Raw genomic sequence first — 130205 nt, 5'->3', positions numbered from 1 at the left:
ACCTATAACTGAAATATCAGTTTTGGGTGGACTGAGATTAGGGTTGAACTTGTCACTTGGCTGGTATTTTATAGGCCTGGCAAGTAAAAATGAGACTTCCTGCCAATATTATGAAAAAGACAGGGATTGTAAGTCAGGTATAACCAGACACCCACCCAGCTTCATCATTTTATAAACAGTACTTTTCACACAGTATTCATCCTGTATTTTTATAATTGGAAGATGTCATCAAGTTTACTTTTGGTTTTCAAAATGTAACAGACTTAGAAAGTGAAGCCTGGAGAATACAGGAACCTTTGTAGAAACGGATCCGAGGAACGAAGTGTGCCAGTTTCAGTTGGAGATGTCCGCCAAGGTCAACATCACCTGACCAGCGTGTTTTGCTCAGAAGATCTGTCTTCTGGAATATGGAAATAAGACCTGTACTTCTCCAGAAAACAGTACGCCGACTGTTGCATTCATTATTTTTAAGGCTTTTTTCATTTATTTCTACCTGGTGATATGACCAGTAAATATGTTATTTTTCAGCTTCTTTTAACAGAACAAATTGTCCAGCAAAATTGACAGTTATAGGGTTGAGACAAACCGTTATCTCTAGAGAAAAAGACTGTTCCTGTAACTGCTTACAAAGCAATAGGTGGAGTTTGACTCCAATTTGTTAGCCAAGTCCATCTAAATCTGCTAGTGCATCTAATACTTCCTTCTCCCCAGACTCACAATGCTGGTGTACAAAGGTGGTTTGTTGTTCATCTGATGCACTGTGGTATAAATGACCCCTAAAAGTAAAATATACAAGGCCACCATTCAGCCAGTCCAAGTCTGCATAAAAACTAGGGATGCACCGAAATTTCGGTGGCTTAAACGTTTTGGCCGAAACCACCCCTTTCGGTCGTCGGACGAAATAGAAAAGCACCGATACAGGTGGCAAAAGAACTCGCCCCTCACCGCCGCCCACCCGCCGTCGCCACCACCGGCCACCACTTGGTAGTTCTCAGCCTTACTTGAAAAACCGAACGATCTCGGCGCTGGGCATAGAGATTAGTGAAGGAAAGATGGCCTTTACTCATCTCTATGTCCTTGGAGGACCGGAGTGATGTCACTTCCGGTTCCAGCCATTTTTTTTTCTGAAGCACTAGATCAATGCTTTTTTTGATCAAATGCTTTACATTGCAGAGGAGAGATGTAGAGTCTTAATGATCCCATATCTCTCTAGAAAGAGGACCTGTCACTAATTATTTCACAAGGGATGCATGCCCATGCATTTATTATGATAAGAATAAAAGTGATTACATTTTTTTTTAAAGGGACAGTGCAAAAAAAACATTAAACAAAAAAAAAAAGTTTAAAGTGCCCCCAAAACTAGCTAAACTGCTAGCTAAACTGGGGGGAGCTACAATAATGTATCCACAATTAAGAGAAGGCTAAGTATGTAGGAATGATAAAATGGTATAGCAGGAAAAACCCAGATCAGTTGTCATGACAAAGTCAGTAAGTCTTTGGGACATTTCTCTTACCCTAGTCCAAAAGGACCAAAATTTTGGGCACATGTGGCAGATTAAACCAATCTCAGCATTTTAACACCAACATTTTTTAGACATTGGGATAACATTTGTGGAGGACTGTTGGCGTTCTGTACTAGCTTTAAGGAGTTAGTTACCTGGAATGTGGTGTGAAAGGCAGATTTCAGATTAAAAGTGAGGCATTTTTTGGCTTTGTTCCGGAGTAAAGGACAACAGCTGTTTTTTTTCCAAATATGTGACATATGCAACCATATGGCCTGCCTATGGTTGAGAGAGTATTTGTGTAGACTGAGGGTAGACAGAGTACAAAAGCATGCCTTGAACACTACATATGCTTTCTAAGTAAGTGAGAGGTGTTGAGAATGAAACAGGAGGTGGTTGAGAGGAGATATAGGGGGCTATTTACTAAAATGGCTTGGTGAAAAATCTGGTGCAACTCTGCATAGAAAACAACCAGCTTTCAGGTTTTATTGTCAAAGGTTAATTGAACGAGCTGAAGTTAGAAGCTGACTGGCTGCCATGCACAGCTGCACCAGATTTAGTATATCTCCCCCATAGTGTCTAAGGCTGGCCATACATTATTCAATTTTCTTGAGATTTTTGCTTTAGATTTACCAAAAACCATATAATAGGAGGTCAAACCCACACAGCACTTTCAGTTGTATCCAATTAGGCAGGCCCTTGCACTACACAGTTGAAGGTAAATCTAAAGGAAATTGCGCAGAAATTGGACAGAAAATTGTATAGTGTATGGCCAGCCTTAGTTGCAGAGCTTTCCAGACATCCAAATGAAAGGGACCCAAAGTGTTTACCATAGCTTTAACAGAGGGCCATAGTCCATAACAAAGAAAATGGGAGGCTTGACAGAGTTGTAAGGCATTTTTCTTTTTTTATGTTTGTTTTCCATTGGGGACAGACAGCAATAAGGACCTAACGGATTTCCTATTGTCCCTCTATTTGTTTTTGTTGCCTTTATGTTCCTGTAAGAGAATTTCCTCTAACTTACTTCCCTGGTACCAACATAGATAGTTTACAGAAGTGAAAGACTTCAATGGGTTCCACTGACAGCAAATTAAAAAAAAACAACAAAAAACAGGATTTGCAACTATTCCCTACAGTATGCAAAAATATGCTTTTGCTGGAAAGCTGTTGTGACTATGACTGTTAGCATTCAAGATATTGCTGGACACATGGCTAAGACTTTCAGCTTTATTATTATTATACAGGATTTTTATAGCACCAACAGTTTGCTCAGCGCTTTACAATATAACGGAAGACAATACAGCAACAATAAAGTTCAATACAAGAGGGTTAGGAGGACCCTGCTCCTCAGAGCTTACAATCTAAGAGGGAGGGGCTAGTGGTACAAAAGGTAGTAACTGTGGGGGATGGACTGGTAGGAGGAGTAGAAGATTCCATTATTAGCTGAGGGCAGGATAGGCTTTCCTGAAGAGATAAGTTTTCAGAGATCGCCTAAAAGTGAGCATAGTAGGCAATAGTCTGATAAATTAGGGTAGAGAGTTCCAGAGGATGGGGGAAGCTCTGGGGAAGTCTGGAGACGAGCATGGGAGGAGGAGACAAGGGAGCTAGAGAGCAGGAAGTCGTGCGAGGAGCGGAGAGTTCGGTTTGGGTGATATTTGGAGATTGGTAATGTACTTTGTGGCAGAGTTACAAATGGCTTTATATGTTATTGTTAATGTTTTGACTTTTATCTGTAGGGCAATGGGAAGTCAGTGGAGGGATTGGCAGAGAGGGGTGGCAGATACGGAACGGTTAGTAACGTGGATGAGTCTGGCAGCAGCATTCATGATAGACTGAAGAGGGAATAGCCTGCGATGAGGTAGGCCAATAAGGAGGGAGTTACAATAGTCAAGGCGAGATATAACAAGGGAGTGGATAAGTTGCTTGCTTTAAAAGAAAACAATTGTAGCACTACTCTCGAGGGCCACTGAGTTTTTGGAACCCCCCCCCCCCCCCTAAGCTCTGCACAACCAGGCAACATGCATTTTTCACACTTTCATCCAAAGCCAGTAAAACAGTCCTTGAGCTTGTTTTTTAAAATGTTTTTTTAGGGGATTTAACTCGGATGGGGTCTAAGGGTATATGGGATGCCCAAAGGAACTGTACAACTTTGGAGGACAAAAAAGGACAAAAATTAGCACACAGCCTTTGCAAAGAGCACTTGAGTGAATCTCCTCAGACTCCAGATGAAAATCTTCTCATCCACCTGGCTGAGTATCCCTGAGCAAGGGATTCTGAGACGTACAAATTAGGTAGTCCCAGGGAGAACTAGATGGGTATTGCACCTGACTGCCCACTCCCAGGGGGAGTAGAAGTACTCACACTGTTCTGTTCCTGTAGCTTAATGGGTTGCAGCTGCTTTCAGGCCTTTTGCTGGTCTGGCTCCTTCCCTGCTGACAGGCTGTCTTTTCTAGTTAGACTGTGGGACAATGGAGGTCCTTTTTTTCCAGCTTCAGCCTGTAGACAGGCTCCCTTCCTCTGGGGCCCCCTCCCAGGCTCCACAACAGAAGAACCTTCCTCACTCCATCCTCCACCCGACTACAACAACCACTTGCTGATCAGGCTCTCTCATATTTAAGGGTTGTCCTAGCCACCATGCCAGGCCTCCTGCCTGGGGATTGGCCAGGTTACCTCAAACATGCAAATCCAGGCCTCCTCCCCTCTTCTAGAAAGTGCCGGTAGTTTCAAGAAAGGTGGGAGGGTTGGGGTGGAGCCTGAACATGGCGGCACAGGAGAGAGTGTAGCTTAGCACTCTCCGTGAGCCTTCCCCCCCACTTACCTCCCTATGAAGCCTCGTCAGATGGACCAGCTGCTTTGAAGGCAGTGACTCACCTGCAGGAGAGAGTCGGAGAGAGCCGGCGGAGTCCCGGGGACGGTCGGAGCCGGCGGAGTATCAGGAGGGTGCTGCATGAGAGACACCTCGGGGTTTTCCCTCCTACCCTTCTACAGCGGTGGCTGGAGAGGAGTGGGGTTGCCTGGGAGACGACCGGTCGGCCTGGAACTGGGGGAGAGCCAGGAGAGAGACGCCTCGTGGTCTCAGCTGGTGTCTGGCGTCTTGCAGAGGCGGCTTCGGAGGAGGAACAGGGTTGCCAGGGAGACGTCAGTGGGTCAGCTGGGACATTGGAGAGTCGCTGACACTGACTCCGACACTGACTCCGACATGTGAGGAGCTCTGGGAGCCCCGAGAAAGAGAGGGAATGTCCGGCATCTCAGTAAATGGGTAAACCAGCTGAGGGTAACAGACATACTGTCCCTCAATAGATATAATATCCATATGAACATACTATCTCCTTACCTCCTATATCCAACCTATCTCCACCCTAATTCTACACCAATTCCATCATCTCCATATCAGTTATAATTTTACAGCTCCACAAGCATATAATATCATGCTCATTCTTATAAAACAGTTAAACATCTTAACCCCCACTCTACTCCTTTCTCTATTTTACTATTAACTTGCATACTAACTCTAATCGAAGGGGGCCTGTAATGTAAAGGGAGGATAAGCTGCATGAACTTTGAGAGACCCCTAGGAATCCCTTCAAGAGGAGACAAGCGGATTTAAACACAGAGGAGGACTGTTTCTGAAGTGAAGCTCCAACGCGGTGGGTGAGTGAGGACCGTGGGTTTATCCTGCAGGTCCTCTTTTACACTGCATATACATCGGTTTTGTATATTAGACTTTTATATATTCTGAATTCCTGCACTAGATTGTGAGGTGCCTGGAAAAAGAACTGTGACTAAATACTCAAACAGAAAATAAAAGAAATAGGGGATTCCTGGGACAGGTCTGAAGATTGGAGGAGTAAAAGATCAGGAGTTCCAGGAAATAAGAGTTAAAAATTCCCAAACTACAGCATGAAAGGTAAAAATATCAAAGGGAGTGGGTCTAAGAACACCCAAACGGGTACGATTAAGAAGTATGTGTCACAAGGAAATGTTACCCCAGAAAGAACCCAGGGAATAAGGGAAAAAAGTGAATCAGAAATAAGTCTGGATAACAGCCCAAGACTTTCCCTGGGCCCAGTTTACAATAGTCATATGGAAGGTATGGAACCAAGAGAGCTGGAAAGAGATATGCAACTACCTAATAAAAAAGAAATGGCGGAGATGTTTAAAGGTTTGGAAAATTCAATAAAGCAAGAGATGGGGATGATTCGGGAAGATCTGGGACAATTACTAACTAGGGTGGAGGAAATGGAGGAGAAGGTACAAGCCCAAGCTAAGGCCATCCCAAAATTAGAGAAATGGATAATTGAAGATAGAAAAGAACATAAGAGAATGCTTTATAGGATGGAAGAACAAGAAAATAGAGAAAGGAGAAATAATATCAGAGTTAGAGGAGTACCGGAATTGACACAGGGGGAAGATCTAAAAGAGCTATCTGGTAAAATCTTGAACTTTATAATGGATAAATCGGATGAGGAGATGTTTAAACTGGATGAAGTATACAGGATTGGGAAGTACCAACAAGGAAATGGGGTAGAAAAACCAAGAGACATAATTGTTACATTTCACAACTATGGAGATAGAGAAAAGATATGGAAAAAGATCAAAGGAAGATCAAATATTACATATGGTGGGAAAAATATCCAAATTTTTGCAGATTTGACAGTAGAAACTCTGAGAAGGAAGAGAGCACTGAAACCCCTATTGGAAACGATGAAAAAACAAGGAGTGAAATACAGATGGGGCCGTGATTTAAGCTTAATTGGGTGGAGGGATGGAATAACAGCTATTTTAAGATTCCCGGAGGATATGGAAGAATTTTGTGACAAATTTGGACTGCAGAGACAAGTGTTATCTGGCTGGGAAGGGGAGGAGGGAGAGTTGGATATTTGTGGGACAGGAAAGTGGCAGCTGGTTAAAAGAGGAAATAGAGAAACAATAGATAAGGGGATATCGGGGAGGAGGGGGGGACGGTAAGCGGTCATGGGTAGAGTCGAACCCCTATAGAGGGATCAAAAGTGGAATATGATCCAAAGGCATAGGAGGCCAGGGGGGGGTGGAGAGGCGGAGGGGAGGGGGGGGAGGGAGAGGGGGGGTTGGGGGGGGGGTAGGGGTGGGAGGGGGGAATGGGAGGGAGGGAGGAGGGGATGGGAGTGGGGTGGGAGGGAGGGAGGGGAGGAGGTATTGGGTTAATACTCTGCATGACAGATGGGATAAAGAGGAAGAGGCAATCTGGAAGAGAGATGGAGTTAATTGGGAATGATGGAAGAAATACAGTTTATAACCTATAACGTAAACGGACTGAGTTGTCCAGGGAAGAGATTTAGGTTATTTAATGAGTTACATCATAGGGCTACGTCAGTGGTATTTTTACAGGAGACGCATTTTGAGATAGAGGCAAACGTGAGGTTGAAATCTAAATACTACCTAACATGGTATTATGCAGATTCCCCAATTAAAAGAGCAAAAGGGGTTGCAATAGGTATGGCAAAGAATATGAGATTTGAGTTGGAAGATAGAAGAACCGACCCGGAGGGGAGGTTTTTATTTTTAAAAGGTAAACTTCAGGGGATTGAGTGTACTTTAGCCAACATATACTGCCCTAATAAAAAATCGGAGATGTATATGAAAAGTTTGTTGAAAAAATTAATGGAATTTAAAAAAGGGCGCCTGATAGTAGCTGGAGACCTAAATTTCTGTATGGACCCACAAAAGGATAATACCTCTTCTGTGCAAAGAGAGGGGAGTAGGTCTCTGAGATCTTTGAAAAAAGTGATGCATGAATATCAACTAGTGGACACCTGGAGAATAAAGCATATGAAGGACAGAGACTATACCTTCTTCTCTAATGCACATGAGATATACTCGAGATTAGATTACATCTTAATAGATCATCAACTTATAGACCATCTGGTTAAAATTGACATAGAGACAAGGACGTTCTCGGATCATGCTCCGGTCGTAATGAAAATGGGATGGGGAAGAAGGTGGACTGGAGGATTAGGGTGGAGGTTAAATGAGGTTCTTCTTTTGGATGAGGATTTAGTTCAGAAAATCGAGAAAGAGATAAAGGTATACTTTAAGGAGAACGAAACAGAGGAGGTATTGATAGCTACAGTCTGGGAAAGCCACAAGGTATTTATAAGAGGAATCTTGATAGCGGCAGGGGCAAGGAAGAAAAAGGAAAGAAGAGAGAGGGTTAGTAGGCTTTTAAAAGAAATATTGGACTTGGAGCAGATCCATAAGAAGAAAATAACAAAAGATACGAGACAGAAGTTATTGGATAAAAAAGATGAACTAGAGAGGTTGATGGATGAGGAGAAGAGAAGAGTATACAACAGGGTTTTGAACGAGAGATATAGATGGGGAGATAGACCAGGAAGATATCTAATGAGAGCCCTGAATAAAAAGAAAAATAGGAACTATATAGAAAAGATAAAAAGTTCAAAGGGGGAGTTGGTCCATTCAAATAAAGAGATTATTAAAGTGTTTACGGAGTATTACAAACAGTTATATAATATTAGTCCCCAAGGCCCTCTAAAAGTAGTTCAAGAGGGAATCAATGAAAAAAAGATGACATACTTAAAAAATGCGGGATTACCAAAATTAAGTGAAGCACAGTTGAACACCCTAGATGCAGAAATTTCCCGGGAAGAAATTAAAATAGCATTAAAAGGCACAGTGGGGGGGAAAAGCCCAGGCCCGGATGGCTATACAGTTAAATACTATAAGAAATTTAGTGAAGTACTGTTACCCAAGTTGGAGAAATATATGAATGCCCTGGGAGGTGGGATGGAAGTGAGGAGAGAATCCCTACAGGCCCATGTAGTACTTATCCACAAGGAGGGAAAAGATCCGTCTCAGTGCTCCAGCTATAGACCTATCTCATTATTGAACACAGACACTAAACTGTATGCAAAGGTGTTAGCAAACAGGTTGAGAGATCTTATGCCTGAATGGATCCATGGAGACCAGGTGGGCTTTGTACCGGGGAGAGAAGGTAGAGATAACGGCCTGAGAACCCTGATGCTTATTCAGAAAAGTAGAAAAGGGAAGGCCCCGGTCGTGCTCTTGTCAATTGATGCAGAGAAGGCATTTGATAGAGTGGACTGGGGTTTTATGATGGACAACTTAAAAGTGCTGGGAATAGGTGATAGAATGCAAGAGTGGATAAGTAAATTATATAGGGAGTCCACTGCAATCATCACGGTAAATGGGGAGAGATCAGAACCCATTGGAATGTCTAATGGTACAAGGCAGGGCTGTCCATTGTCCCCTCTGCTATATGTATTGTCACTCGAACCTCTGCTGTCAATAATAAGAAATAGTGGATCGGTAAAGGGAATTCAGATAGAATCCATAGAACATAGAGTTGCGGCCTTTGCGGACGACTTATTGTTCTATGTGGGGAATCCCCGAATAACTCTCCCAAATATAATGAAGATTCTGAAGGAGTACGGTGAACTATCAAATTTAAAAATTAATCCAACGAAAACAGAGATCTTGAATATTAATATATCGAAGAATGAAAAAGAAAAACTACAAAAAGAATTCCCCTTTATATGGAGAGAAAAAGAGATAAAATACCTAGGAATAAAACTCACTGCCTCATCTAAGCATTTGTATAGATTAACCTATATCTCTTTGATAAATGAGATCAGAGAAGATTTAAAAAGATTAGAAGGAGGAAACCCATCCTGGATAGGACGTATAAACCTAGTTAAAATGGTAATCCTGCCTAAAATACTGTATAGATTTCAAATGGTACCAATTAAAATCCCAGAAGCCTTCTTCAAGACAATAAAAAAAATACTAGCAAGATACATATGGAAGAATAAAAAACCTAGAATAGCATATGAAACATTGAGTAGGACTAAAGAGAAAGGGGGATTGGGTCTACCAGATGTCGAGATATTATAAAGCAGTGGTTTTAGCAAGAATATATGACTGGACATTTAACCATAAGGGGAAAAGCTGGGTAACAATTGAAAATGATCTTAGTGGCATTAGATTGAGTCAGATGATATGGGTTCCACCACAGTTCAGGGGAATTAAAGAAAGCACAAGTATCTACACTTTAAATGTCTTTAGGGTATGGGATAATTTACACAAAAGCATGAAATGGGATTTTAATTCTATATTAATGCCTCTCACAAACACTGAGTACTTTCCCCCGGGAAAGATTAAGATATCAGGGAGATGGTTTAGAAAGGAAGATACTCAACTGAGAGATGTTTTGGTGGAGGGGGAATTGAGATCACTAAAAGGTTTAATAGAGAAGAAGGGCGATATTTTTATTAGAATAGATGAGTGGAAACATCATCAATTGAAATGTTTTATTGGGAATCTACCGAAACCCCTGAGATCAAAAGAGGAGTGGAATATGTTTGAAAGGTTGTTAGAGACACGAAGGGATGGGAAGCACGGTGTTTCAAAACTGTATAGAATACTCACAGAATTAGACACAAACACAAAGTTAATCTTTATAACAAAATGGGAAAGAGATATGGGAATGGAGATTGATGAAGATAGACAGAGAAAGATGTTTAGATTGATACACGATAATGTTAGTATGAGAGAGGTTGAGGTTAATTATAAGTGTGTGACACGTTGGCACATTACACCGAGTGTAGAGCACAAAATGAGTGGTGAAAATTCAAATTTGTGTTGGAGAGGATGTGGAGAGATAGGCACGGTGTTCCACATATGGTGGGAATGTCCGAAAATCCAGGCTTTTTGGAAGATAATAGTCAAATTGATTGAAGATATAACTGAAATTCACATAGGGTTAGACCCAATGATGTGCCTCCTACACAATGTGGTGACATCTGTAAATAAATATAAAGATTCAGGTATATGGTACTTATTGAATGCGGCGAAGGGGTTGATACCCAAGTTTTGGCGGAAATCTGAGGTACCGAGGGAGGATGACTGGATTAACAGAGTGAACCAGATAGGTAGAATGGAAAGAGCATACCATATGCAGGAAGATAGGATGAGAGTTTATTTTAGGAGATGGGAAAAATGGGAAAGAGCAGGATTGAAAGAAAAATATAGGAAAATATGAACTAGGATGTTAGTAAAAAATTAATAAGCCTCAAGAGAGCAAAATGGGCTAGAGTCTGCAGAGGGGGAGGAGGGGGGAGGAGGGGTGGAAAGGGGGGGGGGTAGTGGGATTGGAAAGAAAAGAGTTTTTATTAAGGGAAAAGTAGAAATGTTATAAATATCTATGTGTATGAGAATCTTTTCCCCTTTATGGGTTTTTGTATTAACATGAAAAATTTAATAAATATTTAAATTAAAAAAAAAAAAAAGAAAGGTGGGAGGGCTCCAGACGCCCTGGCCTGTAGAGTCTCCCAGCCTACTCTGAAGTGACCTCACTGACTCACTCCCGGGCTGACTCATAGCCAGGTTTTTAACAAGCCTCTAACTAATCACAAAAATCCTACCAAAACTAGAGGGCACTACATCCACCCCCCACTAGAAAACAGCCATATCCTCACTGGCTAGGGAACAAAAAATGGCTCCTGAGCCCAGGAACAGGGCATCCTATAAAAAAAAAAACGTTGAGGGGAAAAAGGAACAAACTGGAAAGTGTTATATACAAATAAATACTTTTGTATTGAAAATATACAATATGTACACTCTAAATATACACAGTGGTAACATTAGCATATGTACAGCTTAACTATAGCTCCCTGCAGCTAGCAACATGACCAAAAACATATGTACAACATACTGCATGAAATGGAACACCTACTTCTAGAAAGAAGCCCTCCATAGCAAAGAAAAAAAAAAAAGGTTCAACATTAAATTCTTGAGCAGGAGGATAGATGTCCACAATGTACCTGCAGAAACAGTAGGAGAGAGAACAACACAAACCTATGCTCTAACTTACTTAATAAAGTATTTCCATTCACAGGGGGTTTTTATCCTGCAGACAGAAGAAGACATTATAAGGCACTTCAGCATATGTTACCGGACAAAGAAAATTTAAGGAGAAGCCCCTCCTGGCAAAATATCAGTTCTAGGCTTCACCCAGGGATCTCCTCCAGAATGGCACATCTGTAAAGGAATGGATTATCTGAGTCTGGCCTAGTCCATATGTAAGAAAAGAAAACCAATTGGGCTGGAATCTTGCGTCCACCGTTTCTTTCTTTAGCAGTACATCCTGGGGCTAGGCAGTCTGATAACTGTGCCATCCGGCTTCCAAACAGCAATTGAGTAACTGAAATGGCCGCCCAGCTTTAACGATCGTCATATGGTCCTTGTAATTAGCCCACCTCAGGCTCCATTCCTGGGTGTCCTGGAATCTAACCCAGGTCTCATGGTTGCAAGACCCCCGCAAAGGCTTGAGAATATGCATGGAATTCCAGAATAGTTCAGCATCCCGTTCAGGGGCGGACTGACAACTCATGGGGCCCCTGGGCAATAGGGGATCATGGGGTACCTGTGTCCTTGCCCAAACTCAAAAAAGCCTATGAAAAAGGTACCAGGGGCATCTCATGGGGCCCCCTACTGACCCCGGGCCCTCGGGCAGTGCCCAAGTTTCCAAATGGTCAGTCCGCCCCTGATCCCGTTGTAGTCTGGAGGTCTCAACAATATCCATCACATCCTGTGAGACATAAGGGTAGTCCAATCCCCACACAGGAGCAACCCTCTTTTGGATTTCCCTCTGGAATCGTGAGAATCTGGAGCTCCCACATCCTGCCTGGTACAGGATGCACACAGGTTTTTGGAGAACAAAGTATCCATTGCTTAAAGGAAGAGTTCTGGGCCCTGGTCCTAGCCAGGGGGTCAAGGGTCCCGACCGAACCCTGAGTGGTACTTGGGCTGACTCTAGCTGTAACTCCTCAGCATCAAGCAGTTGCCCTACACCCCCAAGTCCTCCAGCTAACTCTGCGGTGGTAGAACTTTCTGATAGTCTTGTCAGCGATTCAAATTCTTCCGGAGTGTCCCCCCAGTCTCATTCCTCTACACCTGTTGTACCTTACTCACTCCATCTTCCATCTGACTCCAAAAACCACTTGCTGTTCAGGTTCTCTCATTTAAGGGTTGTCCTAGCCACCATGCCAGGCCTCCTGCCTGGGGAATGGCCAGTTTCCCTCAGACATTCAATTCCAGGCCTCCTCCCCTCTTCTAGAAAGTGCCAGGAGTTTCTAGAAGTGCTCCAGAAGCCCTGACCTGTAGAGCCTCCCAGCCTGGAGTGACCTTACTGACTCATTCCCTGGCTGACTCATACACATCTAGCAAGCCTCTAACTAAGCCTCACAAAAATCCTATCTAAACTAGAGGGTGCTACACAACATTAGCACAAAACAGGAAATTACATCATAACCATGCTGTTCCACAAGAGAGAACAATACATTAAACAAGGATTAAATACATAACAGCACCAACTAGCAGTGGGAGGTACTGAAGACAGCACCCCATGGTCCTGTACTAACTTTATTGGTGGTTGAAAAACGTACTACTAAATAAATAAAAAAATGTCAGTTCTTAAAAAGACAGCATACCATATGAGAATGGTTGTTGCACCTATACCTCTATAAACAACATGCTAGCACTTTGGCTATCTAAATAACTAAACATTAAGCTGGAGGCTGGCCAGAAGTAAAACAACTGAATAAAAGTGGCTGGCAAAACATAGGTGGCCCTCAGTACCTGTCAGTCTAGATCTTTGCACTAGACACAGGAGATATGCACAAAATGCTCACATCTACTTATTATTAGCAGCTGTCTACAGTCACATGTACAGTATACTTTAAAAACGTGCAAACACCTAATAAACTGATATCTGTAATTTGAACTTTGATCATATTGATATTTTTCCGACTAACTTTATTGTCCCCTTTTATAGCCAATAAATGGTTTGAAGGCACATTTCCTCTGAAAATATAATATTTGAGGAATAGAGGCCATGTAGAAGTTTTAATGGGGACAGGCATAATTGGTAATGGCAACATTAAACTATGGTAATGTGAATTGAAAAAATGCTGCGCTACATGAAAAAATGGCACAATCCATTATATAACCAAAAAACAAAGTGAAAAGATAAAAATATATATATATTAAAAGACAAAATAGTAGAAAAAATATTATTGAAATAAAAAATAATAATAATAATAATATATATATATATATATATATATATATATATATATATATATAAAAAGAACAAAAAACACACACAAAAAATAAAGAATGTATTTAAGTATGAATCAAACAAAATTAATTCAAAAAATCAAGTTCAATCAATCAACATAGTGTTCATTCAGTTAACCCTCCTTTGGATAATGAAAAATATGTGAATCTGTCATCAATTCCCATGCAAAGACATCCTCCACCATATATCTGCTCACCTCACGCAGGGTGACCTCACATTATACAATGTTACAGTCTAACTGCACTTTTTATCCCATATGGACTCAGAAGATCAGCTTGCTGAATGAAGACTCCAAAGTAAGCTCCCTCCTGATAAGCGTCTTATGTATCAGCCGTATTCCTCATTAAAAGGAACTCCACATAGTGCTTTATCCTTTTAAACTTTTATTCATCAATTAAAACATAAGAATTATACTCACGTTCCGGAGGATATTACAAGCCGCTATCCCGATGAATGGCAATGTCGTGCCGTCATCCGCACACTCCTCTCCGATGCGTTTTGTCAATAGTCACGTAAATATATCAAAGGGATATTGAAGCGTATCCCCTTGATAAAGTCACGTTACTAGTGAGGAAACATATCGGGGAGGACATCACGATGTTGCCATTCATCGGGATAGCGGTTGTAGTACTCTACAAACGGCTCTTGGAATGTCATTACAGCAGGCAATAGCATTCATTAAGTGGGCCCGTGCTTTCCCTTGCATTATATTATGGATGGTGTCTGGTTTGAGCATGTACAGGACTCTGCTGCTGAGAGGATACTGCCATGTTGTGTTTAATCAGTACATCACTGGATCGTCATCATACCTGGTGCAAAATACACCTCCGGAACGTCAGTGTATTTCTTATGTTTTAATTGATGAATAAAAGTTTAAAATAATAAAGCACTATGTGGAGTTCTTTTTAATGAGGAATACGGCTGATACAAAGATGCTTATCAGGAGGGAGCTTACTTTGGAGTCTTCATTCAGCAAGCTGATCTTCTGAGCCCATATGGGACCAAAAGTGCAGTTAGACTGTAATATTGTATAATGTGAGGTCACACTGCGTGAGGTGAGCAGATATATGGTGGAGGATGTCTTTGCATGGGAATTGATGACAGATGCACATATTTTTCGTTATCCAAAGGAGGGTTCACTGAATGAACACTATATTGATTGAACTTGATTTTTTTAATGACTTGTTTCATTCATACTTAAATATATTCTTTATTTTATGTGTGTGTTTTTTTTTTTTTTTGTATATATATATATATATATATTTATTTATTTTCTTTTTTTTCTTTTTATCTTTTCACTTTGTTTTTTGGTTATATAATGGTTTGTACCACTGTTTCATGTAGCACAGCATTTTTTCACTTCATATTATGATTGTATAATTTGCCCCACTGAGACATGGGTTGTGTGCACTAGCGGCTACAGTATTTAATTTTAATTTTTTTGTTTTTATTTCACCATAGTTAGCGCTTGAGTTATTCAATTTATTTCAGATAACATTAAACCATGGGCAAGACAGGGACCCTCAAGGACAGTCCAGACAAGTTTTTCCTACACTTTTATTCATTTATTCACTGGGGTGGTAAACAAACACAGTTCAAGACAAGAGTGCTTTATACAGCAAGCTCATAGCATAAAATAAACAAAACATCTGCTCTGCTTATCTGATCCACTAACTAAACTAATGGATGTTCCTGGCTAACAGGGTGTCCATAATGGATTTCAAAACATATAGGCAGCGCTTGTATCTTTTTAGGGTTCTGTCATTAGTCAGCCTTTTTACCCAGCAGTAGGCTCTTACAGCTGAGAAAGAGGGAGTGAAAGAGGGATCTTCTTACATACGTTATTGCAGATATGAAAAGGTGTGTACATCAGGACCGTCTTAAAAGAATCATGGGCCCCTGGGCAAAGTAATGCACTGGGGCCCCTACCAGCCTTTCCCAATTTACGCACCTACTCTCAAGAGTTCAGGTATAAATATTTGATAGAATTACTATTATTATACAATATTTATATAGCTCCAACAATTTGATCAGTGCTTTACAATATAATGGGAGACAATACAGCAACAATACAGTTCAATACAAGAGGGTTAGTAGGGCCCTGCTCCTTGAAGCTTACAATCTAAGAGGGAGGGGCTAGTGGTACAAAAGGTAATAACTGTGGGGGATGGACTGGTAGGAGGAGTAGAAGATTCCATTATTAGCTGAGGGCAGGATAGGCTTCCCTGAAAAGATGGGTTTTCAGAGATCGCCTAAAAGTGAGCAGAGTAGGCGATAGTCTGATAAATTGTGGTAGAAAGTTCCAGAGGATAGGGGAAGCTCTGGAGTAATCCTGGAGATGAGCATGGGAGGAGGACACAACGGAGCTAGAGAGCAGGAGGTCGTGCGAGGAGCGGAGAGTACGGTTTGGGTGATATTTGGAGACAAGTTTGGTGATGTAGTTTGGGGCAGAGTTAAACATATGTTTATTAGTACTTTCCATAAAATCAAATTAAAATAATAAAATATTAAAATTTTAAACAATAAGAAAACGTTCTATAAATCAAAGACTGATCAACACAAAGGACACAGTATGGGGGGGGGGGGGGGCAGAAGGGCACAGTGCAAGGGGAGTCAGGAGGGCACAATACTTGGGTCAGGAGAGAACAATACTTGGGTCAGGAGGGCACAGTACAGGTTCTGGGCCCGGGCCATCAAGGGACAGCTTAGTAAAAAGCGTGACTGTCTTGACAAATCCGGGACAGTTGGCAAGTATGATGTAATGCAAGATTATCATGGGGCCCCAATACACCTGGGGCCCCTGGGAAGTGCCCAGGCATTAAGACAGCCCTTGTGTACAGCTTCTTAATTAATCAGATTGAAGCATACTGTGCCTGGGAACATTTGGAAGAGGTGGTCTGGGGTGTCAGGGATCTCGGGCTGGATCGCATAACGTGAGTCTGCACATGCGCGGTATGCCGAGGCGCACTAGTGTGCGGCCACTAGGATCTTGGCGCCCGCGATGGCAACGGCGCCCGCGCATGCGCACTCGCGATCGTGGATGCGCGCCTGGCACCAATAGGAGCGCAGGGCGCCCTATTTGAACAAGCTCTGACAGTGCTTAGTTGCCGTATGGTCTTTCCTGTATCTTGTGAGATTGCTTTGCTGCCGACCCTGCCTGACCCTGATTTGTTGACTTCTCCAGTTCTGACCCCTGGCTTGCCTGACCTTCTACTGCCTACTCCTGTGCCTCTGATCTCCTGCTGCCAAACCTGGACCGTGACCCGTTTATTCTTCTGCCTGCCGTTTGTACCGACCTGCCCCGCTGTTACCGACCTGGCCTGTCTGACTTCGCTTACTCTGCCTCCTCACATCAGACTCTCACCTGCTACATACCACCGACAGGTGTCTCTACCACAGCCGGTTGCGCCCAGGGGTCGCAACCTAGACTCGGCTTGTTCCAAGTCCATCCCCACCATCAGGAGCCCTGGTGAACAAGGAGGTCGGGACTTAAATTCCACGCCCTGTGGAATTCTGGTCTGTGGAGCACTAGAGGCTACCGCCAGTCGGTCCTTAACAGAGGGCATGGTTTAATTGGAGTCTAGTATGATTAACTTCAGTGTGAGCACAAACCGTGACCGAGAACAAAGTTCGCCATAGATCACTGAGAATTGTGGTCTGGTTAGCAGTGTTAATGGTGTAAGCATGCCTAGGAACACTTGATGTAAATCACAATGTGAACTCGGACCAGAGGGGGTCTGAGAAGGTGGAGCAATTGAACTCAGGCATGGTTCTGTTTACCCATGCCCAGTGCGAGTACACCCTAAATTTTACACGTAAAATGCACATAGATTTTTATATATTTTGGGAAAACTGATGGCGCTGTATAAATCCTGTATAATAATAATAATATATATACTTGCTTTCTCATGTCATTGAAAACACCAAAGGGTAAGTGTACCTACAGGACAAATAAAAAACAGATTCAGATATCTATATAAATAGCTTTATTTCTATCATTCTACAAATGAAGCTTAATTAGACAAAATTACAGAGCACCTAACAGATAAAATATTCCTCAATGATACAAAACATACTCCCTGACCTGGTGAATAAATAGGAGTCATTAGATTAGCTAAAAACCTCTCAAAGATGTTGCAAGGCAGAATTTTGACAGCATTAAGGTTTCTATTCAGTCCCTACAAAATATTTATCATATATCATAGCATAAATACATCATGACAAGCGCTGGTGCAAAATGGTAATTTCTAACATGCAATTGCTCCTAGCTTTTGAAAGGTGGAAATGATGACCTGTTAAATTGTGGCAATTTTTGGTCTCTGGAAGGATTAGAATTGTATATCATTGATTCTTCCCCCTGTAAAAATATAGGTAGTTTAAAATTGTACCTATAAGGAAAAAAACTAGTCCTCCGCTTTGCAGGATGTGACATTGCTATCCTTATAACAAGCTTCCTAGGGATTGATGAGTACCCAATATTTCACGAGAAGACACTTCAGTCCAGTGAAATAGCGATTTCTAACAAGATTTTGGCTGCTCTGCATTCTCCAGGATCTGTCCAGAAGGAACGTCACATCATGCTTATTAAGGCATTGTGCTGGAAGATGGAGGTAAGTTTTTAACCTAACTTTTTTACTTACAGGTACTATTTTTAACTACCTATATGCATTGATTTTTACACGAGAAGGAGCCCTAGATCTAATGGGAAGACCTTGTAGTTTTCACTTTTGCTTTAGTATTCTATTTTTATACATCATTTCAGTTTATGCTGGTTGCTGGAAAATCAACTTACATGCTTGCTTCTTAATTGACATAGGGGCCCCTTTGGTGAGCTATTTTCACTGCAGTGCCCACTCTCACCCAAATGATGATATCACTCTTCTTATAAATAATGGGTAATAAAGAGGTGAAAGAGTGACACCTTTGTAGAGAGCAGTGGCATGGACTACTCGGTAAAATCTGGAACTGGAATGTTCAGGAACATAAAACATTGATGGGTTTGATCCACTGGTGCCTGCCCAAACCTTGGTATTGACAGTAGGGGGCCTGTATTCTTGAAAATATATGTGCCCATGGGTAATGGACTTTATCTTGTAAATAAAAACTGAAGGATTGGAAAAGTGTCATACTTTCCCAGGACAGCCATTAGAATTCAGTTTTAACATTTTGATATTATCTGACATTTGTGTATGAATAATGCACTTTAATTCCCCTGGCTGATCAATAAGTGGTCTTATATGATGAACATATTCCTCTACATGACTGAGCGTAAAGTGTTACTAAACCCACAACAGTAAAATCAGTCTGTATATGCAGGAAACCATGCTTGTTATACTCACTGTGGAACCTAAGGGGTTAATCCTCCACATTGTGTAAAAAGGCTGTTTGATACTGTCTTCTCTGATCCTCCCCTTCTTTCACTGTCCCCAGTCCATCTGCTGATAGTACAGAGTGCTAGAAGTCACTCTGCACATGCTCAGTTTAGTGTGTATAACTAGAGAGTTTTTCTTTTTTGGGAGGGTGCATGTGATCAGCACAGGGCCAATTATCACTGTCCAGACAGAGGGTCGGGGGTTATGCAGTCTCATAAGACAGTCAGATGGCAATGATAGCTCCTCCTACAAGCTTTACCCAGTGCTCAGCTGGATGCTGATAGAAGTCACAAGACTGCTCTAACTGCTGATGAGAAAAGACCTATCGTGTGGAGTCGTGTGGAGTCACTCTGCATATGCTCAGTTTGGTGTGTGCTGCTAGAGAGGTTTTTTTTTCTTGGGAGAGTGCATGTGGAAGAAGGCACTGGAAGAAGGGGAAGATCAGAGAAGTCAGGATCAAACAGTGTTTTTACACAATGCAGAGAATTAACCCCTTAGGCTCCACAGTGAGTATAACAAGCATGCTTTACTGCATATACAGACCGATTGTACTGTTGTGGGTTTAGTAACACTTTAATGAAGGAGAAACAACACACTTCGGACATAAAAATGCTTTGCTGGTTCTTTATATTATGTCTCCAACACCATGGTCCTCCTTTCCATTCTTCTGCTCAGAATTTGGTGGTTCTGTGTAGATAGATGGGACTCTGTTTTTGGATATAAGGGTTGGAGTAGCCTTCCTTGTTCACTGTCCTCTTACACCTCCGAATAAAGAGAAGAAGGACATCGAGGAACAATTCAAAGAACTCTGCTAGGGTACAAACTGAGAAGCCCACCCAGAGGCCAACCAAGCCCCCCATGTTAGAAATTAGGTTGATTTCCTAGAAAAGAGAAAAATCCATAATTTTGTTATCAATTGTATAGTATATGCATTCATCAACTAAAGGGTCAATCAACCCAACTGCTACTTCATTTTTTTTTTTCATGAATGATCTAATGTCATTTTATGTTTCTTAGACCTCCCCCAAGTTTAAAACTCAAAAAGAGAGTGAAGATTAAATGTTTCAGTGTTCACCAGAAGAGGAAGCGGGACAGTAGGAGGATCAGAGAAGACAGGATCACACAGCCTTTGTACACAATGTAAAGGTTTAACCCCCTTAGCAGAGGCGGACTGAAAACTCATGGGGCCCCTGGGCAACAGGGGATCATGGGCCCCTGTGTCCTTGCCCAAACTCAAAAAAGCCTATGAAAAAAGGTACCAGGGGCATCTCATAGGGCCCCCTACTGACCCCGGGCCCTCGGGCACTGCCCGAGGTTCCAAATGGTCAGTCCACCTCTGCCCCTTAGGTTCCACAGTGGGTATAACAATTATGCTTTATTGCATATACAGACTGATTTTACTGTTGTGGGTTTAGTACCACTTTTATCTTGTTTTCAGACATATTGCAGGGACAGGAAGACAAACTTCCTCAGTGGGGATACTGATAACAATGAGAACCTGACAAAGGGTGTAACCCATCCACAATCTAAGGGCTGTTTCACACTGCTCTGTTGCAAAAACGCATTAAAAACACATATGCGTTTTTGCCATGGTGCTTTACATTTAGCAGAATGCATTTTGAATGCGTTTTTGCCACGTTTGCATTGCGTTTTTACCCTGGGCATGTAACTGGACAAAGCACTTCCCACGGGTGCATTGCGATTTGGATGCATTTTTGCTGTGGTTTCCATTCGTTTCAATGGAGAGGTGTGTTTTTGATGCCTTTTATTACTGCACCAAGCATGACAAAATTGCAGCAAGCAGGACTTTTAAAAACACAACTGAAATGCAACAGACAAGTGTGAAGAGTTCCATAGGATTTTAAGGGATGCATTTTTCCTCTGCTTTTTTTAAATCAACAACTGATCAGTGTGAAAGGGCCCTAAAATGAAAAGGTTTGTCTACTCTAAAAAATCCATTTAAAATGAATGGCTGCTGAAATATACAATTACAAGTTTGCTTCCTTATCTGGTTATGGAAGATTAGTAAGTATACACATGTGCAAAACTCCTGTCTCCAACAAAATATGGATTCTAGCCACACTCTACATTTATAATCATTATATCATTTAAAATCATGTAAAATAAGCTGATGCACATGAATGTCTTTTGCACAGATTTAGGACATCAGGCTTAATTCACAAAGTTTTAACACATGAACAAGTATTTTTATTTTAGCCATGTGACTGATATTATCAAATATATGTTATACTTTAAGTCCAACGAGATTAAAAATAAATAATATAACGAAAAACAACTTTGTTTTCCCAAGTTTTGGACATAGTGGAGAGGTAATAAAGCATTGTTTAGGTTTTTATTGCTGTCTGCGGACCTATTAGGCAGATTCACCCTCTCTATTTGTCCTCTTTACCATTATTATTGAAAATGAAAAAAAATCTAAAATTTTAGGTTGTCCCAAGAAAAGCAATAGAGGGGAACAGGGGCGGACTGACAACTCATGGGGCCCCTGGGCAATAGGGGATCATGGGGCCCCTGTGTTCTTGCCAAAACTCAAAAAAGCCTATGAAAAAGGTACCAGGGGCATCTCATGGGGCCCCCTACTGACCCCGGGCGCTCGGGCAGTGCCCGATTTTCCAAATGGTCAGTCCGCCCCTGGAGGGGAAATATTCTGATAGGGACACTAGTTTTGGTGACCCTGGTAACAACCTGGGATTCCTTCACTTTGGAGGGATTTCCTCTCACTTCTTGTTTGGCTATGGGACAGGAAGTGAAGGAAAATCTCCCCAATGGGACACAGATGACAAAAAAACCTGACAAGGGTTAACCCCCTCCCTTACTTGCTTAGTTTTGCATTTAGTTCTACTTTAGCTGAAATAACTGCAACTTTCTTTTTTTTTACGTAGTCCTGCTAAATCTTCTAAAATTCGAGTTGTGGGTGCCCCTGCAAGCATAGAGTCATTCTTAAAAATTGACTGAGCTGCATGCAAAATTATCGGCTGATGAGTGACGGCATACTAACAGATGCAGCCACTGAATTTCAGCACCAACCTTTGCAGATAGCCATGGGTGCCACAGCTGTCTGAATATAAGTCCTCATGCACACTGGACGTATTTACAGCGGCTGTTTTTGGCTTTTGGCGTTTTCTTCTACAGCCAGTAAACTCCCCAGCATGTTATCCTATGTGTCCATGCACACATAGGCTTTAACCACTTCAGTACTGGCACTTTTATCCCCTTCCTGTCCAGGTTTCAGCGCTCTCACACTTTGAAAGACAATTGCGCGGTCATGCAACACTGTACCCAAACTAACATTTTATCATTTTGTTCACACAACTAGAGCTTTCTTTTGGTGGTATTTAATCACCACTGGGGTTTTTATTTTTTGCTAAATTAACAAAAAAAGACCGAAAATTTTGGAAAAAAAAACGTTTTTGTTTCTGTTAGAAAAGTTTGCAAATAAATAATTGTTCCTTATAAATTTAGGCCGAGATGTATTCTACTACATGTTTTTAGTGAAAATAACTCAAATTAGTATTTATTATTTAGTCTGTAGGAAAGTTATAGAGTTCACAAACTATGGGAACTATCTGACAATTGATCAATCCTGAAGTACTGACGGCCAATCTAATTTCTTGAGGCCCAAAAATGTCAGAACAGTACAGATATCTCCCAAATGACCCCTTTTTGCAAAGTAGACAGTCCGATGTATTTCATAAGAGGCATGGCGAGTTTTTTGAAGTTGTAATTTTGTAAGTTGTAAGAAATAAAAAAAATTTTCACAATTTTTTTTTACATACTGTCTCCAGTGCAGTACAGCGTCAGCATATAACTGGTGTGGCGGTGATCAGGGACAATGACTTGTGACAGTACGAAAAAAAAAAATTTAATTTTTCTTTATTGTTTTATTATTTTTTTTTTTTTTACATTCTTTTTTCTTTTTTTAAGATTTTTTTTTTCATATTACACTATGACCAAAGTAGCATAATGTTACCATAGTAACATTGTACTACTTTGGGGAAGTGATCAATATTTAGTTTTTTTTTCTTTATATACAATTTGATTGCTTATAGCAAAGAATTTATTTGCTATAAGCAAGCATTTAACTGAATGAAATTGATTCATTCAGGTTTTTTTGTTGGGATTAGCTGTGATTGGCCACGGCTAATTACATGATACAGATGGGCTGTGATTGGCCCAGCCTGTGCATGTGATCACTGTGACCATTCACAGCTAGACACACTTGTATACAATGGATATCATAAAAGGAAGCCATCCATTGTATACAACTGTCATGTGACCTGCTGTGATTGGTCACAGCAGGTCACATGGTACTGGCAACGGAACTGGTACACACATCTGTCATCGGCCGTGTCCGAGGTACACAGCTGGTGACAGATCTCGCCATAGTGCGGCCCTGTGGGCACACGCAAAGCGTGATCCGGGAAGGATGTCATATGATGGCCTCCCGAAGGGACGAGAGGTTCGCCCGGCCATCATTTTACTATAGGCCGGACAGGAAGTAGATAATCAGCATTTTTTTTTTTTGGCAGGGCCGTTTTTTGGCTGGAAAAAAACCCCAGAACTAGTGGGTTTCTAGAGGAGTTTTTTTAGCTGTAAAAACATGGTAAAATGTAACAAACTGGTGTTTTTTTTTGTGTGTAAAAAACGCTAAAAAACTAAAACACGGGAAAACGTGGCTAAACTCGGCTAAACGCTAATGCAAAAACGCTGAAAAACGCACAGTGTGCAAGGAGCCTAATAGCTCCATCCATGCTTTTTATCGTGGACGGGGGAATCAATTGATTTTCTCTCATTCAGTCCACAGGTGACACAGCTGCCCGAATTCAATAGCTGGCAGTGAAGATTCCTTCATCTACAGTACGTTGTTAGCTTGGACAGTGGTGTCGCTAAGGACGTGGAGGGTGCGGTCCACACCGGGGTGAATCCTGCCAGAGGGGTAACCAGGGTTGCCAACCATTTGTAGAAAATAAGGCTGGGGGACGACTTTGGAACTGTGCATTCGGCTGGGTAGGCACATGCGCAGTGAGCCAGTGCCGTTATAGTTCATTGAGAACAAGCCAACAGCCACTAAGGCTGCTGAAACTTGTAGTTTCTCATTCAGAGAGGAGTGACGTAGCCAGGAGGGTGGAGCCCCACCTGGTCACTTTTTTTTTAATTTGAAAGCTAGCAGGAGAAGATTCCCCGCTAGCTGTAAAAGTGGGGGAACGGCGGGGAGCGAGGGACGGTGCTTTCATAACATGTTATATGTTACACCCTGAATATGGGTGTAGCATGTAACATGTTATGAAAGGTGAACTTATCCTTTAACTGTCTCTTGCATCGTGTCCGCGGTCTCTAACATCCCTTGTATCACGTCCACTATCTCTGGCTATCTCTTGTATCATAACCATGGGAAAGGGGGGGTGACACCATGTTTTACAACACCAGGTGACACCAACCCTAGTGAGCCACCGAGCATGGATCAAGAAATGGATTAACTTTCTTTTTTTTGGGCCAGGGGATGAACAAGAGAAGTATGGTGGCCTTTAAGAGTAGCTCCACTTTTGTTGAGAAAACAACAGTACCCTCTGGGTGATCGATGTACACTGCAGGGATTTTATCAAACTTTGTATCAGATTCTTTCCTTTTATTGCTCTGAAAAATAGCTGTTTGGTGATGTCAATGTGCAGACTGAATCTGGATGGGAGTGACTTTCACTATCAATCAGCTGCTGCACTTTCAGGGTTCTAATGAGGACAGTGGCAGGGTCTGCATCCCTTTAGAAGTCGTATGTACTCTCCAGCGCCTCAGGATATGCACAGCCAAAAGGGAAGCCAGGACAGCGACAACCAAAGGAAATGCTTCAGGGGTGCAGCCCTACTCAGACGGGGAAATCAGCCACTGGATAGAGAGAAAACAGGTGGCGCACACACCTAGTGCATTATCCAAGGTTTATTGTAGGAGTGAAATAATAATAAAAACATACTCACAGACGAAGCATGTATCTAAAAAGCATAGAAGAATGACAATGGCCACAATGGCAGGCAAGGTGTCCTCACTGTCAGTGCGGTCAAATGGCTTAGCCTTGGATAATGCACGAGGATAATGCACTAGGTGTGTGCGCCACCTGTTTTCTCTCTATCCCTTTAGAAGTGATTAATCCTTTGAGAGTATCTCACCGAAAATTAAGTTTTTTTGTTCCTTTCAGAGGATGCCTAAAATGTGACTATCTTAGTGCAGACTTCTGGGAAAATCAGTGAGCCAATCGCACAAGGAGGAAATGTGTACAAAACGCCTCCAGATTGCTGTATTGCATTGAATTTCACAGAAAATTACAGTGGCTGCATCTTGAAAAGGTCATTTTTAATGGGCTTGTGTAGTAATTTCATATGCTATTATTTTTTATTTGCTATTTTTCCCCATGAAAGTAGAGCTACCCTTTAAGTATTCTTATCCTGGTGTTTTAGCTTTGTGAACTGAGCCTGTTGTACTTTCTTCTTATATATAACATTGATAGTTACCGTCATTGAGGGTTCCTCTTCTATCATTTCAAAATTTAGCTGTTTGAAATACACCACAACCTTCACAAAGTTATCTCTGTGGAAACAGATAGGAGGGAAAACCTTTATTTATGGGGACGCTTACAATGACACCTTTTAGTGGCTAATTGAACATACTTAAAGTACATATAAACCCAATAAAAATAAGTTTGAACATGTTAATGTAATATTAATTGTTTCAATATTTTTTAGAGCTGAAGAATTAAAAAAAAAAACTTGGTGATCCTGCCATAAAGGTCCTTGTTCAGGCACCTCCTGTTATAGGGTGAACCTCCTGCACTGTCACCCTGTAACATGCACCCCGACAGAGACTGCAAGCAGCTGTACTTACACACGTTTCACACGCATGGTGCCCTGTCGCCACCAATGTGAATCCAGTCCAGCACAATGATGTGCAGTCAACAATGGAGAAAGTGCATGTAGACAGGAAGTGGCTGAAATAGGCTAAAGGAGATCAGGAGCAATGCAAAAATGGGTGATAGTAATTTATGAAAGATAAGGTAGTGGTTTATAATACACAATGGGGTTGATTTACTAAAGCCAAATAGACTGAGCACTTTGCAAAGTTGCTCCAGAGCTTAGTAAATGAGCAGACGTTCTGCTGACTTCCATCATCCAATTATGTGCAAGCAATAATTCTGTTTTTAATTTCCGTGCATGTGATTGGGTATCCTATGCAAAGGGAAGCTTTACAACATCTACTAAGCTGAGTCTGGAGCAACTGCACTTTGCAAAGTTCCCAGTCTATGTGCCTTTAGTAAATTGACCCCATAGTGCTTTAGCAAACATAGGGGTTGGTTCATTAAAGGCAAATAGACTGTGTACTTTGCACAGTTGCTCCAGAGCTTAGTAAATGAGCAGAAGTTCTGCTGACTTCCATCATCCAATCATGTGCAAGTAATAATGCTGTTTTTTTTTTTTATTTCCTTGCATGTGATTGGGTATCCTATGCAAAGTGAAGCTTTACAACATCTACTGAGCTCTTGAGCAATTGCAGTTTGCAAAGTTCCCAGTCTATTTGCCTTTAGTAAATCAACCCCATAGTGCTTTAGCAAACATAGGGGTTGGTTCATTAAAGGCAAATAGACTCTGCACTCTGCAAGATCAGTTGACCCAGAGCTTTGTAAATGAGCAGAAGTTCTGCTGACTTCCATCATCCAATCATGTGCAAGAAGAAATGCTGTTTTTGTTTATTTTCCTTGCATGTGATTGGGCATTCTTTGCAAAGCGAAGCTTTCCCTCATTTATTAAGCTCTGGAGCAACTGAAAAGTGCAAAGTGCACCGTCTATTTGTATTTAGTAAAACAACTCCTAAATGTCTTCTAGTTAGCACTTAGATCTGCTTTAAGCAGTGGCGTCCCTAGGCAGGTGTGGGGGGGGGAGGGGGCACTACACACCGGGGGCCCCTTATTGCAGGGGGTGACACCAGACCCACTCCATGCAAAGGTAAGTTTTGAAGCAAGCCAATGATCCCCGCAGAATGGATCGGATCTGCGGATTGAGCATAATGGATCGGAGTCCGATCCATTAGGCTTCCCAATCTGCAGATCCGATCATTCCTAAGGGGATTGTTGGCTTGCTTTAAAACTTACCTTTTTGTGGAAAGGGTCTGGTGTGATCCCCACACGATGGATCGGATCTTCAGATTGAGCGTAATGGATCGGAGTCCGATCCATTATGCTCCCCAATCCGCAGATCCAATACATCCTAAGGGGATCGTCGGCTTGCTCTAAAACTTACCTTTTTGTGGAGCAGGTCCAGTGTCATCCCTGCAGGATGGATTGGATCTGCGGATTGAGCATAATGGATCGGAGTCCGATCCATTATGCTACCCAATCTGCAGATCCGATCCATCCTGTGGGGATCGTCATCTTGCAACCTATACGGGGGTAACTTATCTAGGTTACAAGCCGATAATCCCTGCAGGATGGAGGATAATGGATTGAACTCTGATCCATTATGCTCAATTTGCATATTCGATCCATCCTGCGGGGATCGTCGGAGGGGTGACACCAAGTGTTATCGCACCGGGTGACACCAACCCTAGGGACGCCCCTGGCTTTAGGGTCAAAATTACTGGTACACGGCTTTCTATGTCCCTGTATTTGTAGACATCCGAGACAGTTATAGGTTAGCAGCGCTGGAGACAAACCTAATGAGCGCTGGGTTGTCAGCAATATCTTTCATCTGCCCTCCCCATTCTCTCAGCTCTTTTGCAAAGTTTTCCTACAAGAAAAAAAATATTTCAGTATTGTTGGTGTTCATATTTCCCAAACTGCAATACATTGACATGCACATCACAATTCTTACACAGACAAGGAATGTATAGTACAACTTATTGTCTATAAAGTGTTAGACTTACAATAAAAGCACTGGATGGCCACTGGGATCCTGACACAGTCAGCTCATAAATCTCCTCTCTGCAGGAACAATAGGACATGGGATTATTCATCATGGAACTGAAATGTAGATAATGCATTTAAAAGTATAACAAAACCCCACATAGTTGGCAACATTTAAAAATAATTAGAACACCTCAAAGGGACCAAAAAACAGCTGGAAACATGGTGGCATAAGCAAAAGTGGGGGTATATAGATATATATATATATATACAGTTGTGTTCAAAATAATAGCAGTGTGTTGAAAAAAGTGAATAAAGCTCAAAATCCTTCTAATAGCTTTTATTTCCATACACACAAATGCATTGGGAACACTACACATTCTATTCCAAATCAAAACATGAAGAAAAATATATCAAATTTGTGTTGTTCCGCTAAAAAAATTGAAGAAAAGTGAATATTTGAATGTTCAAAAAAATAGCAGTGTTTGTATTCTTCTTTACAAACTCAAACATTCACTATTAGAGATGAGTGAAGTATTCAAAAATTCGATTCGGCTGATTCGGCGAATTTCAGGAAGAAATTCGATTCGATGCGAATTTATTCGCTACGAAGATGACTTATAAAAAGGGTTTCTAGGCTTCAGAGAGCCTTTAAATTAGTGCAGAACACTGTACCTTTAATTTAAATGCCCTTGGAGATGAGGAAGGAGAAGGAGAAGGAGAAGGATGAGAAGAAGGAGAAGGATGAGAAGAAGGAGAAGGAGAAGGATGAGAAGAAGGAGAAGGAGAAGGATGAGAAGAAGGAGAAGGAGAAGGATGAGAAGAAGGAGAAGGATGAAAAGATGGAGAAGGAGAAGGATGAGAAGAAGGAGAAGGAGAAGGATGAGAAGAAGGAGAAGGAGAAGGATGAGAAGAAGGAGAAGGATGAGAAGAAGGAGAAGGAGAAGGATGAGAAGAAGGAGAAGGATGAGAAGAAGGAGAAGGATGAGAAGAAGGATGAGAAGAAGGAGAAGGATGAGAAGAAGGATGAGAAGAAGGAGAAGGATGAGAAGAAGGAGAAGGAGAAGGATGAGAAGAAGGAGAAGGATGAGAAGAAGGAGAAGGATGAGAAGAAGGAGAAGGAGACGGAGAAGCAGAAGGAGAAGGATGAGAAGAAGGAGAAGGAGAAGGATGAGAAGAAGGAGAAGGATGAGAAGAAGGAGAAGGATGAGAAGAAGGAGAAGGAGAAGCAGAAGGAGAAGGATGAGAAGAAGGAGAAGGATGAGAAGATGGAGAAGGAGAAAGATGAGAAGAAGGATGAGAAGAAGGAGAAGGATGAGAAGAAGGAGAAGGAGAAGGATGAGAAGAAGGAGAAGGATGAGAAGAAGGAGAAGGAGAAGGATGAGAAGAAGGAGAAGGATGAGAAGAAGGAGAAGGATGAGAAGAAGGATGAGAAGAAGGAGAAGGATGAGAAGAAGGAGAAGGAGAAGGATGAGAAGAAGGAGAAGGATGAGAAGAAGGAGAAGGATGAGAAGAAGGATGAGAAGAAGGATGAGAAGAAGGAGAAGGATGAGAAGAAGGACAGTTCTGTGACAGTTTCTGTCTATTTCTGACAGTTCTGGGACATTCACTCCATACAGCGGTTTCAACCGCTGTATGGAGGGAATGTCATAGAACTGTCAGAAATAGACTATTTCTGACAGTTCTGGGACATTCACTCCATACAGCGGTTGAAACATTGTATCTATTTGTTTCCATAAATGACATTCTGCAGATACACTTAGAGGAGCTCTGCAGATACACTTTTTGCCGGCTTGGAATTAATCTTATTTTCATCCTACTTCTTCTTCTTCTTCTTCATCCTCATCCTCAGAAGAAGAAGAAGAGGATGAGGATGAGGATGAAGAAGAAAAAGAAGAAGAAGAAGAAGAAGTAGGATGAAAATAAGAATAATTCCAAGCCGGCAAAAAGTGTATGTGCAGAGTTCCTCTATTTCTGACAGTTCTCTGACAGCTTCTTCACATGTACAGCGGTTGAAACATCTGTATCCTAAATGGAAACTAATAGATACAATGTTTCAACCGCTAAACATGTGTTCCTTCTGTCAGAGAACTGTCAGAAATAGCGGAGCTCACTGCAGGGACACTTTTGCCGGCTGATCGGGAAATATTCGATTCGCGCACCCGAAGTAGGCAAAATTTCGGATTCGACGCGAATCGAATATTTCCTGAAATTCGACTCGAATTCCGGTTCGCCTGGTTCGATTCGCTCATCTCTATTCACTATATAAACTGAAAAATGTTTGAAGACTTTGCTTTCCTTTGAATCACTTAATGAATATTTAATTGTATAAGTACTGTTTCTGAGAACTGCTGTACATCTGTGTTGCATGGAGTCAACCAACTTCTGGCACCTGTGAACAGATATTCCAGCCCAGGATGATTGGACTACATTCCACAGTTCTTCTCTATTTCTTGGTTTTGCCTCAGAAGCTGCATTTTTGATGTCACCCCACAAGTTTTCTATTGGATTAAGATCCGGGGATTGGACTGGCCACTCCATAACGTCAATCTTGTTGGTCTGGAACCAAGATGTTGCACGTTTACTAGTGTGTTTGGGGTCGTTGTCTTGTTGGAACACCCATTTCAAGGGCATGTCCTCTTCAGCATAAGGCAGCATGACCTCTTCAAGTATTCTGATGTATTCTAACTGATCCATGATCCCTGGTATGCGATAAATAGGCCCAACACCGTAGTATGAGAAACATCCCCATATCATGATGCTTGCCCAACCATGCTTCACTGTCTTCACAGTGTACTGTGGCTTGAATTCAGTGTTTGGGGGTCGTCTAACAAACTGTCTCCGGCCACTAGACCCAAAAAGAACAATCTTACTTCCATCAGTCCACAAAATGTTGCGCCATTTCTCTTTAGGCCAGTCAATGTGCTCTTTGGCAAATTGTAACCTCTTCAGCACGTCTTTTTTTCAACAGTAGGACTTTGCGGGGGCTTCTTGCAGATAGCTTGGCTTCACATAGGCGTCTTCTAATTGTAACATTACTCACAGGGAACTTTACACCTTCTTTCATCTTCCTGGAGCTGATTGTTGGCTGAGTCCTTGCCATTTTGGCTATTCTTCTATCCATTCGAATGGTAGTTTTTCGCTTTCTTCCACGTCTTTCAGGTTTTGGTTGCCATTTTAAAGCATTTACAATCATTTTAGCTGAGCAGCCTATCATTTTCTGCACTTCTTTATATGTTTCCCCCTCTCCAATCAACTTTTTAATCAAGGTACACTGTTCCTCTGAACAATGTCTGGAACGACCCATTTTCCTCAGAATTTCAGAGAGAAATGCACTGTAACCAGCATGTACAACATTTGCTGCCTTCCTTCCTTAAATAAGGGCAATAATTGCCACCTGTTTTTCAAAGAACGAATGACCTCACTAATAGAACTCCACACTACTATTATTTTGAACATGCCCCTTTCAATTAGTGATTCAATTACACAGAATCAGCAGCATGCATGTCATGACTGTTGGGTCTGTTGGATTTCTATTACTCTACTACACCTGCTAGTAAATTATTTGCCATGTAGAAATATAATTTCTACCAAAAACAGTGATTGATCAGGTTAGTGATGTCTGACTGCTATTATTTTGAACACAACTGTATATATATATTTATATTTTTAGTATATATTATATATGTACTGTATATATCCAGTATACAGTATATACAGTCCATCCTGCACCTCTAAGCTGAGCCAGGCTCTTAATCAGGTAGGTTTACTTTACTGCAGAAGAAACATTTCATGTCCCTTCTGCAATAAAGAGCCTGTCTGCTCAGAGTTTTTCATTGAAACATTAGTTCTGCACTTTCACACTGATCCGCCGCAAAAACGCATAGGCGCTTTTGCCGCGCTGAGTGTTTTTAAAGGACCAAAAACACTTCTCAGAGGCATTTTTGAGGCACTTTTCAGGCATTTTCCATTAAGCTATTTTCACACTGAGGCATTTTTGCATTTTAAAAAAGCGCCTGAAAAGCACAAGAAAAATGCTTCCCTGTGTATGTGAATGTATATCTATGTATGTTTTCACACTGCGGCATTGTGCTTGCTGTGCGATTTAAGGCTACTTTCACACTGATCCACCGCAAAAGCACAGCAAAAACACATAGGTGTTTTTACCGCATTTTTACTGCGCTTTTGCCACTCTTTCTGGGCATTTTTTAAAGGACACGTGACTTAAAAACGGCACCAAAAAGCTTCTCATTGCCGTTTTCAGGCGCTTTTCAGTCGTTTGCTATTGAGTTCAATGGGAAGAGGCATTTTTGGGGCATTTTTTTTTAACTCCCCAAACATGCCCCAAAGATGCTGCAAGCAGGAGTTTTTACACCGCACCACAAAGGCAACGCCTCAGTGTGAAAACGTAAGCTCCACGAGGAGGGCCCTCCTATTCCTTTCTGTACTGAAATGTATTATAATTGTACTGTCTCCCTTATATTGTAAAGCGCTGCGCAAACTGTTGACACTATATAAATCCTGTATAATAATACACAAATATACATTCACATACACAGGGAAGCATTTTTCTTGAGCTTTTCAGGCTTTTTTTTTTTTTTTACGCAAAAATGCTTGAAAAACCCCTCAGTGTAAAAGCCGCCTAAAAACTCCTGCTTGCTGTAGCTTTGGGGCATGTTTGGGGAGTTAAAAAAACACCCCAAAAATGCCTTTTCCTTTTGAAGTCAATGGAAACCGCCTATAAAACACCTGAAAAACGCCTCTGCGAAGCATTTTTGCTGCAGTTTTTAAGTCATGTGTCCTTTAAAAATGCTCAGAAAGGGCATCAAAAGCGCCTATGCGTTTTTGCTGTGTTTTTCTGGTGGCTCAGTGTGAAAGTAGCCTCACCTCTAGTAAATGTCGCTAGGTTCAAAGCAGTATTTACCTATAGCAGAGCCATACAAAGCAGCATGCTTACACAATAAAACACACACAGCACAGTTAGTAAAATAGCACACAATTAACCCTTTGATTGTCCCAGAAGTTAACCCTTTCTTGCCCAGTGCCATTAGTACAGTGTCAGTACTTTTTATTAGCACTGATCACTGTATTAGTGTCACTGGGGATGTCAGTGGCAGTTAGTCAGTTCCCCCCCAGTGTCAGAATGCCCACCGCAGTCCCGCTATAAGTCGCTGATCGCCACCATTACTAGTATAAAAAGAAATTCCAGTATATATACCACCATTTGTAAACACTATAACTTTCATGTAAACCAATTAATTTACAGATATTTTTGTTTAGCAAAGACATGTAGCAGAATACGTTTTGGCCTAAATTTATGATGAAATTAGATTTTTTAAAAATTTTTTATTGGATATGTTTTATAGCAAAAAGTCAAAAATATTGTTTTTTTTTCAAAATTGTCAGTCTTTTTTTGTTGATAGCACAAAAAAGAAACCCTGCAGAGGCAATCAAATGCCACCAAAAGAAAGCTCTATTTGTGGGGGGAAAAAAAGAACATAAATTTCATTTGGGTGCAGCGTTGTATGACCATGCAATTGTCAGTTAACCTCCCTAGCGGTCTGATTATGTCCATATTTCTGTGCTCAAAGCGGTACATTTTTTTGCATGGAAATATATATTTTTTTTATTGTAGGCCTGTAATTTTTAGGAATAACTCACTGAAATCTGTCCGAACAAGAGTCTAGTAAACATCCCGGGTAGGATAAAACTTGAAACGCGAAACCATAAATTATAATTTAATAAATAATCATAAAAAATAATATAATAATAATAAATGTAATTCAATAATGTAATCAAACCAAAAACACAGAAATTTTAAATATAGTGCCAAGTTCGCACATGACTGAGTAAAGTTGCAAAATCGTTTTCAGTGTCTGATGATGACTTTCCCCACGAATCATTATCACTCAATTCTGCAAGTGGTTCTGATTTACTATCGCTATTCTCTAGCTGGTCTAAAACTACTTTTGACCTAAAGAGACCTTTTTTTGGACACCATGGACTTTTCTCAGTTTCAAGGCAGAAAGAACAGTAAAAATGTAGGCAGGGCACAGGACAAAGCACAAGGGACAAACTGTGTGTGAAATGGTTTGATACAGTAATGTTTTACTATGTGATTTTAGTGATTTTAGTGAATGTCACTTTTTGTCATTTTCAAATTTCCTGTCGTTTTGTCCTCCGTACGTCCCGACACTCGCAGGGGACGGAACCCAGATGACAGATGCCGGTATCCGCCAGATTACATTGTTGGGGACACTGTAGGAGGGACATCTCGGGAGTGCAGGACAAGGTAAGTGATCGAGGGATCGCGGAGCAGCGCTGCATGGTAAGCCCGAGTGTAGCTTCTAAACACAAACGCATATAAACGCGGTATGCAAACGCGGCTAAACTGAAAGTTTTTTAACCTACATTTTCCAGCAGTCAGTTTCCATCATTCAGAAGTGTTTTCCAAGCTTCCCGTGTACATGGAGCCTTAGCCTCCTGTCATTCTATCACAGTGTCTCAGTGTTGTGATGTTAGAGGCGCACCACAAGTTTGATACTTTCAGGTTTCCTTCTGTTTATAGTTGATTGCAACTTTGTTTCTCTCCCCCAGACTGCTGATCCCTTTCTGTTCACTGCTCAACTCTTTTTATTTAACTATTTATTTACTGATCTAGTTCATGTTTCCCATTTCCTATCACCTCAGATCTAGCATTATTATAAGATTTCTGATTGTATCTCACCACTAGTCTGATTGCCTTCACAATTCCTGGTCAGTCCCGTTCCCTTACCTATAATAACCTTTAGGGCCAGTTCACACTACATGTGTTTCAGTTGCTTTTTTTATGCATCCAAAACACACAGAGAGTGCTTGCAGTTCCAGTGCATTCCGGTTTCAGAAAAAAAAAGTAGAACAGGCTACATTTGTTCTGCACAGAGCTGTACTGAAACACAGTAAAATGCATCAAAAATGCACTGGAACGCACCAAAAACGCTCTGGAACATATATGTTCCCAATTAAATTGAAGAAAAAGAGAGAGGAAAAAATTAACAGGAATGCATAAAAAAACCACACTGTAACGTGTCAAAAATGCACTGGAACACGCTAAAAATGCGTAAAAAATGCGCATTCAGAACCACATTTGGAACACATCTAGACTGCATTTCTATAGTGTGAACTGGCCCTTGGGACTTGTTCACACCATTTGTGGTGCAAAAACGCATGCAAGAGCACGCATTTTCCTGCACTGCAAAGAAATGCAATGCCCTTTGCAGATGTGTGCAGGCACCATGAATACTTAATTGCACCTCCACTCATCTAGTAAACACAGCTGCATTCACAGCCACCAAAACGCATGGCACCACACTACTGTGCGGTTAGGTGCAACACACTTTTAAAATAATATGCTTGCAGTATTTTTGCATGTTCCCATACGTTAGGCAGCCCATTGAATTTAATGGGCCGAGGAAAAAAATTTTTCAAACATGTCCCATTCACACAGGTCCTCTGGCCTGTACAGCATGAATGAGTGGGTTGTCCACGTGGCTGGAGCCACCTGTTACATTATGGGGACAGAGCAGCTGTATGAACACAGGTTTTCATCTGACAGGTGTGCAGGCGTGGGGAAGTGGCCCTGAATGCTCACTGTCTGTGTTCAGGGCTGTACACCTGCACCTATATGCCTGTCAAATTAGGACCTGCAGAATTTCCATAGTGTAACATAGGTTGCTTGCAAACAGCTCCAAGCGGCTCCAGCCACATAAACAAACCACTGATTCACACTCTACAGGCCACAGCACCCATGTGAATGATCCCCAAGACCTCAATTATACACACCGTTTTATTTATTAACTCAGCACAGTTTTATCATTTAGATTTAACAGGAATTTTGTTGGGATTGTGTACATTAATAACTTTTCAAGTGTATTTTTACAATAAATATAATTTTGATATTTTCTCTGGCAACGGGGGGGGCTCTGTCAGGTAGGCTGTATGGGGCCCCTGTGATATCTAACAGCGGCCCTGATGAACAGCTATGCAAATCAACCACGTGATCGCTTTAGAACCAGATATTCAAAGTTCAATGACCTTGGCATGAATTGAAATAGAATACCATACAAAAGCCAATCCAATAAGCTGAGAATCTATCTGTGGTCAAGAAATGTTCCACTAAGTTGTTTACTTTGTCATATATATACCCAGCTAAACCATTGACTAGAAGCTAAAATTAGCTTTGGGGATATTTAAAGAGAACCCCCTCCCTCAGAGGATTAAAATTAAAAAAAAATATTGCCTATGTGATTCTGGAGGAAAAAATCCTACCTATACATCTTACAGACATTCGTTGAGGTCATTTGTACTGAGACTTCTTCATTATCTAAGTTGTTCTGTAGCATACAGTCGATACAGACTTTGTAATATAATGGACTCAAACTAATAATTTATACATAATATCCACAATATATACCAATATGTATTAATTGTTAAAAAAACAATTAATATAGTGGAACACTTCAGATCTCCTGGAGTCCTCTGGACTTCCTACCCTTAGGCAGTGGCATCATGCAGGTCTTCCTTTTATAAAATCCTTGGTGGATGTAAACAATAAGCGACCTCTCCCCTCCAATACTTTCCATACTTGTCTACCAACCTGTTCCTTTTCCAAATAGTGAAATCCTACATTGTCTCTACAATAAAACATTTTCTCAAAAGGACTAGACAAATTAATTGGACACACTTTTAGGCTATCGAAACCCTAGTAAAAAAAGCTATCTCCACTTTATAAAATTTTTGCTGGCAATCCCTGGACTATACCTCCACTACAGCTGGTCTTGCCAGATGGACCAAGACTTTCCCCCAACTTCAGGTTGACACACCTTTAAAATCATGTTTTTCTTTAGGAATAATTAAAGCTACAATGCACCGCGATATGATGCTTCATTTCTCCATCATTTTCATATATCTCCACATTGCTCATATCTTATGGGCCTAAGTTCCACTTCTTGCTGCCTGAAATGTGGACAATTAGATGCAGACTTGTTCCATGCCTTCTGGGCATGTCCCAAGACTAAACGATTCTGGAACATAGGTGTGCATTATGACATCACACACTACTTACCTGTAACCCCTGAATCTGGCGCTCCTTGGCCTAATCACCATACCAGGTGTAAAGATCTTAAGAGGATGTAAACAACTCCTAATTGTCATATCCCTTGTAGCAAGAAAAAACATTTTACATAAGCGGATCTACCCAGCAGGGGCGGACTGACAATTCATGGGGCCCCGGGCAATAGGGGATCATGGGGACCCTGTGTCCTTGCCCAAACTCAAAAAAAACTATGAAAAAGGTACCAGGGGCATCTCATGGGGCCCCCTACTGACCCTGGGCCCTCGGGCAGTGCCCGAGTTTAACAAATGGTCAGTCCACCCCTGCTACCTAGAACCCCCCCACCATTCCTTTGTTTATAGACAAACTTTCCTATGTTTTTTGTATGGACTATGTGGAAGCTTCCTTGCATAAGGTGTCACGGGTCCAAAAATTTTTTGATATCTGGGAATCTTTCATTCAAATCTTGTCTACAGGTACCCAACAATCAACAGTACAATGTCTTCAATATACACAATGGTTTCAAACAAGAGTGTTAACCAATGACCCTCCAATTGATATCCTACCCTCCAATTAAAAGTTATCTTAGTTATTATAATTAATCTTAATTAAAAAGATATTTTACGCTTTAACAGATAAAGCCTCTCTTCATTGCATCATCTGCTAGATGTTAGACCAGGGGTGGGCAAACCTTTTGACTTGAGGGCCTCAATGGGTTCATATATTGGACCCGGGGGCCGAACCAAGAGTAGATGAATGATGCGTATGTGTCATCCATAGTAAGTATAGTAATATTCCCCCATAGTAAGCATAGTAATTAATCCCCCATATAGTAATTCATCCCCCATAGTAATTCATCCCCCATATAGTAATTCATCCCCCATAGTAATTTATCCCCCATAGTAATTCATCCCCCATATAGTAATTCATCCCCCATAGTAATTCATCCCCCATATAGTAATTCATCCCCCATATAGTAATTAATCCCCCATATAGTAATTCATCCCCCATAGTAATTCATCCCCCATATAGTAATTCATCCCCCATATAGTAATTAATCCCCCATATAGTAATTCATCCCCCATAGTAATTCATCCCCCATATAGTAATTCATCCCCCATAGTAATTCATCCCCCATATAGTAATTCATCCCCCATAGTAATTCATCCCCCATATAGTAATTCATCCCCCATAGTAATTCATCCCCCATATAGTAATTCACCCCCCATAGTAATTCATCCCCCATATAGTAATTCATCCTCCATATAGTAATTCATCCCCCATATAGTAATTCATCCCCCATATAGTAATTCCTTCCCCATAGTAATTCATCCCCCATAGTAATTCATCCCCCATATAGTAATTCATCCCCCATAGTAATTCATCCCCCATAGTAATTCATCCCCCATATAGTAATTCATCCCCCATATAGTAATTCATCCCCCATAGTAATTTATCCCCCATAGTAATTCATCCCCCATATAGTAATTCATCCCCCATAGTAATTCATCCCCCATATAGTAATTCATCCCCCATATAGTAATTAATCCCCCATATAGTAATTCATCCCCCATAGTAATTCATCCCCCATATAGTAATTCATCCCCCATATAGTAATTAATCCCCCATATAGTAATTCATCCCCCATAGTAATTCATCCCCCATATAGTAATTCATCCCCCATAGTAATTCATCCCCCATATAGTAATTCATCCCCCATAGTAATTCATCCCCCATATAGTAATTCATCCCCCATAGTAATTCATCCCCCATATAGTAATTCACCCCCCATAGTAATTCATCCCCCATATAGTAATTCATCCCCCATATAGTAATTCATCCCCCATATAGTAATTCATCCCCCATATAGTAATTCCTTCCCCATAGTAATTCATCCCCCATAGTAATTCATCCCCCATATAGTAATTCATCCCCCATAGTAATTCATCCCCCATAGTAATTATCCCCCATATAGTAATTCATCCCCCATATAGTAATTCATCCCCCCTATAGTAATTCATCCCCCCTATAGTAATTCATTCCCCATATTAAGTCCCCAAGTCCCCCCTGTGTCAATTCACTTACCTTTTCTCCGCGCGTTCCTCTCGCCGTGTTCCCACTCCGTTCCGGTCTTCAGGGCGGACTGTGAGAGGAGCCTAGCTCCCCTCCCCTCATGTTCCTCACGCTGCCCCGCCTACACACATTCTGACAGCCGATGTTTACCACGCTCCGCGGGCCGGATTAAAAGGTCCGCCGGGCCGTATACGGCCCGCGGGCCGTAGTTTGCCCATTGCTGTGTTAGACCAACAGCCATCCGTCTATTTGTTTCTTAATGTCCATCCTTAGACCCAGCACTGATACCTAGTTCTCATACAATACTAACAAACAGTATGCTTTCAATATTGCATTGTTCTACTAGCCAAATGTTGTGGCTATTTAACTGCATTCTTGCATCAAAAAATGAACATTAACAAAAAAAAAAAACAATTAGTATAGATAAGATATATATGTATATGGAATAGAATATAGAAATATAAAACTCAAATTACTTAATTATGCAAGTATTAATTTGCCATAATAATAATACAATTGACATTTTGATTAAAAAAATCCTGTCAAGTAATAATAACACCATATCAGGGGCAGACTGACAACTCATGGGGCCCCCGGGCAATAGGCCCCTGTGTCCTTGCCCACACTGAAAAAAAGCCCATAAAAGGTACCAGGGGCATTTCATGGGGCCCCCTACTGACCCTGGGCCCTCGGGAAGTGCCCGAGTGCTCGAATAGTCAGTCCGCCCCTGCACCATATGCAATGTAAAGTACAATATGAACTCTTTTCCAGACGTTCATGGAAAAAAATCATTGAAAAACAAAATCATTGTGAACCGTTCTTTTGTCCTTTGCTCAATCAAGAAGTGGAGTCCTCAGTTTATCTTGCAGCTTGGTACCATGTCCAGTCTTTATTTTGTAGCTGTCTGGTATAACCATACCCCCCAAAATTTATACCCTGGGAAAGTATGCTGTAAGAAACTGGGAAACTAAAAAACTGTTTGCTGTTAGAACCATTGTTTAGAAACCATGAAAATAGAATATAAAGAACAAAATGGTTTCCAGAATGCCCACGTAGAGATAAATTCAGGTCTTCCGGTTTAATCCTGTGAGCCCAGAATATTTCCAACAACCTGGTGGGCTGAGTCAGGCCTTGACTTCATATAGGTCTTGCATACTCTGACAATGAGATCTGCCTGGCATAATTCTTTACTTTCTTCTTGTCCACCTGGGAGTTTCGAGTCCCCCCTTCCTTTTTGTTTTCTGGATCCTCCTGTTACACTCATCATAGTTTCCAATCAAACAGGAACATTGGGAACTCCTCATAAAGGTCACAGCACATGTGTACAGTGCCAGGACAAAGTCATCTAGAGCCCAGGGAGAACTTGCAAAATTGTGCCCCCCCCCCAACAAAGATGTATGAGCATTACGTGTCAGCAAAAATCTCCTCCTCTCCTCCCAAAAATCAAGCACTAATCTGCATGCTTACCCACTAAGCATAAATTCCCCCTTCTCCCAGTACAAATCTGCCCCCCCTACTGAAATCCCCTCTCCAAGCACAAATCTATGCCCCCCCCCATCTCCCCAGCTCAAACCCTCTCTCTTTCCATATACCCCAGCACAAATATCCCCCCCCACAAAAAAATGCCCCCTCTTTACACAAATCCTCTACTCTTCAAAATTCCCCTACAAGCACAAATCTATGCCCCCCCCCCATCTCCCCAGCTCAAACCCTCTCTTTTTCCATATGCCCCGGCACAAATATCCCCCCCCAAAAAAATGCCCCCTCCTTGCACAAATCCTCTACTCTTAAAAATTCCCCTCAAAGCACAAATCGTCTCCTCCTCACTCCAAATCCCCCCCCCCCCCAGCACAATTTCCCCTCCCAAATCCCCCATCCTAGCACAATTCCCCCTCCCCCAAATTTTCCCTCCTAGGACAAATACCACTCAATCATCCTACTAGTACAATTTCCCCCCTCCCCCAATAAAAACATTTCCCATCCTAGCACAAACCCCTCCCCCCACCATATCACTTTTTCTAACACAAACCCCCCAAATCCTCTCTCCCAATACAAATCCCGTGAAATCACCACTCTTAGCACACCTCCCCTCCTAGAACAATTCTTACCCACTGCTGCTCCCCCCAAATTCCCCCTCCCAACACAAATCCCCTCCCCCCCAATCTCCTTGTTGTGCTCCCCCACCTCACATGATACCACAATGCCCAGGGTAAGAACATAAAAATACAAAAAATAGTGCAGCGCTAACAACCTATACTAAAGCAAGTGGAGCTGCATGCATTTCTTAGCATGAGAACCATGGAAACACACCCATGATATGGGAAAAAGCTGATCTTTGTCATTTTACATGTGAGTGGGCATTTTATTTATATTCATGTATTCATATTATTAAAACTGGATTACACTATGGAGGATCTTCTTTGTTTTTAATTGTATCTTAAACGGTTTTGTGGAATCGAGTACCTAGGAGATAGGAGAAGATATTGGAGGGATCTATCCATACGTTCCATCCTTTGATGATACCTTATTGGGTGTATAAGGTCACCTACATAGCTGCTTGGCCCAGTGGGTCGCATCAAGGAGGCGAGGGGCCATCTTGGCCATCTGTGGATTGACCGCACACTGAGTGGCACTGTGATCACCTCACGGAGTTTTGCTGTGATTTTTCACCATCATTGGCATTTATGGACTGCTGCACATAGTATTCATTTTATGAGCACCTAACACAGAATATTTATTGTGCATTCTATATGTGATATTTCCATTTATCTCATTTGTATTTTAGCATAGGTTGTTAGCGCTGCACTATTTTTTGTATTTTTATGTTCTTTCCTTGTGGTTGAGACGAGTGTGTGCTGCTTATTAATAGGTTTTCCATTGAGCGCAGGAGTTTTTTTCATTATCTAGTAATGCCCAGGGTAGCCGCCCCTCCTGCTCACCCCTTGCAGACCCAGAAACCTGGCACAGGTCTGTCCACATAAACCAGGCAGCCCCCAGAAGAAGAATCCTCCTCCTATTGCTATCTTCTGTTTTATACCATAATGTTAGCCATGGTTTGCATTTTAAAGCTCATTCATAAAATTCATGCCATGGTGTGGAGCTATCAGTGTCCCACAGAGTTATCGTCATGATTGGAGGAAAGGCCAATTTGTCTTTTGTGTTAACAAAACACTGAAAGGAGTATATAATTTATAGTGACCCTAAAATTAAGCAGTTCTGGACAAGATTATATACTCTGATCCATTGCATTACCAATATCAAAGTCCAGAAAATGCTCACATGGCTCTCCTGAATGGTTCTTCCCAGACACTAATTCCTTACATGTTTTGGCAGCAAAATTGTCTATCACTAAAGCCCAGAAATCACCCATGATAGACATTATAGTGACCAAATATAAGATTTGATGGATAAAGCTGCATGAAAAATTAGCTATCTCGTGGTCTACCTCACAGACCCCGCTCACTGGTCAATTTTTTTTTATGGCTACTAAGCAGACTATTGCTGGCTCTTGGAAATCCCCTACTCTACAATTTCAGGAGGTCAGGTCCAGAATCCAAGGTTTCTTTATCAACGAAAAATTGACGACGGTGTTGGAGGATAAACACGATAAGATTCTCTCTGTTTGGCAACCGTGGGTGGATTACCATCCGGTTTCTCGTTTAACCACAAAACTTACTAATCTAGGATGTATTGGGTTTTGGCTCTCCATTCCCCTTATGTGGGGATCGTGTCTCCCCCCCGAACTCCATGTCTTTGCTGGCCTGTCTCTTTCTTCTCTCCGCTCTTTTTCTTCCTTTTGTTTTCCTGTTTTCTATGGATTGGGGGGGTCTGGGGGGGGGGGGTTGGCCCCTTGGCCCACTCTGGATCTACTTGACTCTTTTTTTCTTCTTTCTCTCTTCTTTCATATGGTTTGTTTATATTAGACCAATTGTCTATCATTTGTTATTGTTATCTAACAAATCTATGATTCTCTGGGACAATATTGCCTCATGAGGCCGTGGCTCTCTTTGTGTTTTTTTTTTTTCTGCTGCCTTCTCAAATGTAGCTTTTATATTTCTGAATGTGGTTTTGGATCTTGTGGCCCTCTGCCTTACACAGTTATCTAGACCACAGCGTGGGTCTTATATGTGTATTTCTGTGTTTGTTGTATGATGTTTCCCTATCCTCTATTGTTTGTTGTCACTTTGTATCATACAATTTGTCATGGTTTGTATGTTTCTTTCAACATGCTTAATAAAATCTTTGGTAAAGAACAATTGGCTATCATTTTACAGGAGGAGATTTGAGAGGGTCTGAAACTCATAAATATGCTGTATTAAGTTCTTTACATGAGCTTGGATTTGGGGGGGGGGGGGGTAGGGGTGGCGGGTTCCTGCTGGAGAAGGGAGCTGCCTTCTAGACATGTGCGTTTAGTTTCGTATGAAAAATTCATTTTCAGAGATTTGCATATATACGAATCTCCGAATGGACATAGTAACAAATTTGAAAAAAGTTATAACGAAATTAACAAATGCATGTTTCATTCATAGGATGTCACGTAATGAGATAGTAGTTCAGACCCATAGGCAAATGAATTGAATTTTCAAATTCATTTGATAATTTGAATTTGGATAACGAATGGATCTGAATTTCGTTAGTTCGGATGCACATGGCGCCAGTCAATATTGTCTAATCAGCTGATGCCATTTTCTTGGTGGTTTGGTCTAGCACCCAAAAAGATCAAATCATTCTGATTTGAATCCAATTTTATAATAGATCAAATATATAGCAATCTTCAGGAAAAGCTGCAACATTTTTTGTATCCATCTGGACCAACAAATATACAGAATGAATGCTGAAGAAAAACATTAGACATGTGCACACCATAAAATTTTGCTTCATTTCGAATGCATTCATTCACTTAAAAATTTAGGCTGAAGAAACAAATTCCGTAAACGAATTGGTTCAACAAAAGGAATATGATGAAACGAAATTTTTAAGTGAATGAATGCATTCGAAATGAAGCAAAAATTTATGGTGTGCACATGTCTAATGTTTTTTGTATCAAGGGTTTTTCTCTTCATACGTTGATTGACACTCTTACAATGACAATGAGCAGCGGCGGACTGACCATTTGGAAACTCGGGCACTGCCTGAGGGCCTGGGGTCAGTTGGGGGCCCCATGAGATGCCCCTGGTACCTTTTTCATAGGCTTTTTTGAGTTTGGGCAAAGACACAGGGGCCTCATGATCCCCTATTGGCCTGGAGCCCCATGAGTTGTCAGTACGCCCCTGACAATGAGTATGGTTGGATTAGAGTTTTAGGCCTGCATTGGGATCCATCAGTTGTTCGGGCTTTTAGCCTGTGAACTCAACCTCAGGGCCTACCCCTTGACACCTGATCCGACTTAACAGATCCCCACAATGCTTAGCTGTACAAGTCAGTAGAGTTCTATTATATTTCTGATGGAGTGTTTACAATTTCTTACCAAGTTCTTACCAAATGTTTATAAAACGTATTTCCTTATTCAAATCAATTAAAATCGTTGAAACAGAGATGACCATGTACTGTTTTTAAATTTTGATTTTCAGGTCTTGTTGTTTGTAACTATGTCCCTGATTACACACCTAGCTCTACCACAGAGTTCCATAGATCTCTACATATCCCCATACAGTCATGTGACTTAGCGGTGTTGTTGACTAAGTGTTTCTGTCTGCTGAAGTCAGCTGGAAGCAGGCTGGAAATAGGAGTTTAGTGGGTCATGTGCTCTGTGGCTTCACACCGGCTTCCTCATCGCTCAGCTGTCTACATACAGAGTACTGAACTAACAAATATTTCTCCCCCAGCACAGGACAAAATAAGGAGAACAAAAATACTCAGTGACTTGTTAGCTTTTATGGTTTTCAGGGGCAGATTATTTTGATGATTTTGCAACATATATGATGATTTTCCTGGGAGTGTGTGTCACAGCTTTCAAAGTAACTAATCTGTGTCACAGTTATCTAACAAAAATTTCTGATCTCTTTCACCAAGACAAGCCAAAAACTGAAACGCAGACATAAAAGATGAAAAGAAAAAGAAATTAAAGGGAACTTGTCCCTTTAAAAAGATAGCTTGAACAATCCACAATATGAGTAATTAGATATAACAACATGTTTCTTCTGGTTTTTCAAGTGTTCGTGCTAAAGTTGCTGTAGTACAAAGTTCATTCTAGGTAAAGTCATTTTGAATAATTTGCTGAAGGCTTAAAACTTGCGACAAGGTTGTGTGTGTGGGATGCTGGTCCTTAGTATGGGTTTGGAAGAGGAAAACTCCACGATTTCCCCCGGAAAAAGGAACACAAGAGAAGAGGCGGGAGAGATCTTTCGGTGTAGTAAGGTAACAATGTAGAACCCTCCTACATAGGTGCTAGGTTTAAATAAATAGTGTGATTGTAAATAATGCTTTTACCTAACTAAAATTACACACTGTAATCAGTGTTGCTATGTTCTGCTAGTTAGGTCTGCTCAGTGTGTTCAGCTGCTGCCAGCCTGATAGCTCCCTCTGCATCCCGAAACTTTGATTAGTTTCTGGATGATAGGTGTGGAGCTATGCAGATGGCAGCATGAATATTGATACAGCCCTGACCTATCCCAGAGAGAGAGGCTCTAAAGGCATGCTGGATAACTGTATATATTAACTGAGCACACCGAGTTCTCGGTCTTTCCTGTATAAGATTGTTCCATCCTGGAGAGGGCATGTTGTCTTCCCAGGCAATGTTGCTGGATCTACTGCCATAGAACTCACATGGGCAACCTGAAGGCCTGAATGCTGAGACCTAGGTTCTGCTAAAACTGAGGGGGCATCTACTGAAGATCTGGTCTGGTATCACAGAGGAAGGCAACCAGCTGTTCTTGGGTCTTGTAAGTACAGACACCCCTAAAGGATCTTAGAGACTGCATGCTACTTAAACCCCTCTGGTGCTAGGGAGTCAGCTGCACGTCTAGCTAAAGGGGATACTGGCTGGAGTTCCAAAGAGCTTTGTCCATTTAATCTTCTACTTCAAGGAACTACTGCTGTCTTAAAGTTGAAGCAGGGGCAGACTGACCATTTGGAAACTCGGGCACTGCCCGGGGGCCCGGGGTCAGTAGGGGGCTCCATGAAATGCCCCTGGTATCTTTTTCATAGGCTTTTTTGAGTTTGGGCAAGGACACAGGGGCCCCATGATCCCCTATTGCCCGGGGACCCATGAGTTGTCAGTCCACCCCTGAGCTGAAGTCTACTGTTTGCTTCAAGCATGGACTTACATAGTTACATAGTTAGTCTGGCTGAAAAAAGACAAAAGTCCAATAATGCTATACCCACAGTTGATCCAGAGGAAGGCAAAAAAACCCAGCAAAGCATGATCCAATTTGCTCTTGCTGGGAAAAATATTCCTTCCTGATCCCCTGAGAGGCAATCGGATATTCCCTGGATCAACTTTACCTATATATGTTAAATCCAGTTATATTATGTGTGACTCTTCTATAGCTTATCTGTACATAGTTCTTGTTTTTGGAGTATCCCACTGAATTCCCTCAACCCTATCCAAATTCTCAAAAAATAAAAAATAACAAAAACAACACCCCTAGACTGGTCATTGGAGAAACATGTGAATGAGCCTACGTGCCTGGATGTGGTCTAAAGCTTTTAGTGAAGACTTGGACTGTATTTCTATGTCTCCTATGAGAGTAGCACTACAACAATATATTTAGAAATGTGATATTTTTGTAAGGGTAAAGAAAAAACTTGCATTTTGTGAAGCTGTGAATACTCAAAGTTTGGTTAAAAACAACCTTCCAATTAAGTGTGTGAGGAATACTCCTGTCCAGGGGCGGACTGACAACTCTTGGGGCCCCCGGGCAATAGGGGATCATGGGGCCCCTGTGTCCTTGCCCACACTCAAACCACACCCAAAAAAGCCTATGAAAGGTACCAGGGGCATCTCATGGGGCCCCCTACTGAGCCTGGGCCCTCGGGCAGTGCCCGAGCTTCCAAATGGTCAGTCCACCCCTGCTCCTGTCTATATGCAGGAAGTAGGCAGTTGCACAACCCAACCCCAGGTCCTCAAAAGGAGCATCTAGATGGTTGGCAGAATTTGTTGATAGAAGGAAAAACCATAAACTGCTTCTATGGCAGAGGTGCCGTAATAGCATATGGTAGTGATACTAGAAGGGTCAAAATCATTGCAATTATTAAGCAAGCATTAGTGTAGCACTACCCCCTGAGGAGCTGCTGAGTTTTGGGTTTCCCTAAGCTGTACACAGCCAGGCATCACGCATTTTCTCACATCTTCCCATGCACAGAGTCAGTAATACAGTACTTGAGCTGTTTTTTAGTTGTTTTTATTAGGGGGTTAACAACTTGGATGGGGTATAGGGGTATATGGGATGCTCAGGGAACTGTAAACTTGAGGACAAATTTCTTAGCAATCTGTACACTGTGCAAAAAAAGATGTGGATCTGAAAGAATATAGCACTGTCTCTTTTAAGGAGCACTAAAGTCCCCTTATTGTACCTCCTCAGACCCCAGATAAATCCTCCTCCTCACCCAGCTGCACTGAGGGGATCCCTGGGCAAGGAATTCCAAGAGCTAGTAATTTCTGGATAAGAACTAGTTGGGTCTTGCACCTGACCACTCTCTCCCCTTATCCAGCCCAGGAGGTGTAGAAGTACTCACACTGTCCTGTCCTGTTAGCTTGGTGAGTTGAAGCTACTTGTAGGCCTTTCGCTGGGCTGGCTCCTTCCCAGCTGAAAGGTTGTCCTCCCTAGAAGACGGTGGAACAGTAGAGGTCTTTTCGTCCAGCATCCTGCCTGTAGGTAGGCTCCCCTCCCTGAAGCCCCCTCCCAGGCTCCACACTCCAGCCTTCCTCTCTGTCCATCTTTCACCTGACACTGCACACTGCTCTCCAAGCTCTTCCACATTTAAAGGTTGTCCTTGGTCACCATGCACAGCCTCCTGCCAGGGGATTGGCCAAGTTCCCATCAAACATGCAGATCTGGGCCTCCTCCCCTCCTCCACCCCTCTTCCAGAAAGTTCTCAGAGTTTCTGGAAGGGTGGGAGGGCTCCATAATCCCTGACCTGTAGAGCTTCCCAGCATGTCCTGAGGTAAACTCACTACCACAGTCCCAGGCTAACTCATCCCAGGCTGCTGCCCAGCCTTTATCTAACAAAACAACAAACCTAGCTACCTAGAGGGAGCTACATTTGTTACACCAAAAGACCTGTGTCATGGATCATAAGTCACTTTGTCAATTTTATCAGTGTTAGGAAGTGGCTCAGTGCTTCCTGGTTGCTGAGCAATCCTCAGACACAAGACAAGGGCTGTCTATGACAGCTCAGTCACTGTGATGGGAGGGAGAGGTGAGCAAGCTCCCAGCACAGCACCCTTGGCAATCCATGAACACATAAGTGCGTAACAGTGGCACAAACTTCCCTTCTCCTTTTGACTTTCTCACCACTTCATTCAGCTGCTGGGAGAGAAGAAAGAAGGGCTGTGCATGCTAAAAATCACAACTTTAGGTTTGTAAATGACTGAGGATGGGAGCAGATCACCAAGCACCAGCGCTGTCATGTTGGAGAAAGTATGGTAGTCCCATGCTCCTCACAGCTGCAAGTACCGGGTATTTTTCATTGCTCCCAGTGAGGGGAACGTGTGTGCTGCTAGTAGAACCAACATTAAGTCCTCATGCATACTTGACGTTTTTACAGCTGCTGTTTTTGGCTTTTGACATATTTTTCTACAGCCAGTAAACCCCCCAGCATGTTATCCTATGTGTCCATGCACACATAAACTGTAATCAATGTTTTTTGGCAGGGATGATTTTTGGCTGGAAAAAAAACCCAGGACTAGTGGGTTTCTAGAGGAGTTTTTTAGTTGTATAAAAGCTCTAATGTTCAAAAACGTGGCAAAAATAAGTAAAATGCCACAAACCAGTGTTTTTGGATGTTTTTTGACCAAAAAAAATTGGGGTTATTTTTGTAAGAAAAAAGTGTTAAAAAATGCAAAGGTGGGAAAATGCCGCTAATCGCAGCACAACGCCGCTAAACACTAATGCAAAAACACTAAAAAAAGCTGAAAAACTCACGTGTTTAACGTGACTTTACACAGCTTACGTTACCAGCGTTATCAAAACACCGCGTGTGCATGGAGACTAAAGTGAACCTGCTGCTTTGTCCTTCATGAGCAAAATAAAAGATTACTTTAACCACTTGCCTACCAGGCACTTATACCCCCTTATTTACCAGGCCAATTTTCAGCTTTCAGCGCTGCCGCACTTTGATTGACAATTGCGCGGTCATGCAACATTGTACCCATATGAAATTTTGATCATTTTTTTCTCACAAATAGAGCTTTCTTTTGGTGGTATTTAATCGCCACTGGGCGCTTTACTTTTTGCGCTATAAATAAAAAAAGTGCAAAAAATTTGAAAAAAAAAAAAAAAGTTTCTTTGTTTCTATTAAAATTTTTCAAACAGGTAATTTTTCTCCTTCAATGATGTGCGTTGATGAGGCAGCACTGATGGGCACTGATAGGCGGCACTGATGGGCACTGATAGGCAGCACTAAAGGGCACTGATAGGCAGTACTAATGAGGTGGCATGGATAGGCGGCACTGATAGACAGCACTAATGAGGTGTCACGGATAGGCGGCACTAATATGCAGCACTGATAGGCGGCACTGATAGGTGACACTGATGATGGGTACTGATAGATGGCACTGACTGGCATCACTGCTGGGCACTGACTGGCGGCACTGACTGGCACAACCGCTGGGCACTGACTGGTGGCACTGACTGGCAGCACTGCTGGGCTGCACTGGTGGGTGGCACTGGTGGGCGGCACTGGTGGGTGGGCACTGGTGGGTGGCACTGGTGGGCACAGGTGGGTGGACACAGGTGGGTGGCACTGCTGGGCACAGGTAGGTGGCACTTCTGGGCACAGGTAGGTGGCACTTCTGGGCACAGGTGTGTGACACTGCAGAGTGGCACAGGTGGGTGCACTGCTGGGCACAGGTGGGTGATCTGCTGGGCACAGGTGGGCGGAGCTAGTGGGCACACTGCTGGGCACAGGTGGGCAGAACTTGCGGGTGGCACTGCTGGGCACCGATCATCAGGGCACTGATCATCAGTGCCCTGATGATCGGTGCCGATCCCCGCTCTGACAACTGCCGGTTCTCGGCAGTACTTTCCTCACGATCTGACAGCGTGAGGAAAGTGCAGCCGAGAACCGGCACTTGCATTTTCCTCTGATCAGCGTGTCATAGGACACCGCTGATCACGTGGTAAAAGGCCGCTGTGATTGGCCTTTTACCACATCACGTGATCAGCTGTGTCCGTAGGACACAGCGATCACGGAGATCGCCGGGTGCGTGCCCCAGCGCGTTCTGGGAGGACGTCATATGACGTCCACTCAGAACTGGCCGGCCGCAGTACAGCCGTCATTCGGCTATCTGCAGTCGGCAACAAGTTAAAGTGATTCTGCCATGAGAGAAGTATAGGGATTGCCATTGCAATTGCTGGATGCCTGACTGTCTGAGTTCAGTACGAATCAAATCAAACTGAGAACTCAAGGGGCCCCCGGGCAATAGGGGATCATGGGGCCCCTGTGTCCTTGCCCAAACTCAAAAAAGCCTATGAAAAAGGTACCAGGGGCATCTCATGGGGCCCCCTACTGACCCCGGGCCCTCGGGCAGTGCCCGAGTTTCCAAACGGTCAGTCCGCACCTGATAAGAATCAATTAAGATCTCAGAACAAGCATGCTATAAATGAGTAACAGAAACGTGTCACAGCTATTAGTCCCTATACTTGTTCCAGGTCAGCAACTCAAACAGCATTGAAGTCAAACCAACAGAGCAACAGCCAGGGAACAAGAATTCTCAAAGGAGAGTAGAGTAATGGCAGCCTCCATTAATCTCACATGGCAGTGTCCCTTTAAGCTGCCCATAAATTTAAAGTGAAAACTAGACAAAATGTTTCTTATAGTCTTGAATAGTGTCAAGTTTTTATTGCTACCTATGTCTTCACAGAGGAGATTTCACCATGCTTCCTATCCCAGAGACAGAGAAGGAAGTAAAAAGGATATTTTCTCCAAATAGCGGAGATCCCACCTTCAACAGGTGTTCCCATTTAGAAATTTTGCCTAAATTTCGAACCTTTCTCCATTCCACATAAAACTATAAAAAGGTTTGGATTGATGGTGCAGTTTGCTGGCACACATAAACATGAACACTTGGTTTGGCCAATTGTTCATGTCTATGACTACACAAATGGAAGGAGCAGCCAGCCACTGTATATCTTGAGAGTAAACAATAGCAATCACAACATTTGTGTTTAACCGCTTGCCCACCGCCCTATAGTAGAAGTGCTGCTACAGGGCAGCAGGGCTGCGCAAAATCAAGTATATATACACGATTTGCGTTTCCAGGTAGGGAGCCATTGGCGGCTAGGGATGTCAGTCACCGGGTCCTGGCTGGAGATTCCCCACCGGCATCCAGCGGTCGTCGGGCAAAGCTGACAGGGGAGAGAGCTGTGTGTAAACAACACAGATCTCTTTCCTGCCAGCAAGGACACACTGCTTTGTATTTCTCTGCACAGCAGAGAAATACAAAGCAGCATGTATCTATAGTAAAACACACACAGCACATCATGTAAAACAACACACTGTTAACCCTTTGATCACCCCAGATGTTAACCCCTTCCTGCCCAGTGTCATTAGTACAGTGCCAGAGCTTTTTATTAGCACTGATCATTGTATGATGTCAGTGGCAGTTACTCAGTTCCCCCCCAGTGTCAGAATGCCCCGCAGTCCCGTTAAAGGTCGCTGATTGCCACCATTACTGATAATAACAAATAATTATAATCCCAGTATATACACCGCCATTTGTAAACGCTATGACTTTCATGTAAACCAATTCATTTACATGTATTGGGATTTTTTTTTAGCAAAGACATGGAGCAGAATAAATTTTGGCCTAAATTTATGACGAAATTTGATTATTCTAAATTTTTTTTACTGGACATGTTTTATAGCAAAAAGTCTAAAAATATTGGGTTTTTTTTCAAAATTGTCCGTCTTTTTTTGTTTATAGCGCAAAAAATAAAAAATGCAGCAGTGATCCAATACCACTGAAAGAAAGCTCTATTTGTGGGAAAAACAGGACATAAATTTCATTTATGTACAGCGTTGCATGACCACGCAATTTTCAGTTAAAGTAACACAGTGCCGTATTATAAAAAATGGCATGGTCAGGAAGGGGGGTAAATCCTCTGGAGGGCAAGTGGTTAACTAGATTGCCTACCCTACTTTATGACAACTGTAGACAGTCCACCCAGCAAAGATCTCTGTGGTTACACGATAATGTGCACATTGATAAAATTGCTGGAGGAGAGGACAAGGGTCCACCAAAGGTATGCGTCCTATAGTTGTAACTACCCTTTAAATTATTGTTGCTCAACTGCAAATAACAAATGGATTGCATAGTACAGGAATCCACTGTATCCTTATAAAAAATGGATGGCCTATTAATGTCAGTAGCATGGGTGGACTGACAACTCATGGGGCCCCCAGGCAGTAGGGGATCATGGGGCCCCTGTGTCCTTGCTCAAACTCAAAAAAGCCTATGAAAAAGGTACCAGGGGCATCTCATGGGGCCCCCTACTGACCCCGGGCCCTCGGGCAGTGCTCAAGTTTCCAAATGGTCAGTCCGCCCCTGGTCAGTACAGACATACAGACCGGGAGCAGGTGCTCCACTACATTTTACATGGGATAGTCTCCTAAGGGCCGGTTCACACCATGCCTGGAGCGCAATCATACAGGAGCACGCTGTGCATTCCTGTGCGGTTCACATGTGGCTCTGTGTGGTGCGAATTCAAGCCTATTCATTTTGAATGGGCTAAAATCGCACCACAACGTGCCAAAAGTAGTGCATACACTACTTTTTGAAATGCACTGTAACTGGATCACATGACACAAATGCAACATGCGGCCTAGCGCAGGCAGGTGTGGGCAACGCACTGTGTTTGCGTCTTGTGTTTGGGGTATTGTTACATTTATTGACACCTGCTGCAGATCGCAAAAGCGGGGGGTTTTGCCTGTGGGTTGAATCGCACAGGAACACACAGCACATTCCTGTGTGATTCAGATGCGGGTATGGTGTGAACAAGCCATAACAACTAGTGATGCATTGATATATTGGCCTAAAATAGGATTATTGCCATTTTTCTGGGAAAAAAAAGGTGCCGATAATGGCCTTTTTTTGTTTTAATTTTAAAGTGGTTCTAAAGGCTCAAGGTTTTTTTTACCTTCATGCATTGTATGAAGGTAAAAAACCTTCTCTTTGCTGCAGCTCCCCCCCTCCCTTATACTCACCTAAGCCCCATCTTTATCCAGCGACACTGGAGTCTTGGCTATCCCGGGACTCCCTCTTCTCATTGGCTCCCACTGCTGTCAATCACAGCCAGTGAGCCAATGAAAAGAGAAGGGGTAGGGCCGAGCCTCGGCTTCGTGTGTGAATGGGCACATGGAGCAGAGGGTGGCCCCATAGCAAGCTGCTTGCTGTGGGGTCACCCAACAGAAGGGAGGGGCCAGGAGAGCCTGTGGAGAACCCAAGAAGAGGATCCAGGCTGCTCTGTGCAAAACCACTGCACACAGCAGGTAAGTATGGACATGTCTGGTTTTTTTCCTTTAACAAAAAACTAAGCCTTTAGAATCTTTTTAGGTTATTGTGCAGCATATTTAAGTTTTTTATTTTAGATAGATTTTATTTTGTGTGTGTTACTTTCAGTAAAAGTTATTTTACGTTACTGGATTGTATTTTTCAAATTCATATTTATTTAAATTCATTATATTAATTAAAAAGTCAAATATAATACAATTATATATAAAAAAATAACTTTTTTTAAAAAACTGTCCATTTTGGTTTCAGTTTCGGTTTTCGGCTAAGTGAATCCTGAATGTTTGATTTAGGTTTCGGTCCAGAATTTTCATACTGGTGCACTACTACTAACAGCTCATAGTAGGTATCTCTTTTAAAACGGAAGTGTCATACTACAATGCTGTACAGGACGCATGCTGTTTTGGGCAGCAGATTTAAATATAAAGAAACAAAACTGCTGATTTCCCACTGAGGACCAAAGGGTCCATGCGCAACTTCACAGTCTACACATCCTACATAAATGTTATGCTCGCCCCTGAGGTTTATACAGAAGCCACTTACCTGCACTGTAGGGGACAATGACAGTTCAACTCATCGTGAGCAAATTTGAATTCATACAACTTCACACAGTCACCTGGAATAAAGCAGTAAAGAATGGATATAGATAGTTAAGGTAGATAATTCAGCAAGAATATATTTTACCAATATAATGAAAGCCCACTTCCTCTCCCACTTGTTCTTTGCCCACCCTCCCCTTCACCTTGCTCACATAAGTGATTTTTAAGTTAAAGTGTTTCTAAAGGCTCAAGGTTTTCTACCTTCATGTAATCTATGCTTGAAGGCAAAAAAACCTTCTCTGTGCAGCAGTTCCCCTCAGCCCCCCTAATACTCACCTAAACCCCCTCTCAATCTAGCGATGTTCACTGGAGTCTTGGCTATCCTGGGACTCCCTCTTCTCATTGGCTGAGACAGAAGCAGGAACCACTGGCTCCCACTGCTGTCAATCACAGCCAGTGAACCAATGAAAAGAGAGAGGGGGTGTGGCCGAACCATGGCTACATGGGTAAATGGACACACAGAGCAGAGGGTGCCCCCATAGCAATCTGCTTGCTGTGGGGGCATCCAACAGGAAGAAGGGGTCAGGAAAGCCTTCGGGGGACCCGAGAAGAGGAGGATCCAGGCTGCTCTGTGCAAAGCCCCTGCACACCGCAGGTAAGTATAGACATGTATGGTATTTTTTCTATAAAAAAATAATATTTTAGAATTACTTTAAAGTGATTCTATAGCTTATTTTTTTTTTTGGGGGGGGGAAATAACAAACATGTCATACTTGCCTGCTGTGTGCAGTGGTATTGCACAGAACAGCCTGGATCCTCCTCTTCTCGGGTCCTTCACATGCTCTCCTGGCCCCTCCCTTCTGTCAGGTGCCCCCACAGCAAGTGTGTCCATTCACACATGAAGCCGCAGATTTGCCCTGCCCCCTCTCTCTCCTCATTGGCTGAGAGAGCAAGTGGGAGCCATTGGTTCCCCCTGGTGTCAATCACAGCCAATTAGCCAAGAGCCAGCAGAACTAATGTCCCCATTAGAAGGTTCCTCTCTATTCATGTTCTGTGATACCAACCCAAAATATGGGATTTTCTTTTACTTTCACTTTCAATGATAATGGCAAACAGGACAAGTAGAGAGGGTGAATCTCCCTAACAAAGACACAGACAGGGATAAAAACTTACAGTTTTTAAAATACATTCTTAGTTAGCACAGAAAAGACTACATTACATTTTAGGAAGTGCAATGTAGATGAGTGTATCCAAAGGTAGTAGAAGGCTAAATCTCAAAAGATACATTGTGTATAATGATCAGGTACAATAATAATGGTAACAGAAGTTTTTGTATATCAAGGAACCTGAGAACCTTTACTCAGAAAGGTTTTCTGCCTTATTTAAGAATTTGCATTGTTGGACCACCAGTGCCCGTAGCAAATGAAAAAAAAAGCGGCAGACATGACTATGTGAAGATGGTAGGAAAGACAGTAAGGGGTTAAGGAAAGGTGGGAAGGTTGTAAAACATGTCAGTTTACCTGATTGGTGATGGGTAGTGCGGGGTGGGATCTTCGGCACCTTTGGGAGTGGTGGACTTCCGATAATCCAGTACAGGAGTGGCAGCAGAAGAGGAAACTTCCCTCCCACCCTCTCTTGGGGTTGTTTGGGTCTTTCAGTTCCCGGTTTGTTCTGGCTTTGGGGGGGTTGTTGGTCTTTGGAGGCGGCAAATAATTTTAAGCTAAAGCGAATGGTTGGGAGCCATCGGTGGTATGGTGTGCCCAAGTACATCCGGTTAACCAAGGTTTAACTGGAAGGTGGAGTTTCTGCATTGTGGATGGTGTGTTTTGTCTCCAAGCCGGTGCTGGAGGCTTAGTATTAATATTATGGTTCCGCAGGGGGATATCAGTTTTGTTTGGTGCCTTTTAAGACCAACAACTTCTCCTGTATGTTTCTGTTTTAAGGAATGTTTTTGTGTTATTTAAGTTGAATTGTTAATAAAAGGCAGAGATGGCCATTTTACTCCAACGGTGGTTTGGTCTCCTTCATTGGTATATTGAGAGTTGGGGGGAGGGGGTTATGGAGTGAAAGAGCGAGAGAGTTGTGTAGGGGATGGTTCAGTAGCTATGGTCTTAACTAGCACATCTCTTCTACACTAGTCATGCTAAAAGGAGTGAGTATGGGGATAATAGAGGAATCACTAGACTCCTTTTTGCTTAATTAACCCACAATTTAATGAAACTCTCAGTTCATGGACTCTATATTCCAATTATATTACTCAGGAAATAAATCAGACAGCAAACTTGCTTTGATAGAGCTTTCTAATATTTCCTTTCCATGATTATTATTATTTTATTATTTTACATGTATCGATTTACAACATAAGGGCAGACAGTACAATTACTGTGCAATACAGTTTAATACATTAGGAATCAGAGGGCCCTGCCCATTAGAACTTACAATCTAAGAGGGAGGGTCAAGAGATACAAACGGTAATAGCTGGGGGGGATGAGCTGATGGAGAAAATAAAAGTACAGTTGTTAGGTGGGGGCAGGGTAGGGTTTTCAGGGATTGCCTAAAAGTGGAAAGAGTGGGAGATAGTCAAACAGATTGGGGTAGGGAGTTCCAGAGGATGGGAGAGATTCAGGAAGTCCTAGAGGTGAGCATGGGAAGAGGTGACAAGGGAGCTAGAGTGTAAGAGGTCTTAGGAGGAATGAAGAAAATGACTAGGTTGGTATTTTGAGACTAGGTTAATAATGTAGTTGAGGGCAGAGTTGTGGATGACTTTGTAAGTTGTTAGTATTTTAAATGTAATTTGTTTGGTGACTGGAAGCCAGCGGAGGGATTGGCAGAGAGGGGTAGCAGACACTGAATAGTTGGAAAGGTGGATGAGTCTGGAAGCTGCATTCATGATGGACTGGAGGGAGGACAGCCTATGTAAAGGTAATCCAGTGAGGAGGAAGTTGCAGTAGTCAAGGCGAGTGAATTAGAAGCTTTGTGGTGTCATTGGTTAAAAAGGGGCATATTCTGTAGATGTAGCGGAGGTTGAGGCGGTATGATTTGGACAAGGATTGGATGTGGGCTTGAAAGGACAGTTCAGCATCCAGGGTTACACCTAGCACCCTGGCATGCAGGGATAGTTGACATGTTGTGCCATTGATCTTCATCAAGAAATCAGGGCAAGAGGCAAGGGGAGGAAATATTATGAGCTCAGTTTTGGATAGACTGAGTTTGAGGAAGTGGTGTGACATCCAGTCTGATATGTCTGGTAGTAAATCAGTAATACGTTAGGAAATTGATGGGGTGAGCTTAGGGGTAGAAAGATAGATTTGTGTGTCATCAGCATAGAAAAAGTATTGGAAACCATGGGAAGCTATCAGCTGACTCAGGGAAGAGGTGTAAATGGAGAATAGGAGAGGTCCAAGGTCAGAACCTTGGGGGACAGTAAGAGGAATAGGAGAGGAGGAAGTAGAGCTTTAACTAGTTGCCGACCGCAGATAGCCGAATGACGGCTTCACTGTGGCCGGCCAGTTCTGGGTGGACGTCATATGACGTCCCCCCAGAACGCGCTCTCCTGCGCGCCCCAGGGGGCGCGCACCCGGCGATCTCCGTGATCGCTGTGTCCTACGGACACAGCTGATCACGTGATGTGGTAAAAGGCCGATCCCAGCGGCCTTTTACCACGTGATCAGCGGTGTCCAATGACACGCTGATCACAGGGAAATGCAAGTGCCGGTTCTCGGCTGCACTTTCCTCATGCTGTCAGATCGTGAGGAAAGTACTGCCGAGAACTGGCAGTTGTCACAGCGGGGATCGGCACCGATCATCAGGACACTGATGATCAGTGCCCTGATGATCGGTGCCCAGCAGTGCCACCCGCAAGTTCCGCCCACCTGTGCCCAGCAGTGCGCCCACTAGCTCCGCCCACCTGTGCCCAGCAGATCACCCACCTGTGCCCAGCAGTGCACCCACCTGTGCCCAGCAGTGCACCCACCTGTGCCACTCTGCAGTTTCACACACCTGTGCCCAGAAGTGCCACCTACCTGTGCCCAGAAGTGCCACCCACCTGTGCCCACCAGTGCCATCCACCTGTGCCCACCCACCAGTGCTGCCCACCAGTGCCACCCACCAGTGCAGCCCAGCAGTGCTGCCAGTCAGTGCCACCAGTCAGTGCCCAGGGGTTGTGCCAGTCAGTGCCGCCAGTCAGTGCCCAGCAGTGATGCCAGTCAGTGCCGTCTATCAGTACCCATCATCAGTGTCACCTATCAGTGCCGCCTATCAGTGCTGCATATTAGTGCCGCCTATCCGTGACACCTCATTAGTGCTGTCTATCAGTGCCGCCTATCCGTGCCACCTCATTAGTACTGCCTATCAGTGCCCTTTAGTGCTGCCTATCAGTGCCCATCAGTGCCGCCTATCAGTGCTGCCTCATCAACGCACATCAGTGAAGGAGAAAAAATACCTGTTTGAAAAATTTTATAATAGAAACAAAGAAAAAATTTTTTTTTCAAATTTTTTGCACTTTTTTTATTTATAGCGCAAAAAGTAAAGTGCCCAGTGGCAATTAAATACCACCAAAAGAAAGCTCTATTTGTGAGAAAAAAATGATCAAAATTTCATATGGGTACAATGTTGCATGACCGCGCAATTGTCAATCAAAGTGCAGCAGCGCTGAAAGCTGAAAATTGGCCTGGTAAGGAAGGGGGTATAAGTGCCTGGTAGGCAAGTGGTTAAGTGACACTGAAGATGCGGTGAGATAGTGTCGGAGATCACCTCCGCGATGGGCTCAGCGCAGGCGCAGTGCACCGCCCTGTGCAGGAACGCGGGCGCTGGGACCTGGCCGGCCGCAACGAACGAGTTCACGCATGCGCAGTAGGGACCGCGGGTGCGCGCGTGGCACCAATGACAGCGCAGGGCGGGATATTTAAATGGCCCTGAGCTGTCATTCAGTGCCTTCTGGTCTTCCCTGTATCCTGTACCTGTGAACCTGTGATTTGTGAGTTGCTGACCTGGATTGTGCTCTGACCTTGTTATATTCTCCTGCCCAGACCCTTGCTTTGCCTGACCTCTCTCTTGAATGCCCCCTATTGGATCTGACCTGCTGTTGCTGACCTGGCGTGTGACCCGACTATTCTCTGCCCGCTGCCTTGTACCGTACCGTCCTCTCTGTTACCGACTCGGCTTGTCTGACTTCGCACCTGCTCAGCCATCCATCCGTCCCTCCCAGTGGGGTCTTCAGACCTCCTCATATCAGGCTCTTCCCCGTGGGAGCCCTTGGCGTATACCACTACCACTGACAGGTTTACCCAGTAGCCACGACCTGGTCTCGGGGTGCTCCAAGTCCATCCCCACCATCAGGGGCCCTGGTGAACAAGCACCTTGGGACTTAGATTCCGTGCTCTGGGAATGCCTATTCAGTGGAGTGCTAGTGGTACCGCCGGATGATCCCTTACAGATAGGTAGGATGCAAACCAACAGAGAGTACAGTCATGGAGACCAAAGAAATAGAGTTTTTTTTTTTGGAGGAGGGAATGATCAACTGTATCAAAGGCAGTGGAGAGGTCCAAGCATAAGAGTATGGTATAGTGACCGTTGTTTTTAGCTGTTAGTAAATCATTTGTGAGTTTTAGGAGTGCAGTTTCTGTGGAGTGTTGCAGGCAAAATCCAGACTGAAGGGGATTATTAAGGTCATTCTTAATGAGGTGGCAGCTCATCTGGTTGCAGTAGTGGAGGCGAGAGATGACCAAAGAGTGAATTAGAAGCTTTGATGTGTCATTGGTTAGGAAGGGGCATATTTTGGAGATGTTGTGTAGTTTGAGGCGCCAAGCTTTGGACTTTGATTGGATGTGGGGCCAAAAGGATAGTTCAGAGTCCAGTATTACACATAGCACCTTGGCATGCAGGGACGGGCTAATAGTTGAGTTGTCAATCTCGACAGAAAAGTCAGAGGAGGAAATATTATGAGCTCGGTTTTGGATAGATTGAGTTTGAGGAAGTGGTGTAACATCCAGTCTGATATGTCTCTAAGTAAATTAGTGATGAATGCAGAGACTGATGGCGTGAGCTGGGGGGTAGAGAGATAGATTTGGGTGTCATCAGTGTAGAAATGGTATTGGAAGCCATGGGAGGCTAATTACTGACCCAGGGAGGTAGCGTAGATTGAGAATAGGAGAGGTCCAGGAACAAAACCTTGGGGGACCACGACAGAGCAAGGCAGAGAAGAAGAGGAAGTAGAATTGTAAGTGACACTGAAGGTATGGTGGGATAGGTAGAATGAGAACCAGTGAAGAGTACAGTAACAAAGACCAAAGGAGTGGAGTTTTTGAAGCTGAGGGAGTGGTCCACCATGTCATGTCCAGATGCAAATAATGGACCTTGTATTGAAGTAAAAAACTGTTTACAACTAGCCTGGTGGAAGGAGGCCTAACTGGGAACACTCATGGATGCCAACAGCAAGCAGCAGAGCAGGTTTAAGCTGAACTAACAGCTTCTATGGAGGGGTGTAACGAGTGTAAGCAAGCAGAAGCATGTGCTAGTTGGGTGCTGCTCTGGATGGGAAGGTAAAGGGTAATGCCTTTTCCAGTTCTCTGGTTTTGGTGGGTTATCTTTAGGTCCACCCCACTGGTCCTGTGATATAAAAGAGGGACAGTGGTTTGGAACAGAGAGCCCCCAGAGCCCTGGGCTTGAAAGCCCCTGAAAGAATGTGAATAAGAGCCTGTAAGGGAGAGGACTGGAGAATCGCACTTATGAGGAGTATAGAAATGTTAGCTGCTACTGACATAAAGTAGACGTTCCTCTGTACCTGGGAGTTTGTCCACAAAGAAACCAACTGCTGGGAAATGCCACTGATGCACCTGAATGCAAACGGACTCTACTTTTGCATGTATGCCAGGGCAGCACATAGCCTGAGTTAGGAGTAGAGACACAGGAATAATTCTGTTTTTGCATGTTGGACTTTAAGCTGTTCATTGCACTTTTCTAAGTAAAGCTTTGAAGCCTTGTTCCCGCCTGGTTTAAGATACTAAAGGGGTGTAATGCAAATAAACGGCACATTTCTACAGCTTCAGATCACTAGCATATCGGGGTATGAAGTGTCTGCACTAAAAGAGTCACCCTGGTGCAGTACAGAAAATGGTTACCGTAGGCAATAAAGGCTTGCAGCCCTGGCCAAAAGTTTTGAGAATGACACAAATATTAATTTACCTGTAAGGAAACGTGCAGTCATCATTACTTTGTACAAAAGGGATTCACAGGCAAAGATATTGCTGCTACTAAGATTGCACCTAAATCATTTATTGGATCATCAAGAACTTCAAGAAGAGAAGTTTAGTTGTTGTAAAGAAGGCTTCAGGGCACCCAAGAAAGTCCAGCAAGCTCCAGGACTGTCTACTAAAGATGATTCAGCTGCAGGATTGGGGCACTACCAGTGCAGAGCTTGCTCAGGAATGGCAGCAGGCAGGTGTGAGTGCATCTGCACGCACAGTGAGGTGAAGACTTTTGGAGGATAGTCTGGTGTCAAGAAGGGCAGCAAAGAAGCCACTTCTCTCCACGAAAAACATCAGGGATAGACTGATATTCTTCAAAAGGTACAGGGATTGGTCTGCTGAGGACCGGGGTTAAATTATTTTCTTTGATGAATCCCCTTTCCGATTGTTTGGGGCATCCAGAAAAAACCTTGTCTGGAGAAGAAAAGATGAGCACTACCATCAGTCCTATGTCATGCGAACAGTGTAGCATCCTGAGACCCTTCATGTGTGGGGTTGCTTCTTCGACAAGGTAGTGGGCTCACTCACAATTTTGCCTAAGAACACAGCCATGACTAAGGAATGGTACAAAAACATCCTGAGAAAGCAACTTATCCCAACCATCCAGGAACAGTTTGGTGATGAACACTGCCTTTTTTGGAGCACCTTGCCATAAGGCAAAAGTGATAACTAAGTGGGTTGGGGAACAAAACATTGACATTTTGGGTCCATGGCCAGGAAACTCCCCAGACCTTAATCCCACTGAGAACTTGTAGTCAATCCTCAAGAGGCAAATGAACAAAAAACCCCAAAAATTCTGACAAACTCCAAGCATTGATTATGCAAGAATGGGCTGCCATCAGTCAGAACATGGCCCAGAAGTTGATTGACAGCATGCCAAGGTGAATTGCAGAGGTCTTGAAAAAGAAGGGTCAACATTTCAAGTATTGACTCTTTGCATAAACTTAATGTAATTGTCATTAAAAGCCTTTGACACTTATGAAATGTTTGTAATTATACTTCAGTATACCATAGTAACATCTGACAAAAAGATCTAAAAACACGGAAGCAGCAGGGTAGTACAGTCAGTTAATGCAGCCTGTTGGTAGCATGTACCTGTTACAGGTGGTGCGGCATTCCTTCCGCAAGCTGTCTGTCTCCCATGTCAATGGGAATGGATTGGCACCGCAAAGGTCCTTATCCTATACAGAGGTATGGCAGCTCCAGAGCAGGGGCGGACTGACCATTCGGAAACTCGGACACCGTCCGAGGGCCCGGGGTCAGTAAGGGGCCCCATGAGATGCCCCTGGTACCTTCCATAGGCTTTTTTGGGTGTGGTTTGAGTGTGGGCGAGGACATAGGGGCCCCATGATCCCCTATTGCCCAGGGGCCCCATGAGTTGTCAGTCCACCCCTGCTCCAGAGTCAAGTCAAGCGCACGTGTGGAGCCCATGCCAAGTGCACAGTGAGGCCTAATAGTAGTGGAAAACACTGAACAGGTGGTTGTGGTCAGTATTTGGCACAGCCCTCCTAATTGCAAGCTGTAGAGTTAACTGGAGAACAGTTACAGTGCAAGTGTACACGATATACATCCCTCTCTAACAGTAAGGTCGCGTATTTTCCAACGGTAACCTCAGCCTTGTCCCAGGGCATTTATGAAAATGGCACAAAGTAAAGTTACCCTATATGTGTGAAGTAAAGTGATTCTGTTATAGGTGTCTAGATTAGCCCAGAAGAACCTACCTTGGGGTAGGCTTCCTATGTAACCTACACTTGGCTCCCAATGGGGAGGGGGAACATGGAGGGAGTGTCACCCGCCTACCCTTACCTGCGGCCTGCCTGGTCGGAGCCCAAATGGGAAGGTGTCCAAGGATAGTGTGGAGCCCTAAGGGACCTGTCCCTACACTACTCACATGCTGAATGCGTGCCAAACCCAGGACCCAAGTGTACAATCCAAACACACACGTTCCTGCGTTAAAAATGGCTGTGTGTATAAGTGTGTGCTGCAGCGACCGTCGGCTGGAACTGAACAGAATCAGCAAAGGAGAATGTCACCAGCACACCGAGGATCACCAATATGGGTCCAAAAGTTTGAATGAACGATCGCATAGTTACAGCAAGGCAACGTTTCGGAGTCTTGCAGGACCCCTTCATCAGACCCCTTCATTAAGACCCAGGAGCCAGGGTCTTAAATGGACTGTGCCACACCTAAGATGGCCACCAAGGTCACATGGACGGCCAGCATCCAACCAGATTGCTGCCCCAGTGACCCAAGAAATCATAGAGGCACTCTCCTCTCCCTCTGCACTGCACTGTGGTTGAGCACCACCTGCAGTGGAGAAAACAGACTGCACCTGCCCACAGCGAGGTGATGGAGACTTTATGAAAGATCCTTTTCATTTAGCTGTGCCTAGGGTGGTATGATCACAGAATCCATCCCTGTTCACATGAGCAGCAAAAGAGCTGAGTGTGCTAGACACATGTTCTGCCAGATGAAGGCCTGATGGCTTAACAAAAATGACACAGAAAGATGTGATAAACTTAGCACCAGATAGGATGTAAAGGACACAAAAACACTGTAAAACACAAACAATACCATTTAAGCCATTTTACACAGGAGACTCACGGATTGCATTGTTGCTGAGATTACACTTAGGAAACCCCAGATTCTTGGGATAGGCAAATTCCCAGTGACTGCAGCCACAGTTCTCAATGATATTCACCTGAGCACATGTCCGTTTACAGGCCTGGAGGAGGAAACACAGATAGTTTAGCTCAAAGGAGCTGCCACTGGTGGCTTTGTGGCTGTTGTCCTCAATCTTGCTTTACTACTTAGTCACTGACAAGGAATAAACAGGGAAGACATTGAGACAGCATTTAATTAATGTAGACTTATTTAATTATTATTAATTATTATTATTATTTATTTTAAATGCATTCATGTTAATTAATGTATAAAATAAACCAAACAATTTACTTCCTGTAACGGAAATCTCAGTATTCCCTCTGAATATGCCTTCATCTTCTCTACTCCCCGAAAGGCCAAAGCCATCTTTGTTCAGCCATTTCTGGGAAAGAGATGCTGGTCTAGAGATTATGAAAACATGTAAAACCTATGCAGAAACCATTATGTTGTTAGGTGTGTCTACCCATGTCTCACCCAGACCAACCCTCTGATGGCACCCAAATCTTTGACCAGACAGTGTAAAAATCCATGACACTCACATATTATTCCCCTGTTGCCTATTAATATGGGAACAGCCAGTGTTAACAGTCTTGCTCCAGTAAATAGAAATTAGGCTGATTATGATAGTCTCTCTGGTTTTTTTAATACACCACCTAACATTCAAGCAAAAACTAAGCTGCTTAAAGTGGAACCTCCACTTCAGCAATGCAATGTCCAGGAGCTCCTTGCCTGACATCTTCAGCAGTTCTTCTTTGAAGTTCTGAACTTTGGCATGCACTGGGGTGATGTCATTTCTGCCCAGCCAGAAGAAGTGTGCATGCGCAGCTCAGCGTACAGTGCGAATAGGCAGGTAAGAATACTTTCATGCAGAAGAAATTTAGCATGTCTTTTCTGTATTAAAAAGTCTGCCTGCTCACAAACTGTGTATTTTTTGAGTAAAGTTTCACTTTAAATTCAGAAGACTGTAATCAGAACAACAGTCACCAGCCCTGACCACTTCTGAAACTGTATTTGGCTTCAAATTAGCCACAAGACTAGATTACACCAGCATACAAACTTCATGAATTGTCTTAGCTATCTTACATGGCACAAGAAATCTCTTTCTGGAGAGCAACCCAATATTGTAAGTATAGCACTGTAATGGATCCCAGACACCCATGACTGGGTATCTCTGTCAAGAAGCTGCTTCTCAGGCTCTGGAACACGAGACCAGTGAATCTGGCTATTGCTACCTCAAGATCCAGACGACACCAGGTTTGAAGTAAGACAGAAGGTAGACTACTTTATTGGAACACAGATACAAGATATATACACTCAGGGGGCAATCCCCCCTCCCTGCATAATGATACAGGGTGGGGAAATCTACATTTAGTAACAAGAGACACACAGGTATTCAAACTTCACACCAGCAGACAGTCCCATCAGGAGGGAGGGCTGCTGGAGACACCCCCCACTAAGCTAACACACATAAACACATACATCCCATAATAGTTTGCTCCCAAGCAAGACACACAATAGAACAATGGGATGCAACCACATGACATTAAACAATCAACAACCCCCCACCCCAATATTAGGACAGATCACCCTGTACCCCTAACAGGCACAGGGTGATTTACACATAATAGGGATATGGGGAGCTGAGACAGGGGTCTTCCCACCTCTCCAAAGTGAGCTGGGTTCCATGGGCCCCCCCCACCTAAAGTGACTCCCGTCACAAGCACATCATGCGTTTAGTCCTAAGGGCATCTGCCAGGACCGGAGCTGTGGAACGGACAGGCAGGCCTAATGGCAGGGTCACGCACTGACTGACGACAACCACCACCCACAGACCGGAGTCCCTCAGGGCGCGGAGTGTAAGTCCCAGGCTGCCCTTCACCAGAGCCCCTGATGGTGGGGATGGACTTGACGCAGCCAGGGACCAGGTCGTGGCCCCCGAGACACCCCAGCTGCGGTAATGGCCACCGCCAATGGCGTATAGCTGGTAGGAACCAGAAGACAATAGAGTAGTCAGGCAGGCCGGGTCAATAACAACGGGACAGACAGTACAGAACGGTAGACAAGAATAACAGGTCACAAGCCGGGTTCAGCAACGGGAGGTCAGGTAAAGGCATAATGCAGAGAATAGTCTAGTCAAAAGCCGAGTCAGTTTCCAGGAGAGCCACGAGAGTATAAACAGAGCTTGTTGCAACACGAACATACAAGACACGAATGCAAAGGGCACGTGCGGACAACAGGCTTATATGTGATCAATCACACCCCTCTGGGGGATGGACCGCAGAGGCCTGAAGGCATAAAAGACTCCCACCATGCTCTGCAGAAATCCAAGATGGATGCCAGCACATGGAGCAGCATAACCTCTGGGAAAAGGTAAGACCTTGACAGCATCCAAATACTAGTATGCATAATAGTCTTAACGTGGTTGTAAACCTTTACATATACCCAGTGAAGTGACTGGCTTCAGGTGATACACAGAGATTAAACAAATCCTTCTACATAAATTGTACCTGTCTATCTGCAGTCTTCTATTCTCTACATCCATTAAAAGGGCTGATTTTTTAAAGCCTCTAGAGTTGACAAAAAAAGGGGGCGCTGAGCTGAAGTTACACTCTGCAGAGCTCAGTGAGGACAGCTCTGAGAGTTGATTGGAGGGAAGAGACACACCCTCCTCCCCTCCTCACAGCTCACAGGAACAGAACTGAGACTGTCATTCTGCTGGAGGTCCCTCTCCTGTCACCACTTTTCTCTTGGTGTCAGGAAAACTCGTCAAAAGTGACTCACACTGATAGCAGAGGAATGAAGCAGCAGATAGAAATGACACTTGGCGCTCTTAACTGAAATACATAGACATTTTAGAGGGATATGCTTTGTTCATATTTCATGTCTGAGGTTACAACCACTTTATGGGAAAGGCAGCAGCTATGAGTGAAACAGCTTGAAAACCTTAATATTTTCACTGATCATGAAGCAGTAAACCTTACAAAAACCATTAAATGTAAATATAAAACACTGAAAGCATGCCTCGTCCAACACCAAATTCTGCCATAAACTTTTACTATATTAATCACATCAGGGTCAGAGCTTGTACAAAGGAGTGTCATCCTTTAGCAATGCCTAGGGTAGTGTGATGCGCGTTTACAGCTCCAATCTTGAAGAAATGCCAGGACTAGAGTCCACAAACAGATAGCCTTTATTAAACAAAACAGATAGCCTTTATTAAATGGAACCAAGCATACAATCAACATAGAGGGTCAACGCGTTTTGGCCATTAGGCCTTAATCATGAAATGCGTTGACCCTCTGTGTTGACTTTATGCTTGGTTCCATTTAATAAAGGCTATCTGTTTTGTTTAGTAAAGGCTATCTATTTGTGTATTCTGCCAAAGTGCAAGCATTTCAAGATTCGGATTCTGCAGGGTTTACAGGAGCTGACAGCTTGACCATTGGGGAACATACTCAAGGAGGTAGTAGCACTGTGTGTCTTGTATTTACTACTCCAGCCCTAAATGTATTTATAGACATATATCACAACACGATGCAAGTGCGAGCTTTCCTTCTTGTTAATCATTAGCTCTGTTCACCTTTCAGTCAGTGATTAGGGTCTTTGTCATTACACTCACCTCTCGTGTGTAACCAGCTCCATAAACATCTTTATAGAAATTTTTGATGTCATCCCCTTCTGTGCATTGGCTTGCATATGGTGATTTTAATCTGTCAATGTGAACCTGTAAAATAATCATTATAAATCTTAACCAAATTATGGGTTTATTAGGTACATTATGTACATACAGTAATTAATGGTCTTTGGTCAATTTTGTTTTACATTTTTTACATTTGAACTTTTTTTTTTTTTTGCTGTGTGTATAAAATCCACAGATGAACATTTAATACAAGGTGTCCCCATGACATTAGTGTCAGAGAACATTATAGGTTTTTAGCAAGAACATTTCAGAAGCTGTTTGCTTTCAAACTATCTCTCTCTAATTAAAACAGTCAAGGGAAAAAACAGTGACCGTCTATTGACATGTATCTTTTACAATAAGCTGGAAAATCATCATATACAATAAAGAAAGCGTTTGATTGAAACTCATATGCCCAAATTTTCACCTAGTCACCATGATCAATGCTTGAATCAGGTTCATTACTTGCAAAGATTGAGCTGTGCGTGCCCACCCAACACTCAATTTAATTGAAAGTGATTACATTGTAGAGAAGCTGAATGCAACAAATAGGACTTTCAATTACAATGATTTTCAAGCATCCCAGACAAATTAGAAGGATCAAATTGTTGACTATTAATTTATTGCAATTCTGCTTCAAATGTGCTACATTTTTCACAATATGTGTTTGTTTTTCTGTGTATTATTAAAAACAGAAAAGAATTACTGTACTTCACTTTATTTAAAAAAAATGTACTGTATGTATAAAAATGTATGAACATGTATCTATGAATTACGGAGATAATATATAACAATAATTTTTCATGTGGAATAGAAAATCGATAGTTTTGTTGCATTCAGAAGGAGAATTCAGATTCTATGAATTACAAGGAAATAATATTAAATGATCATTTTCCATGTGGAATGGAAAATCGATAGTTCTGTTGCATATAGAAGGAGAATTCAGATTCTATGAATTACAAGGAAATAATATTAAATTATCATTTTTCATGTGGAATGGAAAACCGATAGTTCTGTTGCATATAGAAGGAGAATTCATATTCTATGAATTACAGGGACATAATATTAAATTATCATTTTCCATGTGGAATAGAAAACAGATAGTTTTGTTGCATATAGAAGGAGAAAAATATTTGGTGCAATGGGGGGAGCAAAAGTGTTAGTCCACTGGGTATAATAGTCCTAGATAATATACAGTCCAAAAAGACCATGCAGCTGAGCAAACATAAGTCCACTCAGCAGTAGCCTGGTCCTTAGAGCAAGAAACAACTCTTGATAAGCAAGGGTGGAGAGGGGACAAGTGTACCAGCTAAGTGTAGTAGGTAAACAGCTTTTGATAGTCAAAGATAAGATGCACTCACAAACAAGCGTAAAAACAAGCATGTAACACTACATGGAACTCCACAGAGATCAGCAGCCACCAGCCGGCTTGCAGTAAGGGACTGAGTCTGAGAGGAACACTGGAAGGTTGCGGCAGCTCAGTTGCTACACTGGCCCCAGACACCAGGCATTTCCCAATGATATGCTGCTTCGGTGGCTCCCAGGGCTTTCTGGTTGGCGTGGAATACAGAGATAGGTGCAGAGACATCACAACCGGATGTGCCGAACAAACGTGGCGGTGCGTTCTGGAGCATGCGCTCCTTTCGCAGGACATAGAAAGGGGCGCATGATCCGCAAAGCATTATGAGCAGCCTGTCAGCAGGACCACAGAAGCTAATCCATTCAGCAGACTGGCACTTGTGATGACAGCCCATGTAGTGTTGCATGCTTGTTTTTAGGCTTGTTTGTGAGTGCATTTTATCAATGACTATTAAAAGCTGTTTTACCTACTACACTTAGCTGGCGCTTGTCCTCTCTCCTCCTGTTGCATGCAGATAATCTGTGAATTATGTTATCTATGACAGTTATCAAATGTTAGTAAATTGCTCGATTTTTGCATATTTTTTGTTGGCTCTGTTAAAGTAGAGCTAAAGGTAAAACTTTTTTTGGAAAGTGTAATGAAGGGTTATAACCCCTGTAATTTTTTTTTTTTTTTGCCATCTGTCTCCTTGGGGGGATTTTTCTTCACTTCTTGTCCCAGAACCAAAACAAGTGAGAGGAAATCCTTGAGGGAATTTAAGGGTGTGACCACAGCCACCAGAACTAATGTCCCGATTGTTATTTTCCCCTTTATTACTGTACTGGTGTGTGTTAAGCCATAATTTGGGATTTTCTTTTACTTTGACATTTAATGAATCTCCATAACTGGGGCACAGATAGCAATAAAAAATGACAGGTATTCTCTTTCCACTACAAAACTAAAAATAAATACTCTTAGATTGTAAGCTCCAAGGAGCAGGGCCCTCCTAACCCTCTTGTATTGAACTGTATTGTTGCTGTATTGTCTCCCATTATATTGTAAAGCGCTGAGCAAACTGTTGGCGCTATATAAATCCTGTATAATAATAATAATAATAAAAAACCTGAAATAGTTTTTCCTTTATAGTTTGATAATAGAATCTGTCTTTGTTTGTCTGGGGCTCCATCTAGCTGCAAAAAAGTAGAACAACACATAAAGGAGTTCCTGCAGCATTGTCTTAGCTGGCTGGGAATGATATATATACATACAGTGTAATGAAATCTCATTCTTTCCTATTTGGTTGGTTCCCATTTATGTGTTGCAATTTTGTGTGAAGGATAAAGGGAAACTCTAGGGGCCCGTTGAATTTACACCTATGCATTGTCAGGGAACTCTCTATACTGCCTTCTGGTCCTGTAATAGGGAAAATAGTGCCTCTACTTATTATGTTTATGTATTAGGATGGCCATGTGCATTACAATCAGATTGTTTAATCTCTATACAATCTCCTTTAGATCAACCAAAACTATGTAGTAGAAGCCGTACCTAAACAATCCATTCCCTTTTAGGTAAGCTCCCATACTATGCAGCTGCATGACTATGTAGTGATATTCTACTGTGCAAAAGACAAAAAAACGTATTCTAGCTACATATTCTATAAAACTTTAGTCTTCATTGACACTATGACACGTAATGCCAGGTGTCGTGCACATACATATTTTTGGTTTGTTATTGCACTACACACATAAGCTGAATAAATATTGTACTGTGGGCTGCCCTATGAGCATAAAATATGGCAAATTAGCTCATGCACTTTTTTTAGTTTTGAGCATTTTTAGCCTTGCATTGTGAAAAGCTGTGTCTGCATGCCACATTTGGGGTTCTATTACATAGTTACATAGTTATTCTGGCTAAAAAAAGACAAAAGTCCATCCAGTTCAACCATTAAAAAAAAAAAGTTATAATCCTATACCCACAGTTGATCCAGAGGAAGGCAAAAAACCCAGCAAAGCATGATCCAATTTGCTCCTGTAGGGGAAACAATTCCTTCCTGATTCCCCGAGAGGCAATTGGATATTCCCTGGATCAACTTTACCTATAAATGTTAGTATCCAGTTATATTCTGTGTATCTAGGAAAGAATCCAGGACTTTGTTAAAGCAATCCACTGAGCTGGCCAGAACCAACTCTTGAGGGAGTCTTTTCCACATTTTCACAGCTCACTGTGAAGAAACCTTTCCGTATTTGGAGATTAAATCTCTTTTCCTCCAGACGTAAAGAGTGCCCCCTTGTCCTCTGTGATGACCTCAGGGTGAATAACTCTACACCGAGTTCACTATATGAACCACTGATGTATTTATACATGTTGATCATATCCCCCCTTAATCTCTTCTCAAGAGAGAATAAATTCAGTTCCTCTAATCTTTCCTCATAGCTGAGCTCCTCCATGCCTCTTATCAGTTTAGTTGCCCTTCTCTGTACTTTCTCCAGTTCCCCAGTGTTCTTTTTGTGAATTGGTGCCCAAAATTGAACTGCATATTCCAGATGAGGTATTACTATTAACAATGAATACCACTGCAAGTTTCTACATGCATTTTCCCACTTTCTGTAAACAAGAAAACAAGATTTTATTTGCTTTCACAAAACACTGTAGTGTGAATGCCAGATAGAAAACTGTTATAGAAGACACAAATGAAAGCCAATGTATTCATTAATGCATCATGAAAAGTATTTTTAAATGCAATCAGTGTAATATCTTAAATTGACCCGGTATAAACCTTTTGCAGTCAAGGGTAAAGCAGCAGAGAGAGCCTATCAGTTGTCTGCAGCACTCATGCACTTATAAATAGAGAGATGAGTTCATCAGTGTGCTGCTTCTAATTCACTGTCCAGTCACAGGCTGGGAGAACATGATTTATGTTACTGAACATCAACAGATTAAAACCAGATCTCCAAGACTTGATGGACAGAAAGCCAAATCCTTTGGCTAGTAAAACAGATCTCATATATGCAGGGCCGGTGCTACACTATTTTGCACCCTAGGCAAGACCAGCTACTTGAGCCCCCCCCCCCCAAAAAAAAAAAATTAAATAAATTTTTTTAAAAACTGTAGAAAATAATAAATCAACAAAACATTAAACTGCTAAATTTCTTTTAATTTGCAAAAATAAGTGCCATAAGATGAAATGAAGGAAATGATGCAGCGCTACTCTGATGCTAATACTAGAACTGATGCTTAATGTTTAAACAATATATAAAAGTGCATATACACAAAGTGACACAATGTGCAACAAAATACAGTGACCTGATCCTCCAGGGATCTACAGATATATATTGGTGAACCAATCCTCAACCGATCCAATAGTGTACACAGTGAATAATGCACCACTACAATGATGGTAATCGCAAACTTTTAACTGAAGTGCATAAATCCTAAATAAGGATCCAAAGTGATAATGTGCACAAAACAAACAAGACAAGAAATTATAAATTCAGCCCAAACAACGGAAAAATAAGTGACACATCCAAAATTTGGACTCAAAAGCAAAAAAACGCATAAAAGTGCATAAACAAGTGCATCAACATTCAAAAACCAAATATCTGAATCGCAAAAGATTATAAAGTATTCCCATACACAAATCAATACATATACAAAAAAGCACAGCCAATGGTAAATGCAATAGTGAACTTATAGCACGCAAAACGCATGACTCCAAACTATAAGTAAAAATTTGAAAAAATGTCCAAATGTGGTACTACACCACCATAAATTCAAATAAACAAAATAACACACGTGCACGTGGATGGTGAATGTAGGTAATCAAAGAAGATTATCCGTCAAAAGCCGGATTGGCCGCTCGCCTCCTTGCTTCGACCCGCAGGGGGTCAAAACACTTTTGGGATCACTAAACCGGATCCTCCATGTATATGATTCCTCTGTTCCTGGATAACTCTCTCCTCAGCGATCTCCCACTCAGGGATGTGTGTGCAAGTAGCAGAATCCTCTCCAGGTATATGGATAAGGTATAAGCCAGTATCTCAAAAAACATATATAAAACCTTCCATAGTGTAATACCTTTTATTAAGCTCAATATCAAGCAAAGAAATCCTAATATTGCACTCACATTGTTATCCTTCATAAACCAGCATTTACTGTAGAACCTCATGTTCTGGGTGTATCTGCATGGGTATGTTCACTTGGGTGCAGCAAGATGGCGTCCGCGCCGGAAGTGCGTCACCGCACACTCTGACAGATTCCAGGCTGGAATTCCCCAGGCAATGGGGGGAGATAAAACGTTGTGACAGCAGGCAGCTGAACTGAGCGATCCCACACATTGACAGATCCGACACAACACACCACCACCAACATTGACAAAGATCAGCAGGCCAAGCAGGCACTGGAAGAGCAAGCTGTGGGATCATGATGGTGTCATCACACATTGCACAGGTGATGGATGGCCGGCTGGGTCACACTCACACAGACACGAGACATCAGAGTCAGACATTACCTTCCTCCGCAGGCGCAGCTCTGCCTCTGCTGTTGAATGGGAATAGAAGGGCTGGAACTCCACAGTAATCAGCAGCCACCAGCCGGCTTGCAGTAAGGGACTGAGTCTGAGAGGAATACTGGAAGGTGTGGCTGCTCAGCTGCTATACTGGCCCCAGACACCAGGCAACTTCCTCTGTCCTTTCTTTCTCCCCTCTGCCGCCCCGCAGCTGAAGGATCATTCATGACGTGGCGGCATCCCACACAGAGAGAGTGTTGGCCTGTGCTGCGCCCAGATGCCCCTAGGTTTCAGTGCGCCCTAGGCGGCTGCCTAGTTTGCCTAGTGGAGGCTCCAGCCCTGCATATATGCTGGTGTAAGCAGCTAAGGTTTTCTTGTTATCAGCGTTTACTAATCCAATCAACTGCAGAGGGAGTGCCATCAGCATCATGAGCCAATCAGACTCTGTTGCCTATACATGTGCCAACAATGAAAATAGTGACGGGGAGTGAGCTGAGTAATGACTCATCAGTGTGTACTGCACCTTCATTCACCAATCTGAAGGCTGATCACTCATCAGTCTGTACTGCACCTTCATTCACCAATCTGAAGGCTGATCACTCATCAGTGTGTACTGCACCTTCATTCACCCATCTGAAGGCTGATCACTCATCAGTCTGTACTGCACCTTCATTCACCAATCTGAAGGCTGATCACTCATCAGTGTGTACTGCACCTTCATTCACCCATCTGAAGGCTGATCACTCATCAGTGTGTACTGCACCTTCATTCACCCATCTGAAGGCTGATCACTCATCAGTGTGTACTGCACCTTCATTCACCCATCTGAAGGCTGATCACTCATCAGTGTGCACTGCACCTTCATTCACCCATCTGAAGGCTGATCACTCATCAGTGTGCACTGCACCTTCATTCACCCATCTGAAGGCTGATCACTCATCAGTCTGTACTGCACCTTCATTCACCAATCTGAAGGCTGGTAGTATGTTATTGACCAAACAATGCTGCTGCTATGGAGTGACACCTTGCAACATTGTCTCACAGTAGTCCCTGGATAAAAACACTGGCTGCAAATAATTAAACATCTTTTATAAGGTAAGCTAGTTTCCATATTTGTACTCCAGCTGTACATTGTGCTGCTTGTCTGCAGATTACAATGAAAACCAGGGCTTTCTTCAGGACCTCCACCCTTCAGAGTCACTTCTTATCCCCACCTCTGAGCAACATCCTCCCACCTCCAAGTACTGCCCCTTTTAGAGAATACAGATCCAAATATCATTGTGTGGTGCTAAGTAATTTGTATGGATTTTGTTATAGATAACAAGGAAAGCAGTAAAAGAGATCCCCCACAGCCAGCAGCAATAGATTCTCCTAGCTACAATAGACTCCCTGCAGTAGCAACAGATCTCCCAGAAGCCAGCATCAATAGACTCTCCAGTAGCAAAGAACAATAGACCCCTCCCTCAACAATAGATCCCTTCCAGTAACAATTGACCTCCTTGCAAAAATAAACCCCCAGCAACAATAGACTGCCATGCAAAAAATAGATCCGTTACAGTGACAATAGGTCTCCCAGCAGCCAGCATCAATAGACCTTCCAGCACACCTTGCCATTACATACATTCAGTGCTGGAGGTGCTGGAACTGTGTTCCCCCACATTCCCGCTGAAATAAAGCCATGATGAAAACAATTATTCATGGAGAAGACCTTGAAGTATGGTTAGATACCTTCATCATGCCAATATCAGTCTCAGCTCCTGGTGGGACATTCACACCTTCATCCTCAGGGAAAGGCATTTGGGCTTGATCATGAATGAGAAGGCGAATTCCAGCAGAGTGTGTCATGTCTCTTATATATTCGATCTGCTGAATGAACAGCTCGAGGTGCAATCCTGTCCAGAGCACAGAGATATGCAGAAGATTTAGATGGTCAAATATGCAAGGTACTATATGCAAGGGCATATGGGTGACAGTAAACTTGATGCTTGAAGATAATTTTAAAGTGCATTTTCACTTTTGCAGCCAACACACTTCCCCTCATTAATATTTCTTCCATTCACATAGCACACATTGCTGCTTACTTTTTTACTTGCTTTTTATGTGCTTAAAAATCTTACCTAGCTTTTTCCTTTCCCCCTAATATTTAATATATTCAACCCTATCAGTACTGTGCTGGCAGATTTCAGTAACAATTGTACACTAGATTTAAACGCTGTCTGCCCTAACAAAAGGTTAACGATTTCAAGGCTTTGGTGGTGCATTGTGTGTTAGTGCACTTTATCTCAGTCTGTTGCCCCTTTAAATTGTTCAAAATAACTAGCAGACCTGTATAAACCTGTTCCAAAGAAACAACTAGAAAGGTAGGAGTTTAAAAAAAAAAACACTTCTAGGTATGTTGAATGAATGGGAACACATAACAAACATATAGTGGGAGTTTCTCCAATTTGACTGCAAAAGTGTAAATACAATTTAAAGCAGGACACGTAAGTAGAACAAACGTAAAACATACTTCCAGTGGCATATCAATAGCCATTTGAGGAAAATGAAAAAATAGCTTTGGACCCATAGGTTTATTTTACTGGTATTGTTATCTTAAGGTATTAATGATGGTGTAAATGATTTGGTTCCTGAGCAGGCGGCTTCTACACCCCCGAGGATCTCCACAGTTTCCTTGGCTTGTAGTGTGATGTAAAAAGAGTTGAGATTGCCAGCCTTGCCAGAACTAAAATGAAACCTGTATATCTAACACGGTTTACCTAAAATTGTCAGAAAACTGACAAGGAAACGGTTTATAGTTCTGCGAAAAAAAACAGTTTAAAGGCTTAGTTCACTTTTTATAGAAAAAAAAATAGTTTTCAGTATGAAATTAATCATTTTGAACTGCCTTTTTTGCTAAAGCCATTACTATTTTATTATCTCTCATTTACTGCCATCCCTGACTGCAGAGATTGGACGCCAAACACTGGGCTTCATGTATCATGTATCCTGTTCATGTGACAGTCCAGTAAACAGTAAAGCCCGCAGAGAAACTACAGTTCCCATGATTCCATGGTGGGAAAGAGAGGTGGGTAGCAGTCGTGTGCAAAATCACTGGAAGGGAGTAGTGGGCAAAAGCTGTGGGAGGGAGTGATGGGTGGACTTGTGACTGGTGTCAGTGCACACAGGAGGCAGAGATCTTTGAGACTGCCAACAGAGGCCATCCAACATTGATGCCTAACTAGATACTAAGAAATTGTTGAGTGTGAGATAATTGATGGATATGATGGGCCTGCTCCAGCACATGGCCATTGCTCTGACAATTCTGGGAAAGTGGTACTAAAATATTTCACTGGCACTTAGTTAAGCTGTAAATTGCCAAAAAAAAAGTTGACCCCACACTTGAGCGTTTGCGATCTCGGGTAGAATTGCTGTGATTCTGCCAGAGATACCAAAAAGCTCTGCACAAATGACATCACACCACGCCTCTTCGGGTGCCATTCATTTTCAATGGCACCAAAACATGCACTTCTGCCATAACTGTTGCGTGATAAATTGTTCTAAAATTGCAGCAAACTGCATTGTGTGAAGCTTGTCGCCCAAAAGAAGCTCCTGCTCTTTTTTGAGCTACAAGCTTCATGAGATGAGGTTTGCCACGATTGCAGCACACTTTATCACTCAACAATTGTGGCAGAACCACGCTGCGTTTTGGTGACATCGAAAATGAATGCCACCCAAACAGGCGTGGTACGATTTGTCATTTGTGCAGAGTGTTTAGGGATAGCGGGCAGAATCACGGCGATGCTGCCTAAGATTACAAATGCTCAAGTGTGAACGGGGCCTTAGGGTTAAAGGGTAATTTTGTGAACAATTACTAACAATTCAGCCATAATATGAAATATTGTGATGGTAATTATTATTGCTACTGCACCCCTGTTTTATTTTTTTTTAACTTACTACTACACCTTCTGTTTCAGCACTTGCTTGCTGCAGTGGTTATAGAGTTGGCAGGATTTGGAATTAGCACTGAGGCCCTGAGATCTGAGATACTTGAAAAGAATGGTGAGGAGTAAACTGGAAAATGAAGGTGAAAAAGGTAATTCCATGAACTGATGAACCCCTGCTTGATTTCACAGTACTCGCAGTGACAGCTCTCCTGCTACCTTTCCCTGATATTGACATACTTTATGTTAAAATCAATGACGTTGCCTGGAGGTCCCATCAAAATTTTGCAATGGGTCAAAATGATCTGTAGGTACATAGTTGTATGCTTGCCTTCCACCAACTCCCCCCACCCCATTGCTCACATGTCCTAGAGAAGTTGACATGGTATTTATACTGCTCAGGGGCGAACTGACCATTTGGAAACTCGGGCACTGCCCGAGGGCCCGGGGTCAGTAGGGGGCACCATGAGATGCCCCTGGTACCTTTTTCATAGGTTTTTTTTGAGTTTGGGCAAGGACACAGGGGCCCCATGATCCCCTATTGCACGGGGGCCCCATGAGTTGTCAGTCTGCCCCTGATACTGCTATAGCGGTTTTCTCCCATTGGGCTGAAAGTGCTTCATCATCTGTTGGAGCATATGGTGATGTAGCCATTTTGGAAACACTCAGAAAAATATCATACTAGATCCAATTTTAGATAGGATCCAGTTAAGCAACCAGCATTCCTAATTGGAACTCAAACTAAAGAACCCCAGTGTTGCATGACAGAAGTGCTCACTACTAAGTCACAGTGAGGAAAACACAGTACTTCTAATGTGAGCTACATGTGCCCTCTCCCGATACCCCACAGTGCAGTGCTCAGTTCATCAATGGTCAATCAACAGGCCAAATGCTCTTTCTAGGGGCAAAGAGAGGGTCCATTTCTCGATGTAAGATCCCACTCAGTGCTAAATTTGGACTTATATAGAAAATTTGTGGAAGAGTCCATGGAAATATGGGATCACATGGAAAGTATGTGTAACTTACTCCCTGTAAGGAAAGTCCAGCCAGTCTTCTTGTAAGGAAACCCGGTTGGGCACTTGCATGTTAACTGGTCACAGCACATTGCCCTATACTTGTGGTGGCTGATGGATACTGGATAGCTTGCATGCATGGGTGCTAGTGTGAGTCTCTCCTGGCCTTTGACCAGGTTTGCATGCATGTTTGGCAACACTACATAGAGATATTGCTGAGTGGTCTTTAGCTGGATCCTAATTGATCCTGACTGTGCAACCAAACTGGCTTTGCGACTTGTTTATGGACTTCTAACTACTTGTTGAGACCTCTGACTGCCTGCTTGACTTTGTTGCCCTGTGGATCCTGACCCACAACCCTGCTGTTTGTCAATTGGTACTTCTGATGCTCAGCAATTACCAACATTGGCTTGAACTCTGGAGATCCAGTGCTGCCTGCAACTACTGACACTTCTGTCACTCCTTGTCCTCATATCCCTTGTTGCCACTTCCAAGGTTGGTGGAAAGGAGGCACATGTCAGTTTGGTCTCCATATGATACCCTCTCTGCTATAAATGGAACCTGTTGCTTTGCATTGCATGTGTGCATATTACAATTTCACTTTAATTAAACAAAATCTAACTGCAGATAAGCAGAATACAGATGGCATCTTATATATACAATATTCTTCAGTTGGGCTTTACATGATATTAAAAGAATCTTCAGTTGCACTTCATATCACATTAAAAGGGTTAAAATTAAATCTTACCATACATAAAACCAGCTTTGGTTATATTCAGTGGTTTGGTGCTGACAGGATTTCCTTTGAAATCTATGGGCTTCTGGGAGTTGAACGTGTAACAGTTTCCAAATTTATAGTTAATAAAACCAGAGAAGTAACTGGAAAAAAAGATACACCAACAATATTAAAGGACATGTATAGGGGGCTTTTACATATTTGCTTTCTTTAAAATAGTTAAAGTGTTACTAAACACACAACAGTAAAATCAGTCTGTATATGCAGTAAAGCATGCTTGTTATACTCACTGTGGAAGCTATGGGGTTAATCCTCTGCATTGTTTAAAAATTCAGTTTGATCCTGACTTCTCTCATCCTCCCCTTCTTCCAGTGCCCCCCTCTTATCTCCCGATGATAAGACATATCATGGAGACACTCTGCACATGCTCACTTTTCTTGAGAGAGTGCATGTGATCAGCACAGGGACAATCAGCACTGTCTAGACATAGACCAGGGGTTCTGCATCCTTCTAGAGCAGACAGAAAATTCCGCCTACAAACTTTAACATGTGCTCTGCTGGACACTGATAGAAGTCACAAGACTGCTCTAACTGCTAATGAGAAAAATGTATTTAGCAGTTCACATGTACTAAAGTAATTGCATTTCCATGTAGTGTGTACTGTGGGAGACTAGATAGACTGAACGTAGGGTCCTTGGTTTAGTAACACTTTAAGAGAAAAAAATAAATAAATATATATATATATATACTGTATATATATAAACACTATGTAAGAATGAAATATGGCATATTAATATTTTGAAGTCTTTTATTCAGCCAGCAGGTGGAGCTTTAGGTTCCATTTCACATTTTCCATGCTCTTCATAGATCCTTTGTTCTAAGCAACCTTTTGGTTACATAGATCAATATCTGTTCAATCTGATCAATGAAGTTCATGAAGTCAATGAGTCGGAGTAGTGACTCCTCTCTTATTGGATGACTCTGTCCAAAGTTTTGTTGAGAAAGGGAGCTATTTTTACTGTGCTGTCTCATTAGGCAGCCTATAAATGAATAAATATTTTTGTAAGACAAATAATGTATAAATAGATATACAACATCAGTTTAAAAAATATAAATAAACTTGACTGAAAAAACATGAAGTAACCCTTTATTTTGCCAAGAAACCACTGGCAAATATGAACAATTCTGTTTATAAACAACTCACTGATGTACAGTTTCACTGAGACCCAGATATTCCCCGATTGGGTATCGCCACCTTGCCTGCCACACAGCTTAGAGAAGGTAGAACTAGGCTGTCAATCACAGCCAGAACATCAGAGCAATCCCAGCCCTCTGTCAGCATGCAGTGAGAATAGCTAACCACTTGACCTCCAGAGGATTTGTCCCCCTTCCTGACCAGGCAATTTTTTGCGTTACGGTGCTGCGTTACTTTAACTGACAATTGTGCGGTCATGCAACGCTGCACCCAAATTACATTTATGTCCCTTTTTTCCTACAACTTGAGCTTTATTTCAGTGGTACTTGATTGCCTTTGCGTTTTTTATTTTTTGAGCTATAAAAAAAAAGACTGACAATTTTGAGAAAGAAAACAATATTTTTGACTTTTTGGTATTAAACATGTCCAGTAAAAACATTTTAAAAATCAAATTTCGTCATAAATTTACACCAAAATTTATTCTGCTACGTCTTTGCTAAAAAATCCCAATACGTGTAAATTAATTGGTTTGTGTGAAAGTTATAGTGTTTACAAATGGCGGTATATATACTGGGATTTTCTTTTCACTTTTACTAGTAATGGCGGCGATCAGCGACTTATAGCGGGACTGCAGCAGACATTCTGACACTGGGGAGAACTGACTTTGTGTCACTGACATCCCCAGTGACACCAATACAGTGATCAGTGCTAAAAAAAAAAGCACTGACACTGTACTAATGGCACTGGGCAGGAAGGGGTTAACATGAGGGGCGATCAAAGGGTTAACTGTGTGCTGGGAGTGTTTTACTAGGGGGCGGGATGTGTGTGCTTCACTGTAATCACACAGCTGTGGATGGCTGTGCTGCACACAGCAGTGTGCCTGAGCTGACAGGGAGGAGCACTGTTAGTAAACAAAACAGTTCTCCTCCCTGTTGGAGATCCTCAGAAAACAGCACGCGCCAACATAGGGAGCCCCCCTGCCCCAAAGCACCCCCCTCATGTTGAGGGCATGTGGCCTGTTATGGTTCAGGAGGGGGACGCTCACTCATCTCCCCCCTTTCCTGACCTGCTGGCTGCATGCTTGGATAAGGGTTTAGATTTTGGGAGGACCCCCACAGCATTTTATTTTTTATTTCAGCATGGGCTCTCAAAATCCATACCAGACCTAAGGATCTGGTGTGTATTTGGGGGGTGGGCCACCCAATTTTAAGAAAACATTTTGAGTGGGGTAACCCATAAAATCCATACCTGACCCTAAGGGCCTGGTACAGATAGGTGGACCCCAGTGCTGCTTTTTCCATATTTTTTAGTTGCTAGTAATTGTTTTGGTTACGTTTAGCTGTCTGTGTAGAACTTGATGTAATCTATCTGAATGTCTAGCTCATGCAGTATAAAATTTGCAATTTCACCAGGCTGAAAGGCTTTCATCACTCGAGGAACCCTGGTCGGTCAGCAGAAGGCGCTGAAGCAAGTAAGGCAAGGATGGTGAAGCCTAGCTGGGTCTCCAATATGTCCAGAGCTAGTGGCATCAGTTACTCCACACTGCCAGATGAAAGAGCATGCCGGCCGACCCTGGTCCCGCGCATGCTCAGAAACGCGTTGCATCCCGATGACGTCAGACGCCCAACACCACTAGCTCTGGACATATTGGAGACCCAGCCAGGCTTCACCATTCTTGCCTTACTGGCTGCAGTGCCTCCTGCTGACCGACCAGGGTTCCTCTTCTCTGAAACAGTCTTTACATCTGGCTACAAATGTACCACACACATCTCTATGAGCCTAATATACTGTTCGAAGATGTGAGTTGTTAAGCTTACCTTTTATTAAAATTTGTCACACAGTTTACACTTAGAGGCGCTGTGTTCTTTGTTTCTTCTACTCCAGAGTTTGCTTCACTCCATTGCAGCCTGCCCTAGTGCTTACTGGATTGCCCTTGCCCCCATTGGAACTTTTCCATTTATGCAACATACAGTATACATCGACTGCTACATTATGCGCCTGCTATTCTCTTTGTTTATATGTTACAACAGCAGGACTGTTACCAAAGACATGTACTTTCATGCGATATTCAATCACTTCATTGTTTATATTGTTGTCACGGTGCCTTTGAATCCTTAGGAAGTTCCTCTTACTATAAAGCAAAGGAACATTTATTCAATGTTAACAGTTATGGCAACTGGCTCTCTTCAGAACCTCATAGGTACTCCTACAAGGTTTTTGGTTAGGTTAGGACAAGTGAGAAGAACATCATTCAGGGATACGCCTTGATGTTTGGCATTGGAGTCAAACATTACCTTGATTTGTTTCAGTTTTCGTGGATGATACACTCCGAAGAAAGGCAGATACCAGCATCCGTCATGTTCTAGAAGATGTGGGGCTGGCTCAGCGTGATCATTGTCAAAGATCTTTTTCATAAAGACAATGAAATGGTACTTCATTTCAAACCTGTTCCTGAGTGTTCATTGAAGTAAGCTGAATCTGGATAAAGCTTGTTCATGATTGTTTATAAGTCTGACTCTTGTAGCACGAAGAGGTAATGGTGCAGCCCAACTGTTTGATTCATCTTTGAAGAATTAATTGTCCATTATTGTGATGAACTCTCTGTCTTCAACTGACAAGGCTATTCTGTTGTCATCGTGTGTAGTACGAAACACTGTGCTACCTAAGTTGTCATCACAGGGGATGGGAGTAACATCAGATACCTTTATGATGTCAAGAGGCTTCTCCTTTACTTCATAATGGTGAGGGCATTGTCTAAAGTGAGATGCATGCCCATTTTTTAACATATGAGTTTTGAAGAGTTGATCTCAGATGGCATGGAACATTTATTCAATGTTAGCAGTTATGGCAACTGGCTCTCTTCAGAACCTCATAAGTACTGATACAAGGTTGTTGGTTAGGTTAGGACCAGTGAGAAGAACATCATTCAGGGATACGCCTTGATGTTTGGCATTGGAGTCGTCATGTATTCTATTCAAGCATACATTGCCCACTATTACCTAGCCAAGATCAAGTATTTGTGCATATGGGGCGTCGTCAGATCCATTGCACTGCTGGCATACTTTATGTACTCTGAGAATATCGCCTTCTATCAAGACTAATATTTCAGCATTCATGTCCATTGGGAGAATCTCAGTAACCAGGTGCCTTAAGTAGGGATGGTGATACGTAGCTAATGGAGTAGGAATTTCTTCCCTGTTGTCTGGTATTTGGTCACGCTCAACTAATGTTGGCAAGGGTATGCCCTTGTTTGCCTTTGCCTTAATATGGGAGACCATGAATCCATTGGCCCTTCTGCATGTCCCTTTATGCCAAAGATCTCAAAGAATCTAGGTTTGACCAAGTATCTGTTACTCTGCTTATCTATTATGGCATACATCTGGTAGCTTTCCCAGGTTGATCCTTCAAATACACTTTGACTAGACATACCTTGGCAAAGATATTGTGGCTTAATCCTTCTCCACAGACTTCAGTACATGAAGAAGAAATGTTTGTTGTTGCTAGATCATGGCTTTGTTGCTCACTGCCATAATTTGAAGCAGGGCTCAATGTAGATAGCTGTTGTGGATTGTCTGGAAGTGGAGCATGAATTCAGGGGCGGACTGACCATTCAAGAACCCGGGCACTGCCCGAGGGCCCAGGGTCAGTAGGGAGCCCCATAAAATGCCCCTGGTACCTTTTATAGGCTTTTTTGGGTGTGTTTTGAGTGTGGGCAAGGACACAGGGGCCCCATGATCCCCTATTGCCTGGGGGCCCCATGAGTTGTCAGTCCACCCCTGAGCATGATGCATAGCTATAACATGTCTAGCACTACTGCAGTCTGTGCACTTGATGACAGCTTTACAATTTTTAGCAAAATGGTCATAAGAAGCACACTACTTATAGTGTATCCTTGTAAAGCCTTTCCCCTAAGCCCACAACATTTCTTAAGAGGGTGAGGTTTTTTGTGACTAGGGCACTAATGAATAAGATCTTTATATCTATCACTCGAATCACTCTGGTAAGCAGGAGAGGATATGGGAGGAGAGATGTCTATCTTTTTAGCAGATACTGCTCTATTTCAGTCTCTGTTTAGCTGCTTTGTAACCATACCTTGATGATGATGAAGCAGGCAAGTTAGATTCACTGAAGCTGAAGATTAGATAATTTCTCATCCAGGCTTGTTCACGGATGAACCTGCAAAAATGTGAGAATGGAGGAAAGGATACATTATAATCTCTATTATATTTTGAGCTCTGTTGTACCCTTTTCTCTTGCAGGTTGTATGGCAGCTTAGACACCACTGGGTTCACGCCATGAGCAGTGTCCAAATAGCTTAGTCTAGGTAGACGAGGGTCTGTCTTTGTCAACTCTAGTTCCATGAGGAGTTCACTTAGTTCTTGAAGCTTACAATGATCTTTGATACATATTTTTGGAAAGTTTTGCAGTCTTTTGAATAGAGCACTTTCTATGGCTTCAGAGCTTCCATAGGTTTGCTCAAATCATGCCCAAGCAGCAGCAAGACCTGTATCTGGGTAGTCAACATGTACTGCTCTCAGGCTATTAACCCAATCTGGGGATTCTGGCCCCAGCCACTTTTTTAAGCAAACCAAACCTTGGTAGTAAGGTTGAGATCAACAATATCAGCTTTGAAGGTTGATCTCCAAGCCCTATAGTTCTCTGGACAGTCATCAAACCTTGAGAGACTAATGTTAATAAGTTCATGGAGAATCATATATCTAGTGAAGTCAAACAGATCTGATCTCTCCCTCTTTGGTGCCAAAGTAACTTGTGGGACCTCTTGGGTGTGAAAGTTCTCTGGTGAATAAGGGTGGAGTTTTTTTTTGCAAAATCTGTTTTATTGATTGTAACAAGTTATTACACATAAAAAGAGTGCAATTAATGCAGGGGCAGGGCCCAATGGCCCAACATAACAAAAGTAAATGCAATCTTAAACTGAACCCTGGGGGGAACAGGGGGAATCACTGGTTGTGCAAGGCTTAAGTAGTTACAGTCCTTTGCAGGGAGAATAAGGGGACAGTTTTGCCTTGAGCTTCTGCCTCTGCTTGCAGAGTTTTGCTTTGAGCTTCCATTTCCACTTCCTTTCTGGCAAAGGAACTTGCACTTTATTTGCTTCCAGACTTGCACGTGCTTCTGTTAGCTTGTCACTTAATGTTGAGCCTATGGAGTGAGAGGATCTAGAAGAAACTGCTGTTAGCTTAGTAGATGTGGATTTGGTCTCCTGCAGTTGCGCAGTGTGGAGTTCTGCCTTATCCTTACCATCTTGCACTTTGTTGGTTTAGTGCATTTGTCTTGGTTAGTTCTGCTAAAAGCCCTCTATATTGGAGTCCTTTAAGGAAGATGTGTATTTTGCAGACAGCTGCTGGTAGCATTCATACGCTGCAGATAGACAATCTATAGAGTCTCTTAATTCAGCTTGTCAATCATTAAAATGCGGCAAAACTGACATGTAGTACGTAGTTCTGTTCCATAGATCTGACAGATTGCTGGAGAACTCATCTCTAGTGGTTTTGTAGTTTTCACTAGGTTTTATTGTGTGTGTGAAACTTACACTTTGCTCTGTGATATCGGCAGAATCTGCCCCCTGTACATCTGTGTGGTCTGAGGCATGATGTATCTGTGTTGATTCAGTGATAATAGAGTGCTCAGAGCCTTGTCTACAGATTTTTTTCAAGTTTTGCAAAACATGGTTACTGGATGCTTGCTTGCAGATTAGACACACACATATACACAGCAGGCTGTAGGAATTCTGCCATGTTTTGACCATTCTGACTCCAATTGTTGTATTGATGATTTAACCGTTGCTAAGACCTCTATGCCTGGCTTGTATAAGCATATACAATCACTGTGGACAGTCTTTATCAGATAGCTGAACTCACCAAACACCTATTTTTCTCATCCACAAATCTTTTATTACAATGCAGAGGGGACAACAGACAACAAGATGTAGCAGATGAATGAAAGGATGGTGTCAAGGTCCTACCTTTCCTCAGAGGTTGTGCTGCTCCATGTGCTGGCATCCATCTTAGGTTTCTGCAAAGCATGGTGGGAGCCTTTTATGCTTTCAGGCCTCTGCGGTCCCTCCTCCAGAGGGGTGTGGTTGATCACATTTAAGCCTGTTGTCTGCACTTGCTCTTTGCATTCGTGTCCTGTATGTTCCCTTGCAGCAAGCTCTTGTTCTGTTCTCATTCCTCTCCTGGTAACTGACTCGGCTTGGACAAGATCATTCTTTGCTTTAACCCATTACCTGACCTCCCGTTGCTGAACCCGGCCCGTGACCTGAGTATTCTTTGTCTACCGTCTTGTACTGTCTGCTCCGTTGTTATAGACCCGGCCTGTCTGACCACGCTACACGTTTTCCCATGTAGCTCCCACCAGCTGTACGCCATTGGCGGCATTCGTTTTCGCAGCTGGGGTTACTCGGGGGCCGCGACCTGGTCTCAGGCTGCGTCAAGTCCATCCCCACCATCAGGGGCCCTGGTGAAGGGCAGCCTGGGGCTTAGACTCCGTGCCCTGAGGGACTCTGGTCTGTGGGTACTGGCTGTCATCAGTCACTGCGTGACCTTACCATAGGCCTGCCTGCTCATTCCGTCGCTCCTGCCCTGACAGATGGTATTTGCAGCTTAAAACATGGCAATCTGGTGTCCCCATATTACATGTGGCCTAGAGACAAGTGGCCATATTAAACCCAAGACGACAGTGAAGAAGGAAGAGGAAATGCATCACTAGCTAGTGGGAGGGGACAAGATGGAAGACAGATAAAGAAGGTGCAATAACCAAAATATCCACAAGATGGCAATAAATTAACATTAACCATAACTATGCATGGCATCATGTTGTTAAACAATAAGTGTAATAGCACTCCAGCCTTGTTAACTGTGTTACAAAATGAGGAATACAGATGCTTGAAGAATCTTCTTTGTACTTAATCCCTCTACTTCTGGCGAAAGCCACTAACACAACATAATTATGCTGTAAATTGGGCGTGCACAGCTAGTTTCATTAACATCTAGCGCCAGAAGCAGATGCGCAGAAAGGACATTTCAATCTTATCAAAGCAGAATATTAAAACACAGAGACATACACAGTAGCTTAAAGCTTTTAAAAGTTGCTGGGTGGTAAGGTGGGGCTTGGGAGAGGTTGCATTCCTCCAATGTTCTCCAAGATTTAGGGACCTGCTAGCAGACAATGCAGTTAACTAAGAATCTGAATATTTATTCTCGAGGTTTTGTAATTGTGCAGGCTTGCTTATAAAGGATTTCTATTTGCCGCCCTTATTTAACTTGCTTACTTTGTTTAACAATGGCTCTATAACTGAAAGTCAGAGTTGATAGGCCTCCAAGGTCTGACAGTTTCTGGGATGTGTATCACTTGATCTTGAGCTTCTAAGGCATGCATTCTCCTTAGCTTCTGAATTTGTATTCTGATAACTATAGATGTTAAAGAGTTACTACAATGCTAACATGAGTGTTGCTTTTTGGAGCACTGTGCAGAGGGCATATCAGACTTCAAGAGATCTGGTCTTCTGCGCTCTCTGAGAGAGCACCAGACTGGTTCTCCAGCGTACTGCTGCCACAGGGCACTAGCATAAGAACATTTTAAAAAATGCTTTACTTTCAAGTAGCCTGATTGCATTTAAATCATTAAAAGCAAAAAATGGCTCCATTGGGCTTTAAAGCAGACCTTGCATGGAAATGGAATGGCCCCTCCTTCCTACAAGATTGCACCCCAGTCTACAAACCATTACAAAGATACATTCTTATGGAATTTTGAGCACTCAGCTTTCCCAAAAAGCAGTAGCGACAGCAATTGGATGTGCCAGAAGCTAAGGCTGAGGTGAGTATAATTTTCTTTTTTTTAACAGCTTATTTTTTAAAATGCCTTTGTATGCAATTTGATTTAAGGAGGGTGAGGGAGCTTTTAATGGAGGGTCCACATTAAGTGAAATATCATGTTTGGGTTGGAAGATTTTAAGAATAATAGGAATCATTAGTGTGTTGCTTATTTTATTTTTATGATAGTTATTTATTATGGTGCTGACATTTTTATGCTGGTATTCTACATCATTTACACACATATTAGGGCCAATTTAAAAAAAAGCCAATTAACCTAGTTTTTGTTTTTCCTGTATGGACCTTCGTAGTCTGAGAGAAGTCTACTTAAAGTGCATGAAGGTAGAAAAAAAACTTCTGTATCCAGCTCTCCCCCAAAGCCCCCCCCCCCGTTTTACTCACCTGACCCCCATCGTGATCCGGTGCTGTGCATGAGAGCAGCGGCTCTCCAGGCTCTGTCCCTCCTCACAGGGAAGATTCATAGCAGCGGGAGCCATTAGCTCCTGCTGCTGTCAATTAAACTCTATGATGACGGAGCAGGGGCGGGTCTATGCCCCGCTGTCTGCTTATGGATACAGGCAGCGGGGCTCAGGAGTGAACCCGCACGAGTGCTTTCATAGGAAGCGGCTTCCTATGGGGGCACTAGATGAAGAGGAGAAGCCAAGAGTGCCAGCAGGGAGACCAGAAAGAAGGAGGATCGGGGCTGCTCTGTGCAATACCATTGCACAGAGCAGATAAGTATAACATGTTTGTTGTTATTGTGAAAAATAAATACCTTTAGAAACACTTTAGGCTTGCCATTTATGGAGTGAATTTTGGCCAGCAGGGCTACCCACAGAATGAGTTTTGGCAAGTTGATCAAGAACCAGCTGAAATTCACTGTGTGGGAGGCCTTGTCAGCATCCTCTTGCCCAACATCCCTCAATTAAAAATTGAAGAAGCTGGGTGAAAAATTGTTACTCAAACAGGGCCTGCATCCAGTCATATGCAATCACTGTTTCAGATATTTTGACAGCCAGTTGCACTGGCCATTAGACTACAATAGCCGCATTGGCAGATTTGTCCGTCCCCACTGTTTCACGTGCATAGAGGAATCTGTTTTGTTCAACCTGGAGTTAAAACGAATAGAACCTATATGTGTATGGCCAGCTTTGGTGTGGCATCTGCACCTGCACTATGCCTCCCTATATGGACATAGAGTGATAGATGTCTAACAAGCATGCACTGTGTCTCACAGTGCTGTCAGAACAAGCAGTAAAGTTTGAAAACTCTGGCTGTGTTAAGCCCTGCTCATCTGAAACAAGTTTTAGACAGGTTTTAACAAACAGAACCATATAAGGAACTAAAGCAATGGAAAAGGACACATCAAGACTTTTTTTCAATTTGCATAGGTTAAAAATGTGAGTTTTGCTGTAAAGTGGACCTATTAATAAAATCCAATAAATAAATAAAAAAATGAATCAGCATTGCACATCAGCATTATCAAACATTACTTTGATTAAAAACATTCATCCTGCTTACTTACTACAAATTAGAACAAATAATGGACCTGAGCTCCTTTAGGCCCCTTGCACGTGGAGGAATCCAGCTGCACAACATACATCCTGACACTTTAGGCCCCATACACACCTGTGCATTCTGGGAACGCACACAAAAACAAGCATTTCTATGCGTGTTCCTGGAACACATGAAAAACTCATTCAAAAATTCACATTGTGTTTACGTTGTCTTTAAGGGCAAATTCACACTTAGGCTGGTCATATATTACACAATTTTCTTGTACAATTTTCCTTTAGATTTTTACCAAATAATTCATAAAATTCATTTAAGTGTGTTTTTATCATGAAAATTTGCTTTGATAAACAGCTTTGCAAAAATTGTTTGACATAAAAATGTGCAATAGCCACCATTTTATTCTCTAGGGTCTCTGCTTTTAGAAAATATATAATGTTAGGGGGTTCTAAGCAAAAGGCAGATTTTAATGTGTATGTAAACAAAAAAGGTAAAAAAAAGATTTATTTATACTTATAAAATTTATACTTCTCCTACAAATTACCACAGCAGCCAAGCAGATCATGGCCAAAGCATGGAAGCCCCCATCTTTGAGTACTCTTGCAGTTAGGCATAAAGTTACCCAAGCCATGATCCATGCCAAAGTGGAAGCAACCGTCCTAGATTCGGTCCCCAAGTTTCTGCCAATATGGACCCCATGTGTGGACCAGTTCTTTCTGCTGAACGTTGACGATACACTGCTTCTCCCTTAGCGCTATCTAGTCCCTTCTTGTGAAGACACTAACATATCTGTTTAAATAATACCTTGGTTTGGTCCCAAGAACCTCCTCTTTCCCCTGGAAGTCCTGGCTTTACGTGGAACCCTCCTGAAGTTCTTGGAAATATTGCCTTTCTCCCAGAGCTTGACCATGTCTCACCTTCCTTCATTATACCAAACTTCCATTGCTCCCCAGGGTACCTTGTTAAATGTTTATTGCACTGTAATCCCTTTCTGTGGTAGGGCAACCTGCCCTCCCATTTCTCCCCCTTTCCTCCATTTTTTTACTTTTTGTGTTTCTTATTGTTTTATTCATGTACTTGTATTTGAGAAGCCGTATGTTTGTTCTCTTTGCTCTGAAAATTAATAAAATGTTTGAGCAAGGAAAAAGTAAAAAAAGCTTACAAAAATAAAACAAATGCAGCCACCACATCTAAGAATTGGTACGCTGCAAGATACTACATTTTTCTTTTGGGTTTCAGTTATGCACTTCTTCTGTTCCTAAAAAATCTAAAATGTAACATTAGGTCTAAAGTACTTACCTTCCCTTTTATCCACAATCGAAAGAAGCAGCAAAAGAAAATGGGACTTTAAAGGCACCATAATCTAACCAAATGAAGTTAAAAAAAACTTATTTTTATTATAGAAAACCTTAAAAGTTACATGAAACACAGTGTAAGTGCACTGTAAATTTTTGGTTCATAGAACATGCATGGTCCAGCATGAAAAACAAGAGCATAAACAGAAAATGCAAATGAGATGTGTTTCAACTCTTGACACAAATCTTCCTCAGGATATAGAAGATTCATGGTGCCTTTAAAATCCCTCTTTTGCTACTCCTTTCTATTGCTATATTTTGGATGTGGCACCGCAAGTTACCAGTTTAGGCTAAACCATGTCTCTTCATCCACAATCTCATGGCATTCAGTCATATGACTAAATGTCTAGGCACTTGGTAAAATGATTTCCACTGAAAAAGAGGATCATGGTTCTGATGGGCTGATCCTCTTCTTCACAAGTACCAGAGGCCACAGTGGAAACCAGGAGCAGTGGTTTTGCTAGTCCTCTACAGTGCCCTTTATGCCATATTGAGGGTGAGCAGAGTAAGGAGTATCCTAGATAACAAGTATATCTCTAGTACAAATCATAAGCTATAAAGTGGAGAATGATTAGAACGAATGTCAGGTATGTTTTGCTGTCTACACACCATTGGGGAGATTACCCCTCAGTTCCTATTTTGTAAACACAACAACACGAGTAGAAATATCTCCCAACTGAGGGCAAAGTTGTCATCAGAACAGTTTTTTCAATTGGAAGATTCTTCTCCATTGGCTATTCTTCACTTTCTGTCCCAAGGACGATGGTCATCAGGACAAATAGAAAGCATGAATCCCCATAGCCGGAACACAGAAAGCAAAAAAACCTGACTGGGGTTCTAACCCTTCTCTGCTCTTCCCAAAGTTTTGGCTTTAGATATACTTCAATTAAACTATTCGAAAATGGTGGAGCCCAGTTAAGGTCTTTCAATGCTGTAATTTCTACCTTGAGTTGCATTCCTGACCATGGAAGTTGCAGAAGATTAGCATGTCCTCCAGCTTATGTCCCATCTCAATCTTCTGCTCCTCGGATAACTGGTTGAACTCAGAAGCAAACTTATTGAAGGCACCGGCATACTGTACAGTCTCATCTTGGTATTCTGCAGAAGAATTGCTATGCGATCGATTTCTACGATGGATTTCTAAACCAGAATCCTGCAGAATCAGAATATTTTGGGAGCAATCAATGTATATCTAGTTTGCCAAAAACACAATTTTCAGGTAGTTTAACCAATTTTTACCTACTTCCAACCAGCTTCTGAATGCAGAAATGAGCAAATGGAGCAAATGCAGCCTACCACCATCAAATTCTGTTAATACGATTGTTTGCCCACTTCCTGTCCCAGATGAACAAGTGATAGGAAATGTGTCCAAAGTCAGAGAACTTTCCCTTAGACATTGTCACCAGAACAGGTGTTCCTATTGGAACAGTTTCCCTCATCACTTGTGTCTGTGACAACTGTAAATTTTGGATTTCTCTTCGCTTTCTGTCTTAGTAGCAATAATCACCAAGACAAATAGAGTAGTTCAATCTCCCAAGACACAGGCAGTAATACAAACCTGAGAGATGTTTTAACCCATTACTAGGTGGTAGCAGCATAGGTTGCCCATTAGTTCATGTGCTGACAAGAAGCATGGTGATAGGACAAGAAAGCAGAGAGATGAGCTCATCACTTTTATTTTAACTGACCAATCACAGGCTGGGGTGGGTTCAGGACAACCCGGGGTCATAGGAAGTGGGTTCAGTATTGCTGGCCATCAGACAGAAAATATCTAGCATCAGAAAAAAAGTACTATGAAGGAAATCTTTAAATTCAAGGTGAAAATTGTAGCAAAAGGTGGTTTTATTTTTTAATGTTTTAACGGGCTGCTCATTTTTATCTTGCTATTTTTTATCTGGAGTTCTGCTTAACCCTTTGAAGACCAAGGGACGTATTTGTCCCATGTTTTTAATTGCCTGTCACATCTGATTAAGAACTTAAAATACTTATTTTTTTTGGTTTGAGTCAAAATATTAGTTCTTATCAACAAATGGATCTAGCTTTTTGCCAATTATTTCATGAAATGGCTTAGTTACAGCAACTGAAGTGTACGAACTTTAAAAAAAAATTTTATTCTTTTGGCGTTCCATAATCTTATGGTCCTCAAAGGGTTAAAGCCCTTTTCACACACGGCGGAATCCTTTAAAATCAGCAAGGAATCTGTCCGCTGATCCCTTGCTGATCAGAGTAAAGTGGGTAGATGACAGGTCTGTGTCCTCTAAGTTTCTGCAGAGTGGACCTGGACATAGCCCGCTCTGCTCTATGGACAGCTCTATGGAGTAAACAGACTCTGCTGTCCATTTACACCATTTACAGGCATCACCTGTTTTAGACAGTGATTCTGCATTGTAACCAGGGGCGGACTGACCATTTGGAAACTCGGGCACTGCCACGACAGCCCGGGGTCAGTAGGGGGCCCCATGAGATGCCCCTGGTACCTTTTTCATAGGCTTTTTTGAGTTTGGGCAAGGACACAAGGGCCCCATGATCCCCTATTGCCCTGGGGCCCCATGAGTTGTCAGTCCGCCCCTGATTGTAACCCAGTTACATGGGCGTCTGACAGTGTCCCGTTTCAATACATATTACAAAAGCATGGTGCACAGTTGTCACAATTCATACAAATACAATCATTAAACATTTTTCACCATCATTTCAGTCACTTACATTGGTGTTGCATGATTGAAGGGAAGATGAAAACCTGGATTGAAAAATTCTGATTATTTGCAAGCAAATCTTTTGAAGTATGCAGTTACTGCGTACTCTTTGAAAATGTTTGTTTACTTTTTGTCCGAAGTTTCATGTAAAAAATAATTAATAAGTAAAGCAGGCAATCTTTCTACTATTGAAATGTGGTTGGGAAATTGGGCAGCACAGTGACTAAATGGTTAGCACTTCCACCTGGCAGTACTAGGGTCATTGGTTCGAATCCCATCCATGGCACCACCTGCCTGGAGTTTGCATGTTCTCCCTGTGCCTGCGTGGGCTTCCTCTGTGTACTCCAGTTTCCTCCCACACTCCATAGACATGCTGGTAGGTGAATTGGCTCCTGTCTAAATTGGCCCTAGTATGTGTATGTATGAATGTAAAATAGGGACCTTAGATTGTACGCCCCATTGAGGGCATTTTATGTACAATAAAAATGTAAAACGCTCCGTAAATTGACGGTGCTATACAAGTACCTGAAATAAATAAAAATAAAATAAATAAATAGATGAACGTTTGACAACAGATACATATATGAAATCCCAGTGTAGGCAGGGGGTGCCTACACTCTCCCTGATGGATGGGTACCTGTCCCTGGCCTAGCCAGAAGCAGAATTTGCACCAAGTGCAGTGAGCCAGGGCTCACTAAAGATGGCTGCAAATGTCACCCAGGTGCAGGGGCGGACTGACAACTCATGGGGCCCCCGGGCAATAGGGGATCATGGGGCCCCTGTGTCCTTGCCCAAACTCAAAAAAGCCTATGAAAAAGGTACCAGGGGAATCTCATGGGGCCCCCTACTGACCCTGGGCCCTTGGGCAGTGCCTGAGTTTCCAAATGGTCAGTCTGCCCCTGCCCAGGTGGCAGTGTCCAATCGGACAGCAGTTCACCTGATGACACATATGGAGGCTCAAGAGGAATGGGTATTCTTCCATTCTCCACTCTCCCTGCAAAGATGCAACAGCACCACCTGTGTAGAGATGTCAATGACACCTACCTACACTCCCCCCCACTTTGACAGATGCAGTCCCTGACATCGACTCTCAAAAAACAACAACATAACAGTGGAATTCAACAGTGTAAACAAATGGTTAATCAGAAGAACAGAGTAACAACAGTGTGTTATACAGCATAATCAGAATATTTGACCCGCAGTTGCCCCCTGTTAGACCAAATAAGATGTTGACTTTCGCTGGAATTCTCCAACTAGTCATTAGGATTGGCATGTACTGGAGCTTGCTCAGGAGCCTCAGGTGTTTGGGGGTTATCATGGGTAGGCATAACACCCTTACCTGGGCCCTCAGAAGTTTCCTCACAGGAGTCCAGAAGTTCACCAGAATTCTTTGAACTCTCCCAATCCTTTGCTGGGTGATCTTTCGGAGAAGCGGCTATGGTTTCATCTTCAGACATGGTGGTTTCAGTTGGGATCACGTCAAGGGGTGGCAGATGCAATTCAACTGAAACCTCTTGAATAGGGGAAGGGTCCACAGGATTAGCATCCTGTGAGTCTGTAGGGGGCTTAATGGGGCCGTCATTGTCCAATACACAGGACCTCAGCAGATTTCGGTTGAGATGTTTCCTGTTAGGTTCAATGATACAATGTTGTATACTGAGAGCAGTGGTAATGGCTGTTTATATACCCAGTATGGGGTTGTCTCGCACCAGGGTTCCAGTTTGCTCCTTTATTCAATCTTTGGGTTTTTCACTAACACCTGGTTCACATGTTAAATATGGTCCTCAAAGGTTTTGGAAAAAACATTAATGTCATCCAAGAAGATCAGTACCGTTTCAAAGTTATAGTCTCCTAAGCGTTGCTTCATCATTCTTCATCATTCTTGAAAATAATTCTTTGAAAGGTGCTCTGGATGTTCCTCAGCCCGAATGGTTTTGTCCAAAGGAGTCATTGCAGCTTGGAGTGAAGCACAGATAGCTTCTACCGCTGGATGGGACCCCATGCTGCAATGTTTGGGCACCACATAGAGGTCTGCAAGGATTTTGTGGCCTGGCAATTGGACAGGAGCTGAGCTGAACTAATGACCGGCTTGATTAATTGTACAAGGTACAAGCAATCAGCTATTCCCTTGACACGTCGAGGTCTTTGCAGGATTCCACCCTGATTCTTGCAGGACCCAATGGGTAGGGACGACATGACTTCTGGGAAGGAGGCCAAAAAAGCTTTTGCTTTGGGGGTGTGTGGACAACCCATACCCATTCTTTTTGCCATTGTGTCACCAGCTGTTGAGCTTTGTAGGCTTGTACCACATTGAGCCACACAGACTGTAAGCAGCAACTTTGTTTTGGTTTGCTGAGCCTCTCCGCTTCTGACAGCAGAAGAGGTAGGTCAAGATTCTTTAGGATGTTCATGCCCAGGACTATGGGTACTGTGGACACTACTGGGCTGTGCGTAATCACTACTCCAACTTGCTCCACCATTTGGTTGAATATTTGCACCCTCACCAATGTAATCCCTTCCACTCAAATGGGTAGGTTGTTGGCTGCTTTTAGTGATAACTATGATGGGTCTAGCTAATCTCGGGTCTCAAAATGTTGAGCATAAAAGTCATATTCCATGATGGTGACCTTTTTATCTGGTGTTGATCAGGCAGGGGACTAATTGTCACTACTGGACTTGGGCCTACCATGGTCTCCTGTTTGGTGGAACATTGGTACGCAGTCCCCAGGTGTTGTCTCTCTGCCACAGTTGCCTCTAGTTTAAAGACTGGTGAGAGTTCTTCTATTCTGTGAGTGGCCACAGCTCCTGGCCAAACCAACCACACCACCAACACTTCCAGTCTTCATTTGGATCCTGTCAGAGGGGGTTCTCGCCCTTGATTAGATAGGCCAGCTCTTGCTTGTAGATAGTCTTTTACTGCTGCATGGATGCCAGGTTGTGGGTCAAGTCTTGGATGGCTGTCTGAAGGATCAACAGTGGGGAGGGGGCCAGGGCCTCTTTTCTGACATAAATAGGTTCACCTTTTTTGGTTAGGGCCATGGTGGTTTCCTCATTCTCCTATTCCCTGACCACCACTATATCATTGAAAGTGAGAGAAAGCCAAGACCTCACCTTTTCCTGCAGGGCATGCCAGATAGGGCCCACACTCACCTCTCCTATGAACTGATCTTGTAGAAGCTTGTTTAGGGTGCCTATATCAGCACATCCCCTTGGAGGTACTTTTTCCATGATTTCTGAAGGGCTACGGCAAAGTGTGTAAGGCTCTCATCCTCCTGTTGCCTGCGTATGCAGAACCTGCATCTTAGTTCAATTAGGGTTATATGCCTCTTGTCCTACACACTCCTTGCAAGGTAGATATAACAGTGCCACCTGTGTAGGGAAGTCAACCTTTACCTGTCTACACCTGGACACCTTAAAAGTCAACTTGCTTACTTTAGGGGTTTGGGTAGATAGTTGTCAAACTCCAAAGCAGGTAAAATATGGTATACTTTCAGGTGTTTCTAGGTTTACTTGACTTGGGTTTGAGTCACTTGATTTGTCAACTGCTCTGGCATTCACATTGACAGAAAAGAGGCAAACAAAAATCTGTGTTCATAAGGCCTAAAGATGGGCTGTTTTAGCTATCAAAAATGTATAACTACTGTATCCTATTTAAAGTAGATCTGTGCTGATAATACCTAAGTCTACCCTAAATACAATTGTACATGGACATTGGTTTGCATTAGAACTGCCCCCTCTACAAAATTTAATATGAATGTAAAAGCATGCAGCTTATAAAGAGGTCAGAAGCAGGCCAAAAGCGCCTCCGAAACAGAACAAAAGAATTTTAAAGGCATCTCAAACTGAATGTCCCTGAAAGATCACTGCATTTGCTCATCTACACCCCATACCGGTCTCTACTTTCTATAAGAGGAGCCGAGGAGGGGAGGAGGCCTGGATTTGCATGTTTAAGGGAACTTGGCCAATCGCCAGGCAGGAGGCCAGGCATGGTGGCTAAGAGCAAAACTTGAATGTGGAGAAGCCTGAACAGTAAGGGAGTTGGGTGGAAGATAGGCTGAAAGAAGGTGCTGGAATGTGGAGCCTGGGAAGGAGCCCCAGGGTGGGATGTCTACCCACAGGCTGGTGCTGAACGGAAGGATCTCCACTGTACCATTGTCTCCTAGGGAGGAAAGCCTGTTAGCAGAGAAGGAGCCAGTCCACTGTAAGGCCTGAAAGCAGCTGCAACCTACCAAGCTAACAGGACAGGACAGTATGGGTGCTTCTATACCCCCTGGGCCAAAGAAGGGAGAGGGCAGTCAGGTGCAATACCCAATTAATTTTCACCCGGAACTACTTAACTGCAGATCTTGGAATCTCTTGCCCAGGGATACCCTCAGGACAGCTGGGTGAAAGAGGAAAGGATTATCTGAGGTCTGAGGAGGTACACCAAAGGGAACTCAGAGCGCCTTAAAGAGAATGTTGCTGATTTTTGGTCTGCCAGAGAGAGTCTGTCAGTTGTCTGGATGCATAAAGGGAAGCATGGAGACCTGAGATGAAGTAGCGGAAGTTACTCTTCCATAGACTGGGGAACTGTGGAGAGCCTGGGAAACCATCAAGATGGCCTCATTCAGAGAATTCTTGCATTTCCTTGTGAGTTTTCTTTTTGCTGCAATGGGAGGCAGCTATTGCTACCAAAATACAGATTGCTGGTTACAGCTTAAAGGCTCTTTACTGCTGTCTCTTCCTTTTTTCTTTTATCTAAGAAGTCTAAGTCTACTAGTCTGCTGCTTTTTGACTTAGGGTGTCCTGTTCCCAAACCCGCTCTCCCATTTACTGTTGTGAGCAATAAAACTCAATTTTGTGCTTTCTAAAAGTGACTAGCGCCCATTTTTCTACACTGTCCACCATCCATCATGCCTAGCAATGTCAGCCCTCCCTGTCTTTTGGGGTAACCACCATGCTTCTGGAGGTCAGTGGGACGCTACAATAGAAATCCTATTTTGCACCCTGAAAAATAAAACATTAAACAGCTCAGCCTTTCATTTGGTACACAGTTCATAAAAGCTCAGCATTAAAGCTGACTGGCAGTATTAGGGCTCATGTACACAGGGAGTTTGGAAAACTCTTCTGAATGATGGAAACTGACTGCTGGAAAACGTAGGTAAAAAAAACGTCAGTTTAGCCGCATTTGCATACCGCTTTTAGCTGCATTTATGTGTTTTTGCGTTCAGAAGCATTTTTAAAGGATAACCTCAGGAGACCCTCCTAAATGCCCAGAATGCACTGAAAAATAGTAAATAATTAACTATTTCAGACATTTTGAGAGAAATAGAGAGAGCAGAAGCAGTGAGAGCAGTATGTGTTGAGATGACCTGTCTTTTCTGGTTGTATTCACTATGGATCCCATCATGAGCATTGTGAGATGGGGAAACAGCTCTCATTGTTTGAATACTGCTTGTGTGGAGTAAATTAAATGTTTTGACTGACATTCTGCAGTTTAGTCACAAGATGTTTTTCTAACACAGCCTCAGACTGCATAGATATTTCTATATTCATGAAGAGGTGGAGTTTTCACACAGAGTTGAGAGAGAACAGGAAGAAGAGAGAGCAGCCATGTTCTGGAGAATGGTGAATGAGGGGGGCCGTGTGAGCTGAGAATCTGATGACATCCAGGTGTGAGAGCATCCCTCCGTAACCAGAGCTGCAGCTAAGTGAAGCTGATGAGATTGCTGCCAGGAAGCTGATGAGATTGCTGCCAGGAAGCTGATGAGAGCAGAGGAACTAAGCAACATATACGGTGAGACCGCATGTTTGTTGGAGAGACATTTGTTCTGTTCAGAGTCACCAGCGGATACAAAGCAGACCCGGGTCGGTAAGATTGTGCACGCACCTCATTTCAGTGTTGGCGCCTTGAGACTGAGTCCAGGCCCATAGTTAGTTAGTTAGGGTCTCTGTTTGTGTCAGGCCACAAGTGTTGTTACTGATCATTGGAAGGACTCCACAACTTAAAGTGACATTTCACATTGGAGAGCTGATAAAATCCTACAAACTCAAGCCAGACTGGCGTTTTGCTCAGAAGGAATACTCAGGCATGTGCTACAGCACCAGTTATGGGAGGGGGAATACTGTAGATTTGTGTAAGATTGTAAGCTGTTGTGCTGCACCGCAGGCTAGCCCATACCATACACCCATACACTGATTCCTGCTCTTTTAGGGTAATAACAGGTAAGGTGTGGCAGCTTAGTTGTGCCCACCAGTAGGTATATTACTTCGCTTTCTACCTTCATCATCAGGAGGCGCCGTGCTGTGCAGCACAAGGGTCTCAGCCTTTGGGCTGGGTGTATGTAAATTTATTGTATGTTCCCAGCATTTGTCGTTGTGTTTATTTGCCACATCTAAGTAAAATTCTTTTGTGGCAAAAACTGGTGTTGGGGTTGCTTTCCTCGTTCGTGACTTCACTGTATCCTGGGGAGCCCACCCCGGTACATGGCCTACAAGCATAATGCAGCACGTTCTACCATTTTTTCCTTCTCGCAAAACCTGCATCTGACTGCGCTGGTGTACCGGGTCCCGGGGCTGCTGAAAAATAACGCTGAGCAGCTCCTGACCATTAGTTTAGCAGCTGCAGTGTACATGACCCCTTAATGTGCTGCTCTTAAACCTGAGTTTAGGAGCTTTTGGCATTTTTTATGCCAAAGCCCCTGAAGTCAACTCAATAAAAGCCAATAGGATTTATTTACTAAACCTGAAGAGTGCAAAATCAGGCTTACTTCTGCATAGAAACTAGTCAATCTTCAACCTTAGCTTGTTCAATTTAGCTTTGGCAATAAAACCTTGAAGCTGATTGGTTTCTAAGCAGAAGTGAGCCTGATTTTACACTTTACAGCTTTAGTAAATAAACCCCTATGTGCCTATGCACACATAAGCTTTTACCAAGTTTAGGAGCAGCAGAGTTTAGGGGCAGTTTAACATCCCTAGTCTCAACGCAGAAGAATCACATTCAGGGGAGATACATTTTGGCCAAAAATGGTCAAAAGCGGCAAAAACGTCAATGACAACCATTTCAATACCGGGCAATTTTACACCTTCCTGCCCAGGCCATTTTTCGCGTTTCAGCGCTCTCACACTTTGAATGACAATTGCGCGGTCATACAACATTGTACCCAAACTAAAATTTTATCATTTTCTTCACACAACTAGTGCTTTCTATTGGTGGTATTTAATCACCGCTGGGGTTTTTATTTTTTGCTAAATTAACAAAAAAAGACCAAAAATTTTGAAAAAAAAAACACGTTTTTATTTGTTTCTGTTATAAAAGTTTACAAATAAATAAATGTTCTTCATAAATTTAGGCCAAGATGTATTCTGCTACATGTCTTTGGTGAAAATAACCCAAATTAGGATGTATTATTTAGTTTGTAGGAAAGTTATAGAGTTCACAAACTATGGTATAGATCTGAATATTGATCAATCCTGAAGTACTGACAGCCAATCTAATTTCTTGAGGTCCAAGAATGTCAGAATAGTACAGATATCCCCAAATTCAGAGTAGACAGTTCGACGTACTTCATAAGAGGAATGGCGAGTTTTTTGAAGTTGTATTTTTTTGGTCATAATTTTTCGAAAAATGAAAAAATGAAAAAAATTATTTTCACTATTTTTTTTTTTTACATACTGTCACCAGTGCAGTACAGTGTCATCATATAACTGGCATGGCGGTGAACAGGGACACTGACTTGTGAAAGTATGAAAAAAAAAATATATATATATATTTATTTATTTTTTTAATTTTTTATTACCTTTTTATTTTTTTTTAAGATTTTTTTTTAAGATTTTACTATGACCAAAGTAGTACAATGTTACCATAGTAACATTGTACTACTTTGGGGAAGTGATCAGTATTTTATTATTATTTTTTTTTACACAATTTGCTTATAGCAAAGAATTACTTTGCTATAAGCAAGCATTTACCTGAATGAAATCGATTCATTCAAGGATTTTTTTTTTTTTGTGCTTAGCTGTGATTTGGCCACAGCTAATCACATGACATGTGCATGTGACCTGCTGTGACCATTCACAGCTAGGCACTAGTATACTAGTACACTAGTACATGAATGAAGCCATCCATTGTATACAACTGTCATGTGACCTGCTGTGATTGGTCACAGCAGGTCACATGGTACCGGCAACGGGGGCCGGTACTCAGATCTGTCATCGGCCGTGTCCGAGGTACACGGTCGGTGACAGATTGCTCCGCTGCGCGGCTCTGCAACCGCACGAACTGCGCATGTGCGGGAGGATGCCAAATGGCGTAAACCCAGAAAGCTAGAGCATTTTTGCGGCTGCCAAACGGCTATAGGCCGGGCGGCTAATGGGTAAACATGGCGCTATTGTGAGTGTCCTGTTTCTATTCTGCATAGTCAATGAGAACTCTTTCTTGATGGATATATTCAGAACCCATATTAAAGATTAACTATCAAACAGGGGCGGACTGACCATTCGAGCACTGCCCGAGGGCCCGGGGTCAGTAGGGGGCCCCATGAGATGCCCCTGGTACCTTTCATAGGCTTTTTTGGGTGTGGTTTGGGCGAGGACACAGGGGCCCCATGATCCTCTATTGCCCGGGGACCCGATGAGTTGTCAGTCCGCCCCTGCTATCAAATTAATATATTCTAATCCTAGATAAAATAAGTAGTTTTCTTCATTAAATGGCCACTAAACTAATGACACTGGACTATTTTAGTAAGATGTACATGTAAACTATGTGCATCTAAAGTAAAAAACAAAACTGTACTACATTGCAACTAACTAGTCCTCAGATGTTGTGGCTGAATTTGTTATATTTGTTTTTTTTTTGGTGGGGGGTCCCTTTATTTTCACCTTGTGACGCTGCCAGTAAAACATTTTCTGTCCTAGGGAGGATATGCTCCCTCACCGTATTGTGTCCACGGAGGAGCAGCAGAGCAGTGTTGTCACCCTTGGACAGGACTACAGACCCCCACCTTCTCTATTATGTAGGGGGTGTAGTTCACAGAAGATAACTGGCAACACTTATGAGATTTCAGTTTAGTGTTCAGAAAGTTACAAGGACACTGGAGTTCTATCAGGATCAAAAGGTATTTTCTTTACTTGGATAAAACTGTATAACAAAACTAACAGATCTAAAGACTGGTAAGCTGCCATATGCTGCATTTTTTTCGAGGGCGTTAGATGCACTTTAAGATTAACAGGTTCCCGCCCGGGTGGACGCCATATGGCGTCCTTTCAGGCATGCACAGTTTGCCTGTCCGCAGAGACGCGCAGCAGCGCAATCTGTCACCAGCCATGTACCTCGGACACGGCCAATGACAGATCTGTGTACCGGCCCCGTTGCCGGTACCATGTGACCTGCTGTGACCAATCACAGCAGGTCACATGACAGTTGTATACAATGGATGGCTTCCTTTCATGCCATCCATTGTATACTAGTGTGTCTAGCTGTGAATGGTCACAGCAATCACATGCACAAGCTGGGCAATCACAGCCCAGCTGTGTCATGTGATTAACTGTGGCCAAATCACAGCTAAGCACAAAAAAAAATCCTTGAATGAATCAATGTCATTCAGCTGAATGCTTGCTTATAGCAAAGTAATTCTTTGCTATAAGCAAATTGTGTAAAAAAAATAAAAAAAATACTGATAACTTCCGCAAAGTAGTACAATGTTACTATGGTAACATTGTACTACTTTGGTCATAGTGAAATATGAAAAAAAATCTTAAAAAAAGAAAAAAAAAGTAATAAAAATGTATATATTTTTTTTCATACTGTCACCAGTCAGTGTCCCTGATCACCGCCACACCAGTTATATGATGACACTGTACTGCACTGGTGACAGTATGTAAAAAAAAATTTTCTGAAAAATTATGACAAAAAAATTACAACTTCAAAGAACTCGCCATGCCTCTTATGAAATACGTCGGACTGTGTACTTTGCAAAAAGTGGTCATTTGGGGGATATCTGTACTGTTCTGACATTCTTGGACCTCAGTCCTCATGTCTGTCAGTACTTTAGGATTGATCGATTTTCAGATATATCCCATAGTTTGTGAACTCTATAACTTTCCTATAAACTAAATAATACATCCTAATTTGGGTTATTTTCACCAAAGACATGAAGCAGAATACATTTTGGCCTAAATTTATGAAGAACAATTATTTATTTGCAAACTTTTATAACAGAAACAAAGAAAAACGTGTTTTTTTCAAAATTTTCGGTCTTTTTTTGTTAATTTAGCAAAAAATAAAAACCCCAGTGTTGATTAAATACCACCAAAAGAAAGCTCTAGCTGTGTGAAGAAAATGATAAAATGTTAGTTTGGGTACAGTGTTGTATGACCGCGCAATTGTCATTCAAAGTGTGAGAGCTTTGAAACCTCAAAAATGGCCTGGGTAGGAAGGGGGTAAAAGTGCCCAGCATGGAAGCGGTTAAATGAAATAAATAAATAAATAATAAAATCAAGGGTTCTTCTTCTCCTGCAGCACTTTCCTATGGAGGCCTCCTCTGGACCCACTCACCCAGACCCAGTGGTCGGAAAGGAGGTGGGGTTAGTTTGCTTTTATCCCCACTCTGCACCTTTCAAGTCTTCCCTAACCCTCCCTCTCTATGCTTCTCTTCTTTCGAGACTCACTGCATTCGGCTGTTTTCTCCCATTTCTCTGAGGATTGCAGTGATCTATCAGCCTCCTGGACTGGTGTCATGCTTTCTTGATGATTTCCTCGCCTGGCTACCCTACTTTCTCTCCCCTGAACTACCCACTATCATTCTCGGAGATTTTAACATCCCCATTAATGTCAACAACCCGGCTACATCCCAGCACGTCAACCTAACCTCATCTTTTGCATTAGCACAATGGACACAGTCCTCCACTCACTCAGATGGAAATACATTAGACCTTGTTTTCTCCCATCTTTGCACTCCCTACAACCTCACAAACACCCCCTTTCCTCTCTCTGATCACAATCTCATCACCTTTACAGTGTCCTCGTCTTCAAACACCTATCCCTCCAAGCAGCAAACAATTACCTGCAGAAACCTTCAGCACTTGAACCCTGCTCCTTTCCACTCTGCAACTGACCAACTCTATGACAGAATCTCTCCCCTGTCCTGCCCTGACCTGGCCACTACTGTCTACAACAGTTCACTTTCATCCACACTAGACTCACTTGCTCCTTTAACAACACGAAGCATCAGGCCCCGACCGTTACAACCATGGCAGACTGACATAGTCGTGCGCTGGAGCGATTGTGGTGTAAAACCAAATCTCAACAAGCATTCACCCTATATAAATCTGCTTTCTTAACATACAATTCCTCCCTCCATGCTGCCAAACAAGCCTACTTTGTCACTTTTATTAACACCTTGTCATCCAGTCCTCTTCGTCTTTTCTCTACTTTTAACTCTCCACTTTCTCCACATCCACCCAGCACCTCACTCACTGCTCAAAAAAAACAAGATTGACGCAATTCGTAGGGGCATCGCCACTGCACAGACATCCATCCCACTTAGCATACCTTATACTAAACCTCCCTCAACACTTTCCTCTTTTGACCTTGCTACTACTGAAGAAGTCACTAAGGTGTTCTCTGAAGCCCGTCTCACTACCTGCCCCCTGGATCCTGTCCCCTCACAACTACTACGGTCACCCTCTTCTTCCATCCTATGCTCCCTCACTCACATCTTCAATCTCTCCCTCTCTAACGGTGCCTTCCCCTCCCCTCTAATGCATGTGCACATCACTCCCATACTTAAAAAGCCCTCCCTGGACCCCACCAATCTGAACAACTTAAGACCCATCTCCCTGCTCCCATTTACCTCTAAACTCTTAGAACACTTAGTCTACAATCGCCTGAGCTTCTACCTAACTGACAACAACCTTCTTGACCCTTTACAGTCTGGTTTTCACTCACTACACTCCACTGAAACTGCACTACTAAACCTCACTAATGATCTACTAACTGCTAACACCATTGGCCACTACTCCGTACTCTTACTACTTGACCTCTCCGCGGCTTTTGATACGGTTGACCATCCCCTCCTCCTCAAAAAACTCCACTCTCTTGGCCTCAGAGACTCTGCTCTCTCCTGGTTTTCCTCCTACCTATCGCAGCGCTCCTTCAGCGTTATCTATAACTCTGGCTTCTTCTCTTCACTCCCTCTTTCTGTAGGGGTCCCTCAAGGTTCTGTCCTTGGACCCCTACTCTTCTCTATCTACACCTCCTCCCTTGGTCACTTGATAAACTCCCATGGCTTTAAGTACCATCTTTATGCTGATGACACACAAAGTTATCTTTCTACCCCTCACCTCACCCCTTCAGTCTCCTCTCGCATTACTAACCTACTAAGCGACATATCGGCATGGATGTCACTCCACTTCCTCAAACTCAATCTTTCCAAAACTGAGTTCTTAGTATTCCCTCCAGCCCATGCCGCCTCCCCTGACTTCTCCATCAAAATCAATAACACAACTATCAGTTCCTCCTCTCATGCCAGGGTACTAGGTGTAATCCTAGACTCCCATCTGTCCTTTCAGCCCCAAATCCAATTGCTGTCCAAATCTTGTAGACTTCACCTCCACAACATCTCCAAGATACGCCCATTCCTAACCTCGGAAACCACTAAGCAACTTATTCACTCCCTGGTTATCTCTCGCCTTGACTATTGTAACTCCCTCCTCATTGGCCTACCTCATCGCAGGCTATCCCCTCTTCAGTCTATCATGAATGCTGCTGCCAGATTCATCCACTTTACTAACCATTCCATATCTGCCACCCCTCTCTGCCAATCCCTCCACTGGCTTCCCATTGCCAAACGGATAAAATTCAAAACATTACAATCACATATAAAGCCATTTATAACTGCCCCAAATTACATCACCAATCTTGTCTCCAAATATCACCCAAACCATACTCTCCGCTCCTCGCACGATCTCTTGGTCTCTAGCTCCCTTCTCTCCTCTTGCCATGCTCGTCTCCAGGACTTCTCCACAGCTTCCCCATCCTCTGGAACTCTCTACCTCAACTTATCAGACTATTACCTACTCTGCTCACTTTTAGGCGATCTCTGAAAACCTATCTCTTCAGGGAAGCCTATCCTGCCCTCAGCTAATCATGGAATCTTCTACTCTTCCTACCAGTCCATCCCCCACAGTTACTACCTTTTGTACCACTAGCCCCTCCCTCTTAGATTGTAAGCTCTGAGGAGCAGGGTCCTCCTAACCCTCTTGTATTGAACTGTATTGTTGCTGTATTGTCTCCCTTTATATTGTAAAGTGCTGAACAAACTGTTGGCGCTATATAAATCCTGTATAATAATAAAAAATAAAAAGGGTGCCTTGAGCAATGAGCAATTTTTGACTCTCAGATGAGTAACCACAGACACCAATGATCATCTGTAGAGGGGTTTTCTTTCCAATGACCACAAATGTAGAGAGCACTCTTTCCACTGACCATCACACTAATGTACTGTGAGGTGTAGTAAGTATTAGAGGTTTCCTGAGTTTTTTCAATTGTTCCTCCATACTAAAAAAGTTGAGAAAAACAGGCTTATAGAGAGCAGTAGGCTTCACAGGAAAAATACAGTTACCTAATATAGGAGCTGCCATTGCAGTGGGGCTGTCATCCTTCATCACTATCTATCCAATCATCATTAGTTGTCTTTCCTATAAATCCAAAGTAATCACTTCACTTCTTAGTGAAACATTGACCCAGAACAAGTATGCTGACACTTCCCTGGTTAGTTTCCTGCATTTTTATGGGTCACTAAGTAGTGAGGCAAGGCTAGAGATCACAGCCCCACCACCATTAAAAACAAGCCCACAAATGCAGCTCCCATTTTTTCATTTTCCCAACAGGTTTTCTTCAACTTTTGTAAGGATTTGGGAACCTTCACATACAGTGCATACTGTAGCTGTCAATGTTAGTAGGAGCATTTGCACACATTTAAAGAGAACCTGCCTAGAAATGCTAAAACTACCATTCCCCACTTGGTTACAAAGGCATATGCTTCTGATGGTGTTATCCTCATTCTGTCTTCACTATGTAATAAAGCACTGACCTGGAAGCAGCATTCAGGTGAGGGGTCTGGACTTCACTAGCTGCAGTTTGTTTTGGATTAGATACTCATTCAGTAATGAAGTAAGGACAACGATGACCTAGAGAAGTTCCCTATATTCCAAGTTATTGGTACATATATCCAAGCATACACACAATCCTGCTTGCCTTAACTTAGTAGGGATTGTCTTGATTCTCTGAACCCCCTAAGAAGTTGGACTTAAAATTGGGCAAAGTAGGGGTTTAAAACAGTTGTCCAAAAAGCAATTTTGTAAAATATTGGGATATAAACAAATGTACTTTTTTGGCTTCCTGTCTCTCTCACACACTCTTATCAGCAGACACATGAGGACACAAGAAGATGAATTACTAGACATTCACACCTGCAGCGAGGTAGACACGGAGAAGCTCTTCTGGATGGACGACAGTCTAACGCTGTTCAGATTGCAAATGGTGACAGCCGGGAATTTAAGTTTGGCACTTGAGATGAGCATGATCTTCTCATGTGATGGGTAGGTGTAGTAAGTCATGACCATCTCAGTACACTGCCACAGAGCACAGGATAGGGCAAACGTCACAAAAGATAGCCAAACCAGGCGCCGAAACCAGTGCCTCGATCGAAAAATGTTAGGGATGCCATGAGCCGAGGTGTGTTGCAGGATAGTCCGACCTAGCTTCCTTAGGGTGGTGGCATCATAGGACGATCTCAAGACCCTCATCTCTGGGTAACCCATTGTCACTTTGTGTCACGGAGACAGGAAATGAGGAGCCAGTAGCCCAGATTAAATACCTTATGTGAACAAACCTTGGAGGCTCTTAAAAAGACAGGAGCTGTAATGCCCAGAGGTATAAGAACCTCTAATCCATATTTCCTTTTGTTGTAATGACCTGTTACCTTAGCGACAACCTCAGTAATGATCTCATTATACTTCCAAGTCATAGAGAGCCTTTAGGATGATACTTATAAGAACCAATTAAGACAAGACTGGACATTGTATATACTAATCTCTTGGATTCTATTGGGAAATATATTGATTTGGTATCACATATTCTGCTGTCCTTTGTGGCATCCCAGTATATCTTCAGTATGTTGTACAGACATCTTCCATATGTATATACTTTAAATTGTTTTAAAACTGGAGAATACAGAAGTCCAGTACCTGACACCCTCAGAAGCTGCATCCCTTCCTCAACTACATTGACCAGAAAATTCACGCAGAGCAGAGAAAATAAATCTTCAATTGCATCTTGGCAAATGAGCAGTTTTTTTCCTGATTCAGACCTGCTTTGCTCTGACATACTATGGTAGATAAAAGGCCACACAATAATTCAATTTATGGATGCAGTTTTGAAAGTTATAAGAAGGGGGTGGGGGTGCCTTGGTTTTTTCTGGGCCTCGAGTCCTCAGCCTTTGGGAAAATAAGAAAATCAAGTGTAGGCAGGACCTAAGTTAGATGCCTTGTTTGGGAGGAATCACAGAGAATGTAATGCACTAAGGTATTTTATATACAGTATAATGCATCCATCCATGCATCCAGTGCATCATTTGTTAGACATGCATTTCTTTTACATTTTTTGTTGATATTCTGTCTCTCAGTGTTATAATACACCTACCATTCGATTTTTAGACTGATCATTTCTTTGTGAGTGGGCAAACATTCAAAATCAGTAGGGGATCAAATACTTATTTCCTTCACTGTAAATATTGAGCAGGTTTTTTTCAGGTTCTTAGTACAACAGAACAACCAGCCTTTGGCACTTAATACAACAGTTCAATGAATAGTCTCAGCACATATCAAAATGTATTACCAGAGGACAGCTTCAGTTACTGGAGGTAGTGTTTCTTGGCAGAATACCAGAGGAGTAATTTCAGCAAACTACACCTGCTCAGCATTCCTTGAGCTTTCTCTACTCAACTGGAACCTCTCCCTATGTTAACATTGTCCTACACAAGCAGGTTCCTGTCCAAGCCCAACCACTCACCCAAAGCAGGCCAAAATGATGCGGGTTCCCCTCTTTAAAAAGTTCCCTCACCCAAAATGGCTGCCAATTCTCCCAAGAGTTCTTCTGTCGAGGCACTGGACAGAATCTCTAAGAAACCAATTCCCCTACAAGATCCCCTCAACAACGGCACAAAGCCACCTACAGGGGTAGACAAATTTCAGCCCTCCAGCTCCTGCAAGTCCCAGGTGGCATTGCAAGACTGACAGAAAAAGCAACCTGAAGCATGTTGGGACATATATGTCCTCAACAGCTGGAAGATTGAAGTTTGACTACCCCTGGTCTACAAAAATAAAGCGGAGCTCCACCCAAAAGGGAACTTCTGCTTTAAGGACAGGTCCCCTGCTCCCTGTTAAGGATTGACACTTTTGGGGAGTGGGTACTCAAAATTGACAGGTACCTGTTCCCACTTCCGCTGTGATCGCCTAGGCGATCAGAGGCAGAAGTTGGTCCCCCCCCCCTCCTTCCCTATAGTCTTCTGGGACACGTGACAAGTCAGAGACTACAGGACCATTCAGAAAGCGCACAGATATGTGCGCATGCACAGTGGGTACCTGGCTGTGAAGCCCCAAGCTGTCACAGCCGGGTGCCCACACTGAAGATGCTGGTGCCGAGAACATGGAACACCCGGTGAATCAGGCTGCAGGGAGAACACCTACGAATTGATGGACAGGTAAGTGTCTGTTTCTTAAAAGTCAGCAGCTACACTGGAACTCTGCTTTAAGAATCTTTTCTGGCATGGGTATTGTATTCATGGAGGTCCAATTAGTAACATTTTCTTTCAGCAGAGATCCAAATTGCATTTTTGTGCTATGACTCAGATTCTTTACATCACAGCCCAGATGCACAGGCACAGCAGCCTATTCATTTGAATGGGCTGCTGTGCCTGCTTTTTCGGCTGGAAAGAGGTCCTGGCGCCTCTCGTAAAATGCAGCCACAAGGAAACTGCATAATGCGTTTGTACTTTGCAATGTCTATGTGCGGGGAATTGCACCATGAATTTCAATGCATTTAAGGCTAAGTTTGCACTAGCTTTGTTAGCAGGCGTTAAACATTTGGGAAGCTACTTAGTTACATAGTTAGTCTGGCTGAAAAAAGACAAAAGTCCATCCAGTTCAACCATTAAAAAAAAAAAAGTTGGAATCCTATACCCACAGTTGATCCAGAGGAAGGCAAAAAAAACCCCCAGCAAAGCATGATCTAATTTGCTCCTGCAGGGAAACAATTCCTTCCTGATCCCGCGAGAGGCAATCGGATATTCCCTGGATCAACTTTACCTATAAATGTTAGTATCCAGTTATATTCTTTGTATCTAAGAAACAATCCAGGCATTTTTTAAAGTGATCCACTGAGCTGGCTAGAGTCAACTCTTGAGGGAGTCTATTCCACATTTTCACAGCTCTAACTGTGGAGAAACCTTTCCATGTTTGGAGATTACATTTCTTTTCCTCCAGAAATAAAGAGTGCCCCCTTGTCCTCTGTGATGACCTCAGGGTGAATAGCTCTACACCGAGTTCACTATATGAACCACTGATGTATTTATACATGTTCATCATATCCCCCCTTAATCTCCTCTTCTCAAGAGAGAATAAATTCAGTTCCTCTAATCTTCCTCATAGCTGAACTCTCCCATGCCTCTTATCAGTTTGGTTGCCCTTCTTTGTACTTTCTCCAGTTCCCCAATGTTCTTTTTGTGAATTGATGTTTAAAACTGAACTGCATATTCCAGATGAGGTCTTACTAATGATTTTTACCGGGGTAATAGGATATCTCTCTCTCTGGAGTCTATACCTCTTTCAATACAAGAGAGGATTTTGCTCACTTTAGAAACCGCAGCTTTGCAAACCATTCGGTTGAGGCGATCCTGGCGACAAATTATTCTATCAGTCCTTCGTATTATAGAATCCCCTTCTACCACCAGCTGTCTAAGCCTTCCTGCACTACCTTCACCACCCCTCCCAGATGGTCTGCCCTCCCGGCTGTTAGGGATAGCAGTGACATCCAGGGCTGCTACCCCTGAGCTTGCCACCCTTACATCTTCACCCAACTTGGCAAATCTGTTTGGGTGCACAAACCCAGGGCCGGCCTTCCTTTTCTGTGAGAAGTGTTTTTAATGCTCCTCCTATGAAAATTCTACACATGGCAGCACACAGTGCTGTTCACACTAAAGTGTTAGCGTCGCGGCAAAATTAACGCCTCATGTTGAGTCATTAGTAGTTAAAGCTTCCCATTCAAGTCTATGGCAAAGCTCCTCAAACCTCTGGCAGGCATTTGGAGGGCGTTTGCGAGGCATTTGTGGAGTGTTAATACAATTAAACTTCATTATAGGTGTCAAGTACCAGGAGCGCATGGAGAGAGCACACGGAGACAGATTGCACGGAACCCGACATGCGGGTGTTTATTGGGGAGGTTTTTGGGGTACAGACAATAGATCCATTAGTCCTCAGATCCCCACCAGACACAGCAACACAGTAAAGTTCTCTGGAAGGCAATATGGGACAACAGGGGGCTGATAGTCCACCGGGTTCAGTAGAACAGGGGAGGGGAGGTTTCATGAGAATTCGGGTTCCTGGGGAGAATTGGGCTTAGTGTTTCGGGCAGCACGGGGTTAGTTGGCTTACTGGATGCAGGGAGCAGGACACAGAGGGTTACAGTCCACACAGGCAACACAGGGTCAATCCACACAGGCAGCTCCTGGCAGTGAAGTGTTAAGTCCGCCAGGCTCACATGGAACAAAGGGTTAAGTCCGCACAGAGGAGAGATCCAGGCAGCAGGCTCACGGGGAACAAAGGGTTAAATCCTCCAGGGGAGAGATCCAACAGCAAGCTCACGGGGAACAAAGGGTTAAGTCAGCACAGGGGAGAGATCCAGCCAGCAGGCTCATGGGGAACAAAGGGTTAAGTCCTCCAGGGGAGAGATCCAACAGCAAGCTCACAGGGAACAAAGGGTTAAGTCCTCCAGGGGAGAGATCCAACAGCAGGCTCACGGGGGCAGCAGAAGGTTCCTCCACAGTGAGGAGATCCAGGCAGCACAGAGTTAACCCCACACAGGGGAGGGATCCAGCAGCAGACTGGTAGACGGGAGCCAGTAAGAGGAGAGGAGGGCAGGGGATTGAAGCCCGGAGAAGGCTGGCACACAGCACAGACCTCACTCACACATGGCAGGCAGGACAACACACGGGGCTGGCACCCTGCTCTGTCTTAAGTACAGAGTTGGGCGCATTGCCGTTGCCATGGTAACCCGAGACTTTGCGTCGGGTTACCTTAGCAACGAGCCCCCCCCCGTGTCTCCGGACCCGCACAGGGAACACGGCCTTTGTCTCTGTTGGGCACGGAGCGTGGAAAGACATGCACGAGGGGACAGGGAGGGGGGCGACTGGAGGGAGTCTGCCTGTGGATTCCCACAGCAGGGGGGCCAACTTTCTGGTACCCAGCCAGGGAAGCAGGATGCTCCCTCAGCAGGGGGGCAGATTGCTGGCGACAGGGGGGTGAAGGGCCACTGGGGGCTGCCTGTGTAAGGGGAAAGGAGGACTGGAAGTCCGAGCATGGATGGGACAAGAGTGAGGGGCTGCTGAGGGGTGGGGGGTGGCAGGCAGCAAACCTGGAGGATGGGGGGGAAAAACCAGCTCTGTGACAACCGGTGTTTGTGGTGCAGTTTTAACGCTTGGCAAACACCTATCAAATGCCTCAAAAACGTGCATAGGGCATTTAGAGAGCGTTTGAAGAGAGTTAAAAACGCTTCCCAAACGCCTGTCTAATGCCTGTCAAACGCTAAAGGAGCGTCTGGCAAGAGTTAGAAATTAGTCAAGTGTGAACAAGCCCTAAGAGTTAAATGGTACCCCGCACGTTTCCTGTGCAGCACCGCATTTTGAGTTCGGCTTCATGTCTCGCTTCACATCCCCAAACCTCAACACTGCCCCCCTTCACATATTACCCCCATAGCACTGCCCCTTTCACATTCCCCCCCAGAGCACTGTCCCCCTTTACATGACCCCCACACACAGCACTGTCCCCCTTTAAATGACCCCCCCACACACAGCACTGTCCCCCTTTATATGACCCCCATACAGCACTGCCCCCCTTTACATGACCCCCCACACACAACACTGTCCCTATTTACATGACCCCCACACACACAGGACTACCTTCTTTTACATGACCCGCACACACAGCACTTCCCCCCTTTACATGATCCCCACCACAGCACTGCCCCCTTCACATCACCCCATCCCCCATCCTTCACAAGTTTACAACCATATCCTTTGGTCCTTTCACTCTCCTACCTTACACAGAGAGGAGAGGTGGGACAATCCTGGACTGAAGGCAAGAAGCACAGCAGCGCTGGATGGAGGGCGGGAGCTGCCGTGTCAACATGTCATATTTACAAGCAGGTGATTGGTTGCTAGGACCACCCCCTGCATCCTAGCAGCCAATCTCCTTGCAGTGCTGCTCCAGCCCTCCGCCTCTGTCCAGAATTGTCCCACCTCCCACTGTCTGCTCTGCTCTACTCTGTTACTGACAGCGGTTGAGGTTGGGGGAAAAAACAGCTGCTAAATGGAGTGATCACGATGGTCCAGATAGGACAGTAGTTTAGCCCAGATCCGGTCCAGACCATCATTTACTGATGTCTTTTACAATGAATTTTATTGCAGAATAGATAACATCAGAGAATCAGTCAGAAACAGATGCACTGACCAACAGAAATAAAACATACAAGTTTTCTGATGCATAATACAGGGAATGTACTGATGGATAGACAAGAAAATAAACTTAGTACACAAGTGCCGTATATAAAGAGGGAAAATAAAACAAGTTGCAAAAATGGTAGACATTTAGAGACCAATGAGTTAATAAACTAAGAGAAAAGATTATCACAAAATCTGCATACAGCAGGCGGGAAAGATGGAACATGGAGCCTCGCTGAATGCATATTGGTACTCTATACTCAGGACTCCCAATGAAGTCCGACAGGTGGATATAGTATTGCTGGTACGGTACTTAAAACAAAAATTACAATCAGCACAAATATCATGAAAACAGACTGAGCAGAAAAGAGAAAGAGAGGAATAAAGAGAATAGAGACAAAGGACAAAGAAAGGGCTCCAGGGGGACCAAGACGGAAGAAGAAAAACAAAAAACAAAAGGGACTGGTCAAATCTTGACGGTTGGGCTATATCAAGCCAGGAACACCATGTCTGCAGAAACTTTGTATGGGTGTCTAACAGTATAGCCGTCAGTTTTTCATTAACCATTATAAAATTCATCCGATTTTTGACAGCCTCGAAGCTGAGGAGGGAGGTCTTCCAAGCCCTCGCAATCGTCAGTTTGGTAGCCATGAATAGATGCGATGCCAGCTGCCGTTCAGGACGAAGTAGGCCCACTAATGGTTTAATACGGGTTGCGCTTAATGTCTGTGTGAAACATAGTGCAGAGAAGGGCATAGACCCTGATCCACAATCTGCAAACCTTGGGGCAAGTCCACCAAATATGGGCCATGGTGCCTATTTATTGACAACCCCGAAAGCAAATCGGGGAGTGTATGGGGATAAAACGAGCTAGACGGGCAGGCATGTAATACCATCTATAAAGAACCTTGTAGGCATTTTCTAGAATAATAACATTCCTAGAACATTTAGATAATGCTTGGGTCATAGTCCACCAATCCTGCTGGTCCAGAGTTCCCCCGAGGTCCGACTGCCAATGCTGATGATAAGAACGAACCGGAGGCATTCTATAAGAAATAATAGCGGAGTAAACAAGAGAGATTAAGCCCGGAGCATGGGGTCTATCATTTACTGATGTCTGATATGGACAAAGCAACACACACACACACATATACACTGCTCAAAAAAAATTAAAGGAGCACATTGAAAACACATTAGGTCTCAATGGGGAGAAATATTATGCTGGATATCTATACTGATATGGACCGAGTAATGTGTTAGGAACTTATACACTGAAAATTATCAACCTACAGAGGACTGAATTCAAAGAAACCCTGAAAATCAAAGTGAAAAAATTATGCAGCAGGCTAGTCCATTTTGCTGAAATTTTATTGCAGCAACTCAAAATGGTATTCAGTAGTTTGTATGGCCCCCACGTGCTTGTATGCATGCCTGCCAACGTCGGGGCATGCTCCTAATGAAATGACGGATGGTGTCCTGGGGTATTTCCTCCCAGATCTGGGCCAGGGCTGCACTGAGCTCCTGGACAGTCTGAGGTGCAACCTGGTGTGTCGGATAGGACTGAAACATGATATCCCAGAGGTGTTCTATTGGATTTAGGTCAGCTGAGCGTGGGGGCCATTCAATGGCATCAATACCTTCATCCTCCAGCAACTTCCAGCATACTCTCGTCACATGGGGCCAGGCATTGTCATGCACCAGGAGGAACCCAGGGCCCACTGCAGCAACGTAGGGTCTGACAATGGGTCCAAGAATTTCATCACGATACCTAATGGTAGGTAGGGTGCCATTGTCTAACCTGTAGAGGTCTGTGCTTCCCTCCATGGATATGCCTCCCCAGACCATCACCGACTCACCACCAAAACAGTCATGCTGAACGATGTTACGAGCAGCATAACATTCTCCATGGCTTCTCCAGACTCTTCCATGTCTGTCACATGTGCTCAGAGTGAACCTGCTCTCATCTGTGGAAAGCACAGTGCACCAGTGGTGGACCTGCCAGTTCTGATGTTCAATGGCAACTGCCAACGAGCTCTATGGTGCTGAGCAGTGAGCACAGGGCCCTCTAGAGGATGTCTGGCCCTCAGGCCACACTCATGAAGTCTGTTTCTGATTGTTTGGTCAGAGAGTCACACCAGTGGCCCGCTGGAGGTCATTTTGTAGGGCTCTGGCAGTGCTCATCATTCCTGTTCCTCCTTGCATAAAGGAGCAGATACCGGTCCTGCTGATGGGTTAAGGACCTTCTATGGCCCTGTCCAGCTCTCCTAGAGTATCTGCCTGTCTCCTGGAATTTCCTCCATGCTCTTGAGTCTGTGCTGGGAGACACAAAAAACCTTCTGGCAATGGCATGTATTGATGTACCATCATGGAGGAGTTTCATTGCCTGTGCAACCTCTGTAGCGTCCAGGTATTGCCTCATGCTACCAGCAGTGACACTGACCCTAGCCAAAATGTAAAACTAGTGAAAAACAGTCAGAAAAGATGAGCAGGGAACAGGGGCGGACTGACCATTTGGAAACTCGGGCCACATGAGATGCCCCTGGTACATTTTTCATAGGCTTTTTTGAGTTTGGGTAAGGACACAGGGGCCCATGATCCCCTATTGCCCGGGGGCCCCATGAGTTGTCAGTCCGCCCCTGGTAGGGAAAAAATGTCAGTGGCCTCCACCTGTAAAACCATTCCTGTTTTGGGGGTCGTCTCATTGTTGCCCATCTAGTGTAAGCAGCTGAATCTGATTAACCACCTCCCGTCCTCAATATAGTCCAATGACGGGCTCAAGGTGGTTCTCTCATTCTGATAGGCCCGTCTTTTGATGTCCTTCCATTCTCACCGCGCATGCGTGGCTCAGGTAGTGCGCAGCGCGGCAATCGGCGGTGCTCTGTGTCCCTCAGACACAGCGGATCACCGATCCATGGAAAGAGCCGAAGATGTTGGCTCGGTCCTGTGATCAGCTGAGTCCAATCACAGCTGATCACATGTAAACACGGAAATGCCGGTTATCGGCATTTTTCTCCTCTCGCGCAATTGACAATTCCTCTCCCTGACAGCTTGAGAGGAGAGGAGAGCCGGTAATCGGCATTCCACAGAGGAGACATGTACACTGATCATTAGGGCACTGATGATCAGTGTGGCCCCAGAAGGGCCACCTGTCAGTTTCCATCAGTGCCAGCTGTCAGTGCTGAACAGTGCCACGTGCCAGTACCAGTGCCCATCAGTGCCACATCAATGCCACATATCAGTGCCTACCAGTGCACATCAATGCCACATATCAGTGCCCATCTGAGCTGCCCTTCAGTGTCACCCATCAGTGCCAGTCAGTGCCACCTATCAATGCCAATCAGTGCCACCTATCAGTGCTGCCAATCAGTGCCGCCTATCAGTGCCAGTCAGTGCCGCCTATCAGTGCCAGTCAGTGCCGCCTATCAGTGCCAGTCAGTGCCTCCTATCAGTGCCGCCTATCAGTGCCGCCTATGAGTGCCATATATCAGTGCTGCCTTTCAGTGCCCATCAGTGATGCCTGTCAATGCCCATCAGTGCCACCTACCAGTGCCTCCTCATCAGTGCCCATCAGTGCCACCTATCAGTGTCCATCAGTGCATCTTATCAGTGCCCATCACTACAGCCTCATTAGCGCACATCAGTGAAGGAGAAAAATCACTTATTTACAAAATTTTATAACAAAAACTAAGAAAAAACATGTTTTTTTCAAAATTTTCATTGGTTTTTGGTTTGTTTAAGAAAAAATATAAAACCTAGAGGTGATTAAATACCACCAAAATAAAGCTCTATCTGTCTCAAAAAAATGATAAAAATTTCACATGGGTACAGTGTTGCATGACCACGCAATTGTCATTCAAAGTGTGACAGCGCTGAGAGCTGGAAATTGGCCTGGGCAGGAAGGGTGTATAAGTGCCCTGTAGGGCTGACACAGAGCAGGGCTGCATTGTTTACACACAGCCCTGTTCTGTGTCAGTTCTCTGACAGCTTGTGAGAAGCTGCAGAGTTTCTCTCCCTCGATCAGCTCCCCCCTCCCTCCCCCCTGTCCAGTACACACCCCAGCCCCCTAGTAAAACACTCCCCTTACACAGCAAATTCTAAAAATGTTAACCCCTTCCTCCCCAGTGACATTATACAGTTTCAGTGGTTGTTTTTCACTGATCACTGTATTGGTGTCACTGGGGATGTCAGTGACCCCAAGTCAGTTCCCCCCCAGTGTCAAAATGTTCGCCGCAGTCCCGCAGTCCTGCCATAAGTCGCTGGTCGCCGCCATATGTCGCTGATTGCCGCCAAAAGTCGCTGATCGGCGCCATTATTAGTATAAATAAAAATTAAAAATTCCAGTATCTTTCCCGCCATTTGTAAACGCTATAACTTTCACGTAAACCAATTAATTTACACGTATTGGGATTTTTTTTAGCAAAGACATGTCACAGAATGCATTTTGGCAGAAATTTATGACTAAATTTGATTTTTGCATTTTTTTTTACTGGACATGTTTTATAGCAAAAAGTCCAAAATATTGTTTTTTTTTCCTCAAAATTGTCAGCCTTTTTTTTTATAGCGCAAAAAATAAAAACCGCACAGGCGATCAAATACCACTGAAAGAAAGCTCAATTTGTGGGGAAAAAAAGGATGTAAATTTCAAATATGTACCGTATTGCATGACCGCGCAATTGTCCGTTAAACTAGCGCAGCGCTGTATAGCAGAAAAATGGCGTAAATTGCAGTATCTATACCATAGTTTGTAAACGCTATAACTTCCACACAAAGCAATCAATATACACTTATTGGGATTTTTTTTACCAAAAACATGGAGCAGAATACATTTTGGCCTAAATTTATAACCAACTTTGAGTTTACTATATATTTTTTATAGCTGAAAGTAAAAAATATTGTTTTTCTTTAAAATTTTTGGCCTTTTTTTGTTTATAGCGTGAAAAATAAAAAGCGCACAGGTGATCAAATTACACCGAAAGAAAGCTCTATTTGTGTGAAAAAAGGACATCAATTTTGTTTGGGTGCAGCATTGCATGACCGCGCAATTATCAGTTGAATTAGTGCAGCGCCGAGTAGCAAAAAGAGGCCTGGTCATTAAGGGGGGTAAATCCTCAGGAGCTCAAGTGGTTAAAAACCCCCTCTGCTACTTAACTGACCAGATCAACATCCCAGGAGATCTATTGACTTGATGCTATAATCTGATTAAAAAGTGTTCCTTTAATTTCTTTGAGCAGTGTATATACACAAATGTCCCGTTATGACTTGTATGCCCTTTGTATAAATATAAATACATAAATATATGTATGACTTGTGCCCTCAAAGTATTAGAAAACTCCTTAGTCATTTCAATGTGCTCAGTCTTGTAGTCCAATATCACATTGTTGAGGAGTGATGGATTCAGCTTTATTGTCAAATTGGAGAATAATCCTCAGTCATTATGACCTCCCGACTCACCTAAAAGAAAAAGGGCACACATACGCTATACATATTTTTGCATTGCGTACAATGAGCCAATCATCTACTCAACAATGATGGCCCTGAATATAGACAAGCAAACAAATACAAACACACATGTGTGCAAATATAGTGTATATAAATACATACACTACCTGCCACTTTAATAGGCACACCTCTTCAGTGCCATGTTTAGAGCCCAAGGAGAACATGTCAAATCACCTCCAAGATGTATGAGCATTATGTGTCAGCAAACCCCCCCCCCCCACAAAAAAATCATGCACTAATCTGCATTCTTATCACTTAAGCATAAAGTCCCCCTCCTTCTATTACAAATCTGCCCCCTACAGAAATCCCCCCACCCAGCACAAATCTTTGCCATCCCCCCAGCTCAAATCTTCTCTCCCCATATGCCCCAGAACAACCCCCTCCCCTAATTTCCCCTCCTAGCACAAATACCCCCCAATTATCTCTACTAGTGCAATTCCCCCCCCCCCCAAAGAAAAGTCCCCTTCTAGTACAAATCCCTTCCTTCCCTACCATATCACACTTTTTCTAGCACAAACCTCTTAAATCCTCCCTACTAACTTAAATCATCTTCCCCCTCCCAACACAAATCCCCCCAAATCACTCCTAGCACACCTCCCCCTGTTAAAACAATGCTTACCTGCTGCCACCCCCCCCCCAAATTCCGCTTCTCAACACAAATCCCCTCCCCTCTATTCTCCTTGTGGTGCCCCCCCCCACCGCACATGATACCACAGTGCCCAGAACAGCCACCCCTCCTGCCCACCCCTTGTCCCGGCGCGGCACCTGTTCAACTGTTTCGTAACACAAATTGCTAGTCAGCCAATCACATGCCAGTAACTCAATGCATTTAGACATCTAGACGTGGTGAAGACGACTTGCTGATGTTCAAATGGAGCATCAGAATGTGGAAGAAAGGGGATTTGAGTGACTTTGAACATGGTGTGGTTGTTGGTGCCAGACAGGCTGGTCTGAGTATTTCAAAAACTGCTGATCTACTGGGATTTTCATGCACAACTATCTCTAGGGTTTACAGAGAATGGTCTGAAAAAAAGAAAATATCCATAGAGTGGCATTTGTGTGGACGCAAATGCCTTGTTGATGTCAGAGGAGAATGGGCGGATTGGTTCCAGATGATAGAAAGGCAACAGTAACTCAAATAACCACTTATAACAACCAAGGTATGAAGAATACCATCTCTGAACAAACAACACATCAAACCTTGAAGCAGATGGGCAACAGTAGCAGAAGACCACCCCGGGTGCCACTCCTGTCAGCTAAGAACAGGAAACGGAGGCTACAGTTCACACAGATTCACCTAAATTGTACAATAGAAGACTGAAAAAACTTTGCCTGGTCTGATGAGTCTCAATTTCAGCTGCCACATTCAGATGGTAGGGTCAGAATTTTGTGTAAACAACATGAAAGCATGGATCCATCCTGCCTTGTAACAATGGTTCAGGCTGGTGGTGGTGGTGTAATGGTGTGGGGGATATTTTCTTGGCACACTTTGGGCCCCTTAGTACCAACTGAGCATCGTTTAAAACAACTTGCAGACCGCAATACGTATATAAAAGTTGCAGTTTTCAAATGGCTTACCAGGGTTATGGCTGAAGATATCAGCCATAAGCCTATTTTTTTTTTCCAGACGACTTTCTAATGAAAGCAGTTCAAGCGGCTTATTAGCCACTGGAACACTTATTCCCCCTCCTGCAACTCGCCGATGCTTCTCTGGCTTACTGTTAAAACTATAAACAATGATATGCTCAGTGATAAATAAATATCACAAATCCTTTCCTCAGATCTATGAATATAATCAAAATAAAGTCCAAAAATTTAAATAAATCAAAAATATCTCAAAAATATCATATGTCCCTTTTAACAAAAATAAATAAATAAATCAATCCGAGTGTCCAAAATTCAATTCAAGTGTAAAAATCCTCAGCCTCTTGCATCAACTTGATTTACCTCAAAAACAAAAACATGAAAACCACATAGTGCATTATCCTTTATAAAGCAAATTAACACGTGAAAACAATCCAGTGATATTTCACCCAAGTGAAAAAGGTGTATAAATAAAAATATATATAGACACATGTGCATATACACAATATATAGTGAAAAACCGTGTATGTGAATCACTCTTTTTGTGCTCAAAAATCACACAACACAGTGTACACTTCTACTGAGGTAAGGAGTGAATACCCTTACCAATATTTAAAAATAACTTTTGCCTTAATATCAATCACCAAGAAGACTGTATGATGGGATAGATCTTCCTGCAAGTATCCTCAAGTTTCACTCTGAACTCATAGCACCATATGGATCCATCCACACTAGTACTTCAGACCAATTTCCACCATTAAAAACTTGCCATTTCTAGCACACATGGTTATAGCTGCCAGTGTCTAAACCAGGGGTCTCCAAACTTTCTAAACAAAGGGTCAGTTTACTATCTTTTGGACTATGGCTATTAGGAAGTTGGAAAGGTCCTGATGTGAGTGGGAATAGACAATGCCCCATCTTTGGTGTCAGTGGGAGGAATAGTGCTTCATCATTGGTGTCCTTTGGAGGAATTGCGAACCATCGTCGGAGTCATTGGGAGGAATTGTGCCTGATCGTAGGTGTCAATGGGCCTAATCGTTGGTATAATTGGGACAAAGTGTGCCCCTTCATTGGTGCCAGTGGAGGGAATTACAGTATGTTCCATTGTTGGTATTAGTGGATGAAATAGTGCCCCAAGGGCCAGATAAAAGCAAGCAAGGGCTGCATCCGGCCCCTGGACCGCAGTTTGGAGACCACTGGTTAAAACCCTACATTGAGGGCACTTTTACACCAGAACGTGCATGTTCCCATATGGTCCAGTTTTGACAGCCCACAGTGGAGGGGTTAAGGACTAACTTCATTTTTTTTTTAACAAAAAGGAGTGCTTTATTGAAGACAAACTCACATTAAAGCATACATGCACAAGACAACATGGTACAATTCCATAAATAATTAATGGATGAGTTGCAACAATCAGGACAGTCCAAATATACAATACAATGAGTAGACAGACAAATAATGAACAGAGGCCAAGGCAGCATAGCACAATCATAACTAAGATAAAAAGTACAGCAGACCTTCTACAGACTTGTGAAACCATACCACGTAGGCAGGGGCAAAATATCAAATAAAAGAACAGAAGGGTAGGGGGCACCACCATATTCCTGGGAAAGGAAAGGAAAAGGTAAGGGATGGGGATAAGGAGGTGGGAGGGAAGGAAAAAAAGAGGGGGGGGTGAGGGAAGACAAGCCCAAGAATAGGGGGTGGGGGGGGGGGGAGAATCACTGATCAAATGTTCATGGATCCCATACCTTATCACACTTCCAAGGACAACCACGATTGATATAGGTGAGTTTATACATCGGCAACGCAGCAACCACTAGGGCCTCTCAGGCAGACAGTTCAGGGGGAGCTGAGGAGGACCATTTTAACAGTAGCTCCTTTTTTATCATAGAGCAATAAGAGATCAGAAGTTTGGCATGATGTGAATGTTATAGCGTCTACAAATGGCGATATATATACTGAAATTTTTTTTTATATGAGTAATGGCGGCGATCAGTGACTTATAGCGGAACTGCGACGGGCATTATGACACTGAGGGGGGGACTGACATCCCCAGTGGCACTAATACAGCCACTGTATAAAGCCACTCATGTTAACCCCTACTGCCCGGTGCCATTAGTACAGTGTCAGTGCTTTTTTTTTTTTTAGCACTGATCACTGTATTGATGTCACTGGGGATGTCAGTGACACCAAGTCAGTTCCCCTCACTGTCAGAATGTCTGCCGCAGTTCGCTATAAGTCGCTGATCGCCACCATTACTTGTAAAAAAAAAAAATCCCAGTATATATACCACCATTTGTAAACTCTATAACTTTCAGGTAAACCAATTAATTTCCACGTATTGGGATTTTTTTTTTAGCAGAATACATCTTGGTGTAAATTTATGCTGAAATTAAATTTTTTTACTGGACATGTTTAATAGCAAAAAGTCAAAACATTTTTTTTTTCAAAATTGTCGATTTTTTCTTTTTATAACGCAAAAAATAAAAAATGCACAGAAGATCAAATACCACTGAAAGAAAGCTCAATTTGTGGGAAATAAAGGACAGAAATGTCATTTGGGTGAAGCGTTGCATGACTGTGCAATTGTCAGTTAAAGTAACGTTGCTCCGTAACGCACAAAATGGCCTGGTCAGGAAGGGGAGCAAATCCTCAGGAAGGCAAGTGGTTAACATCACATTTTTGGTCTTTCCCTATGGTCAGCATGTTAGATGTGGTAGTTGCCCGGCCTGTAAACATTATTATATTCATTACAAATAAAAACTTGCCATTTCTGTCACACATGGTTATGGCTGTCAGTGTATAATAGATACATAAGTTTTTTCATGTGTTTAAAACTGTCATTTAGTGTCCCTTTTCAAATGTTATACTGTGCTCCTGAATGGGGAGAATTTGGGGTCCTTGTACACTTCCCCACTCTTGACTTTGAGTTGATGTTAACTAACTGATTGGTGTGGTATGTGAGCGGGAGCTCCTGATGAAAAGCAGCGTGATGGGCGGGCAGCACAGTGGCAAAATGATTAGCACTTCTGCCTGGCAGTACTAAGGTCATTGGTTCAAATCCCAACCACGGGACCACCTGCCTGGAGTTTGAATGTTCTCCCTGTGCCTGCATGGGTTTCCTCCAGGTAGTCCAGTTTCCTCCCACACTCTAAAGACATGCTAGTAGGTTAATTGGATCCTGTCTAAATTGGCCCTAGTATGTGTATGAATGAATGTGAGTTAGGGACCTTAGATTGTAGGGACTGATGTGAATGTACAATATATACATGTGAAGCACTGCATAAATTGATGGCGCTATATAAATACCTGTAATAAATAAATAAACAAAATAGGCTAGGTGGAGTATAGAGCTTGGTGGAGTATAGAGCTTTCAATTATTTACATCCTGTGGAATTACTTGTTGGGATCAACATCTATTGATTTTTAGTAGTCTACAGGGAATTTAAAATAATTGGTATAGGAAAAACAAAGCAAAGAGAGTCTACTTATGCATTACCATGTTGTTTTAAACTGTTCTCCAAGATATAGCTGCCAACACTGTGTGGAGCTTATTTCAAGAAATATGAAAAATTAAATTATATTTATCACTTAAAAAAGGGGTTTTAAAGTAAGATTTGCAAATAACTGACATCCCCTCTGTTGTATGAAGAACTGTTGTATGAAGTACTGTGTTTCTGTTTTTTAAAAACTATAATCCTAAATACCTTTTTGTACGGTGTGCTGTGAAGTCACATGACCTTCCTCCGCTCTTCTTCCCAATCTAAAGAGAGCAGCTAGAGGGTCTGAGATTCCCCTCTGACATCAGCCAGCCAGCAGAGGTCGATCACGTGACCGCACAGTGGCACTGTGCAAGAAGGTGTCTAAGATTATAATTTTTTAAAAACTGACACGCAGTACTTTGTATCTTCATACAACAGAGGAGATGCCAGTTATTTGTAAATGTTACTGTACAGCCGCAGAAATAGAGGCAGGAGCTGAGGGTTGGGGTGGGGAGGAGATTGGCTCTCAAACACAGAAATGACAGGCAGGGAGGGAGGGGGAAAGACTGTGAGCACACAGTGAAATGACAGAGGCACATAAACAGACCATGGCATCATGGATCAGCAGCCATGATTATTGTGGTCAGTACACCTAGGGGAACATAGAAACAGGCAGGATGAAGCAGGTATTTTACAACATAGAATGGGACAAATTACACTGCAGAAGCGCTGTAGTATTTATCCTGCTTTAAAGGAACAGAAGCCTTTTATTTTTTTCGGGTTACAACGTCTTTAAAATTAAAAAAAATAAATAGTAATTGTATATTTGTATTCTTATCAGAAAAAAAGATAAATAAAGAAGTAAATGAAAATATATATCCACCAACAGACTGATAATTAATCCAAATAGCCTATACTCTCAGATACTAATCTATTCATCAGGGGTAAAGTCATGTGTTCGGTGACGCAACGCGTCGGGAGGAGCCAGGTGACGTCATTTCTGGTCGTGGCCGGAAGTTGAGCTTACTGTGAGCTCTGTGAACCTTGGAAAACACACAAAAGCACAGTAACACGCGTTTATTAGTGTTCTATAAATGTAAGTGTAATTTCATTTCATTAAAAAAAATGTAAGAATTGCTACACTATGGTGAATCTTATTTTGCATATAACTGCCTACAGATGACCGGGGATTGTACCAAACATTAACACCATGTGGAGGAAAAGCTGAACATGGGATGTGGACTGCTTATGCGAAGTATGACCTATATGAAAGTATGAGTCAAAAATTAAGGTGAGCTGCTATATTGCACTGTAGTGGAGCACTGAATAAATATGGAGTGAAGTCACGAACAGAATTACTTCTATTGCACATATTGTTTGAGAACTGTGTTCTTTATCCTGTAGTACTGGACTCTGTATCTATTTTGAGTGGACATTCTTTCATTATTAATTCTCTTTGTTCAGCATTATAACACTATTACTGTATGTGATATATTTATTTTTTTCACTATTGAATGTTGTGCAGCATTTTATTTGGGAGCAATACTCAGTAGGGTATGTTAAGTTTTTTTTTGCAGCACTGTGGTTTTGTGATCTATATCCAGTAGGGTACAACATTATTATTACTTAGTTATACACTATTTTGGATAATTCACAGCACTGAAACTTAGGAAGCAATACCCAGTAGGGTATAGCCTTCATTTTTGTCCTGTTGCATCTTGATTCATTTAATTTTTAATTGATCTAGCACATGTGGATAAGTATTCAGGTGCTGGATATTTTATAACATCCAACATTCGAATCAGTTATTGTCCTATATATGAGCTAATACCTGAGAGCATGGTCTATATGGATTAATTATCAATCTGTTGGTGGATATATATCTTCATTTACTTTTTATTTATGACTTTTGCTGATAAGAATACACATATACACTTAATATTTATTTTTTTCGTTTTAAGTGATATATATAATTTAATTTTTAAGATTTATTGAAATAAGTGCCACACTATTTTATACTATCAAATTAATTAGTATACTTCTTCTTTTACATAATAACAATAGCAATATGGTAAAAAGGAACCTTGCTACCCACAACTTTATCCTTGACCTGTCTGATGCGTTTCTTGGCCTTCATGATACTGTTCGTTTACTAGTGTTCTCTAACAAACCTCTGAGGGCTTCACAGAACAGCTGTATTTATACTGAGATTAAATTACACACAGGTGGACTCTATTTACTAATTAGGTGACTTCTGAAGGCAATTGGTTCCACTAGATTTTAGTTAGGGGTATCAGAGTAAAGGGGGCTGGATACAAATGTATGCCACACTTTTCAGATATCTATATAAAATTTTGAAAACCATTTATCATTTTCCTTCCACTTCACAATTATGTGCCACTTTGTGTTGGTCTATCATATAAAATCCCAATAAAATACATTTACGTTTTTGGTTGTAACATGACAAAATGTGGAAAATTTCATGGGGAATACTTTTTCAAGGCACTGTATGCTGAGTAAAATCCCTGCAGTGAATAAATAATTTACTTTCTTTGGTAGAAAAAGTTTTATTATAATCTTGTGGCGTCATCACTCACCACTCAATAAAAATCCATAGACGTCGGTGGAAGGATAAAACCAATCTGTGCACTTCTGACCTGATATTATTGTCAGGAATGGACTGGCCAGCAATGGTGGGACTCACCTGCCTTATGAGCTGCAGTACCAGGGCTGGCCAGCGGGTGCTCCCAGCAATCAGAGACTCAACCTTGCAGCCAGCAAAACACCTGAAACTGCTTATGCTGGTGTATTTAAGGGATGGCCAGACCTGCAGACTCTGCCTTGGTGTATGTTTTTCCTGGGCCCTGTATCCTGTTCCTGCTTCCTGTTCCTATTCCTGTTCCTGTCTTGTTGCTGACCCGGCCTGATCTATACCTCTGCTGACTTCTCCTGCTCTGACCCCGGCTCGTTCCTGACCATCCCTCTGCCTGACACTCTGTACCACGCTGCCCGCTACCTGCTGACCCTGGCTTGTGACCCCGACCATTCTCCGCTTGCTCCCCCTGTACCTACCTGCCCGATTGATATTGACCCGGCCTGCCTGACGACGCTCGCATTGTTTGTACTGTTATCTGTGGGTGGTTGGTTGGGTTTGTTTGCACTGTATTATGTTTAGTATTGCACTGCGTTTATGTTTGTATTGTTAGTGTTAATAAATCGTATTGTTTATAACATATCTGAAGTCTGCGTTTCCCTGCGTCAGTCACACACCTCTGGTCATACCCGGGAGCCCTGACATTACACCAAGGCCAATCCTGACCAGAAGTGGCTGCACAGGGAAGCCATCTTGGTTTGTTGATGGGAAGGATGGATCTGGATGAGGTTGCGTATTTATATCTGCTAGTGTTTGATGACAGGGAGTATGCTTATCAAACTCTGAAGGAGTATACCCGGGATGAACTGCTAGAATGTATACGGCTCGCTCATGTTCTAGTAGATCAGGGCACAGAGTTCTCTGAGGTGCAGCCATTGATTGAGGTTTGTGCTGAGTTGGTTTCATCTGGTACCCCCGAATGCAGGGATGAATTTTTGCCACCATTTAGTGCAGACCAGGTAGAGTCCCTGGTATGGTTATTAGAGGATGATGTGGGTTACTTTCTGGAGCGTTATTCCACATGTTCACCACAGACACTAAGAGATTGTATAAACGCAGTGCAGTCTTTGGTCAGACAGGCTTTGTGTAAGCTCAGCTTTGTTCAACCCATACTGCAGACATGGACAGATTTGTTACACCCAGCCTCAGTCAGCTTATAAAGACCCAGTCCTGCTTCTAATCTATTTCCTCAAAGCTCTACTCCTGTATTCCCAACAACTCCTCCAGTTACAGCCCAGTATACTTGGCTATCTACCGCATGTCAGTACCCTGTTCCCACTCGCTGCACCTATCCTGCCTTTAACCCTGTAAAGAAGCCCTCTGTAGCGACTGTTCCATCCTCCAGCTCTTCTCTGTCTCCAGCTGCTCCATTCATTTGCAGACCTGCGTTTACTTGCAGTGCCCCAGTAGTTAAAACCAGAAAAAAGCGAAAATTCTTTCCAACCAGTACCATCCTGCCAGTATCCAAATTGGTCAGCCTGCCGTCCGAGAACCTGCCTTCCGTGGTTCAGCCTGATGCCTCTCTTCAGCCTGATGCCTCTCTTCAGCCTGATGCCTCCACTCAGCCTGATGCCTCCACTCAGCCTGAAGCCTCCACTCAGCCTGAAGCCTCTACTCAGCCTGAAGCCTCTACTCAGCCTGAAGCCTCTACTCAGCCGGATGCCTCTACTCAGCCGGATGCTTCTACCCAGCATAATGAACTGATCCAGCCTGATGATCCTATTAGGCCAGTTGACTCGATGCCCGCTGTTGATCCAGATGATCCGGTACCTGATCCGGTGCCCGCTGTCGTGCCAATTGACTCAGAGCCCGCTGTCGTACCTGGTGACTCGGTGCCTACTGCCTTGCCAGATGACGCGGTGCCCGCTGGCGAGCCAAATGACCTGATGCCTGGTGACCCAGTGCCCGCTGTCATACCTGGTGACCCGATGCCCGCTGTCGAGCCAGACGATCCAATGCCAGACGACTCGGTGCCCGCAGTCTTGCCAGACGACTCGGTGCCCGCAGTCTTGCCAGACGACTCGGTGCCCGCAGTCTTGCCAGACGACTCGGTGCCCGCTGTTCCGCCAGTTGACTCGATGCCCGCTGTTCCGCCAGTTGTCTCGGTCCCGCAGTCTTGCCAGACGACTCGGTGCCCGCAGTCTTGCCAGACGACTCGGTGCCCGCAGTCTTGCCAGACGACTCGGTGCCCGCTGTTCCGCCATTTGACTCGATGCCCGCTGTTCCGCCAGACGACTC

The 130205-nt window shown here is 43.0% G+C and overlaps 1 protein-coding gene across 1 annotated transcript; it reads right to left on the bottom strand.

Moving 5' to 3' along the window:
• Nucleotides 1–19651: 19651 nt before the first annotated feature.
• On the bottom strand, nt 19652–96473 carry LOC149463521 (epithelial sodium channel subunit beta-like). Its single transcript, XM_089675316.1, has 11 exons — nt 96249–96473; nt 92245–92453; nt 79419–79549; nt 75466–75629; nt 67835–67939; nt 64156–64276; nt 54312–54384; nt 27954–28011; nt 27744–27817; nt 25553–25628; nt 19652–19912 (listed from the first exon to the last, which is right to left on the bottom strand). The coding sequence occupies exons 1-11, from the start codon at nt 96471–96473 to the stop codon at nt 19703–19705; spliced, it is 1446 nt and encodes a 481-aa protein (XP_089531442.1). The 3' UTR covers nt 19652–19702.
• Nucleotides 96474–130205: the final 33732 nt, after the last annotated feature.

This window comes from Staurois parvus, unplaced genomic scaffold, assembly GCF_062004578.1.
Source record: "Staurois parvus isolate SC_StPar_1 unplaced genomic scaffold, SC_StPar_1.0 ptg000154l, whole genome shotgun sequence".
Taxonomy (NCBI): domain Eukaryota; kingdom Metazoa; phylum Chordata; class Amphibia; order Anura; family Ranidae; genus Staurois; species Staurois parvus.
This window is presented reverse-complemented; position numbering and strand designations above follow the sequence as displayed.

Bases quoted from the DNA above. Each gene is read 5' to 3' on its own strand.
- LOC149463521 (XM_089675316.1), bottom strand. From the start codon at position 96,473: ATGGTGGAGCAAGTTGGAGTAGTGATTACGCACAGCCCAGTAGTGTCC. The intron at 75,630-79,418 runs GTAAGATTTAAT...TGCTCTGGACAG, and splicing joins CAAAGCTGGTTTTATGTATG to GATTGCACCTCGAGCTGTTC. The intron at 54,385-64,155 runs GTGAGTCTCCTG...GCTTTATTCCAG, and splicing joins TCTCAGCAACAATGCAATCC to GTGACTGTGTGAAGTTGTAT.